Source organism: Zalophus californianus, chromosome X, assembly GCF_009762305.2.
Source record: "Zalophus californianus isolate mZalCal1 chromosome X, mZalCal1.pri.v2, whole genome shotgun sequence".
Taxonomy (NCBI): Eukaryota; Metazoa; Chordata; class Mammalia; order Carnivora; family Otariidae; genus Zalophus; species Zalophus californianus.
In genome coordinates, this window is record NC_045612.1 from 84,844,745 (window position 1) to 84,988,923 (window position 144,179).

At 39.6% G+C, this 144,179-nt stretch overlaps 2 protein-coding genes and 2 pseudogenes across 10 annotated transcripts; 2 read left to right on the forward strand and 2 right to left on the reverse strand.

The window, feature by feature from the left end:
• Positions 1-9,807: 9,807 nt before the first annotated feature.
• MAGED1 (MAGE family member D1) lies at positions 9,808-74,983 on the reverse strand. Of its 9 annotated transcripts, none has more exons than XM_027607408.2 (14): positions 74,916-74,982; positions 54,225-54,339; positions 16,047-16,120; positions 14,617-15,333; positions 13,240-13,908; positions 13,051-13,114; positions 12,739-12,818; positions 12,474-12,565; positions 12,167-12,246; positions 12,033-12,075; positions 11,712-11,774; positions 10,852-10,966; positions 10,225-10,610; positions 9,808-10,018 (listed from the first exon to the last, which is right to left on the reverse strand). In XM_027607408.2, the coding sequence occupies exons 2-13, from the start codon at positions 54,313-54,315 to the stop codon at positions 10,233-10,235; spliced, it is 2,466 nt and encodes an 821-aa protein (XP_027463209.1). In that variant the 5' UTR covers positions 54,316-54,339; positions 74,916-74,982; the 3' UTR covers positions 9,808-10,018; positions 10,225-10,232. The 9 variants fall into 9 exon arrangements, with proteins under 9 accessions (XP_027463209.1, XP_027463208.1, XP_027463203.1 ...); XM_027607407.2 differs by lacking the exon at positions 54,225-54,339 and adding an exon at positions 26,558-26,766 and having other exon boundaries at positions 74,916-74,969; XM_027607402.2 differs by having other exon boundaries at positions 11,712-12,075; positions 74,916-74,983.
• A 16,621-nt stretch (positions 74,984-91,604) lies between these two features.
• Positions 91,605-99,480, forward strand: LOC113930392 (annotated as a pseudogene).
• An 18,934-nt stretch (positions 99,481-118,414) lies between these two features.
• On the reverse strand, positions 118,415-123,524 carry LOC113930391 (annotated as a pseudogene).
• Positions 123,525-134,146: 10,622 nt separating this feature from the next.
• Positions 134,147-136,679, forward strand: GSPT2 (G1 to S phase transition 2). The gene is made up of 2 exons (XM_027608092.2): positions 134,147-134,260; positions 134,367-136,679. The coding sequence occupies exon 2, from the start codon at positions 134,378-134,380 to the stop codon at positions 136,259-136,261; it is 1,884 nt and encodes a 627-aa protein (XP_027463893.1). The 5' UTR covers positions 134,147-134,260; positions 134,367-134,377; the 3' UTR covers positions 136,262-136,679.
• Positions 136,680-144,179: the final 7,500 nt, after the last annotated feature.

Below are 144,179 nucleotides of genomic sequence, written 5' to 3' on the forward strand. Positions count from 1 at the left end.
GCAATCAGACAACAAAAAGAAATAAAAGGCATCCAAATTGGGAAGGAAGAAGTAAAATGCGACAATTTGCAGATGACATGATTCTCTACACAGAAAACCCTAAAGACTCCACCAAAAAAATACTAGAAGTGATAAATGAATTCAGTAAATTTGCAGGATACAAAATCAATGTGCAGAAACCTGTTGCATTTCTATACATTAATAATGAAGTAGTGGAAAGAGAAATTAAGAAAACAATCCCATTTACAATTACACCCAAAATAATAAAGTACCTAGGAATAAACCTAACCAAACAGGTGAAAGATCTGTACTCTGAAAACTATAAAACACTGATGAAAGAAATTGAAAAGGACAAAAAGAAATGGAAAGACATTCATGCTCATAGATTGGAAGAATGCATATTGTTAAAATGTTTGTACTACCCAAAGCAATCTACACATTTAATGCAATTCCTATCAAAATACCAACAGCATTTTTCATGGAACTGGAACAAATAATCTTAAAATTTGTATGGAACCACAAAAGACCCCAAATAGCCAAAGCAATCCTGAAAAAGAAAAAAAAAAAAAACTGGAGGTATTCACAATTCCAGACTTCAAGTCATACTACAAAGCTGTAATAATCAAAACAGTATGGTACTGGCACAAAAAAGACACATAAATCAATAGAAGAGAATAGAAAGCCCAGAATTATATGGTCAGTTAATCTTCCACAATGTAGGAAAGAATACCCAAAGGGAAAAAGATCTCTTCAACAAATGGTGCTGGGAAAATTGGACAGCTACAGGCAAAAGAATGAAACTGGACCACTTTCTTACACCATATACAATAATAAATTCAAAATGGATTAAAGACCTGAAACCACAAAAACCCTAGAAGAGAGCACAGGCAGTAATTTGTCTGACATCGTCCATAACAAAGTTTCTAGATCTGTCTCCTGAAGCAAGGAAAATAAAAGCAAAAATAAACTATTGGCACTACATCAAAATAAAAAGCTATGCACAGGGAAGGAAGCAATCAACATAAGTAAAAGGCAACCTATGGAATAGGAGAATATATTTGCAAATGACATATCCAATAAATGGTTAGTATCCAAAATTTGTAAAAAAAACATATACAACTCAACACCCAAACCCCAAATAATCTAATTAAAAATGGGCAGAAGACATGAAAATACATTTCTCCAAAGAAGACATCCAGATGGCCAACAGACACATGAAAAGATGTTCAACATCACTGATCATCAGAGACATGCCAATCAAAACTACAATGAGATATCACTTCACACCTGTCAGAATCACTGAAATCAAAAACACAAGAAAAAACAAGTGTTGGCAATGACGTGGAGAAAAAGGAAGCCTCTTGTACTGTTTGTGGGAATGCAAACTGGTGCAGCCACTTTGGAAAACAGTATGGGTTTCCTCAAAAAGTTAAAAATAGAGCTACCATATGATTCAATAATTCCATTACTGGGTATTTACCCAAGGAAAATGAAAACACTAATTCTAAAAGATATATGCACCCCTATGTTTATAGCAGCATTGTTTACAAGCAGCTGAAATGTCTATCAACAGATGAATGGATAAAGAAGGTGTGGTGTATATATACACAATGGAATTTTATTCAGCCATAAAAAAGAATGAAATCTTGCCATTTGCGATGACATGGATAGATAGTATTATGCTAAGCAAAATAAGTCAGTCAGGGAAAGACAAATACCATATGATTTCACTCATATATGGAATTTAAGAAACAAAACAAATGAGGAAAGGAAAAGAGAAAGAGAGAGAGAAATCAAGAAGCAGGCTCTTAAAAAGAACAAATAGATGGTTACCAGAGGGGAGGTGGTGGGTGGGGTGAAATATGTGATTGGGATTAAGGAGTGTACTTGTGATAAGCAATGGGTGATATAAGGAATTATTCAATCAATATATTGTACATCTGAAGCTAATATAACACTGTATGTTTACTAGAATTAAAATAAAAAATACACAAAAAAATTGAACTCTAATAGTTTAATTGTTGCTTTTGCTGTTGATTTGATTTTTCCTCAAGAATCATGGGTTAGAAATTCTGAAACTAATTTCTGTGTAGAAATAAATTATATACATAGTCGGATAAGGGGAGCTGTTTCTTACTGTCAGAGAAGGGGTTTACAATTATTGAAAGGAGAAAGTTGAAATGAATCTTGTATTGGACTGTAATTTGAGTAATAGTATGAACTCATGGTTTTTAATATGGATGTAAACTAGATTAAAATGTGGACACACACACATACACATACATACACATATATATCTCTCAGATATGTCCTCTGAGAGGGCCTAATAGCAATGATACCTTAATAGCAGTGAGCACATTTAACACCCAGATCTTGGTTTATAAGCACTAATACCTACCGATAAAAGCCAGGGCTCCATGGCAAAGTGTATGACGGCTGGGGCAGGAAACATTCAAGATGAATCTGTAATATCTTGCTGTGCCAAATATAAGAAATGCTTAAAAAAATGGTGGGGATATTTTAAATGAATTCAGGAGTCAACTTTAAGGGCTTCCTACTGACCAAATCTGTAACTATTATCATATCTAAATAATTAATCTTAGTAAAGGATTATAACACATTGAATAGAACAATATCAATGAGTCAACACTGATACACATACATGCTTATATGCATTCTTACATGGGAAGGTAAAGAAATTTCTTTATAGCAAAAAATAATCACCATAGAAATCCAACCTCTAGAAAGTAGAAAGAGTGATGAAAATAGAAAGTCATCTCTGGACAATAAGCCTGGTAATAATTGAATGAGGTAAGAATCATCAATGGATACTAAAACTAGTGGGTGAAAAAAAATGACATCGTGAGCATGGCTAATGCCCCAGAAGAGAGTCTAAATTGTTCAGTCTGATCTTTGAAGCTTTTCTTCAACCTGGCCCCAATCTACACTTGTCCCTCTGGTCACCTTTGGACTAGGTCTCCCAATCTAGTCTGTCTATGTCTTTCACTTACCCCCTCCACTCTAAAAGAAATATTAAAATCAACTCCTTCGGCACGTGAGCCCTTTTGTAGGTGGGTACACTAGCAGAGACAGAGAAAGTAGGAGGCAGACCCAGATTTAAAGGCCATTCCAGTCTTTCCCTGTTCTCATTCTACTACCACCAGTTTCACCTCCACCAGGACATCTGGTTATCCACCCAGAGAACCTCCCCCCTTGGACTCTGCTGGGCACACAACAGTTTGAAGATAATATGAGCTCTTAGGTGTTGTCCTGGAAGTGCATATATCACTACTTTTCATTGGTAGTCAATATCAATAGACCCAACAAAACTGCAATGTGGCTGAGAAATGTAGGAGAGTGCATAGAAATTTCATAAACACTAAGTGCTGTTTTCCCCCCAAGTATTTTATTTTCCTCATATACTTTCATAGATGAGTAAACCAAGGCACAGAGAGGAGAAAATACTTGCCCCAAATCACACATTGGGGGGGTTCAGAATTAGAAGCCAGGGCTCTCTGATGGCAACATCCAAATTCTTTCTACAACACCCTGCTGCCTCTGTCCTAGAGCTCACATTATCCCAGCCTTTTCCACACACCCACATGTTCCATCACTTATGATTTTGATTGTAAGCAATAGCGTGCTGGTAAATGGTAAACAACTGGTTTTCAAAACAAAACAAAACAAATCCTTATTTGGTGGTCGTTGCCACTTTTCATGGAGTAAATAATCCCGCCATGGCCAATTTCAAGTTACCAATTTCACTGAATGTAAAAAGGCGGGACAAAGTGCACACTGGTGCAAGCTGGCCCCAATACATCATTGGTCATTAGCAACAGGAAGTTTTTCTTGCCAATGTAAATAAATCGATGTTACTAGAAAGAGACTCAGGGACATCTGGGTGGCTCAGTCAGTTAAGCGTCTGCCTTTGGCTCGGGTCATGATCCCAGGGTCCTGGGATCAAGTCCCGAGTTGGGCTCCTCGCTTGGCGGGGATCCTGCTTCTCTCTCGGCCTGCCGCTCCCCCTGCTTGTGCTCTCACTCTCTCTCTTTCTCTCACTCTCTCTCTGGAAATACATAAATAAGATCTTAAAAAAAAAAAGATGTCAGAGACTCACAGAACTGAAGGGTGACTGAAGAAAGTAACTTGAGAACTGGATAGGAAGCACAAAGATAGGAATTATCTGATCAGGATTCTGTTCTGGGGACAAAATCCCCATAAGCCATTCTTTTTCACTCCTGTGTCAATCACTTAAGTTTCGAAGTCCAACAAAAGGGCATGTGATTGAGTAAGAGTAGATTGCATGCCTGCCCCCTTGGCAATACCAGAACAAGGAGAGAAAGAATCTGGCTTACTCTGTTTCAATAGGGGGAGGCAAGCATCTGGACATGTCATCTCACAAAGGCTACATATTAGTTTTCTATTAATGCACAACAAATGACCACAACTTGAGTGGCTACAACAAAATCCATTTATTATCTCATAGTAATTGTAGGTCAGAAGTCTGGGCATGGTTTGTCTGGTTTGTCTGTTCAGGCAAGCCTGAAATCAAGGGGTTGGCAGGGCTACATTCCTTTCTGGAGCCTCTGGGGAAGAATCCACTTCCAAGCTATTCAGATTGTTGGCAGAACTCCTGTCTTTGCATCTGTAGGTCTGATGTCATTGTTTCTTTGCTGGCTATCTGCTGAAGGTCTCACTTAGTTCATAGAGGCCACCCATATTCTTTGCAATATAGCCTCCACCTTCAAATCCAGGAATAGAGAATTTTCATGCATCAAATCCCTCTCACTCTTCAAATATTTCTTGCCAGGAAGAGTGCAGTCCCCTCTAAGGTCTCACCTGATTAGGTCAGACCCACCTAAGACGATTTCCATATTTGAAGTTCAACCGATTTGGGACCTTAATAACATGTGGAAAATCCCTTCACAGCAGCATCTAGATTAGCATTTTATTGAATAATGGTTAAAAGGTATGTGTAACCAAGGGATGGGGATCTTGTAGGCCATCCCTGAATTCCATCTACCACAGTTTCATCTACTACAAAAATGGGGGAACTGTGTTACCTAAAAGGAAATTGCATGCCACTAGGAAAGATAAATGGATAGCAACAAGAGAGATATTCACTACCGTACGTTTGTTCAATATCTGCACATACTTTTGCCATCCCATACTTTGGAAAAATGACAATAGACAACTACTCTTCATATAAGCAAAATGCATTCAGTCACCCCTAAATGGAGATAAACATAAAGTCTTATCAATCATAGCATCTAGGTTCAAGTTTAGGATCTTCGGATGACATCCATTCTTCCTCTAGCTCAAATGAATGCTGTATCAATATTTTGTAATAAGGTGGATAAATAAAAAACTCAACTGTCACCAACTCACCATATATAAAATAGTAGGTAAAAGAAAAATAAAATGGGACACATTAAAACATATAAATATATGCATATTATAAAAAATATGGGTAACTACTGTAGTCTTCATTTCTAAAACTAGTTACCAGGTCAAAGTTGGTATAAGCTCTTTTTCTTTATTCTCCACATCATGTTTTCTGTCATCAAGTCACCATCTCAGTCAGATGGGCTCTTTACCTAGAAAAATGATTCAAACATTTATTCATGTGTATAGTCTGAGGGATTGGTAGCCTTGCATGTATGAGGTTGCTGTAGTAGCCTAATAATTTTAACCACTTTGGGATGTGATAAAGGACCTAGAAGATCTCCTGCCCTCCAGACACACTCCTTTCTACCCCCATTATGTAGCAGCAACCCTATTTTCTCATGAAAATTGAAATCAATCATCTTAGCCAGTACAAAAGTCCCCATTTTTACCTATTTGTCCATTGGCATGATGATTCCAAAACTGCCAGGTGGACATCTCAACTTCCAAATTAATGGAATCATTGTTGAGTAACCTGATAGAAACATGCCTTGCTTGGGTACTAAAAATTCTAACCCGGTAGAACCCAAAATTATAGGGACCATAAACAAAACATTTTGTGAATATGTCTTTAGGAACAACTCTAACTTTCATCATTTAATTCTTAGACCTAGGAATCCTGGTTGTTGACTAGATGGCATTATATATATTGGTGACTAGTTTAGAATATATACTATATATTGTAGGACAGCACCTCTAACACATTAAGTGTTGTCTTTTGAATGGTGGCATAACTGTCTTCAATAGAGTCATTATTCCATTGTATAAGGACAACTTTTTTCTGAGTGGTGCAGTACATGATAAAACCAGTGAATTCCATGGGTATAAGCCAATCACCACACTTTGGGTTTTAAAGTGAGTCCCTTGACCAGAAGCAACATTGTATGAAATTTCACAACTGTGGATGAGGCCTTCTCTGTAAGATCACAGATGGTGGTGCTGACAGAAGTACTGCAGGCAGAAAATCTGTATCAAAGATACTCATTTATTCCAGAGAAATTATAAAGCCAAGTGACTTCTTCATGATATAATTGGTCCAAATTAATTACCATACTCCCAGGTACCTGACTGGTCCCCTTGAGATTGGTACATATCAGAAACTCAGTATAGTTAGTGTTGCCAAGTTGGGCATTCAGCAGTTGGTAGGAGGGTGGTCACATCAGCCTTTGTGAGGGGAAACCATGTTGCTGAGGCCATACATAGCCTCTGTTAATGCTACTGTGACCACTTTGTACAGGTGCCCATTGAGCAAGCACAGGAGTAGCTGAATAAAGAGGCTTACTGACCACCACTGAGTAGGTCATATTGCCCACCTGATTACTGAGACTTTTGGTGAGCATTCACATCCAACATAATAGTCTCATGCTCCTGACCAGTCCCAAGAAGTTCATATACCACTTCCCTAAATCTGTTTTGTGTTCATTTCCCCAAATGTCTTCATTCAAAATCTCTAATTGGGATGAACCATTATCCCTGGACTTGGATCTGGATGCAACAACTTAGGAAACTTAGGTTTTTTTTCCTCTTTAGAGAGGAGTGAAGGCACTTTTGTTTGCATGAAGAATAACTGAATCATGTTACAATGTCATTTTTCCAAAGGGTGCAATGGCAGGAAGTGTGTATAGATGGATAAGTAAACTTTAATGAATATTTGTTAAAATAAAAATAATTTTTATTTTTTGTTATTCTTATATAAGACTTACAAAAAAGTTCCAAGAGGGATGCCTGGGTGGCTCAGTCGGTTAAGGGTCTGCCTTCGGCTCAGGTCATGATCCCAGGGCCCTGGGATCAAGTCCCGTATCGGGCTCCTTGCTCAGCAGGGAGCCTGCTTCTCCCTCTGCCTGCCACTGCCCCTACTTGGGCTCTCTCTTTCTCTCTCTCGCTCTTTCTCTAATAAATAAATAAAATGTTTTTTTTAAAGTTGCAAGAATAGTAAAAATAGTTCCTGTGTACACTTAACCTAGATTCACCAATGTTAACATTTATTGTATTTATTTTATCCTCTGTCCACACACACACACACACACACACACACACACACACACACACACACAATTTTTTAAAATATTTTGAGTGTAAGTTACAAAGGCATTCTCTTACAGAAAACAGTACAATAATCAAAATCAGACCACTAACACTGATATAATACTATTATCTAATTTAAATACCTTATTCAGTAAATTTTACCAACTGTCCACATTGCACTAGAATTTTGTGAGCAAGGAAGGGACAGAATCAAATCTCTTCTGGGGTGTGAAAAGGGCAGACAGTGCACTGAAGACCAGAGTAGGGTGCAATCCACAGGGATGGAGTTAAGGGGGATTCCATGGGTATTGGGCCTTTCTGCCATCCCCGGGCTCCAATGATACCATCTTTCCTCTCTTGAGGCTTCCAGAATTCCCTTGTGACCTTCCACACCTCTGGTGTTGCCATAACCACATATTTCTTTAAATAAACTTTACGTGGGACTGATTGCCCCAAGACTCTTCCACCACTTCAGCACCTAACACAGCTTGGAAGATCCACAGAGCTCCAGCACTATTACATAGACTGCTGTCTCACAGAGCGCAAGAGTTGGGGGCGTCCCCAGAGATCATCTATTCTCATCTTCACATTTGAAGTTGAGAACTGAGGCTCAGAGAACTCTGAGACTATTAGGGGCAGCTGGGAGAACATCCCATTGGCTTCTCTTAGACCTGGTGTCTTCCCCATACAACACACAGCTGGTCTACATTCCCCTCCCTACATAACAGTCACAATCTGCACACAGTGTGGAGCTGGAGGTGTGGGTGGTGATGGGTGAGGGAGCAAATGACACTTCAAGGAAGGCCTGTACTTAACTTGGGGAGCTTATAGATGGGCAGGTCATTCTTTTCTGAGACTGTAAAGTGGAGTCCATCTACCCGAATGTGGGAGCCGTTAACATACACTGGGAGAAACCTGAGGTAGGTGAGGGACTCTGTGGCCTAAGCTGGCACATGGTGAAAGCACCCACCTGCACAGAAAGGCCGCCCCAATCCCACAGAGCTTGGGTGTTTCATACCAACAAGAATAACCAGCACCCAGAAATGCAGGAACCGTGGCCCGGGCCTGAGGTGCCATAGAGATGCAGAGCTAGAGCAACACCTACCCCAAAGTCCTCAGGTTGAGATTCCCCAGGGGCTTGCCTGAGAAAAGGGCCAGGATCCAGGCCTGGCTGAAGGAGAGGAGCCTGGCAGTGAGGACAAGAGGCAAGGGAGGGGCTGGGGCTCCACAGTGCTGGCTCCTTCCTATTAATCCTGGGCTCTCTCCCCCCAGAATGTGGACATCACTCCAGAACCTGAGGAAGCCCTGGACACCATCCCTGCCCATTACTGAGCCCTTCCCAGGAGGCTAAATTGCCTTTGCTCTTTTTTCTATCCTGGGAGCTCCTGTTTCTGCCCTTGCCCACATGCTTAGGTACCACCAAACCTCTGAAGAAGTTATGGTTTAGGCCTAATTTCATCCTGAGAGCTCCAGTGAAGATCTCAGCAGCTCAAGCCAGGTCCTTGTTCAGTCAAAAGGCAGTCTAGCTTTACACAAAGCCTTGTCTTACTTTCCCAACTCTTGTTCTCTAAGCAACAAAGGTTACTCTTTCCCCTTGTAGGAGGGGAGAAGAGGCCAATGTGAGGTTTCCTTCACTATCCATAAAAACTTGTCTCTGTGATGAGGCTCTGGTCCTGCTGGGGTGGGGGATTGTGAGGGCTTTCTAGAGGGACAGGTTCCTGGGTAGCATTTCTTGAGATGAAAAGGGGGGCCTCGTGAACCCATCTCTTTATGGACGATGTGGCTAAGGGTATGAGATTTTTTTCTCACACAGGAAACGCCAGTACCTGGATCATAGTGCTCTCTGCTCCTACTCCTGCCCCCATCCTGGAGTTATTTCACTTTCCACATGGATAATACAACCAACACCCTGGGATTCCAGGGACATCATCTCCAGGAACAGTTATTTTCCCTCCCCTTCAACCACCCACTCTCTTGGACCTGGTCATTAGCTGGAGTTTTACCTCCTCTGTCTTCTTAAATGCAACTATCTGACCACCTACATCCTCTCTCATTATTTCATCTCGTTTAATGTCCCTCCAGGACACCTAGCAGCATGTCTATGACATATGAGTCACTTAAGTAATATTTATAAAGTAAACCATACTAGTTCTTGGACCTCATTAACATTTGTGTTGATTACTTCCTCCTTTGTTTCCCAATCCATTAACAGGATCTACCCATATTTTTACCAGTTGAAAGCTAATCTGCCCCTCAGGCTAGAACTGAAGCCCTCTCTTTCCCATATAAACAAGTTGATCTCTCCCCAACATGGGAAAAAGCAGAGAGCACATCCACTTCACTTTGCAGTTTCAACGTTTATTTCTGATACCAAAACTTGACAGCACACAAGGGGGAAAAAAAGCAACAGACAAGGAACAGCAAATAAATTTATCTTGCATGCCACTTTCAGTCAACAGGATGTGGCTCTCTAAATAGCTGTGTTTAGAAGGAATCTGAGGCTTCAGCCTCACTCAGGGGAAAGACTATTGCAACTGATTAGCAATATCTGTGGACATAAGAAAAAAAAATTAACAATCAATGATATATTTCAAACAGTAAGAAATATAAATACCAAAAAGTGCTTCCCTATACTTTCCTCATCTCCCCACCACGGGTGTCCCTAGGACTCCCAGATCATGCACATAAATACGTTCCCACAGACCCTATATCTCCCAATAACCCTAACTGCCAAAACCAAAGTGATATACCTACCCAACATCTCACTCAACCCAGAAGAAACCAATGGCACCAAAGTTGGCAGCGAAGTTGGCACTGGCTGTACCACCAGGACCAATAATGGGGCCAGCGAAGGTCTGAGGAAATCTGGAGCGGGCATTCTGGTGGTATCTGGCCCAGAAGGTAAAGGGGATTCTAGACCAGGGATCGCCAAAATCTCCTTCCTCATCCCAGGTCAGCAGCTCAAATTCAATGTCATCCCAGCTCCAGGGCCCAGATACGGCCTCATCTCCAATCCCCATGCGGGTTCTCGCCTCAGCCCGGGCCTCAGCCTCAGCTGCAGCAGCGTCCAGAGCATCCAAGGCCTCATCTGCAGCCTCCATGAACTGCGCAGTCCAGTCACGAGGATCTCTTTTCTGAACCTGAGAGGAAGAAAAGAAAATAAAACAAAATCCATAATAGTAGGAGCTAGTATTTATGAAGCACCTGCTATATATTTAGTACCCTACTTTGTGCTTTTTACATAACAGCAACAATAAGTATCACCAGGAATGTAGCACCTACCATGTGCAATATCTAAGGTCTTATTCCTGCTCTGCACCTTTCCCAGGCAGTCATACCTCAACCCTTGACCTATCAAGTCTGGAGCAGTTCCCCTATTACCTCTGCAATGAATCGCAGCACTTTCATCTTGCTAGTTTCATGGTAGGAACGGAGGCCCCAGAGGAACTCATACTCAGGAGGGTTGCTGTTGGGCACTCGTCTGTAATCCAGGTACCTTATAGAGCAGAAAGGTCTTTGTTTCTACACAGACAAGAATGGTAGTCCAACAATGCATCATACTATATTTGACACCCCCAATCTCAGGTAGCAACCACCCCAAACTCATTCCTAAACCTAGCTTAATTCTATTCTTTTTTTAAATTTATTTATTTATTTTTTTAAGTAGGCTCCATGTCCAATGTGAAGCCCAGTGCGGGGCTTAAACACACGACTCTGAGATCAACACCTGAGCTGAGCTCAAGAGTCAGATGCTTAACCAACTGAGCCACCCAGGCACCCCATAAACCTAGCTTAATTATATTCTAACAGCCAGGTCTTCAAATTCCTGTACCAGTGCTTCTACATTAAGCAGTCACCTAGAACTGCAGGGTGGCTTATATAAGGTCACAGAATGGACAATGCTTAATCTCACCCCTTGTGTCACAGCTCTAGCTCCACGTTCTTGTAATCTTGTTATTGAGCCACAGTTGGCCCATTGCAATGATTACTGTGCAGTGTAAACCTCAGCATTGGAAATGCCTACTGTGGGGATAGTGGGCAGGCTTTACTTGCAAGATAACTATACTGAAGAAAAATCCAACCACAAGCAGAGATACTCAATAAACACTTCCAAGTACGTATGTGTTTTTCTATGTGAATGTATATGTATAGTTTAAGGAAGAGCACAGGAAGGACTGTCCGAAGTTGACCAGCACACAGAACTCATGAGGACCAGACAAAACCCCTTAGATATCACTTACTTTTGCTTTACAAACTCATAAGTGAGAAGTTTCCTCAGATCTCCAAGAAGAGGATGTCTCACCCTGGTAGAATAAAAAAGAAATCCATAATCAGAGACCATGACACTGTCCAAAGAAAAGAGCTTTCTAGCACAGAGGTCAGAGATGAGAGAAGAGGCATAGAGTTTAGAACTATTTGCTGATCCACCCAGGTCACATCCTTGGGCTCTGTACCTCCCCAGACCAATTCCCCTAGACCACCAGGCTGATGCAGTCCTGGGACCATCCTCTGTTGCCAAAGGATGATATAAACAGGCAAGAGATGAGAGAGCCCAATCATACCCAGGACGCAGTCCCATCTTGCGTAGTGCCTCCCAGAGGACAGCTGCAATGGGAGGCAAGGGGAGACAAGGGACGGAAAATGAGCATGGAAATCAGGCTGTAGCCGACCCCCAGCTGCAGGTCCAGCGACTCACCTTCACTGGCACGGTTGCCATTCATGAAGATGACGCCCAAGATCACTAAGAGGAGACCCAGCTTGGGTGTGTCTTTGGTCCTGAAGGAGTACAAAAAAAAATATTTTCAGCAGTCATTTGTACGAGACACCCCAGGCAGCTTATCCATCTAGCTTCCCCAGTATTCCTCAGCAAGGGGGTTATGGTACCTAAGTTCTGACCATGACCTGGTATGTGGTCCTGAATCTTGGACCCTGACCTACTTGAACACTCCCGGGAAAAAAGCACCACTGAGAAAGGCAATGTTCCACCTCTTTTCCCATCTTACGTTCCCAGTATGCCAGCCAGGGACTCGGGGGTACTGATGAGAATATACAGGTGTTCTTCTTTGTCAATCTCCTTCAGCTGAATCCCAAATTTCTACAGGGACAAAAGAACAGACTATGAAATTACAATATCTAGCACCAGCTACCCATACTCAGTTGCTCACCTCCCTGTGAGACTTCAGCTCTAAACTCCCAGTAAGAATCCCACGAATCTTTGATATCAAAACCTTCCCTCATTATTCCTGTTCCTCAGGGCTGTCTTCTCACCTTCTCCAGGACAAAGCATGCACGTTCAATGATTTCTGGATAAACATCAGTGTATTCACGGATGATATCCCTCAGCATTTCTGTAGGAGAGAGAACAGAGTACCTGAGCTGAGCAGGAGCCACAGAGCTACAACCCCTTTGCCAGTCCTGCTAAAGGGAACACAGTCAGGGCCCTCAAGGCTGAAAAATGAAGAATCAGCCACAGAAAGAGGGGACTGAAGGGGAGGGGACTTATATATAAGCAAATGGATGTCCACAGAGCATGGGGTGAGGGGAAGGGCAGAGTGCTAGGGGAGGGCACTGGATGCCTACCTGAGCGCTTGATGGGCACCTTGGTATAATCTTTAAGCATCAGGTACTTGACCAACTTATTTGCCTGGGAGGGGAAAAGGAAATCGTTAAAGTTATTAAGATATTTACAGGAAAACTGATTGAATTATAGATAGGACGACAATGACAGGAGGAAGAGAGGGAAAAGTAACTGGGAATAACAGTTCTTACTCTTTCCTGAAGAAGGGCCACATCTCTGGGCTGTGAGGCACCCAGGTTCTGTGAGGCACGCGAATTGGGAGAGGGGCGCAGGTTTGGTGAGGGTCGCAGGTTCTGCCAGTCAGGTGGAACTGGCCAATCAGTGGGGATCCAGTCAGGTGGGAGTGGCCAGTCAGTGGGGAGTGGCCAATCAGGTGGTAGAGGCCAGTCAGGTGGTAGAGGCCAGTCAGGAGGGCCTTGCCAATCTGGAGGACCCTGCCAGCCTGGTGGGTTCTGCCATCCAGGTGGGGTCTGCCATCCAGGTGGATTCTGCCAAGCCAGTGGGTTCGGCCAGACAACCGGACCAGGCCAGACAATGGGGTTCGGCCAGATAACTGGATTCTGCCAGATCACTGGGTTCGGCCAGATCACTGGGTTCTGCCAAGCAACTGGGTTTTGCCAGGCTGGTGGGGTCTGCCTAGCTGGGGGGCTCTGACGTGCTGGTGGGGTCTGCCTCGCTGGCTGGTTCTGCCAGCCTGATGGGTTCTGCCAGGCCAACGGGGTCTGCCAGAGCACATTAGGGGGTGCGCCAGGTGGGTTCTGAGTGGTAACTGGAACCGGTGCAGACCTCCACGTCCCTGTAGCCAGTGGGGCCCGCCTCTGCTCCCCACTGCTGTTCTCGTCCACATTCAAGTTATTAATCTGTATCATCAGAGAGAAGGAAGGTCCAGGGTCACCAAATGTTTGTTTCCTCACCCTATCTATTCCAGGAAGGCCCCCTAAAACCCTCACCTGTAGTGACAGCCTGACCCACTAGCCAATGGTCACCCTGAGTCCTGGGCTTGTCTTTCACTGTCTTCCAGGTAGGAGTTTCATCTCTGAATCAGGCCAGGAGCAACCCAGGGGTGGGGCCTGAGGCTTCTCCTCTTCCTATGTCCAACACTGGCTCTGCTTGTACCACCCTGGACAAATCACTCAGGTCACTTCACCTCTCTGGGACTTAGTTTCCTTCTCTGTACAACTGAGACTGCGAACCCTAGCTGGTAATATCTTGAAGATTTAAGGAGATAACCTGTGTGAATGTGCCTAGCTCAAGACCTAATACATGGTGGCTATTATGAGAAGGTAAACTGAATTACATGCAGAGTATATATATATATATATATATATATATATATATATATATATATACACACACACACACACACATATATTATGTGTCCATGTCTCATTTCCCCATTAGTCTGTGGATATTCAGAGGGCAGAAATGATCACATTCACCTTATCATCCCCTACAACCTAACTGAATACAGGACATTATATATATATGTTTTGTTTTGTTTAGAACAAATGAACCTCAGAAAAGAAAGGAGAGAGCCCAAAGCAAAGTGGAGCTAGCAGGGATCTCACCTTGCGGGTCCTCTTGCCCCGAATTATAGTCCTGGACTCCAGATTCTGAGCCTGGGAACCATCTGCTGATGTCTGTGCAGCTGCACCATCAGATTCAGGGATACCTGGGTTGGTCTCTACCTCAGGCTGGGAAGTGGCCATCTTGGCTTGGTTAATATTCTGGGTCTGGGTATCAACTGTTGGGGCCTTAGTGGTGTCATTCCAAGCCTTAAAGGCTGTTTTAGGCTGAGTGTTGGCCATCTCAGTGGCACTGAGAGACTGAGAGAAATTGTAGGTGGCATTTGGGCCCACCTTAGTAGTGGCATTCTGGGCCTTAAAGGCCATCTCAGACTTGTTAGCAGTTAAGTCATTGGTGGTTGCTGCCTGGGAAAAATCATAGGCAGCATTTGGGCCCTTTGGGGTGGCATTCTGGGACTTAAAGGCCGCCTTAGGTGGCGCACTGGGCATCTCCTTGGCATTAAGAGCCTGAGAGAAATCATAGGCCCCATTTGGGCCTTTTGTGGTGGCATTCTGAGCCTTAAAAGCTGTTTTGGGCCTAGCGGCAGCTGCTAAAACCTGAATATCACCCATCTCACTGGCTGTGGGGGGCTGTGAACTCTGGGGACTAGCATTCGGCCCAGCTGCTGTGGCCTGGTTGGTAGGTGGAGCCTCCGAGATCTGGATGGCCTCCATCAGGGTCTGCATAAGCAAGGTGCTGTCTTCTACGGAGGCCTCAGCCTGCAAATACAGGGGGAGAAAATTAAATTTCTGGGCCTCCGAAGTGGAAGCAGGAGGGTAGGGGGAGCAGTGCAGGGGAAGCGCAGGCAGGCGGGTGGTGCAAAAAGGCTGAGGCGCAGATTTAGACCACCAGCAAGGGGCGATGGGAGGCAGAATGGTAACAAAACGTGTGGTAGGGATGGAGTCGGGCAGGACTAAATGAGGGGTGGGGCGGAATGAGGAGCGGGGACGAAGTAGAATGAAGGGGGCGGTGGGGGTTGATGGAGGTTAGAGCAGAGCAATGCGGTGTGGTGTGCGGCAGGAGCTACAGACTCGAGGCGAGAGCAAGGGTGCCGCCTCGAGGAGTTGAGGAGAATAAGGGGGGGTCGCAGGGGTGGGGAATGCAGGAGAGAGGGAGGGTGGCGGCGGGAGGTTGGGGGAGGGGGTGGCAGACTGCTCTACAAGCGTCAGGACTGTGGAAAAAAATGGTTCCTTACCCAACCCGCATTCTCTGGGCAGATTGCCCTGACTACTAACAGGGTCTCCCCTTTCTCTAAGCAGGGACTGATGGCTGAAAAGGGACGCCCCTCCCCCCCCATAAACCATGGGAATCTGAAAGATGACGGAGTCTAGGCACGAAGAAGGCAAAATCAGATCCAGGCTTTTGGGTGGCCAAAGGGGCCCCAGGGAACTGTCGGCTAGGGAAATGGTGGGGTGGGGAGTGGAGATCTCACCTGGAAGCCGAGGAGGCCCGCACCACAGTCCATTTTCTGAGCCATGGCTCCTGTCCCTCTGGCAAGAGCAGAGCCTGGGGGGTGTGGGGGAGGAGCTGGGCGTTATACTACAGAGGGCAAATACGAAGGACCGAATTTTTTTGGGGGGGTGTCTGGGGTTTGACTGTGGGGGCGAATGAGGCGCTGAATGTGAGGGGAACGGGCTCGATCAGAGTGGGAAAAGTGAATGGGTGTCAGGATGGAGGCTCTGTATCCTGAGATACTACCCCGAGAAGCTACTGACGGGGAGAAGCTTCAAATCGGGGTTCGGAAAGCCAGTAACAGTTCTGAATCCAAGGGGAGTGGGTTGGGACTCGCATATGGTAAATTGAATGGAGGTTTCGAATCGGGAGGAATCGTATGACAGTACAGATTGAGGTCGAGAAATCTGTGGAGATTTTTAACGATGGGAGGGGTTCGGAGAACGAACAGGGGTTCTGAGTAAGGGAGGATCGGGTGAGGGGTGTGAATGGGGGTTCGGGGAGTGGAAGGGGGATCAGATTCCGGGGTAAAGGGATCGAAATGAAAAATGGGGGGCCCGCACCAGGGGGCAGATGCCCTGTCTGGGGGCTAATTCTCACCTTGCCTCAGGCCCCAACCCCAACCCCCTCGTTGCCTCCCTTCTTCACGACTCAGAGGATCGGGATTGCAGTGCTCGGCTCTCTGCAGCCGCACCCTCTCCTTGTCCAGGAGAAAATGCCAGCGCGGCAGCTAGGACGACCCCGCCTCTCCGCCTAATATACCACCCACCGCCTCAGATAGTTGTGCGCATGCGCAAGAACTGACCGACCAAATAAAAGTCCCGCCCGCTTCCCCAACAAAAGCTTCGTCCCGAACACCATGGTGCGCATGTGCAGTGGGAGGCAATCCCGCCCCTTTGCCAACACACCATCCCACCACCAACCAGGTCGACAGTATACCACAGTCCCACCTCCTTCATCAATATCCCCTCCCCCAAACAGATGCGCTGTGCCTTTAGGTCCCACCCCTTGCCCCACACACCGGCCCCCTACCTTTTCCGCAATGCGTCTCTGTTCTATCCCTCTCCCCCTTTGGCCCCTCCTGTCCGGTCGGCAAGCATCTCCACCCCCCTGCCTAGCACCACTTAGGTCACTATTAAGGTGTCTGTGTGGGGTCTCTAACTGCAACAAGTGCTAGGCTCCTGCTAAGCACCCCCCCCCCACTTTGGGACCCAGGAAAAGGAATGGCCAGAGAGAAAACACTGTTGGAGGTAGAAAAAGTCTGCACCTGCCACAAGAATCTGTATGATCCCCCTCAACAGATCCCAGACTCATAAACATTAGCTTCTTTCTTGCCCTTTGTGCAGCTCCAGCCATGCGCATATTTTGTGTGCAGGTGAGGAGGGGAGGGAAGGGAACAGTTTGAACATCACAGCGCAATCTGTGCTAGGGCTTGTCTTTCTCTCATGGCAGCCCTGGGAGGTGGATGTCAGCATCCCCATTTTACAGGTCATAAAGCTGAAGCACAGACACGCTGCATGAACTAGACAAGGCCACAGAGCCAGTGAACAGAAAATGCAAAATGTGGGCCTCGAGTCTTGACTCCAAAACCCATGTTCCACTAGTGCTGGCCTGGGAAGTGAGGCACCCTCCCCTCTTCAGTTTTGAGCGACAGATCCCACACATACGCCTCTTCTGCCCTGTCAACACCTGTCCCAAACAAGCGAGGTTTGTGCTGAGACTTAAGCTCATGCTCTGCATTTAGGAGAACACAGAGACCCCTAGTCCCCACCCACTCTGTGTGGGTCCATCCAGGTGTGGGAACTGTTCCTGGGAGTCCACTCCCTGCTCCCAGTCAGTTCTCTCCCTGTGAGTGGCACAAACACCGCTGCCCCTGAGGCCTTCCTGGTACCTGCTTGAGCAGCCAGGACAATCAGACACTTGTGTCCCTGAACCATGGCAAGCCTGGATTCAGTGTAAATGTTTACCCTGGTTCCTTCCAGGGCTTGGGCCCCAATTCCTGGGACGAATTGCTGGGCCATTCTACCCCAGCTGTGTGAGCTGGCTCAGGTCATTCCACTTCTCTGAGCCAGATTCTCAACATACAAAACGGGAAGCACAAATAGCACTGACTGGAGTCCGACCCAAGGACACACATGCCGCTATGCTTCCAGATGACTGGCGACTCAGACAGAAAATCATATACAGATGTGAAATGACTCAAATGGAACTGATACTTTCCAAAAATACAAGGCAGACCTTGGTACATTTCACATTTGTTCTGGCATCAGCTCCTGCCAGGAGTCTGCATATGAAAGAAAGCTAACGCTAGAAAGGATGGCAGCATTTGGTCCCCAAGGGCCAACATCAATTCTGCCTGGCTGGATGACTTTCCTCATCTGTTGCATAGCAACCTCCCCTGTCAGCTGCCTGTTTTTCCTCAGCACTTCCTCTGTAAAGTGTCTGCAGTGGGACGTGATCAGACTCAGGAAAGGAGGTCTGAAACACCATTTTATATGCTATCTGCCTCTGTATCTGTATCTCCAGTCTCGGTTTGGCCTATGAATTCTAGATCCATAATCCCACTGCCTGCCTCACTTCTGCAACTGGATATTCCTCAATATCTCCAAATTTAACAAGTCACAAACACTGATTCCTTTGTATATATCCTTTTCCTCACCAACACTGTGTTCCTCCTTTAGTCATGCCACTCTCTCCCCCTTAGAATAAAAAGTCTTTTAGGGAGATGGATTTTTGTTTTATTCATTGCTGTATACCCTCTACCTACAATGGTACCTGGCGTATTTTATATGCTCAATGAATGAATCACACCATCCACCCTGTTGCTCAAGCAAGAAATCTGAGAGGTATTCTTTCTTTTTTCCTTCCTGTGATGAGTTCATTTACTTTTCCTTATACAAACAGTGAATATTTGTCATGAAAAATTTAAACACTGGGGCGCCTGGGAGGCTCAGTCGGTTGTACATCTGACTCTTATTTCAGCTCAGGTCATGATCTCAGGGTTGTGAGATTGAGCCCCGTGTTGGGCTCTACGCTCAGCGTGGAATCTGTTTGAGATTCTCTTCCTCTCCCTCTGCCGCTTGCCCCACTCACACACACTCTAAATAAATAAATAAAATCTTTTAAAAATGAAAATAAAAATTTAAACATTAAATATTTTAGAAATTAAGTAAACATCACTCCAAATGGCACCACACTACCCTGAGATAACTGCCAATAAGATTTGGATGCTACTTTTCATGTAACACTTTGTGCGTATATATGCTTACATAAATGGGATTATATATATATGCCATATTTTAAATTGCATTCTTTTGCTTACTGCCTCCCACTCCTTTCACCTCAACCCTCATCTGCCAAACATGCATTTTAACAACCATTTTTATATCTTTCCATGTTTAAAAAGTCATCTTATTTTTTACTATCTTACAAAAATTAAGATCATATACATTTTAATGCATCGGATTTATTTTAGTTAACACTAATCTACCTCTGACTCATTCTTTTACATTGCTGTATAATATTCCATGATAGGGATGTACTGCAATGTAGTCAATTATTTCCCCACTGATGGTCATTCTAGTTTCAAGGTGTTGGGGAGCACATACATACAAACAACACTGCAATAAAATACTTATACATATATCCTTGTATTTTATACTTAATGTTTTTCGTTCCTGTCACACCAGATGCCCAGGAATAAGACAGACATACTCTACAGTGCTTGGTAATATAAAAACTTTTCCAACCTTTTGCCAATGTGATGTGTATTTTGTTGGTATCTCCTGTGGTTTTAATTTACATTTCTGATGTACGCAGTCAAACACACATTCTTATATTGATGGACCTATTTGATTTCTTTTGTAAAGTAATTGGGCAAGTCTTTTATCTTATGTTGTCTCTTTGTCTTATTTTTAGGACTTCTTTATACAGTCCTACAGATGCTTATTGAAAACCCTTAGTACTAGATATATTTCAATTATTTTTTTTCACATTTTAGTAAGGGAATACTGTGTATATACTCTATATTATGTAAGAGTTCAAACTGCAAAAGCCTTTATAAAGGCCAGATACTCACTTTTTCACATTCCCTTAGCACCAAGAGAATGTGATCTAGGATTTACCAGTGTGGCAGGGTCCTGAAAACTACCCTGAGGTTCAATGATTCACTAGAGGGACTCACTGAACTCAGAAAAGGTGTTACACTCATGGCTACTGTTTATTACAGTAAAAGCATACTGATTTTAAATCAACCAAACTAAAAGGTGCACAGGAAAGCCTCCAGGAGAAACCCGGCATACACTTCTGGTTTTCTTCTCTCAGGGGAGTTGTAGGACCAGTGCTTAAATCTCCCAGCAAGATATGTGGCAATCTGGGAAATTTGCCTGAGCTGGGATTTTACTGGGGGTCAGTCAGGTAGGCATCAGACACTTGTGTGGCTGACCTTAGTAACTCAGCCTCTAGCCTGTGCACAGGTGCCACAAGGCCACAGGCCCCACTATATATGTAATATATAATACCAAAAGGGCCAAGGCCTACTATAAATCATACTGTTAACATAAACTATCTAGTATGGCCCAAAGTTCCAAGTGAACAAAGACACTCTAATCAGGCAGGATATTCCAAGGGCTTGGAGATTATCCCGTAGGAGCTTGTTAAGAGCCAGACCTATCTTTGGAATGTACAGACATTTTTGGAAATCACAGGTTATAGACCGCACACACCTGTGGAGTCAATTCTTGTACTACAATCCAGTTTCTAGGAGCACCACTGGTAGCAGGGCTAAGGGCATCATCTAGTATCCAGTGTTCAGTGGTGGCAGTAATGGTAGCCAACCAGCTAATACTTATGGCATGATTTTTGAACAAATAAATTATTATTAATTCTATTTTTAAATTTTTTTAACTTTTTGAAATAATTATAGATACACAGGAAACTGCAAAGATAGTACAGAGAGGTCCTATGTACCCCTTCAGCCACTTCCCCCAATGGGCAGTTATTATCAATACAATATCAAAACCAAGAAATTGACATTGGTATGATATATGCGTATAATTCTATCACATGTGGAGGTTTCTATAGTAATCACCACAGCAACCAATATACAGAATTATACCATCCCCTCAGATTTCCCTATACTACCCCTTTACACTCACATTCATCATCCTTCCCTCCACTATCCCCAACCCTTAGCAGTCACTAATATGTTCTCCAACTTTATAATTTCAACATTTCAAAAGGTTATAAATTGGAATCATACAATAGGTCACAGTGTAAGTGACTTTTTTTCCACTCAGCATAATACCTTTGAGATACACCCAAATTGTTATGTATTAATGGTTTGTTCCTTTTTATTGCTGAGTACTATTCCATGATATAAATGTGCCACAGCTGGTTTAACAATTCACCCACTGAAGGACATCTGGGTAGTTTCCAGTTTGGGGCTATTATGGAATAAAATTGCTATAAATTTGTGTACAATTTTTTTTTCTGTGAACATAAATTCTCATTTCTCTGGGATAAATGCTCAGGACTGCAATTGCTGGGTAGTATAATAAGAACATGTTAGTTGTATAAGAAACTGACAAACTTTCCCAGAGTGGTTGTATCATTTTACACTCCCACCAGCAATGTGTGAGTGATCCATTTTCTCCAAATCCTTGCCAGCAACCTGTTGTATATTTTTAGCCACTCTCATAAATGTGAACTAATAACTCATTGTGGTTCTAATCTGCATTTCCCTAATGTCTAATGATGGTGAACATTTTTAACATGTACTAAATATTTCTTCATGTCTTTTGCCCATTTTCTAATTGGTTTCTTTTTCTCTTTTTCATTTCTTATTTCTCGCCTTCCGATGAACTGAATTTTTTTGTAGAATTCTGCTATTCTGTTTGTATCCCTCTAAAATTCATATGTTGAAATTCTAACCTCCCCACAGATGATAGTGTTAGGAGGTGGGCCTTGGGTTAGGCTGTGAGGGTAGAGTTCTCATGAAAGGGATTAGTGCTCAGAGGCCTCCAGAGATATTTTTAATCCCTTCCACCATGTGAGGACACAGCAAGAGGCCATGAAAAGAGGGCTATGAATAGAGCCCTCACCAAATGTAACCATGCTGGTGCCCTGATCTTAGGCTTCTCAGCCTCCAGAACTGTGATAAATAAATTTCTGTTGTTTGTAAGCTACCTAGTCCGTGGTATTTCATTATAACAGCCCAAATGGACCAAGACAAAGTCTATTTTATCTATGTTTTTGAGCATATAACTTCAAACAGACTTCTATAGTGACTGTTACAGGTATCATATTATATATATATGTGTGTATACACACACACATATTTTATTTTTTAAAGATTGTATTTATTTACCTGACAGAGAGAGAGACAGTGAGAGAAGGAACACAAGCAAGGGGAGTGGAAAGGGAAAAGCAGGCTCCCGCTGAGCAGGGAGCCCAATGCAGAGCTCAATCCCAGGACCCTGGGATCATGACCTAAGCTGAAGGGAGATGCTTAACGACTGAGCCACCCAGGCGCCCCCGTTTTCCTTCTTTTGAAAATGTCTCAATTTCCTCTACATATTACTAAAGGATATTTTTATTTGGTATATAATTCTGGGTTGACAGTTTCATTCTCAGAGCACTTGAAAAATACTGTGGCCTCCATGGTTTCAAATGAGGTATCTGCTGTCATTGATCTGGTGTTCTCCTACAGGTAAAGTACCATTTCTCTCTCTGGTGGCTTTCAAGATTTTTAACTTCTGTCTTTAGCTTTCACAAGTTTGAAAATGATGCACCTTGGTATGAATTTATTCGGCTGTATCCTTTCTGGAGTTTACTCAGCTTCCTGACTCTATGGGATTTTGCTTTTTTTCCAAATTTGGGGAATTTTCAGCTACTTTTCTAGCCCTTCTTTCTCTCTTGTTCTTTGACTATGACAACACCTATGTTAAATCTTTCATAATAGTCCAACAAGGGCCTGAGGCTCCGTTTTTGTTTTTCACTCTATTTTTTTTCTCTGTTGGTCTGATTGGATAATTTCTATTATTCCATCTTAGAGTTCACTGATTTATTCTTCTGTCATATTATTTTCCTGTTGAAGTCATCTATTGAGGTTTTTTTAAAGTTGATTTATCAGATTTTTTCAGTTCTTAAATTTCTTTTTGATTCTTCTTTATATCTTCCATTTCTTTGGGAGATTTTCTTTTTTTAAAAAATGATTTTATTTATTTGAGAGAGACTCAGAAAGAGAGCACGAGCAGGGCAGAGAGGGACAAGCAGTCTCCCTGCTGAGCAGGGAGCCCAATGCGGGACTCGATCCCAGAATCCTGGGATCATGACCTGAGCCGAAGGCAGACGCTTAATTGACTGAGCCACCCAGGTACCCCTCTTTGGAAGATTTTCTGTTTCTTTGTTGAGACTTTCTATTTTTCCATTTGTTCTTTTTTTTTTTTTTAAGATTTTATTTATTTATTTGACAGAGAGCGAGAGAGCACAAGCAGGGGGAAGAGTAGAGGGAGAGGGAGAAGCAGGCTTCCCGCCAAGCAGGGAGCCCAATGCAGGGCTCGATCCCAGGACCCTGGGATCATGACCTGAGCGGAAGGCAGATGCTTAACCATCTAAGCCACCCAGGCGCCCCTTTCCATTTGTTCTAAGAATGCTCACAAGTGTTCCTGAAACATGTTTATGACGTCTATTTAAAAATCCTTGTTAGATGATTCTAATATCTGTGTCATCTTGGTGTTGGTGTCTGTTGACTGTCTTTTCTCATCCAAGTTGTAATTATCATAGTTCTTGATATAACTAGTCATTTTCAATTGAATCCTAGATATTTTGCATAGTATATTATGAGGATCTGAATCTTACTTAAATCTTGTTTTATCACATGTGGGTGAGTCCACATTCCCACTCAGCCTCCACTGACACCTGAGAGAGAGGGGTCCTTTTATTGAGGGCTAAGTGAGAGTTCCCAGCTCCATATTAAGGTTTTCTGGTTATCAGCCTGAGTGGGAGGGACCTGGGTACCTAATACATGGTAAATGTGTATCATTTTTAGTGCTGGGTGGTGATAAAAATCCCATTTGTCCACTATGCCTTCTTTTGACATGACTTCATTGGTTAGGGGGAGGTGCATTTTATTATCATCTTTAGGGATGGAGATCAGGCTCCCCCACGTGGTTTCTGACATTATGGGACTGGGCTATTCCCACTCCCCATTTGCCCTTCCCTGACACTCGTCCGGAGATTAAAGACCTCATTACAGCCTGGCAAGCATGGAAGTATAGGGTCTCTAGTTGGCTTTTTGCTGGTAGGCGTAGGGACGCAGTCTCCCCTCTGGCATTTAGCTAGAGTAGGGCAGTTACTGTCTAAAATTCCCTAGAAGGTGTGCCATCTTATCTCTAACTTTTAAGGTCTTCTCATGTTTGGTTTATATACAATGCCCAGGGATCAATAGGGTAAAGTATATCTACACCATTTACTCCTTCCTGCTGGAAGCAAAACTCCTCAATTCTGATGCTTTTAAAAAATGTACAATGATTGGAATTTCTAATGTACAGTCATACTGTTAAGAAAATAATTTGATCTCTTATTTTACAATATATACAGCAATTATTTTGTTGTTTTAGATGATTTGCTAAACATCAAGAACAATTTTGGGTAATAATCCCAGTAAGTAACATCCTTTTCTTTTTCCTGAAATGATTTTACCATTTCAACATTTAGAATGTTTGTTGCTTTCTTACAAGTAGTTTTAAAAATCATATTTAGTAGTTTCCCTTCCTATTTTATTTATTCATAATATTTCCTCTGCCTTATTCACAGATCTAATCCATCACCTATTCCTGCTGAGTGTACCATAAGTACACCTTAATTGCATTCTATTTTATCATCTTATTGTTAGAAGGGAGCATGAAGAGGGAGAAATGGAGAAAGAAAAACTGAAAAGGGGGGAAGAGGAATAGATGGAAGAAGGAAGAAGAAAGAAGAAAACAGGGATCAGAGAAAGGATGAATGAAAATAGTTTCAAGTAAATGGAATAATTAAGATAAGGAGAAATAAGAGTGGAGAAAGAATATATACTAAGTCGAAACAGAAAAAGCAGTAAGAAAGAGAGTAAGGAAACAACACACAAGGAAGAAGAGATGTAGTATAGAAGAGTATGACGGGGGATGGGAGGAGTCAGAGAGATTAATAAGTAGATGAAAGGAAAATAAAAAAGGAGAAGGAAGAAATGATGAAGAAAGCAGCAGAGAAAATAATAGGGAGAAAAGAGAAGTGTTTTGAAGTAAGAGGGACAGGGACAAGAAGAAGAAATGATGTGGAATCACACCTCACAACATGGCAGATTTCATTCTGCAGACAGAAGAATGTTGAATGTAAGAAGCTCTTCTTTTTTTTTTCTCCTCAAATACCCAGTTTCCTTTGTATTTGATACCCAAGCAAAGTGCCGGAGGTGATTTCTCACATGATGTCACTCCTGCCTTGAGGTAAGACCATTGTGGTTTTCAACTAGTAAGAACCATGTGCCCCACATTTTGAATAGATAAAAGTTGTCTGCAATACTCATCATTTATCACATACTTTATGCTGCCGGTGGTTGTTCATCAGGTATGGATATTATCTGACAAATTCAGGTATGCAGGATATATAAGTTTTCTTTTTCTCTGCACATCATTTTATAAATTCTATGTCAACTTCCCAATCGATTGAGTGGTTGAAACTCAATCTCCAGCAGTATGGAGTTCTCCTTACCCCCTTCTTTGGGGTTGTGTCTAAGTTATGAGACCTTAGTGTCAAAACATCAGAATGGGTTCTGTTGAGTATCCCATATCCACACTGACACTCATGTGGTATCTGGCTCACCAATGTCTGTCCAAGCAGGTAGCTGTTGACTTGAGCCTCTTTCTTTACTACAAACCCCTCTTGGGGTCTGACTCTCTCTGAGGGTGTCATATACCACTCATATACATGGGAAATATTCTGCAGCTCCTATCATATGATGGGGCCTGTTCATCTCTGTGAGGCTGTCTTTGCCTAATATATTGTTATACTCCCATGATACCCTGAGCTGAGAGAAACTATGTGAGGAGTCCTAAAGCTCAAAATCCCTATAGACACCACACAACCATTTCTATTTTTGTAGTCTTCATCTCTCCTGGCCTTACCCAGGAAGTGAGGCACAAGGCCACATTGTTAGAGGATCTCACAAACCAACGTGGGGTTTCTTCCCATCCCTGTAATACAGGGCTTAGGTTTCTCCAGAAACCCACAATTTCTACCAAGTCTTTGCTTCTTGTCTGCTTTTCTTCTCAACACAATCAATGTGAAGCTGGAGGTACACCTTGAAAAGAAGTGCTAAAAACAACAGAAGGCTAAACAAACTAAAAATCAATGACTTTTCTTGGACCCGACAGAGAAATGAGGTTTCAGAACAAACCACCATCCTGAAATCTTGAGGAACAGGCAAATCCAGAATCACAAATGAAATATACTTACCTGAAACAGAAGCCACTAAAGCTATAAACTTGCAGGAACACTTAACTGATAATTCTGACAAGTTGCTGGAGGCTGAGTGTGGACTAGAATGAAAGTGAGAAACTCCCGGGAGTGGTAGTCTTGGGGGGAGGCACACTTTCATGGGCTTTACTTCCAGGAATCTCACCAGGTTCTCAGAGTGCAGATCCAAGAAAGACACCCTTGTGGCCCTGGCAGGAAGAGGGGAAGAATCCTTGTGAATATCCTTATGAAATATGCCCAGAGCCTTCTCCACAACAGAGGCATACTCTCCAGGAGGAAAGACTACCAGAGCCTTGTTCCAAAGCCATGGAGGAAGGACATCCTTCTCATTCCAAACTCTCTAGCTTTCCTATCTCATCTAAGGTAGGGGCACAGGGAGGGGACTACACAAGAAGAAACACCTGTAAAGGTCACAGGCTCACTAAAACTCCAACATTTAACTGGAATATTACAAAACACTCCCTTTTCTCTCATACCATACCACCACAGCAACAGGGCTCCAGTATATTAACAATGGGTTATAACTGAATGAACTGCAAGACAGACTCTCTAAGGAAGAGGACTTAAGGAAGCCCAAAGTCAAAAGAGGAAACAAAATCAAGGATGCTAGAAGAATATGGAGCCTCTCACACCTAATACTAAAGGAAACTTTAAACAAAGCCCGCTGTTGGCAAGGTTAACCTGTGTCTTCACACTAGAGACCAGTCTATCTCACTTCCTATTACCTAATTCATCATGTCCAGCTTTCAACAAAAAAATAGAAGGCACACCAAAAAGCAAGAAGAAAGTCTGAAGAGACAAAGGAAGCATAAGACTTAAATATGAAAGAGTGTTGGACTTATCAGACAGGGAATTCAACACACTGTAATTAATACGTTAAAGGATCTAATGAAAAAAGCAAACAACATGCAAGAATCTTAGATATGGGTAAAGTAAGCAAAGTGATGGAAATTCTAAGAAAAAATCAAAAGGAAATGCTAGAAAAAAATCATAACAAATGAAGAATGCCTTTGGTGGACTCATTAGTAGATTGGACACAGCTGAGGAAAGCTGGAAGGTGGATTAAGAGATACTTCCCAAACTGTAAGGTAAATAGGAAAAATAATTTTAAAAAACCAAAATATTTAAGAACTATGAGATAATTTCAAAAGATGCAACATATGCATAACTGGAACACAGAGGGAGAAGAATGAAGCAGAAGAAATATTGCAAATAATAATGGCTAAGAATTTTCCAAAATTAATGAAGACAACAAATCACAGATCCAGGAAGTTCAAAGAACATCAAACAGGTAAATACTAAAAGATTTAACTGAGGCACATAATTTTCAAACTGCAGAAGACCAAAGACAAAGAGAAAATCCTGAAAGAAGCTAGAAGAAAAAAGTATCTTACTTACAATGGAACATGGATAAGAACTACTGAAGGCTTCTCTTCAGAAACCATGCAAGCAGGAAGAGAGTGGAGTGAAATATTTAAAACGTTAAAGAAAAAAACCCACTGACCTACATTTCTATATCTAGCAAAGTATCCTTTAAAAGTGAAGGAGAAATAGTTTCTCAAACAAAAACTGAAGGAATTCATCACCAGCAGATCTATCCTACAAGAAATGTTAAAAGATTTTCTTGGAGCAGGAGGAAAACAATATAGGGCAGAAACTTGGAACTACATAAAGACAGGAACATTGGAGAGGGAATAAATGAAGCTTTCCTTCAAAGAGAAAATCAAAACCGCAATTATAGATATTTTAGGATGCTTTAATCAAAGGAAATTTATGCAAAACATCTCTCCATTATTGCATGCAATACATAAGAGAAACGTTTCAAACATAAACATATATCCAGGATAAAAATAAAAGGATGGAATAAGTTATGGCACACAATAAACAAATGATATATTAATATCAGACATAGTACTCTAAGGTAAAACATTATTTTAGATGAAAAGTTCAATGCATGATATAAATAATATACAAATCATAATTTAACAGATAAGCAAGAAGAAATAATAAAACCAAAATCATAGTGGAGTGAATAATAGAATAATCATATGAAATAATGGGTCCTTCCTGAAACTTCTACATAGACACTATACATTGAGACCCAAACATAAAACATTAGGATGCTTCCTACTGGGTATCTACCCCAAAAATACAAAAACACTAATTCAAAGGGATATATGCAACTCTATGCTTATTGTAGCACTATTTACAGTAGCCAACTTATGGAAGCAGCCCAAGATGAATGGATAAAGATTTGGTATATATATACAGTGGAATATTATTCAGCCATAACAAAGAATGAATGGAGCTAGAGAGGATAATGCTAAGCAAAATAAGTCAGAGGAAGGTAATACCATATGAATTCACTCCTATATGCAATTTAAGAAACAAAACCAGTAAGTAAAGGGAAAAAAGAGAGAGAGAAAGACAAACAAACCAAGAAACAGACTCAACTACAGACAGCAAACTGATGGTTACCACAGGGGAGTTGGGTTGGGGGGATGGGTGAAATAGGTGACGAGGATTAAAGAGCACACTTATTATGACGAACACTGAGTAATGTATACAATTGTTGAATCATTATATTGTACACCTGAAACTAATATTATACTTTATGTTAACTATACTGGAATTAAAAAACTAAAAAATTAAAAAAACATTATGGTGCCTCAAAATGAGCACTACAGAATTCTTAAATCCTTCCATGTTTTTGGATGGAAGCTAACTTGATTTTACCTCCTTTATTTATATCTGTGTAAGAATTTTAAAAGAAATTTAAGTATGCCTACTAGATGCTACGTATTGTGATAAGTGCTGGGGAAACAATGATGAGTAAAAACACGTGTATTACCTCTTTTCAAGGACTACTGGCTCTCAGTCAAATGTAAACAAAACTGAGTCCAGTTAGAACCTGCACAATTTTGAGATACTTTACGGAGCTTTTTGATGCCAATTTGCTGCATGAGAGCAGGCAAAGTGACATCTCAAGATTATATCAAATGATCTTGGCATAAACTTAAATAGGTTACATCTTTCTTCACAATGACCAATTCCCTATTCCCTTCCAATTAATTCCTCACTCCCATCACCACAACAATTAACATTAATAAGGAGAAGGTTATCAGAAGAGGTTATCAGAAGAGACAAGAGGAAGCCTGCAAGCAGAACCTCCACGCAGTTTGAGGGTGTTTGATATCTCATCAGATAATGTTACCATATGGGCTTTTGGTATCTTGTGACTTAGAGACCCTCTGTCATCTGCACTGGAAAATTCACAGGCATACCTGGGATATGATTTGGCTCCATAGGTGTCCTCATGTTCAGCATCAATATAAAACTTAAAAACCACCTAATTTGAGAATCATGAAGCATTAAAAACTATGAAAGATACAGAGCTAGACTTAAGTCACCACATAACTCAGCTTATGGCATTTTCTGATTTCATTTTATGAAACAAGGATGATCTGAAAAACACTGGAAAAATGGTCCCTACCATCTCCAACATTGCACACCCCCCCCACATGCACAATAATATACTGCACCTGAGACTGTTTTTAGAACATAATGTTACATAACAATTATTCTGATATTAAAACATTTTCCAAGATAGTAAAAAGCCTTTGTAAATTTCTTTATAATTATATAATATCCCATTATATAAATGTACCTACTCAACTAATTAACAAAGGTGTTGTTTCCATTCATTTTTGTTCATTAGATTATGACTGTGGTGATTCTTCCCCACAAAGCTCTGTGCCTATCTCCAATTATTTCCTTAGGGTATATTATTAGAAATGGAATTACTAGGTCAAAGGGGTAGGAACTATTTTAAGGCTGTTAATTCAATACCCAAATGCTTTCCAGAAAGTTTTATCGACACTAGTAATGTAGAAGAGTTCTCATGTACCCTTGATCATATTCAGTATTTGCTTTAAAAATATCTTTTCTGGTTTGATAGATAAAATATTTAATTGATTTAAATTGTATTTACTTTATGATTAATGAAGGGAAACACACTTCTCAGTGTTTTTTAGTCATTTCTACTTCTATAAGAGTTCTTTAAACATTAAGGATATTAACTTTATTTCTACCATATTTGTCACAAATACATTTTTTTGGCTTGTGGCTTGCCTCTTAATTTTGTTCATGAATTCTTGATATAGGAAACATGCAAACTGTTACTTTCTTTTCCACAGTCATTTCCTCAATTTAAAAAAAAAAATACTAGGGCTGTCCTTAACCATTCAAAAGCCAAGTAAATATTCATTTTTATGGAAAGTAATTCAGAAATGCATACTTAGCACCTAAAACAAGTAATTTACCTATGAAGACTGAAATTATACAAATCTAAATTATTCTGATGTTTAAACAATGACAAAAGCCGATTTCTATTACAGCATGAAGAAAACACAATTTAGTAGGGTATCGAATGTGACTTCTAAAGTTGCCTCAGAATTTTAGTTAAAGCCACATAGCTTAAAAAAAAAAAGAAACCAAGTATCTCCCTATTCTAAAGGGAACCACCAAGGAGTTCTGAACATATTCCTACAGGACTTACACAGAATAGCAGACTATTCACCCTACTGATACTTACTCTATTCCTTCTCTGACCAAATGTACTTAGAGACTAGGAAAAATTAGAGAAGAATTCACAGTGTTCTAAGTCTTTGGCTTGGGAAAGAGTGTTTTCCCTCCTTTGTCAAAGCCATGGGAGGAGGGAATCCAAAGAATCACTCACAGAGATTGGGGGAGCGTGCATGGGGTAAGAACAGAAGGAAGTATTTTATCACATTTTGGATATTTAATAGTTTCTCTCCAGACTGAAATTTCTGATGATTACTCGAGTCACCCCTAAAGGCTTTTCTACATTGACTGCATTCCTACGGCTTCTCTTCACCATGTATTCAACTATACTAAATTAACATTTGAACTCTGGTTGAAAGACCCATGATCACTACATTCATAGGGTTTATCTCTACTGATGAATTTTCTGATGTTAACAAAATCTGAAGCCTGGCTAAGAGCTCTTTAACGCTCTTTATACATGTTTTCTCACCATCATAACCTTCTTGGTGACCTGTGATCTCTGAAATTGAAATTGGATAAAGAAAGCTAAGATCCTGTGACCCACACCATGGGCTGCCTGTCCTATGTATGGGTTCATCCTCATGTACGACAGTGTCTGAAATTAGAGCACAATTATTCTAACACTTACTATAGTCTTGGATACAATCCTGTATCTATCCCAAGCCTTAAAAATCTATCCTTTGAAGGGAATTTAATCTGCCTCTTTAACTTGACTTTATACTCAGAAGTTTCTTAAGCTTGAAGTCATGAAGATTTACCCTTGAAATATGTGGTCATATCCCCTGTGATCCAAAAATCTTAGAATATGTTTCTTGTTTTGTTCAGACTCTTCCTTCTCATCTTAACAAAAATTTTAGAAGTGCAACTGTCACTTACATCTGATACTTGGCAGTACTGAGGAAACCAACAAGCTCAAAGGAAAAGAGAGGAGAAAGAGAGAAAAGGAAGAGAAAAAGAAAAAAGGAAAAGGAGAGGATTATCTAACAAGTCTCCACCATATAGCTTCCTAAGAGGCAAGCCAGGGACTGGAATTACCCTCCAACCTGACAAAAACACTAAAAAAAAGGGACAAACATATGAAATCATTGTTTCTAAGACATCAGACATTAGGCAGTGAAAAACAGTGATCCCTGAGAGATGGTGGGGTGGGGGTGGGGAATAAGGTGAGCCTTTACAATTTGGAAGTTTCCAGTTCATGGTGCAATGAAGGAGAACGCAGTCAGGGCCCAGAGGATTTCTTTCATTGAGGTGACAGAGATGAGATCAGAAAGAACAAGGTGGCTAGAGTTCAGAGAAAAAAATACCAAAAAGTAGAGAGCTGCGCTTGAGAATTCTGAAGAATTTTGAAAGATTGTCATAAGGTATTTAGTAGAATACTGATCAGTTAATACATATAAGTAAATTACCCAAAGCTGGGGAAAGAACCACCTGAAAAGATTAGAGTGCACAAATGTCAAAAACTCAAACAGGTCTGGGGATCATGCCTGTTCCCACCTGTTCCTACCATCCAGAGCAGAAAGACTCATAATTCATGAGGCACGAGGTATTCAGATGGGCCTTGCTTCACTAGTCTGGGATAATTAGCTTTATGCAAAACACTTCTGTGGTCCTGCCTAAAATCTTAAAAGCAAGACTCAAAAAAGATTTAACTGCTTCCAAATAACTGCATCTCATAATAAACGTCAAGAAGATGTATAATAATACAAAAATATCTAGCACCAAAAGGCAAAAAATTTACCAAAATTTCACCAAAAGGTAAAGTTCATAATGCCTAGCATTCAAAAAACAAAGAAAACAAAACAAAACCAGGCATGCGAGGAAGCAGAAAAAAGTGAGGAAAAAAAATCTATCAATCCAAACTGATCCACAACTTACACAGATGTTATATTTAGAAGACAAGCTCATTTAAAAAGTTACTATAATTGGGGCGCCTGGATGGCTCAGTTGATTTAAGCGTCTGACTCTTGATTTCAGTTCAGGTCATGATCTCAGAGTGGTGAGAATGAGCCCCACCTCAGGCTCCAGTGGACTCCACACTGGGCGTGAAGCCTGCTTAAGATACTCTCTTCCCCCTCTGCCCCTCCCTCCACCCCACAAGAGCTCTCTGTCTCTAAAAAAAAGTACTATAACTGTGTTCCTTATGTGCAAAAAGCTGGAAGAAAAGTCATGTTAAGTAGAGAAATGAGACATTTTTAATAAGGTGCAAATCATGTCTAGTAATAAAAACCGTAATATTTGAAATGAAAAATTCACTGGATGGAATTAACTAGTAAATAGATTAATGAACTTGAAGATATAACAATAGCAAATATTCTTAAATGAAATAAAAATAAAATACATTTTAAAAATAAATAGACCATAGTTTTGTTCATGCCATTTCCTCTTCTGGGAACACTCTTACTCTTCCTCCATCCCAACCATCCAGCCATCCTTCAACCAATTCTGAATCTGCCTTCTGGTCTCAGTTCAGTTGTCACTTCCTCCTTCATTGGCCTTCTAGAGTAGGTCAAACCCTCTTTACATCAATTCACAGAACCATGCACTTAGCTTCTACAACACTTATTACAAGCACCTCCTTCATTGGCCTTCTAGAGTAGGTCAAACCCTCTTTACATCAATTCACAGAACCATGCACTTAGCTTCTACAACACTTATTACAATGTCAACCTCACAAATATCTGGGTCTGTGATTAATGTCTGTCTTTAATTACAAGACAGTAAGCGCCGTGAGGGCAGAGAAAACATGTCTATTTTTGTTTACCATGATATCTCCAGCATCTCAAACTATGCCAGTCTTATAGTACCCCTGTACGTTGAACCTTACCTGTGTCTGTTACCTCTGGGATTTTGATCTTTTAATTATATCCTCTCTCCCATACCTGCAACCATTCTCCTTCTCTCCTGGCTATATCCTGACATCCCTTCTTTCTTACTGAATAAACCTTGACTTTTATTATAGGTGACAACATTCTTAGCTGTAAACTTACATTTCCCAGACACCCTTGCAGATAGTGGTGGCCATGTGTCAGTTCTGTCCTATGGATGTAAGTGGAAGTTGTTGGGTAAGATTTTTGGGAAAGCTCATATAAAGGAGAGTAATTCTACTGACAAGATATTTTATCCTCTCCTCTTCCTTATCTTCCTACCTGAAAGAGACATGATGGATAAAGTTGTATAAGGCATCCTGCAACCATGAGGCACCTGAAGGATGGGAGCCACATGCTAAAGATCATGAAACAAAAAAAATATACGTATGTGAAGGGCATTGATGAAATCCTGGACTTCATTAGATTTTAGATAAGATAAAGATATCTCCTAATCATTTTAAACAACTCATTTTCAGATTTGTTACATGAAAAATTTCTCTCTCACAGTCTTTAACGGATTATTTCATTCACTCATGACTCCCTCTATGACTTATAATGACTATGATTTATGACTTATGATCTCTACATACTGTCCCAATTCTCCAAACTATCCCACTAGCATGCACACTATCTCTATTACTCCCATTTATGCACATCTACTGTCCTATCATACACACAATGTCCTATCATACACACAATGTCCATACAGTACCATGACTCTCACTGTCAAATACAACTAGTTCTAATCAACACATACAATTGCCATCACTCAGCCGCACCTATAATCACTCAATCCCTACATTATCAGTGTCTCACCACACCCACTATCACACAGTCCACAACCCCACTATAAAACCTTCATCATCTTCCAAAACTTTCCCACATGCTCATGCCATCTCCCTATTATACACTCACAACCAATACCCATATCACTTCTATTGTCACAAGCATACTTTTCCTGTTCCTCACTGACACCTGAAACTGCATTTTCCCATATGCTTTATTCAACAACCCCACTCAGACACTCATGATATCCACACTCCAAATTATCATAACACTTTTCCACTCCCCCTTAACATACACACTCACCGCATCTATCTGCTCCCCGAGGTAGATACACTTCTCATTTCCCCCAGCCATCACAAACACATACAAACACTAACTCTATCACCTCCACTATGAATCTATCTTCTACCATCACTTAAATTTTCCCCATTCCACTCACTGTCTACATCCTCCTATGACTACTTGAAATACCCATCCACATTTTTACACATAATAATCCCATTGTCTCATCATGTCCTTTACCATTATATCTCCCTCCTCACTCTCTCACACAACCATACCACACAAGCACAATTCTCATCTTCCACAGTATGACATACATCGTGTCTATAACTACCAGTATCACATATGTTCTGATCTTGTCCGATCACTGTCATTCACATTGCCCACCTTCATTTCCAGTGATTTCAGACCATTCTCCCCCATTATTCACACTGTCCCTAATGTTGTGGTTATCACACATACCTTGCTTGTTCATCACTCCCACTATCCCAATGTCACTCAATACTCTCCCCATCTCTGCATCAAACACGTGGCCCAGATCATCCACAATTTTACACATGGTGCCCATCTCCTTAAATCTCATTTTCTTTTCTCCCTTCCCTTCTCCCCACCCATACCTACACACTTTCCCAACATGTGCATACTACATGAACCCAGATAATACAGATAAATTTCTCAGCTGAAGCCTCATTTCAAAGCTCTAGTAAATAGAGAAAGATACGCTCAAAAGATATAATATTTAATGTTCTCACTTGGTAAATAGTTGTGAATGGATTCCTTTTGGTATATTTGCCTTTAAGAAGCATTTCTTCACGTTTTGTTATAGCATTTAGATGAGGTTTTTAATACTTCACTGATGTGTCTTTAATTATGATCTATGCAGTTAAGCTATTTGCACTATAAAGTCTTCCCAAAATATCCTAATAGCTTTTCTTGTTACAGCAAAATTGTGATATTTTTGGTCCTGAAGAGACAGACAGCTTCAAGCAAATGGCAATACTGAATATATCACTAAGCTGTGTTACAGGGAACAGTTAATCTTTACTTCTCATATTTCCATGTGGAAGAACTTCAAGTAGACTAGCACTCCTGCTTTTCTGCCCACAGGAGAATGAATGAGTTATAAGACTAGTATGTTTGAGAGACATATCTGAGTGTGCTTGGCTCACACCCTTGCTCTCTGCTTTTTCTCCCAGGGGTCTGTACGCCTATGGAGAACATGCATTCTGACTAGCTCCTTGCCGTGCAATAAGGGGCCTACTTTTGGCCTGGAGCCTCTCAGTTTTTCAGCATTGCTTAAAATTGCCTAGGTAAGTCTGCCTAATTCTGGGGCCCACCATTAGGAAGTTCACACTAAAACCACCTTCTCCAGCCATCTTTATCAGTAATGAAGATGATATTTTGATTTCCATCTATTAGAGTCCTAAATTTGTATTTCAATTGGTTCTGAACCTAGGCAGGGAAGACAAAGTGTTATTTATTGGTCTCTTAAAATTCCCACACAACTGAAATCATGAAAATTCTTTACTGGCTTTATTGTTTTAACACAGAGCAGTTTCTAAGTGAAGTTTGTTTTTGATTAGCACTTAAGACAAACACTTGGCAGCAACTAAGAATAGGTGTAAACATGGAAACTGTATGTCTACCACTCCTAAACTCCCAATTTCTCTGGATTAGGCAGTTCAAAATCTGAAGGAGCAGAGTTACCATTGTAAGGTGCATTCTAAGTTACCATTGTAAGTAGCAATAGGTGCTACTTAATCAGGATGGTGGGGAGCACCAACTGCATCTATCTTCCTTGGCCATACTGTTAAGTCCTAGGAGGGCAAAACCAAAAGAGCTCTGTCATGGGATGTGGTAGCAAAGCTTTATATGAATATTAGAAAGGGGTTTAGCCATTCATCCAGATGTATGGAAGCCTTATTAAAGAAAGATCAATGTGAACCATTTCTTAAAGGGTAAAAAACCTTTTAATAAAAAACTAGAATTTAGTCTAACAGGATGCTCTTGTTAACAAGTTCTCTAAAAATTTAGATCTAACAGTCATTTTAGTTCTCATTCTTTTTGCTAGTTAGCTTCATGCTAGCTTTTGAGCCCTTGCATACAAACTTAAATACTGTGTTTGTCTGCTCTCAATGAAAGAACACCATTTCAGAGTACAATTTGTGTCCAAGGCGACTAGGCCCAAATACTGAAATTTTCAGTTCTACCCTGGGACAATCAGTGTTGTGAAGAAATGCCAACTGTTCTCTGGAAACACAACAGTGTGAGGATTAGAATTCATATGTGACCTCTTTTGCAAAGGAACACTTTTCATACCTACACATAGTTGGTGTTCTAGAGGTACTGACTCAAATGCTCCTTTTCCAATCTACATCGGAGCTAACAAAATGATCATTCATAAAAACAAACATATAGGGGGGTGGGGAGATGGGTTAGCCTGGTGATAGGTATTAAGGAGGGCACGTTCTGCATGGAGCACTGGGTGTTACACGCAAACAATGAATCATGGAACACTACATCAAAAACTAATGATGTAATGTATGGTGATTAACGTAACATAATAAAAAAACAAATAAATGAAAGTGGGCAAGGGAAAAAAAACGAACATATAAACAAAATTATGTTTCAGCAGTAAAAGAGAAATAAAACAAAACTGTTGGATAAGATATGTGACAACCTGACTAAAGAGTACTAAGAACACCTAAGAAAAGTCAAGTATGGCACACACATATCAAACATTTTCTGGAAGTTCAAAGCTTTAAAACGTTCCAATTAAATAATAAAATGAAAAATAATGGGCCACTGTGAGCTATGAGTTACTGGACTAGAAAATGAAATGCAAGATTTATACCAAAGCACTGAAATAATAATCATGATAATTACTATTATTATAAAGTAATAGAGTCCATGAGGGACAAGACACTTAGGGACCTACCATGTGAATACAGGTGGGTGGATAGGGGAGTTAAAGGAGACAAAAAGACATGGGCAAGAGAGGTCACATTAAATAAATGACAGAAGAATATTTCCCTGAGCTAAAGAAAGGGCTCTCTGAATTCCAGACAAGACTGATTTACCTATCCATTCACCCATCCATTTATTAATTTATGCTGCCATACAGTCATTTAATCAATACATTTAATAAGGATCTATTATGTATCTAGCACTTTTCTAGGCGCTTATAAGATATATCAGTGAACAATACAGACAAAATTCCCTGCCTTCATGGAGCTTACATTCTAAGACACACTTAGGCATGCCCTGATCAAATTTTCTGTACTCAAAGAATAAAGAAAGCATCCTACAAGCTTACAGATAGAAAGAAAAAATTACCTACAATAGAAAAAATAAATTAGGGGCGCCTGGGTGGCTCAGTTGGTTAAGCGACTGCCTTCAGCTCAGGTCATGATCCTGGAGTCCCGGGATCCAGTCCCGCATCGGGCTCCCTGCTCAGCAGGTAGTCTGCTTCTCCCTCTGACCCTCCCCCCTCTCATGCTCTATCTCATTCTCTCTCTCAAATAAATAAAATCTTAAAAAAAAGAAAAAAGAAATTAGACAGACATAGGACTTTCATCAGTAACACCAAACTTCATGATGTCATTCACTAATTTTCCCAGAAACGGCTTTATTAAATTCTCAGGGAAGGTGAAGTCAGTTTTGACCAGAACCTGTTTTCTTGGAAGACTTTAACAAGGGCAATATTACCCATTCTTCATGCAACTAGATTTGTGCTTGCTTTCCAATTTTTTTAAAACTAAACAATATGTTGTTTATAATACCACCTGTAATACATATAGGTGATAAAACTGTAAGAAAACCAAGAGAGGGCGCCTGGGTGGCTCAGTTGGTTAAGCGACCGCCTTCAGCTCAGGTCATGATCCTGGAGTCCTGGGATCGAGTCCCACATTGGGCTCCCTGCTCAGCAGGGAGTCTGCTTCTCCCTCTGACCCTCTTCCCTCTTGTGCTCTCTATCTCTTATTCTCTCTCTCTCAAATAAGTAAATAAAATCTTTAAAAAAAAGAAAAAGAAAACCAAGAGAATTATTAATACAATAGCCAGAATAGTGCTATCTCTAGGTGGAGGCAGACAGGAGTATGACCAGAAAAGGGCACATGGGGAGGGTGGGCACTAAGGTACCACTAATGTTCTATTACTTTTCCTGGCTAGTGGGTTTACTGGTATTACATTTATATTATTTTAAATGTAAATAGCAATTCATTTAACAAATAATAAGTGCCTATCATGTATCAGGCATTATTATTATTCAGGCACTAGGGACACAGAAGTAAGAGAGATAAAAATCACTGTCCTTATAGAGCTCTCAAATTATAAAAAGAAATAATAAAAATTTCTAGAAGCCTAAGTACAAGAACATACAAAGTGAAGGAGTGTACCAGTTGTCCAGCACAATAGATGCAATATCCACACATCATCATGAAATTTCAGAGTATCAGTGATAAAGTGGAAATTCTAAAAGTTTCCAGGAATCAGGAGTAGAAATAGTCCATACTGAAGCAGAACAAAAAGCCCTAGGAAGGGGATTTCCAGAAAAAAAATTTTTTTTTGGAAAAATGTGACTTACTTGGGAACATGTGGAAAAAAAAAACAGACATGACAGAGCTGATGGAAAGGATTGGAATATATTAAAATATGGAGGTGAAAAGCAATTATTATCTCTAGAAATGACAAAAATGTATAGAAAAGAGATGTAATCACAACTACTTGTCTCTTCAGTGTACACTGTTCGCACAACCACAATATAAACATTATCATTAACCAAAATATATGCTATAACTATATTAAAAGGATGGAGAAGAAAAGTGGAGAGAGAAAGAGTTTAATCTTTATCTACTGTAAATGGGCAATCAACAGCTAATATCTGAAATAACACAAGAAATAATATATAGGCATATTTTGTTTTATTGTACTTCGCTTTATAGAGCTTCACAGACAGTTGCATTTTTTAAAAGATTTTTTTATTGGGGCGCCTGGGTGGCTCAGTCATTAAGCATCTGCCTTTGGCTCAGGTCATGATCCCAGGGTCCTGGGATCGAGCCCCGCATGGGGCTCCCTGCTCGGCAGGAAGCCTGCTTCTTCCTCTCCCTCGCCCCCTTCTTGTGTTCCTTCTCTCGCTATCTCTCTCTGTCAAATAAATAAATAAAAATTAAAAAAAAGATTTTATTTATTTATTTGGGATAGAGCAAGCGAGAGCGGGCAAGAGAGAGGGAGAGAGAAAGCGGGGAGAGGGGCAGAGGGAGAGGGAGAAGCAGGCTTTCCACTGAGCATGGAGCCCAACATGGGGCTCCATCCCTGAGATCACGACCTGAGCCAAAGGCAAACACTTAACCTGGTTAACTGAGCCACCCAGGCACCCCAGATAGTTGTTTTTTTTTTTTACAAATTGAAGATTTGTGGCAACTCTGCATCAAGCAAATCTATTGGCACCAATTTTCCAACAGCATTTGCTCACTTTGTGTCTCTGTGCTACATTTTGGTAATTCTCACAATATTTCAAATTTTTTTAGTATTATTATATTTGTTATGGTGATCTGTGAGCAGAGATTACAGCTCGCTGAAAGCTCAGATGATATGATGGTCAGCATTTTTTTGCAATAAAGTATTTTTCAATTAAGGTCTGTATGTTTTTTATTTTTTATTTTTTTGTAAAGATTTTATTTATTTGACAGAGAGAGAGCGAGAGAGGGAACACAGCAGGAGGAGTGGGAGAGGGAGGAGCAGGCTTCCAGTGGAGCAGGGAGCCCGACGCGGGGCTCGATCCCAGGACCCTGAGATCATGACCTGAGCCGAAGGCACACGCTTAACGACTGAGCTACCCAGGCGCCCCTGTACATTGTTTTTTAGACATAATGTTACTGTACACTTAGTGGACTAGAGTATAGTGTAACATAATTTTTACATGCATTGAGAAACCAAAAAAAAAATCATTTGACTCACTTTATTATAATATTCCCTGTTTTGCAGTTGTCTGGAACTGAACCCACAGTATCTCCAAGCTATGCCAGTATAGCCATATTATTTAGCATTATTGAGATAAAAACCAAAGAAATAGCCAATATATTTCAAAGCTGGCTACTTCAGGTATTTGAGCCTGGTGGGTAGGAAAAGGTGAAGATAAACACTACTGTTTTTTGTTACTATTTGGTTTTTAAGCCATATATAGGTCTTACTATAATAAATAATATATATTATGCTATTATATGTATAACAAAATACAAAATAAAATGTTTTAGTTATAAAGGGAGCTGTTTAACTATAAAGGAAAGGGATGTGATGAGAACTGGGATCTAGTGAAATATGGCCAAGAGAACAGATCAAAAGAGGTGGGGAACATGTAAATGTAGAAACTGAAGGGCCCCCAATGTTTGCTTTTTATTCTTTTGCAACTCTTTTGTTAAGGGGGTATTCCAAATTGCTCTTAAATTGTAGCAATCAAAGAGGAGTTTTACACTTGAGAAGTGACTGACAGGGGACTTGGTAGCCCCAGTCTTACAGGCAGAGTGGGACTGGGCATTATGGGTCCAAATTAGTCAGGGACCAGAGAGCCTGGAGACTGAAAATAGGAAAGGGGATATTTATTGTGGGAAAGAAACTCAGACCGCCACAAGAGGGCACAACTAGAATGCAATAGTTCCTCTGGTTCCCCTCCTACCTTTCCTGCAGCTCTTTCTCAGCTTGCTTTGCCCTCCCTTAAAAAGATGCCTGTGTTTCTGGGATTCTGCCCTGCTCTCCCGCCCTCACCCTTTATTCCCTCACTCCACACACTCCCCTGGAGCAATCTCATTCGTACCTTAAAACCACCACCTCTATGCTTAATGACTTCCAAATCTATCTGTAATCTTACTTGCTTAACGGCAGCTGAATAAATTCCTGACTACCCACTGGATAATTCCTCTTGGACACTCTGAAGGTGCTTGAGACTTTGCATGCTCAAAATTGAACTCATCACGACCCTCCCCACCAAATCTGCTCCTCATTCTAAGTTCTCCAGCTCACGGATGGGTTTTTTTTTTTTTTAAGGATTTTATTTATTTGAGAGAGAGCGAACACGGGGTGGGGGAAGGGCAGAGGGAGAAGGAGAAGCAGACTCCCCGATGATCAGGGAGCCCAATACAGGGCTCTATCCCGGAAACCTGGGATCACAAACTGAACTGAAGGCAGACGCTTAACCAACTGAGTCACCCAGGAGCCCCTCATGGAATGGCTTTTACATCTTCTCAACCACCTAAGGCAGAAAGAAAATGGAGGATCGTCCTAGATTCCTTCTTCTCCATTGGCCCTCTACCCCATATCCAGTCAGTGACTGAGTTCTTAATTTCTCACATGTATGTGTATTCTCATTTCCTTCCCATGCCTTAACTCAGGCTTCAACAGCTCTCCTCTAACACCCTCTTCCTGTACCCAGTTCTCTTTTCCAGTCTATCCATTTATTATACTCTCATCAACTGGACAGTTCTAATATGCAAATGTGATCCAATTAATTAACTGATTAAAATCTCCAAATATCTCTCCACTGTTCTTAGTATAGCATTCAAGGCTCTCCCTGATCTAACCACTGTCTCCTTTTCATTACATCCTCTCTCACTCTCTATGTTCCAACTACACTTAGCTTCTTAAACATAGCATAAACATACTGTAAACACAGAGTCATTTCATATGTTGTATCTTTGCTCATACGACCAATGCTTGGAATGACTGGCTCTCCTCTATTCCTCAGCCCCAGCAGTTAACACTGGTAACATCTACACACCTTTCAATATTTAACTTAAGCATTAATTTCTTTCTGGAACCCTCTCCCAGCCACTGAAATTAACTATTTCCTCCTTTGTGTCTCTAATGTACTCTATATGTATTTTTTTATCAAACGTGTAATATTCGGCTGTGTGTATTTGTTTACATGTCTCTTCTACTAATATCAACTCCTTTGGGAGCAGAAAAGCATGTCTTATTCACATTTTTACTCAAAATATCACACTGTGATATCCCCTATCACAGTGCCTGGTATAGAGAAGATGCTTAACAAATGTTTCTGAATGAGTAAGAGTCATCATGAGGATGTAATATACGAGGCCAGTCTGACGCCAATCTCACATCTATGGCAGACGTCAGTAATCAACCCCAATATTGCCCCCCTGCACCTCAGAATCATTCTCAAGACAGCATACTATGAAAACCTATTTCAATCAGTTGGAACTGGCACAAGATATACAATTTATTTCTCTTCCTGTAGCATAGGCTGCCACAATGATGTGCCTCAATAATTATCAGAGTTGATCTAAGAGAATTAACATGGGATTAGGCAGAGTATCTCCTAAACAATCTTTGCAACAGTAGGACTACAGCAATGGCACATATAACAAGGAATGTTGTAGCAAAAATCAGCACTGGGAGGTAAATTCTGTCCATGTGCATCCAGCACTGCCCATTGGAGAGATATCTTGTCATCAGAGAAGACAAAACCCATATATTGGCATTCTGATTTATACTTCAGTTTTGTCAATTCATTCAGAAAATATTCATCTCTAAGGATGAGAAATCTGGTAACAAGCAAAGTGCTACACCTGAGAAACCAGGTAACAGGCCTATCACACTTGGAGAAACAATGGATCAACTTATCTCCTTCATTTCTTCTGCATCCAAACCCCCTGGAAAAGTACAGTGAAAACTAAAAGCCTCTTTCTCAAATGAAAAACAATCTATTGGAGCATTTATTCCAAATCCCAAAATCTCACTCTAATCTCACTCACACCGATCTTTGAGTGCTAGAACAGTGAATATTCCTGTAGCAATTTCAAGTAGCAGTTCCTCTGAATACTGGGTAACAGACAAGCTACCTGTATCTATACCCATCCAAGGAGAAAATCATAGCATATACCCTAGTTTCTCTATTTCTTATGGGCTAGATTCTGTTTATTTTGGCTTGTCTAGTTATAATTCCTAAAATGACCTGGCTCTATTCCTAAAGCTCCCAGCACATCTGTCTATCTTCCATTCCTACTCCGTCTTTTTTAGAATTGGACTGCTCTCCCTTACTTCCCGATGATGAAGCTGTCTTAGCTAATCCCAGAGTCTGTGTTTCTTTATACTACACGAAATTGCCTAAACCATGAGAAGTGGTTAGGATGGACATTTGAGAATAGAATTTTGTTATTAGTGAAATCTTCCAAGATTAGAGGTAATCCCTAATTCAAACAGAGTTACAGGATAAACTCTTTATAACCCTTACTCCATTTTCTGGAGCCCAATGTGGAGTTTCTGGGAGTATCTACCAGATTCCAAAACTGACTTAAGGCTTCCAAAACTCACTGCACTGAAGAGTGAATTCCAATTTCTGGAATGAATTCCTTAATGATGAATAAAGGCTAACACATCTCTGAAGATTTACACATTGCCGTTATAAACCCCTAACAATTAAATTATGTAGGATTCAAATCCTGGCTCTTCCAGTGATAGCTATGTGAGCTTAGAAAAATTCTTCCACCTCCTTTCTTCAGTTTCTTCACATGTAAAACAAGGATAAGAATTCCTATTATCATATGATCATTGTAAGAGTTATATGATTAAACAAACTACATAAAGTTTTTATACTGCTTGGCACATGGTAGGTGTATACTTATATGGAATAAATGTAAAGTATTTTAATCAACTTTTATTATGAATCTTTTTTTTAATTTCTACCATGATCTGATTTTTCTCACAAAGACCTTCCCACATCATTACATTAGTAAGATGCCTGTACTGTCTAATGCTGAGTAAGATTACACTTCAAATTGAAGGCCTTTTCGGGATGCTTGGGTGGCTCAGTCAGTTAAGCATCTGCCTTTGGCTCAGGTCATGATTCCAGCATCCTGGCATCAGAGCCCCACATGGGGCTCTCTGCTCAATGGGGATTCTTCTTCTCTCTCTGCCCCTCCCCTGCTCATGTTCTCATTCTCTCTCTCTCTCAAATAAATAAATAAAATCTTTTTTAAAAAAAATTGAAGGCCTTTCCACATTCATTGCACCTGAAAGATTCTTCTCCACTATGGACCCACTGATGTCAAATAAGACTAAATTCTGCTGAAAGTGTACTCACATTTTTTATAAACATAGAAGATCCTCCCTTTATGAATCACTTGACGATAGATAAAACTTAGCCTCTACAGGTACAGTTTCTCTCCACTATGAATTTACAGATGATAAACAGGGATCTCCTTCCACCTCCATTATAAATTTCTGATGTTCTATAAGGACTGATATCACCAAAATCCCTTTCCCACATTCATTACACACCCTAAGGTTTCTTTGCATTGTCAATTCTTTCATGCTTAGCAAGGTTTGAGCTGGATCTGCAAGCCTTCCCAGAGGCATTGCAAACATAAGAGTTCTTCTCCCCTATGAACTCTCTTACATTTAAAAAAAAAAAAAAGTCTGGGGGTGCCTGGGTGGCTCAGTCAGTTAAGCCTCTGCCTTCAACTAAGGTCATGATTCCAGGTTCCTGGGATCGAGCCCTGTATCAGGCTCCCTGCTCAGCAGACAGCCTCTTTCTCTCTCTCCCTCTGCTGCTCCCCCTGCTTGTTCTCTCCTGCTCCTCTTTCTGTCAAATAAATAAATAAAATCTTTAAAAACAAAAATTTTAAAAAAAGTCTGAGTTTGTCCTGAAGTCTTCCCCATAGTTAATACATTCATAGGGTTTCTCTCTATGCATTTTCATATGATTGAAAAAGCTTGATTACCCATTGCAATTTCTCTCACATTGGGAAAGTCCTCCTATCTTATGAAATCTCTGGTGTTGAAAGAGAATTAAATTCTGCCTGAAGGCCTCTCCATGTTTTCATAGCCATATGAATTAATAAATTCTCAGGTGTGAATCCTCAGATGTCAAATAAGATCAGCATCATGACAAAAATTTCTATATTCCTTACCTTCATAGGGTTTCCCTCTACTATGAGTACTCTGAGGCATCAACCTTGAACATCAGCAAAAGGCTTTTAGACATTAATCATACATGTAGGCCTTCTCCCCATTGGAAATTTTCTAGTGTCTCACAAATTCTAAAACTTTGCAGAGTTATGGTCCTATAAACTATACCTCTGATACCCAATTACTCCATCCCTGGGTGATGGACATTAAGGAAGGCAAGTGATGTAATGAGCACTGGGTATTATATAAGACTGATGAATCACTGAACTCTACCTCTGAAACTAATTATACACTATATGTTAGTGAATTGAATTTAAATAAAAAAATAAATTTAAAAAAATAAACCATACCTCTCTGCTCTTTCTCCTAAAGGTTTTCCTCATACAAAATCATCTAGCTGTGGGGGAAGAGCAAAATGGCGGGGGAGTAGGAGACCCAAATTTCATCTGGTCCCAGGAATTAAGCTAGATAGGGATCATACCACTCTGAACACCTACAAAATCAACAGGAGATCGAAGAGAAGAATAGCAACAACTCTCTGAACAGAAAAACGACCACTTTCTGGAAGGTAGGACGTGCGGAGAAGTGAATCCGAGGCGATATTCGGGAAGATAGACAGCAGGGGAGGGGGCCTCCATCAGCCGCTACCAGCAAGTGATAGAGCCGGGAGCACAAAATCGAAACTTTTAGAAGTCAGCTCCGCGGAGGGACATCGCTACAGTGGCTAAGCGGGGGGGTGGGGGGGTGGGGGGTGGAACCCCCGCTAGGACAGTGTGGTCTCAGGACCCTTGAGGTCACAGAAAGACCGGGGGTGCCTGAGTGCGGCAGAGCTCCCAGGTATTGGAGTGGGGAAGCCGGCTGCAGAGACGGAGCCGAGGACTGGGCTCTCAGCTCGGGGTTGCCATAAGCCGTGATCCGCGGCACAGTCGGGCCACTGCTCCCCCAGCAGGGACCCAACAAGCGGCAGATCCGGGTAGACACCCCTTCCTCCCCCGGGAGGAGCGGCGCGGGAGCGCACTGCAGGGATCTGCTGGGTTTGGACACTCCACCAAGTCGGGCGCCAGAGATAGAAACGCTTGGTCACAGGCCGGGTGAGCACGGAGAGCGGCCAGAGACCGGCGGGGATGGGAGTGATTGACTGCTTTTCTCTGGGGGCTCACTGACGAGCCGGGCCGAGTTCTTGGCTCCTAGGGGCGGAGACTGGGAGGCCACCATTTTCACTCTCGTCCTCCAAAGCTGCACGGAAAGCTTGCAGGGAACAAAAGCTTCTGAGAGCAAACCCAAGCTCCTAACAGCAAACCTGAGCAGATTACTTAGCCTGGCCCCGGCAAGGGCCACAATTCCCCCTCTGGCAAAGACATCTGGGAACCACGGCAACATGCCCCTCCCCCAGAAGATCAGCACGAACAGCCAGCCAAGACCAAGTTTACCGATCAATGAGAAAGGCAGAACTCCAGCGCTAGGGGAACACAGCACATAGAATTCATGGCGTTTTTCCCCCTGATTCTTTAGTCTTTCAAAGTGAATTTTTTAAATTTTCTTTATTTTCTTTTTCTTTGCCCCTTTTTCAACCAACATCTTATCAGTCCCTTTTTTAAAAATCTATTTTTATTTTTCATTTTTAGAGTCATATTCTATCCCTTCATAGTAGTTAACCTTATTTTTGGTATATATATATAAGTTGTTCCCTCTTTAAAATTTTGGGATACAGTTTCTTCTAACAGACCAAAACATACCCTAAATCTCTAGTTGTATGGCTTTGTTCTAGTCTCCTGCCTAATCACATTCTCTCCCTTTTCTTTTTTAAATCCTCTTGTTTTCTTTTTCAACCAACTTCTTATTACTTTTATAAAAACTTTTATAATTTTCATCTTTACAATCATATTCCATCCCTTCATCACATTTACCCTTCTTTTTGTGCATATATAAGCTTTTATTCTTTAAAATTTTGGGAGGCACTTTCTTCTAACAGACCAAAATACGCCCAAAATCTACTGTGTGGCACTGAAATATGCACCACCCTGACCATATTTGATCATATTCTGTTTGTTTTCTTTTTCTTTTTTTTTCCTTTTTTCTTTCTTTCCCTTTCTTTTCCCCTGGTTTCGAGTCTCTTCTGATTTGTTTAGTGTATATTTTTCTGGGGTCGTTCTTACCCTGTTAGCATTTTGTTCTCTCATTCATCTATTCTCCTCTGGACAAAATGACAAGACGGAAACACTCACCTCAAAAAAAAAAGAACACGAGGCAGTACCGAATGCCAGGGACTTAATCAATACAGACATTAGTAAGATATCAGAACAATAGTTCAGAATGACGATTATAAAGATACTAGCTGGGCTTGAAAAAAGCATGAAGACACTGGAGAAACCCTTTCTGAAGAAATAAAAGAACTAAAATCTAAGTCGAAATCAAAAAGGCTATTAATGAGGTGCAATAAAAAATGGAGACTCTGCTAGGATAAATGAGGCAGAAGAGAGAATTAGTAATATAAAAGACCAAATGATGGAGAATAAAGAAGCTGAGAAAAAGAGAGATAAACAACTACTGGATCATGTGGGCAGAATTCGAGAGATAAGTGATACCATGAGACAAAAACAATATTAGAATAATTGGGATCCCAGAAGAAGAAGAAGAGAGAGAAGGGCAGAAGGTATATTGGAGCAAATTATAGCAGAGAACTTCCCTAATTTGGGGAAGGAAACAGGCATCAGAATCCAGGAGGCACAGAGAACGCCCCTCAAAGTCAATAAAATAGGTCAACACCCCAACATCTAATAGTAAAACTTATGAGTCTCAGAGACAAAGAGAAAATCCTGAAAGCAGCTCGGGACAAGAGATCTGTAACCTACAATGGTAGAAACATTAGATTGGCAACAGACCTATCCACAGAGACCTGGCAGGCCAGAAAGGACTGGCATGATATATTCAGAGCATGAAATGAGAAAAATATGCAGCCAAGAACACTATATCCAGCTAGGCTGTCATCGAAAATAGAAGGAAAGAGCAAAAGCTTCCAAGACAAACAAAAACGAAAGGAATTTGCAAACATGAAACCAGCCCTACAAGAAATATTGAAAGGGGTCCTCTAAGCAAAGAGAGAGCCTAAAAGTAACACAGACCAGAAAGGAACACAGACAATATACAGTAACAGTCACCTTACAGGCAATACAATGGCACTAAATTCATACTTTCAATAGTTACCCTGAATGTAAATGGGCTAAATGCCCCAATCAAAAAGACACAGGCTATCAGATAGGATAAAAAAACAAGACCCATCGACATGCTGTCTGCAAGAGACTCATTTTAGACCCCAAGACACCTCCAGATTGAAAGTAATGGGGAGGAAAACCATTTGCCATGCTAATGGACACCAAAAGAAAGCTGGGGTGGCAAACCTTACATCAGACAAATTAGATATTAAACCGAAGACTATAATAAGAGATGAGGAAGGACACTACATCATATTTAAAGGGTCTATCCAACAAGAAGATCTAACAATTGTAAATATCTATGCCCCTAACATGGGAACAGCCAATTACATAAGCCAGTTAATAACAAAAACAAAGAAACACATCGACAACAATACAATAATAGTAGGGGACGTTAACACCCCCCCCCTCACTGAAATGGACAGATCATCTGAGCAAACGATCAACAAGGAAATAAAGGCTTCAAATGACACACTGGACCAAATGGACTTCACAGTCTATTCAGAACATTCTATCCCAAAGCAACAGAATACACATTCTTCTCTAGTGCCCATGGAACATTCTCCAGAATAGATCACATCCTAGGTCACAAATCAGGTCTCAACTGGTACCAAAACACTGGGATCATTCCCTGCATATTTTGAGACCACAATGCTTGAAACTAGAACACAATCGTAAGAGGAAAGTCAGAAAGAACTCAAATACATGGAGGCTAAAGAGCATCCTACTAAAGAATGAATGGGTCAACCAGGAAATTAAAGAAGAATTAAAAAAACATGGAAACAAATGAAAATGAAAACACAACTGTTCAAAATCTTTGGGATGCAGCAAAGGCGATCCTAAGAGGAAAGTATATCGCAATACAAGCCTTTCTCAAGAAACAAGAAAGGTCTCAAATACACAACCTAACCCTACACCTAAAGGAGCTGGAGAAAGAACACCAAATAAAAGCCTAAACCCAGCAGGAGAAGAGAAATAATAAAGATCAGAGCAGAAATCAATGAAACGGAAACCAAAAGAACAGTAGAACAGATCAACAAAACTAGGAGCTGGTTCTTTGAAAGAATTAATAAGATGGATAAACCCCTGGCCAGACTTATCAAAACGAAAAGAGAAATGACTCAAGTAAATAAAACCATGAATGAAAGAGGAGAGATCACAACCAACACCAAAGAAATACAATTATAAGAACATATTATGAGCAACTATATGACAGCAAACTAGATAATCTAGAAGAAATGGATGCATTCCTAAAGATGTATAAACTACCAAAACTGAACCAGGAAGAAAGAGAAAACCTGAACAGACCTATAACCACTAAGGAAATTGAAGCAGTAATCAAAAATCTCCCAAAAAACAAGAGTCCAGGGCCAGATGGCTTCCCCGGGAATTCTACCGAAGATTTAAAGAAGACTTAAGAGCTATTCTTCTGAAACTGTTCCAAAAAATAGAAATGGAAGGAAAACTTCCAAACTCGTTTTATGAGGCCACCATTACCTTGATTCCCCAAACCAGACAAAGACCCCATCAAAAAGGAGAATTACAGACCAATATCCCTGATGAACATGGATGCAAAAATTCTCACCAAAATACTAGCCAATAAGATCCTACATTACCTTAAAAGGATTATTCACCATGACCAAGTAGGATTTATCCCTGGGCTGCAAGGTTGGTTCAACATCTACAAATCAATCAATGTGATACAATACATTAATAAAAGAAAGAACAAGAATCATATGATCCTCTCAATAGACGCAGAAAAAGCATTTGACAAAGTACAGCATCCTTTCTTGATCAAAACTCTTCAGAGTATAGGGATAGAGGGTACATATGTCAGTATCATAAAAGCCATCTATGAAAAACCCACCGCGAATATCATTGTCAATGGGGAAAAACTGAGAGCTTTCCCCCTAAGGTCAGCAACATAGCAGGGATGTCCACTATCACCACTGCTATTCAACATAGTATTAGAAGTCCTAGCCACAGCAATCAGACAACAAAAAGAAATAAAAGGCATCCGAATCAGGAAAGAAGAAGTCAAACTCTCACTGTTTGCAGATGATATGATACTTTATGTGGAAAACCCAAAAGACTCCACCCCAAAACTGCTAGAACTCATACAGGAATTCAGTAAAGTGGCAGGATACAAAATCAATGCACAGAAATCAGTGGCATTCCTATACACCAACAACAAGACAGAAGAAAGAGAAATTAAGGAGTCGATCCCATTAACAATTGCACCCAAAACCATAAGATATCTAGGAATAAATCTAACCAAAGAGGCAAAGAATCTGTACTCAGAAAACTATAAAATACTCATGAAAGAAATTGAGGAAGACACAAAGAAATGGAAAACATTCCATGCTCATGGATTGGAAAAACAAATATTGTGAAGATGTCAATTCTGCCTAGAGCAATCTACACATTTAATCCAATCCCTATCAAAATACCATCCACTTTTTTCAAAGAAACGGAATAATCCTAAAATTTATATGGAAACAGAAAAGACCCTGAGTAGCCAGAGGAATGGTGAAAAAGAAAAGCAAAGCTGGTGACATCACAATTCCGGACTTCAAGCTCTATTACAAAGCTGTCATCATCAAGACAGTTTGGTACTGGCACAAAGACAGACACATAGATCAATGGAACAGAATCGAGAGCCCAGAAATGGACCCTCAACTCTATGGTCAACTAATCTTCGACAAAGCAGGAAAGATTGTCCACTGGAAAAAAGACAGTCTCTTCAACAAATGATGTTGGGAAAATTGGACAGCCACATGCAGAAGAATGAAACTGGACCATTTCCTTACACCACACACAAAAATAGACTCAAAATGGTTGAAAGACCTAAATGTAAGACAGGAGTCCCATCAAAATCCTAACGGAGAACACAGGCAGCAACCTCTTCGACCTCAGCCGCAGCAACTTCTTCCTAGAAACATCGCCAAAGGCAAGGGAAGCAAGGGCAAAAATGAACTATTGGGACTTCATCAAGATAAAAAGCTTTTGCACAGCAAAAGAAAGTCAACAAAACCAAGACAACCGACAGAATGGGAGAAGATATTTGCAAATGACATATCAGATAAAGGGCTAGTATCCAAAATCTATAAAGAACTTATCAAACTCAACACCCAAAGAACAAATAATCCAATCAAGAAATGGGCAGAAGACATGAACAGACATTTTTCCAAAGAAGACTTCCAAATGGCCAACAGACACATGAAAAAGTGTTCAGCATCGCTTGGCATCAGAGAAATCCAAATCAAAACCTCAAAGAGATATCATCTCACACCAGTCAGAATGGCTAAAATTAACAAGTCAGGAAACGACAGATGTTGGCGGGGATGCGGAGAAAGGGGAACCCTCCTACACCGTTGGTGGGAATGCAAGCTGGTGCAGCCCCTCTGGAAAACAGTATGGAGGTTCCTCAAAAAGTTGAAAATAGAGCTACCCTACAACCCAGCAATTGCACTACTGGGTATTTACCCCAAAGATACAAATGTAGGGATCCGAAGGGGTATGTGCACCCCGATGTTTCTAGCAGCAATGTCCACAATAGCCAAACTGTGGAAAGAGCCAAGATGTCCATCGACAGAGGAATGGATAAAGAAGTTGTGGTATATATATACAATGGAATATTATGCAGCCATAAAAAGGAATGAAATCTTGCCATTTGCAACAATGTGGATGGAACTGGACGGTATTATGCTGAGCGAAATAAGCCAATCAGAGAAAGACATGTATCATATCATCTCACTGATATGAGGAATTCTTAATCTCAGGAAACAAACTGAGGATTGCTGGAGTGGTGGGGGGTGGGAGGAATGGGGTGGCTGGGTGATAGACATTGGGGAGGGTACGTGCTATGGTGAGCACTGTGAATTGTGCAAGACTGATGAATCACAGACCTATACTTCTGAAATAAATAATACATTATATGTTAAAAAAAAGAAGAAGATAGTAGGAAGGGTCAAATGAAGGGGGGGAAATCGAAGGGGGAGAAGAACCATGAGAGACTATGGACTCTGAGAAACAAACTGAAGGTTCTAGAGGGGAGGGGGTGGGGGGATGGGTTAGCCTGGTGATGGGCATTAAAGAGGGCACGTACTGAATGGAGCACTGGGTGTTATACGCAAAGAATGAATCATGGAACACTATATCAAAAACTAATGGTGTAATGTATGGTGATTAACATAACATAATAAGATTAAAAAAAAACAAAAACATCTAGCTCAGTCTTTCCCCAATGTACTCACAGTCTTTCTCTTCATTTGGATTATTTTTGTAAGTGGCAGTATTGTGCCCACAAGAGATTTCTGCAGAGAAGGGAATATGTTAGATCCTTCCCTGCCAAGCTTTCTTGCAGCTTATGTCATCACATGCCAAGTCTTCTCCACAGTAGAGACTATGACGAATTGGCCTTGGATTCTGGATCTCTAACATTCTTAAGAATTTTGACTTTTTCTGAAATTTCCCTCTTTGAAGTAGGTACTATTCTTAGTCAAAATTTTATCAACTAAATGATAGACCCAAATACAGAAAACAGGCAAAGAACATGAGTAAACCATTCACAAAAAAAGAAATGCAAACAGATAATAAATATATTAAACAGTCCACCTAGAAAAAAAAAGGGAACATTTTTTCTACCCCTACAGTTGCAACAAAAATAATAATACTACAATTATTTAGTAAGCATGTACCAAGCACAAACACTTCACCAAAACATATTACCTATATTTCACATGGAAACCTTGAGAGATAGGTATTATTATTCAAATTATATAGATGAAGAAATTGATGCCAGAGAGGAGAACTGATTTACCCAATATTTTAGAGTTGATTAGTAAGGGAACTGTCAATTCAAGTGTGTCCAGCTCCAAAGCTCCTGTGATTTCCACCATGTCAAGGTGCCCTGCGGGCATTCACCAACCAAAATTCCCAAACTATTTTAACACTATCTAACAAAACTATAAATTCTCAAGCTCCTACCTGTCTCATTGTCCTGTCTTCGCTCACCTAAGAGAATTTCTTCCTGGATCCCTTTGTCCTTAGCTCTTTCCAAATTCATCTGGGAATGCATTTTGGTCTTTCAAGGTGGAATATCCTGCAGTTGAAAAGAAAAGAAAACTTTGTGGTTAAAGCTGGGGTACTGAGTGTCTCTAAATTCAGTTCTGAAATGCAGCACACGGTAGGTGGTAGAAGAGGGTCTCCTACTTATTAGGATGTCTCAGAAACAGTCATAGATCTTCTGAAAGAGGCATAGTTCCCCAAGAACAAGAGAGGGTGCTGACCTTGAGGGATAAAAACTTGGTAAGAGAAACACAATGCGACATTTACTCTCCTCCTAGAAGAAAGATGTCCCATATTCCAGGAACAAAAAACAAAAGAATCCAAAGGATGCAGTGCATCAAACTGGTTAAGCACATAGGCTTCAGGACTGGACAGACTGGGGCTCAAAACCAGTATTAGTTACCTACTTGCTAGGTGACCTTGAGCAAGTATCTTTACTCTTCTGAGCACTGGATGTTTCGTCTATAAAATAAAGAAACCCCACAAGATAATGAGAAGTTCTGAGCCTAAACCTAATCTCAAAGAAAATGTAGGAGAGTTGTAGGAAATTTTCTTAATTCTGGTAATTGCCCACGAGGTTGTTTGGGCAAACCGTCACACTGAAAACAAAACAAAACAAAATCTTGATGAAAAATAAATAGTATCTACTTAAAAACAATAAAAATACAGGGCAATAAAAATATGGAAACATCAGGGAAACAGGGGAAAAGGAGAATCTAGAGAAACAGATAAGCAGGGAGGCAATTTCTGCCCTAAGGGCATTTGTCCATTACAAAAAAATTTTAACTTTCATTTTGGTTGTTTTGAAGGCAAAAGAGACAGATTAAAGTCCAGAACTACACAGAGTAGGAAAACTAATAGGAGACTCTCCCTACAATAAGCAGGGACCCCAAAAGGCTACCCTCTTAGGGGGTTGACGAATTGAAGCAGGTCATTCTGCAGCTCAGGCTGAATTACATGACTTGCCCTCAGGATCCTTGAGCCTTGAATTAGATAAAGAAGAACAGCAGGATCAGCTGATAACAGAAAAGACTTAATCCTGGGGTTAGCAAACATAAACTATAAGATAATTATTTTACTACAGATAAAGAAGTAAATAACAAACGAAGGTACTTCCAAGAATCAGGAAACTATCACAATTAAACCTAATCAAAATTTTGGAAGAAAAAAATAGCACCTCAAATGAAAAACCCAGGGGATTGCATTAATCAACAGATTAAGAAAATAATTTATAAAAATTATTAGAGTACAGTACAAGGAGACAAAAAGGTGGAAAGTACAGAAAAGAGTATTAAAGACTCAAACTGCTCTCATTCACTAAACAGGCGTCAGGGCCTTGGAAAGTGATCACGCTGAATCTTAACAACTACTTTACAAGGCACAAAATATAGAATTTCATTGATAATAAAATTTTTTTCAGCCCTTTCTCCATTTCCACAAGCAAAACTGGGCTCCAAACCTGCTTTTTACTTAAAATTAGCTAATGGAATTCCAGAGTCTAACTTTACAAATACATATCTTCACAATCAACAAAAGGAAACTCAAAGAGAGATGAAGGCTCTGTACTCTCTTCCCTCAAGCTGTGAAGGGGTAGAAACCATCTTGCTTCACACTTATTTCAAATAATCTAATAAATTTAAAAGATGTTAAATTGAGAATTTTTAACAAGAATGTCAATCTAGTTCTCTTTTACAATATGGAGACTTATGAATAATCATAACTGTTACCAACTAGTTATATTCTCTGTTAATACAAATCTTTCCTTGGAAGTACTATTTAAAGAAAGACATTTTGTAGGTCTCCCACAACTTTAGAAATTGATGCTTTGTTCTATGAAAATAACCTAAAATGTGTAATTCTAACTAGGTATCTTGCCTGTTAACTCATTAACCTGGTGTAGTAGACAAAATAATAGCCTTCCCAAGATGTCCTGCTCCTGTGAATATGTTACTTTACATGGCAAATGGGACTTTGCATAAGTGATCAAGGGTCTTAAGATGAAGAAGTTATCCCGGGGGCGCCTGGGTGGCTCAGTTGTTAAGTGTCTGCCTTTGGCTCGGGTCATGATCCCAGGGTCCTGGGATCGAGCCCCATATCGGGCTCCCTGCCCGGCGGGAAGCCTGCTTCTCCCTCTCCCATTCCCGCTGCTTGTGTTCCCTCTCTTCCCTCTCTCGCTGTGTCTCTCTCTGTCAAATAAATAAAATCTTTAAAAAAAAAAAAAAAGATGAAGAAGTTATCCCGGATTACCCTGGTGGGCTCCACGTAATTACAAGAGTCCTTATAAGAAACAGAAGGATCAAAGTCAGAGATGGAGATATAACAATGGAAGTAGAAAGTCAGTCAGAGAAGGTGAAGATGCTATACTGCAGGACCTGTAGAGAGAGAGAAAAGGACCACAAACAAAGGATGGCAGGTGATCTCTAGAAGCTGAAAAAAGCAAGGGAATATATTCTCCCTGGGAGCCTCTGGAGGGAGCTCAAGCCTGCTAACACCTTGATTTTTAGGACTGCTGACCTCCGGAATTGTAAGATAATAAATGTGTTTATTATTTCTATTTGTCATAATTTATTACAGCAGCAATAGGAAGCTCATTCCACCTAGTGATAAAGTTGTAACTGCAATCTCTATATTTGGAAATAGATTAATACTTCTAAGATCATTCTGACAAATTAGAAAGGATCATTGGCACATTCCTCTTCACCCACCGGCATGGATAAACAAATATAAATCTGTAATTCTGCAGGACTCACTATATAACAAATAATTTGAAAGAATATATTTCTTTTAAATTAACAGTGTCATGATTTCTATTTCACCAGTGAGAAAAATGAAACTCTGAGAAGTAACTTGCCTAAGATCAATAAGCAAAGAGCTAGGATTCAAGTCCCTTCAACTGTCAACAAAGTCCAGTATTTTTCCGCTACATCTTGCTGCCCCTCAAACTGCTTGGAGTGTGAAGAGAGGGTAGAGCATTCAAACGCATTCCTCAAATGACCCACTGCTGCACAAAAGACCCCATGTTTGTGAGATTCTCTGCCTTCTTTGCTTTAATTCCATGCTCACAGTAAACAGCAAGCTGTTTTCTTAGTTTGATTTCCCAAGTATCCCAATATGGAAATTGACATTCCCCGGAGAGAGGACCTGAGTGTTCCGGTCACTAGAAAGTATGTATTAGTGTAGGATGGGTGCGTTTTTCTTTCTATATCTATCTTAGTCTCAGTACATTAATTTGTATATATTTGTTTATCACCAAGTTTCATTTTAGCATTTCACAAATGTTGACCACCAAATCCTGGACTGCAATTAACTGAAATATCACTACCCTGCAGGCTCTTTTATTAAGTTCTGTTGGAATTTCTAAGTAAAGGTAATTTCCTTTCTTTGATAACTTCAAAAGTATTTACATATCATACACCACTATTTAGAGCATGAAGCCTCAGAAATGCTTCAGTGAAAATAGTTTTAGAAAAGAAATTCTATTTTATTTTACACAGAATGATATCAGTATTTGAAGGTACAAGGGCTGAAAGGGGAAAAATTACAATTGTTCACAAATTACACTAACAAGCCAAAAACACTTTGTGATAATTCAATGAGCTGTAGAGTTATAATTTACATACTTTTAAGCATGTTTTATATAAAGTTTATATAAAAACTCAACAAAACCTATAAACAACAACTGGACCTAGAGAAAGAGGTAAGCAAAGTGAATGGATCTAAAAACAATGCACCAGAATCAAGCACTCCCGTACACCAGTCACAGTCAGTTACAAAATATAATTTAAAAATATCAGCAAGGACAACAAAAACTTATCAGGTACACAGAAATATGTCTAACAAAATATGCATGAGACCCTTATGGAGAAAACTATAAAACTTTTTTTTCAAAGACATTAAAAATACCTAGACAAAAGGAGGGTGAACCACATTCGTAGCTGTAAAGATGCAACAAAATCTATAAACCCATAAATAGGAATAAGTTCTAATCAAAATTTCAATGTTTCTTATAGACCATGTTAAGCTTAGCTTAAAATTCATATGGAAAGGTAAAGGGCAAAAAAATATATTTTTGAAGAAGAGGAATAAGGAAGGGGGTCTTTCTCTACCAAATATTAAGATGCATTACAAAGCTATAGGATTAACAATGTAGGACTAGTGTAGGTACAGACAAATAGACCAATGGAACAGAATAGAAAGCCTAAAAGCAGACATTTACATCTATTACCACTTGGTATATGATAGAGACAGCATTATAAATCTGTGGAGAAAGAACAGACTATTTAGTAAATAGTCCTGGACCCACTGGTAAATCATTCAAAAAAAAAAAAAAAGTAAGTTCTCTACATCATACGATACACAAAAATAAATTACAACTGGAAACTAACTGTGAATAAAAGTTTTACAGGGGAATATAGTAGAATACCTTTATGAAATCAAGGTAAGAAAGAATTCCGTAAATGAGACTGAAAAACACATGGCATATATAGAAAATGGTAATAATTTCATGGCATAGTGAGGAAAACAGAAGAGGCTGCTCTTTCATGAGGGCTAAGGTTATCAATATTACATCATAAATTTAACCATTTATGAAACTATTCACTTCTACTTGACCTCTTTTCCCTAGCTCTACTAAACCAGAGTGGCCTCTCAACTGGCCATTTCTTCAGGTCCTTCCCAAGCTCAAGACTAGATGGCATACCAGGCAACTACGATACGTGGTCTAATGACCACTTGCTCTCTGGTCCCCACACTCAGACATCCTCATCCACTGCCAGATTAATGGCTACTTCTATGCAAAATCAGTTCTCAACCTGGTGCCTTCCAGGAGGGCTTCACTGAGCCTCTAGGATGGGTTAGAGGACCCTCCTCCATGTTTCTATTGACAGTACCACACCCTGGTCTCCCCTCTATCACAGCACTCCCTGTTGCAATGTCTATCTCATCCACCAGACTCAGGAGAAAACACATCTAATTTAACTGTGTCCTCGTTATCCAGCAGAGTCTACGTCTAGATCACTGTTTTTGCTTGCTTAATTGATTGATTAATTAATGGTGCATCTAACTTTTTTAAGGCTTCCACTCTTAACTTTCCCACTGGTATCTTAGCACTTCTGACATTCTTAGACTGTGTATGTTTCTCCTCTCACCTTCTATGACTTCCCCCTTTGTTCACTCACACTTCTTATCTGCCAGGGCCCTGGGAAAAAATTTTCCTGATAACCAAGAAGACAAAGAGAGGGAATGAAAAGTAGCAAGCTATGCCCAATTCCCCCTGAAGCTATCAATTCACTGTGCTCCTTCCCACCTGGAATCTTGCCTTTGTGACCTCTAGAATCCCCCTCCTTGAAAAACAAGCTTACCTACACCCTTCAGTGATTTTTAGAAAACCCCTTCCCCTAGCCACAGATGAGATAGTTTTCTCATAAGCCTGCTGATTCTTCCACACCCTGGTCCCGCCATCCCCAACTAGTAAACCACAGCAAACTGGTATGCCAAACCTGTGCTTAACACACCATCCAAGCAGTATCTGTGAGACGGACATCCTCTGGAGGGTTGCCATGTATTACAGAACAGAGCACAACGGGTAAAAGCTAACAGGGTTAATGTAGTGCCCAACCAATAATAAAGACGACATGTTTTCTAGAATATCGTTGCCTTGCGAATATGTGAGGGGCTCTGGTCAAGGCATTAGAGGGACTCTCGTCAAGGCATTAAACAGCCTGACACAAACAGCGGCCAAAGGATGAAAGGATATCAAGTGAAGAGCTACAACAAACATGCCACTGTTTTCAGTGACCTATCTTGCAAAATTCAAATTCTCAACATGTATAGAGAAAGCAAAAATAGTAACAGTAGTAAAAAGTAAAGAAAGAGTGAACTAAAACATGAAATAAGCATCTTCTAACTGTAAATATGCTAATATATTTTTTGTGAAATAACTAAAAAATATAATCAGGTCCAAAAGGTACATTAAATACTAATTGTAGTTAAAGTTTGGAATTATTTATTAGTCCATTATTTGTTTTAAAATAAAAAACTAATATATGTATAATATTTCACATCTTCATATAGAACATTTTGTCAATTTTCTGAAAGGTAATAAACTCCTAATTTTTTAATCACTACAAGTATACTTCTATAAAGCCTTGAAACTCTGGAAAAGAAATAAACAAGCCCTCCTGGCCCTGTGCAAGGGCTCCCTAAAGGACAGACTGGGAAAGAAAGGAACAAGGAGGGAGCTGGCCAAAGATAATTGTTCAAGGACCCTCCAAAGACACAGGGTCATCTAAGCCACTACACTAGTCTTTATACTCTGCCATCCACAGATGCTGGTTATTAACTTCCTGGTTCTGATTCTTGACCTTTGAGTCTGAAAAAGAGACAACTGACTCAGAGCCCCCCGCCCCCACAAAGAACTCCTGGCTAATTACTAAAATGAACTATTTGCATTGCAGGATAATAATGCAGGCTCCTTCATTCTCAAATGACTTCAGAGGCTGGGCAACCACACTCAATTCTGGAGCCCAATTCTTGGCCTTAAGATTCTGGGAAAGATAGGACCAAACGAAGGTTCTCCTGTGGAAGCCCCCTGAAGCAGCTAAGTGCAATTGTTCCACGAGAAATGTGAAACAGTAACCAAGTCCCCCATAGCCACAGCAAATCCCACAGGTCCTGGCTACCCCTGGATCATCTCCAAGCCATAGTACTGTGGAGAAGAATAAAAAAAAAAGGGTATAAATCCACATACATTTCATAGTCAAAACTGGTACAATCCTTGTGGCAATCAATTTTCCATTATCTAATGAAGTTGAAGGGATGCACATACTATTACCAAATAATCCCTCTGCCAGAGAAACTCATGCACATATGCAACAGGTATATAAGAATGTTCTTAGCAGGGCGCCTGGGTCGCTCAGTCGTTAAGCCTCTGCCTTCGGCTCAGGTCATGATCCCAGGGTCCTGGGATCAAGACCCACGTCGAGCTCTCTGCTCACTGGGAAACCTGCTTCTCCCTCTCCCATTTCCCCTGCTTGTGTTCCCTCTCTCACTGTCTCTCTCTGTCAAAATAAATAAAATCTTAAAAAAAAAAAAGAATGTTCTTAGCAGCACTACTCATTAACAGCCAAAAACAGAAGGCAATCCAAATGTCCATAAACAGTAAAATGTATAAATAGGTGTATATGCATGCGTCTATACACAGAGGCAGAAGTAATTACCATAAAAGTTAAGTCAGGATAAATGGTTACCTCTGAGAGAGAGAGAGGATTACGAGTGGAGGCTTCTGAGTAACTTCCAATGTTTTATTTTTGGTTCTGGAAGGTTCTTTTATGGGTGTTTACTTTATAATTATTCACTTTAGTGTACACTTACATTTTACACAACTTTCGGTATTTTTGTTATATTGCACAATTTAAAAACATTTTTTTAAAAGGAAGACTCCAGGGCCTTCCTATGAAATTCCCTTAAAGCATGTGTTCTCAACCTTTCTGAGATGATGAATGATATTATATAAAAAGCATCTACCTCTCTCTATAAAAATTATGGGGACTGGCTAACATATCCATTTGCAGTAGGATTTTTGGAAACATACATCTGGGCAAGCCAGGGTCCTACCAGCAGTCACCATTTCCCTTAAAGTTGCTAAGGGCAGTTGTTTAAGTCCCTCCAAAAATAGAAATCAATATAGAATGCTATCTTAGCTCTCCTTACATTCAAGATTTTACCACCAGTCCTTTCTTTGCCCTAACCCTGGTTAATCCCCACCCCAAAAAAGGGCCAAGACAAAAAAACTGAGACAAACAAAGCCAGGGCCATCCAAGGAATCTGCTGCTAAATTGGTTAAGGGCAACAACTCATGTTAGCTATTGCTGCTTCCATTCCTTAAGTCATCTCCCTGCTGTGAAAATCTCTGCTCCTTTGATTTTCAATGCCATCTGTCTCACAGCTATACTCATCCCTTCCACAAAATATGGCATCTTCCTCGTCTTCCTCTCCACTCTTTTTATCACCTTTTATCTTCTGCAGTATCTTTGATGATCCCATGGCTAACTTGTCCATCACCCTAGCTTCACAGTCCCTTGACCTCCTCTACTCCAACTCACTCATCATGCAGAACTACTTTTCCTCTGAAATCTTAAGCTCCAATAATCTACTCCAACCACAATTTCTGCCATATCACCTTGTTACTTCTACTCTTTGAGCTTTGAAATTTCTATACAACTTCTCCCACACCCACACACATATTCACAAAGCTTCTCTTTCTCTGGATCTATAGAATCTTCCTGAGAATATACTCTTCCCTGATGAGACTAGATCCCATGGTCTATAACCTAAGCAAATCTCATCAGTAACCTCAACAACTTATTTATTAGCCCCTCAAACCTTCCACCACCCATAATCATCACCACCACATTCACAGTCTAAAATCAAACCCAATGTTTGCCTTCTTTGCTCCTATTTCTTGGCAGCTGAACATACCTAGAAAAAAAGACAAAACTATAAACACTTCATTTCCAGCCTACATAGGTGTTCATTACTGCCCATCAATCTTCTTTCATTCCCTAAAGAAGGTTGCAAGCTTCCTCCTCCTTCCTCTGGCCCCTGGCCATCCCCTCTCACACTCCAGAATGCCCTTACTACCTTATTCACAGAGAATATAGGGGCACCAAGAAAGAAACTCCTATTTCTTGCTTTTCCAAAACTGTAAAAATTAAAAACATCCCTTTCTGACTCTCCTTAACGCCAGTGTTAGAAGTGATGCCCCTTCTCTTATTTGAGGCCGGTACTTCATACCTTCTCTACACATCTTTTCCACATTTTGCTTCACCAGTTATCCCCTTTCTCTCCTATTATTTTCAACCTCTGTTTTTATCAGCTCCTCCCCTGCAGAACATACAAACATGTTCAAATCTCTCATCCTAAAAATATACATGTACCGTATCATATGACCTCACTGATATGAGGAATTCTTAATCTCAGGAAACAAACTGAGGGTTGCTGGAGTGGTGGGGGGTGGGAAGGATGGGGTGGCTGGGTGATAGACACTGGGTAGGGTATGTGCTATGGTGAGCGCTGTGAATTGTGCAAGACTGCTGAATCACAGATCTGTACCTCTGAAACAAATAACGAAATATATGTTAAGAAAAAAGAAAAAGAAGATAGCAGGAGGGGAAGAATGAAGGGGAGTAAGTTGGAGGGGGAGATGAACCATGAGAGACGATGGACTCTGAAAAACAAACTGAGGGTTCTAGAGGGGAGGAGGGGTGGGAGGATGGGTTAGCCTGGTGATGGGTAATAAAGAGGGCACGTTCTGCGTGGAGCACTGGGTGTTATGCACAATGAATCATGGGACACTACATCAAGAACTAATGATGTAATGTATGGTGATTAACATAACAATAAAAAATTTAAAAAAAAAGAAAAAGAAAATACCTGTACTTAAATTAGAAAAAAAAATATACATGTACCACCTATTATTTATTCCACTTTTCACAGACAAGATCTTTGACATGAAAGTCTACACTCATTTCATCAACACTTTCACCAATTATATTAGTCCTCTGCACATTAGCCTTCACTAACACTGATCCATACATACTCACTACTCTGGTTTCCCCTAAATCCCTAATCTAACAGAACCTTCTCAGTCTATACCTTATATAACCATGTACAGGAATTTCACATTTTGTATTTTATATTTTAAAAAGTTTAAGACAGTAGTCTTAAAAGACAAATGTAATACATGTTCATTAATATACAACAGAAATTCATAAAAGGAGATAAGTATCTTCAATTATCATTCCACTCTCCCAGAGATTACTGTTAAGGCCACATTCCAACCTCTGGGAGAAGCTGAGCAATCATCTCACTGCTCCTCATACCCTTAAATCCCATGAAGAGGAGGAAGAGGAATTCTCAGATTAGTCAAGGATACACAACTGGGCCTCAGTGCCAACCGGTGGAGCTTTGAAGAGAAAGAACACAATAAGCAAAAGTTCTGGTGGGGTCTGTTAAAGAAAAAATTATGCTGACACTTGTTAAAATGATAAAATTAAAAGGACTATTGTGATAGGTGTCAAGACTATTGCAATAGGGAAGAGAAAATGGACTCCACTCTGAATACAGTAAAGACAGCTGGGAATCTATAGCCAAAGAGTAGATTTGGGTGGGGATGGCGGGGGGCGGGGGTGTCAGTGGACAGAAAATTAAGAGGAGACATCAAGAATAGGGGAATTCTTGGGGCGCCTGGGTGACTCAGTCGTTAAGTGTCCGCCTTCAGCTCAGGTCATGATCCCAGGGTCCTGGGATGGTGCCCTGCCTCAGGCTCCCTGCTCTGCGGGAGGCCTGCTTCTCCCTCTCCCACTCCCCCTGCTTGTGTTCCCTCTCTCACTGTCTCTCTGTCTCAAAAAAAAAAAAAAAAAAAAAGGGAAATTCTTGTTAAACAGAATTCTTGTTGAAGGCAGACCAGGATGATCACATATCAAGGCGGGGTGGGAGGGAGTCTCATTAAGTTGATTCAGCAGGATTCTTTCTAAACCTGGACTAGACAGGCCAAAGACAATGCCCAAAGATGATATCTAGTTGAAAAGAGGGCTCCAAGGAGCATGACTCATGTTTGGTCAAGGAGGAAGTGTTTGTTAGCCCTTTTCCACTCTTCAGCTGTCCTTGGGCAAAGTTTCTTCACTGAAATATTCTCTATTTTAGACCTGTTGCAATGAGACGGCCCCTGGATATATATGCACATAAAGAACTATAGACATGCAACACTATGTACATGTGTATGCACAGATCTATCTTATATACATATAACATATACTACATATATATTATACATATATATAAAATGTCATGTTACACTGTACTCTATGTTTGTATATATATGTTATGTATTATAATAAATTATAATATATGTAACACACACACACGACTCTCCCATACATGACACACATATATATAGGGTGCAGTGTAACATGACATTGTCTCTCTCGTGGACACCTCTCTCCTCCTCATCAGTCTCCTACTGTCCCACTCCCATCTGCCCATCCAGTGCATCATCAGTACATTACAAAGAGAACTGTATATCTCATCCACTTAGGACAAGTCCATTATTTCTTCCTCATAGGCTTCAGAGTGAAATCCTAGTTCTCTGACCTGACTTTTGGGGCTCTCCACAACCTAGCCCCTATGTCTCCAGTTTCCTTTCTCCTCCTCTACATAAAACTAATGTTCCAGTTGTAACTACAAATATGCTTTTCTTTGAATATATCAAGATCCCTCCCCCACAATTCTTCCAGTTTCCCGACTGGAACACCCCTCATAGCTCTTCGACCTTCATACTTCCTCTATTCATCCAACATCAAACATTATCTTCCTTTCCAAAGCATTTGCAGATGCCCCTTCTGTGCTCCCCTATAGCCTATCACTTACCCCAACTTGCCTATACCCACCATAGTATTCATCATACTCTTTAGATAGTCTCATACCCCCACTCTAATGAATCTTCATCAAGAACAGGAAACCAGTCAAGTTTACCTTTACATCCTCTGTACCCAGCATAAGACCAGATACAAGGTGGTGTGGTCTATAAATATTTACTGAATGACTACATAAACAAATGAAAGCCATGGTTAGCTTAATTTCCAATGGAATGCTGGTGGAGTCATTCACTTGCATTCAAAATAGTGAGGAAAAAGGCACAACAAAAAGTCATGTAGCATGACTAAGAAAACAATAATAATCCCCTGAGCACTCACATCTTGCTTTCTCAGTACCAATCCCTACTGAAGAAATATATGCCTCCTTGCAAAATGGCTGATTCCAGGACTGGGGCAGAGAATGTACATAATGAGCCTAAAATATCTTGTGTCAGAAAGCAAGGAAGGGCTAGATGGGTGATGGGTATTAAAGAGGGCACTGGTGATGTGATGAGCACTGGGTGTTGTATGTAAGTGATGAATCACTGAATTCTACTCCAGAAACCAATATTGCACTATATGTTAACTAACTAAAATTTAAATTAAAAAAAAGAAAGCAAGGATGTCAAGATCTAATGAGACCATGTAAAGGATACAGGAGCCAAACAGAAAAGACTAATTTCTAAGATGATACAGTGTGCACATCAAAAATAAATCAAAGTGGATACATACACTAAAATACATAAAAATCCATGAATTCCTAATCATATTAAAGAAAACAATGAAAGTCTCTAGGAAACCAAGCCCTTACTCTGACAAATGAAAAAAAGCATTCACCCTGACTTTCTTTTTATAAAATATATTTTGGGACCAAAAAAAGCTGATAAAGAAAAGGTCTTTTTTATAAAATAATTTCAGCTAATAAATGCAGAAGGATTGATGAAATTAGACCGCTTTTTTTCAACTACTGAAATAATGAATTTTTTTTAAAGACTTTATTTATTTATTTGACAGAGAGAGACACAGCGAGAGAGGGAACACAAACAGGGGGAGTGGGAGAAGGAGAAGCAGGCTTCCCGCCGAGCAGGGAGCCCGAGGCGGGGCTCGATCCCAGGACCCCTGGGATCATGACCTGAGCCGAAGGCAGACGCCCAACGACTGAGCCACCCAGGCACCCCTGAAATAATGAATTTAGACAATTGTCTTCAGTGGTTGCTAAAATCAACAGGAGAAAGGTTGGTAGGAGATGCTACAATGGAGAAATCAGGCTGACAAAACCTGAAAACACAAATCAACTCCAGAATCAGTTAAAAAGTTAAACCAGATATGATGAAATACAAAAGAAAGTGCTTATCGCTACCTGCAACAATTTTTTCCCTTAAAAAATAACTGAAGGGGCGCCTGGGTGGCTCATTCAATTAAGCGTCTGCCTTCAGTTCAGGTCATGATCCCAGCGTTCTGGGATCGAGTCCCACATCAGGCTCCTTGCTCAGCCGGGAGCCTGCTTCTCCTTCTGCCTGCCACTGCCCCTGCTGTGCTCTCTCTCTCTCCCTCTCTGACAAAAAAATAAATAAAATCTTTAAAAAAATAATTGAAACTGAATCTAATCAATCCTCTAATTCTAAATGCCAGTGAACAGAAACATGCAGATGGGAAAACAAAATGAATACCACCTCAAGGAAGCAATCATCTAAATCCATTTGTTGATAGGATAAATGACTTAGTTTCTCTAATATACCAATGGTCTTTAAAATGTGGGGGGTGACTACAGATGGTTAGGAAAAGAGACTTAAAAGAAAAATATCTAATGTCAATAAATAGGCAATAAATGCCCTTCTTTAGATATAGATTTAACAAAACAACTATAGGGTGCCTGGGTGGCTCAGTTGGTTAAGCAACTGCCTTCGGCTCAGGTCATGATCCTGGAGTCCCGGGATCGAGTCCCACATCGGGCTCCCTGCTCAGCAGGGAGTCTGCTTCTCCCTCTGACCCTCTTCCCTCTCGTGCTCTCTGGCTCTCATTCTCTCTCTCAAATAAATAAATAAAATCTTAAAAAAAAAACAACTATAAAAAGACATTTTTTATTAATACTTTTTTTAAAGATTTATTTGAGGGAGAGAGAGCATGTGCACACATGCGTGCACACGTGCGCGCGCACACACACACACACACACACCCACACACACACGAGGCGGGGGAAGGGCTGAGGAAGAGGAAGAGAAAGAATGCTGAGCCCGACACTGGACCTGATATCACGACCCTGAGATCATGACCTGAGCCGAAATCAAGAGTCAGATGCTTAACTGACTGAGCCACCCAGGTGCCCCTAAAAAGATATCTTTAAGACAATCATGGAAATCTGAATATGGACTGGGCATTAGATAATATAAGGAATTACTGTTAATCTTATTAAGTATAATGGCCTTGTGTGTTACTTAATATAATCCACTTAAGAGTTAGAGATGTGGGGCGCCTAGGAGGCTCAGTTGGTTAAGCATTTCCCTTCAGCTCAGGTCATGATCCCAGCGGCCTTGGACTGAGCCCCGCATCAGGCTCCCTGCTTAGATGGGAGTCTGCTTCTCCCTCCCCCTGCTCTTGTGCTCTTGCTTGCTCTCTCACTCTCTCCCCCTCTCAAATAAATTAATAAGATCTTAAAAAAAAAAGTCAGAGACGGATATGAGTTATTTACATGTGTAATGACATAATGTCTGGGATTGCTTTAAAATACCCCAGTGAAAAAAGTGGGTGAGGAGAAAAGATCAAAGGAAATTGGCCAAATGGTATTAATTGTTGAAGCTGAGAAATGGATACATGCTTGTTTATTTTACTATCTTCTACTTTAAATATATTGGAAAATTTCAGTAATAAATGAAAAAAGAAGCCAGTGTCAGGGGTTGCACCTGGCTCCTTCCAAACTGGCAGTTTGAGCAACAGAAGAAATGACTGCAATGGATTGAAAAGTACTAAATATATAAATAGCCACAAGTTCAACACAATAGAAAAAAGGACAACAAAAAAAATCTCAAAAAATATAAATATACTTTAAGTTGGGCGATGGTTTTAAAAACCAGCTATAAGACCTATATTTTGCATTTTATAACTAATAGGTCCCTCAGCAGGATTTCTTCCTCTCCCTACCTCTTTATTATCTGATTTTTACCTTTATTCTTTTGTATATGATATGATACAGTGATAAGAGCATGGGATTTCATATTATAGAACTATGCATTTGAATATGAACAGCCTTTGAAGCTTTATGATTGAAAAAGTTTCTTTTTTAAGATTTTTATTTATTTATTTGACAGACAGAGAGACAGCGAGAGAGGGAACACAAGCAGGGAGAGTGGGAGAGGGAGAAGCAGGCTTCCCTCGGAGCAGGGAGCCCGATGCGGGGCTCGATCCCAACCTGAGCTGAAGGCAGACAATGACTGAGCCACCCAGGCGCCCCTGAAAAAGTTTCTTAACCAAGTATTATTCCTTTCCTTTCCTATAAAATGGAAGAATATGTACATCTTTACTCCTTTTTGTTTTGATTAAATATGTATATATTGCCTGATGAAAAATAGAACCTTAGTAAACACTCCTTGTCTTCTTTTTTTAAAAACAAGAAATACCAGCTATAAAAGGCTCATTGGGGAAAAAAAAAATTTGAAAATGGATTAGGTATTAGATGCTATTAGGAAATTATTCTTAATTTTTCTTGGTAACACAATGGTAATTAAATTACTTACAAAATATCCCTAATATTTGGAGATGAACACTGAGATATTTAGAAGTTCCATGATGCAAGCTCCTCAAATTGACCTATTAAGTGGTATCTCAATCAAAATGCCAAGAAGCATTTTTGTGAAAATTGACAAGGTGATTCTAAAATGCATATGGAAATGCAAAAGACCAAAAATAACTAGGCCTTACTGAAGAAAAAGAACAAAACTGTAGGACTAAATGACTATATATAAGGTATATTATAAATGACATTAATTATGAAAGTGGTACTTACACAAGAATAGAGAAACAAACCAAACAGGATGGAATTCAGAAACGAACCCACATATATAATCTAGTCATTTGATTTATGAAAAATATGACTCTATACAAGGGAAAGAATGATCTTTTCAGTAAGTGATAATGGGTTGACTGAATGTCTATTTCTTTTTTTAAAGATTGATTGATTGATTGATTTATGTATTTATTTGAGAGAGGGAGCTCGAGCAGGGAGAGGGGCAGAAGGAGAGGGAGAAGCAGACTTCCCGCTGAGCAGGGAGCCTGATGTGGGGCTCAACCCTAGGACCCTGGGATCATGACCTGAGCCAAAGGCAGACACTTAACTGACTGAGCCACCCAGGCACCCCTAAATGTCCATTTTGACATACAAAAGGGGGGGCTTTACTCATACTGAAATAATAAACAAAAATCAATTCAAATATATTGTGAATACAAATGAAAGATTAAACAATAACATAACAGAAAAATGTCTTCATGACTTTGAGAAAGGCAAAGATTTCTTAACAAAACAAGCACTAGCCATAAAGGGGAAAAACTATGAAACTGAACAATATTAAAATTGAGATATTCAGTTTATCAAGAGATACCTTTAAGAAACTGAGAATGCAAGTAACTGAGATTTGCAATAAATATATCTAACAAAATATCAACATTCTTAATATAAAAATATCTCCTACAAATCAATAAGATAGTCCAGGAGAAAAAGTGGTCAAAGATTAAACAGGTATTTCATAAAAAGATATCCAGGCCTACAAACATATGAACAGATGCACATTTATCATCAGATTTGCAAATTAAAACCACAGTAAGATACCATTCATAACCACTAGAATGGCTTTTTTTCCTTAAAAAGCAAAGACAGTAACAAGTGTTGACAATATTCTACAGCAAGTGGAACTCTTAAAGATTTATACCAAGAGTTTTATAGTACATGCACACCTCAGAGACATTGTGGATTTGGTTCCAGACCACCACAATAAAATGAATACCACAATAAAGCAAGTAAAATGAATTTTTTGGTTTCCCAGTACATATAAAAGTTATGTTTCCACTATACTGTAGTCTATTAAGTATGCAATAACATTATGTCTAATAATGTATATACTGTAATTAAAAAAATTGCTAAAAAATGCTAACCATCATCTGAGCTTTTAGCAAGTCATCATTACTGATCACAGATCACCATTAACAAATATAATAATAATGAAAAAGCTTTAAATATTCCAAGAATTACCAAAATGTAACACAGAAACATCAAGTGTGCAAATGTTGGAAAAATGGTTCAATGAACAATGAATCAAGGAACACTACATCAAAAACTAATGATGTAATGTATGGGGACTAACATAACATAATAAAATTTTAAAAAATGGTGCCGATGGATTTGTTTCTCTCAGGATAGCCACAAACCTTCAATTTGTAAAAAAACGGTATCTGCAAAGGGCAATAAAGCAAAGTGCAGTAAAACGAGGTGTGTCTGTACAACCCCTGTGGAAAACCAGCTGACATCTTCTACTAAAGCTAATCATATACATAATCTATAATTCAGCAATTCTACTCAGGTATATACCCAACAGAAATGTGTACATATATCACAAAAGACATGTACTAGATTATTCCCAGTATTATTTACAGGCCAAAAATGGAAGCAAAATGTCCATCTACTATGATATATTCACACAATGGAATACATAGCAATGAGAATGAAGGAACTAACACTGTACCCAATAATATGAATGAATCTCAAAAACAAAATCTTTTTTTTTAAAGATTCTATTTTTTGAGAGAGAGAGAGAGCACACGCACAGAGGGAGAGTGAGGAGAAGCAGACTCCCCGCTGAGCAGAGAGCCCAATGCGTGGCTCAATCCCAGGACCCTGAGATCAGGACCTGAGCCAAAGGCAGACGCTTAAGTGACTGAGCCACCCAGGCGCCCCTTAAAAACAAAATCTTAAGCCAGAGAAGTCAGGCACACACAAAAAATATTACACTACCATATTTTTATAAAGTTCAAAAATAGGCAAAATTACTATACTGGGATAGAAGCCAGGATTGTGACTAATGGGAGCTTAGATGTGAATGATCGGGGATACATTCAAGGGCCTTCAGATGATAATCATGTTCTATTTCTTTTCTTTTTTTTTAATTTTATTTTATTATGTTATGTTAATCACCATACATTACATCATTAGTTTTTGATGTAGTGTTCCATGATTCATTGTTTGCGTGTTCTATTTCTTAATTTGGATGCTGGTTACACAGGTGTTTACACTGTGAAGTGCTTTGGGCCGTACACTTATGATACGTGCACCTTTCTGTGTGTATTTAAGTTTACTTAAAAATAATGCCTGCAAATCTCAAATGGTTCAGCCAAAACAGATAGATCAGAAAATATATAAACAATTATACTTTAATTAAAAAAATGAATGGATGGATGGATGAGTGAGCAAGTGAGTGAACAAGTGAGCTCATATGGCAAAAGTTAACAACTGCTGAACCTAGGTTCAGAGCATAAAAGTATTCATTGTACTCTTCTTTCAACTTATGCTTGTTAAATTAAAAATTGTTCAAGTAAAAAGAGTCACCATGCCTCTCAGCTCTATATTATTTATAACAAGTACCTGATATAATCTGACTTATGAAATTTTTTAAAATGAAATTTCTATACCCAGATTATGTCTTATAAAATAATAAAATACTCCATATATTTTCTATTTCTCATTAATAAACAGAGAAAGAGAGACAGCCAGAAAGACAAAGAGAATCAGGCCAGGACCAAGCGTTTTGCAGACCATACCTCCATGAACTCCACCAATAGTAGTTACTATCTACCTCTGAGTCTTGGTTTTATCATCAGTAAAATGATAATGATAATACTGACCTTAGAGGATGGTTTTGAACACTAAGGGACCAACTATATTTAAAAGGTTGCCTGTACAGACAGACCAAGTACTGAATTCTTCCAATTTAACATACCAAACATTTATGGGCAACATATCATGAACACACAGTGTTAAGAGCAGTGAGAGAGGTAAGCAAATATGCGGTAGGATAGCACACGATGCACCACAGATAAACAGACTGAGGGAGAACTGAGGATGGATATAAAGATGTCTTCCTAGCAGGGCTAGTAACTGACAATATATCTAAATGACAGGAAGAAGCTAGCTAGGATAAAAAGAGTATGGGAAATGTATGCACCTGGATTAGGTTATTTCAGTATGCAGAGTGCTGCATTAAAGCTATGCAGAAAAGTGAAAGAGGGGGTGTATAGGAAGCACAGTGAACAACAAATACAGAGACACTGACATAGATGTATCCTGTTTTTCCTACTAATAGCTGTATAGTTTGTGCCCTCACTTCCTTTAGGTTCTGCTCAAATGTTGCCTTACCAGGGACTATTTAAAACAGTACATCCCCTCCCCATCACAACCTATTCGTATTTATTATATATTCATTTACTGTCTGTCTCTCAACTACAGCTTAATACACTTTTTATTTTCCACTGTTGTATCCTCAGTGCTTAACACTGTCTGACACATAAAGTTATTCAATAAAGGGCGCCTGGGTGGCTCAGTTGGTTAAGCGACTGCCTTTGGCTCAGGTCATGATCCTAGAGTCCCGCATCGGGCTCCCTGCTCAGCAGGGAGTCTGCTTCTCCCTCTGACTCTCCTCCCTCTCATGCTCTCTGTCTCTCATTCTCTCAAATAAATAAATAAAATCTTTAAAAAAAATTTTTAAAAAGTTATTCAATAAAAGTTCTTTGATGAATAAATGATGGTTGCACACTGGGTTGAAGCCAGATGATATTTAAATGCTGTGTAATTATGACTTGAATAGAGAACAGAGACATCAGCAATACCCTTCAAAAGAGTTCCTAAGTGTTTTAGTATCATGAAAATCTCTGCCTCGTTTTTTCTAAAAGAACTGAAAATTATACCTGGCCCAGAAAAAAAGAGTTACCTCTTATTTTGGCAAGTATAACACAGTAGTTACAGGAGAAGAGGAATAAATTGCTTGTTCAAGGAGATCCTTGGTTAAATTCCTCTTTAGAGCCTGAAAAACCCTAAGCCTCATCTTAAGTTTAATGATCATGTCTCCTCTCTTGGGTAAAAAATTGGAATAATAAATTGTGATTAACTAACGTTCTCACAAGACAAATTAAACCTGATAAATGGGACAGAAAAATACATTTTTGCACCAAATAGAGAATACCTGCAAAGTTCCCAGGAAAACTTTGTCTGAAAAATCTGCCAGCTTTCTTGTTCAATGTTGCTACCAGAGACCAGAGAAGAATTTGCATAATAAACGTAACTCATATGAAAAAATAAATTTGTAATTGGATGTCATATCTGTCAACCATTTCTATTCCACGAGAAGTTCTAAAGGAGATGGAAAAGCTTCCACTGTCAAGAGCTGACACCAGGTTACAGACAAAACCCACTTTGTTTGCCCCTTTAAAAAGTGGGGATTGAGTTCTACGCCAATTTTTTTTTAAATGTCATGAGTAGAGGGTTAAAATCAGTGCAGTTTCTGATGTATCATCTTGTTTAGAATAAAAATAAAAATGATAATGATAATAATAATTATTATTATTTGAACAAGACCCTACGTCTCTTAGGGCTAAAATTTCTGCCACTGCTTATTTTTATGAACAAAAACAACGTTGACCATGAGATTGAAGTCACACCTGGCTTTGGCAAGTACATAATTCAATTGCCTCTGCAGGAGCGGGACAGGAGGGATCAGAAGCCTTGTGGGGCAGGGAGGGGAGTAAAGTATTGGAATCGAAGGAAAAGGAAGAGTGGGAGAAGGGGGTTGCAAAAGTTCTGAGGCTAAAAGGGGGCGGGGAACAAGGTGGGAGATAAAAGATAGGAAAAGAATCCGTGGTAGAGGGAATGACCCAGGCTCAGAAAGATCAGGAAGAGGATCTGGGATAATGAGGAGAGGTGAAGAATGACTAGGGATAAAAGGACTACAAGAGAGAAAGGGGAGGGGATGACGGCCTGCCATCTTCAGAGCGGGGGAGAGAAGACAGGCGACGGGAACCTAAGCGTCAGAAACAACCTTCACACAACGTACTCCGGGAATGAAAACTTCTTTCTGCCCCATGTTGAAGCAAGGAGGAAAGCTTCCCCGGGGTGTCTGGGGACTCACTTGTGAAAATTATCAGCCTCTTTCTTTACACTCACCTTGCTGAAGAGAGCCGCGACGCAACGATGGCGTGACCGGAACTGCTATTTTCCTTCGTTTGGCGGAAGCCTAGCTTCCTCCGCCACTCCCCCTTTACCAGGCAACTTCCTGTGCCTCTCTAGCAATCTCTTACAATACTTTATCGCTCTGGCTCTCTCACCCTATCAGAAGCTGGGTAGTGATGTAAACAGGCTGAGAGGGAATCAGTACGTTTTTACAAATCTTAGCTCTCGTCATCCCAAGAACTGCATTATTTCAGCCAAACCCCACGTATCCAAATTTGTCACCTCGCTTTGTTGATTAAGCCTTTGAAATACCTTCCTAACCCTAGTCCCTTAACTCTTGGATGTCAACAGTTACGTATTTGTCATACTGAGTTACTGTTTTCTGGCATACCATGTTGGAAAAAATTTTCATTTTTATTAGTGGCATACTTTGATTTCAAGATCTTAAAAAATCTGAAGTCTGAATCTTTTTGTCTCGGAACGGTATCCAAAGAGTTACATGCCATACTCAAATTTCCAAATAAATAAGGGAAACTCGTCTAGAAAGCATTCTTGTATATGTATATAACCCCCCCCCCAAGAAAATGACAACTGACAAAATTTTCAATAACAAGAATAATTCTTACTGTGGTTAAAAGTTCAGTATTGAATTACCTATTGCCACTACTTCAGGAAAGCTCTTCTGGGCCCAGTCTGTACCCCAGTTCTTTTTTGTGGTTATTTTCAGTCAATCTACAAGTATATAGTGAGCATCTACCATGTCCCAAATACTATGCTACACCGATGAGCATTGTAATCGGAACCCCACACCTTAGGAGCTAAAGGTGACATTTTAAATGCATAAGAGCCTGGCATAAAAAGGTGATTATCAGTGTTTGATGAATAAATAACCAAAATGTGGTCAGGGAAATGAAAGGGGCCAGCACCAAGTCCTTACTTTCTCTGGTATTTTTATAGTTCATTTCAACATTTTTAACTCATATTTTGTCACTCAACCAGCAGATTCTGAACAACCACTCAGTGTAAGGTTCTGTTCCTGATATTGCTCATATAAAGAAAAATAAGACACAACCCTGGATTTCAAGGCCATCCAAACAGTGGGAGAAATGAACACATAAACAACTAACAGCACTATAATGTGACAAAATAATAGGTAGAGAAGACAGTGTAGGAACCACGGTTGTCCCATTGATTGGTGAATATTAAAAACCTGAAACATACCTTATCTCCTAAGGGGTGCTCAATGAAGACTTGTTTAATGTTGACTAGATTATTGAATGGACGAATGAAAGGGAAGAATGGCAGAGGACTTGAAGTATGATGTGAGAGGAACAGTAATGAGTGATGAAGCTGAATGTAAGAAGAAGCCAGAGAAGGAAGGACCTTGCAAGCCATGTCATGGAGTTTGAGCTTAAGGGAAACAGAAGTCCAAAGAAGAATTTTAAGCAAGAAAGTATATGCACTACTGGGGTATTTACCCCAAAGATACAAATGTAGGGATCCAAAGGGGTACGTGCACCCCAGTGTTTATAGCAGCAATGTCCACAATAGCCAAACTGTGGAAAGAGCCAAGATGTCCATCGACAGAGGAATGGATAAAGAAGAAGTGGTATATATATACAGTGGAATATTATGCAGCCATCAGAAGGAATGAAATCTTGCCATTTGCAACGACATGGATGGAACTGGAGGGTGTTATGCTGAGCGAAATAAGTCAATCAAAGAAAGACATGTATCATATGATCTCACTGATATGAGGAGTTCTTAATCTCAGGAAACAAACTGAGGATTGCTGGAGTGGTGGGGGGTGGGAGGGATGGGGTGGCTGGGTGATAGACATTGAGGAGGGTATGTGCTATGGTGAGCGCTGTGAATTGTGTAAGACTGTTGAATCACAGATCTGTACCTCTGAAACAAATAATACATTATATGTTAAAAAAAAGTATATGGTAATGTTTAAAACCAGAATATAGAAAATGGGTTGTACTGGTGCAATCTGGAAGCAGAGAAGTTGATTTAGAGGATATTACAGTAATCAGTGAATAAATACAGAAAATTAGGGGCTTATGCTAATAATAATTAATTATATTTGGGAATTGAGCTGGAAAAATTAGCCAGTGGATTATGAGAAATCCAGAGGCATTGAAACCTGATCATTTTTCCTTGACTTCCTCCACATTCAAAGTTTTGAAAAATTCATGCAACAAATATTTATCAAGCAGTTAATATGCACCAAGCTGTAAGGATAGAACCATGAGCAAAATGGACAAAAATTTCTGCCCTCACATAAACTACATTCTTGTGGCAGATAATAAAATACTTAAGAAAATACATGCCAGAAAGTGACAAGTACTATGAAGAAATAAAGCAAGTAAGTAGGATAGCAATGCACAAAGGGGAGGGGGAGAAGATTGCCATTATGGAAAAGCTCCCTGAAAGGGTGATATATGAATGTTTATAGACTTCATCCATTTCTCTCAGTCATCAGGATCACTTAGTTCAGACCCTACATGTTTCTCCCCAAATCCCAACTCCTTAGATGGTATACAAAAGCCTTGGTAGTCTAACTTGGTCTCTCTCTCTCTCCAGCCTCATCTCTCACCACTCAGCTTTTCCCACCCTAAGTTAAAGTCTCACACAAGTGCTTACAATTTAGAAAGTGTACTGAGATCTCAAATATGTGTGCTTTCACACCCGCTATCTAGTATTCACCTTTCATAGATTAGCTGATATTTTAACTCTTTCATTAAGCCTTACTGATTCTTCCTTCCACTCCTTAACCAAAACCAGACAACTGTTCCTCTTCTCTGCTTCCACCATACATCCTGTTCTTAACACTTTATTTTATTCACTCAACAAACATTTGTTGGTCAACCACTGTGTGGTTGTCACTGTTCAAGGCAGTAGAGATACTTGCATAAACAAAGGAGTGGAAAAAATCCTCCCACTTTTAAAACTTACATTTTAGTGGGGAAGACAAGCAATAAACAAAATAGCATAATAAATATGGAACTTATAAAACAGTAGTTTTCAACTCTGGGTGCCCATGAAAACCACATGCATTATTTTGTATATATCATATATTATAATAAAGATATAAAGAATAATTTTAAACAGTTACCCAAAACTGACACAAAATCATATACAATAAAAACTTTCCACCTTATACCTGGCCCCTAGTCACCTAGTAAGTTTCTTAGTTATTCTTTCAAAGATATTTTATACATATGCAAGCAAACACATGTATATGTATTGTTTACATTTTTACCAAAAAACAGCATATAATACAAACTATTTTGCACCAAGATTTTTTTTACTTAACTATATGTGTAGGCATGTGTTTCACCTTGTTAAATAAAGAGACTTGTCATTTCTTAAAATTACATATAGTAAATTACTTTTTTGGTATGAACAGTACTATGAGTATTAACACATGCATAGGTTCATATAACCACACCACAGTCAGGATATAGAACAGTCCCATAACTCCCAAAAGTCTCTATGATACCCTATTTTAGTCACACAGTCTTCCTCACCCAAAAACCCTGGCAAAAACTCCTGTTCTCTTTCAATCTAGTTTCTACTTTTCTAAAATATCATATATATGGAAACATAGAATAAGTAACCTTTGAGACAGGCTTCTTTTACTTAGGATAACACCTTTGAGAGTCATCCAAGTTGTTATATGTATCAATTTTTCATTAGTTTTTATTTCTGAATAGTATTTCATTGTATAGATGTATCACAGATTGTTTATCCATTCACCAATTGAAACATTTGGGTAATTTCCACTTTTGGAGATGATGAGTTAAAAGGCTATAACATTTATATGCAGGTTTTTGTGTGAACATAGTTTTAATATCTCAAAAGAAAGGCCTAGGAGTAAGATTGCTCATAAATGGTTATGGTATCTGGATGTTTAACTTTATAAGAAACTGCCAAAATGTTTTCCAAAGTGGCTGAACAATTTTGCATTCCTACCAGCAATGTGTGAGTTATGATTGCTCCATGTCCTTGCCAGCACTTGGTATTCTTCATACTTTGTTTAAAGTTTTTATTTATTTAAGTAATTTCTACACCCAACATGGGGCTTGAACTCACAAACCTGAGATCAAGAGTCACATGCTCTTCCAGCTGAGCCAGCCAGGCGCCCCTTCATACTTTTCTTAATTTTAATTATTCAAATAGGTATGTGGTAGATAGAATCTCTGTGGCTTTAGTATGCATACTATTTGTTAAAAGGACTATTTTTTCTCCATTGAAACAGCACCTTTATAAAAAATCAGCTCACCATATTTGTACTGGTCTATTTCTAAATACTCTATTCTTCTCCACTGATGTATATGTCTCCCTTTTACCAATATGACACTGTCTTGATAACTATGGTTTTAAAGTGAATTTTAATCTCAAATAGTGTAATTCCTTCACATTTATTCTTCTTTTCCAAATTGTTTAGTTATTCTAATTCCTTTGATTTTTCCTATATGTTATGGAATCAGCTTTTCTATAACTACAAAAAATCTTGTGGTTTTGGTGTAAATTGTGTTGAATCTAGATTAATTTGGGGATATTCTTCATTTTTGTAGATCCTACAAATCCATGAATATGAGATGTCTTTCCATTTCTTCAGATCTTTCTAGATTTCTTGAATCAGTGCTTTATAGTTTTCAACATGCAGATTGTGTTTACTTTTTACTAAATTCACACCAATTGCTCTTTTTTTGAGTTATCATAAATTGTATTGTTTTCTTCAATTTTGTTTAATTGTTGGAGCTATTGTAACTTTTTTAAATTTCTTACTGGTTTTTAGATATATGATAGATTTTGTGTATTGACTTATATCCTGAATTTTTGTTAAACTCACTTGATATTTCTAAGGGTTTTTGTTTTGTAGATTTTGGGGTGATTTTTTCTGGACAAATATGTTGTCTGAATGTAAGGAAAGTTTTTTCCCCTTTCCAATTACTTAATTGGAATTAATGTTGTTCCAATTAATGTTGTTTCTTTTTCATGAGTAATTGCACTGTTTAGGACTTCCACTACAATGTTGAATAAGAGTGGTGAGAAGAATCTCTGCTTTGTTCCAGAAATTAAAGGGAAAGCATTTAATTTTCCAGCATTAAGTAAAGCTGGAGTGGCTATAATATTAGAAAAAAAGAGACTTTAATACATAAAATTTTATTACAAGTAAAGGAAAACATTTTATAATGATAACAGAGTATATCCATCTCTAAGATATTAAAATTACAAGCACAGGTGCATATCCGCCTAAAACCAGAACCCCGAAGAAGAGAAACAGAAAGTTATAGAACTTAAGAGTGTTATGGATAATTCAACAATATTTGGAAACTTTAATACTCCACTTTCAGGAATGTATAGGACAACAAAGCAGAAGATCGAAAAGGAAATAGAAGACTTGAACAACAATATAAAGAATCTTGGCTTAATGGTATACTCCCCTCCGAAAAGGCAGAATACATATTCTTTTCAAGTACACACGGAACATTCCCCAGGATAGACAATATGTTAGGTCACAAAATAAGCCTCAATAAATTGAAAATCAACAAAAAAAATTGTTTCTCTGAAAAGACCAACAAAATTCATAAATCTTTAGCTAAACTGACCAAGAAAAAAGAGAAGACTCAAATTATTAAAAGGTGTGATGAGAGAGCAGTTGTTACTACAGACTTTAAAGAAAGAGAAAGAAAATAAGAGAATACTATGAATAACTGTATGCCAATAAATTAGATAGATTAGGCAAAATGGACATATTCTTAGAAAGAAACAAACTACTGAAACAAATTCAAGAAGTAGAAAATCCAAAGAAGACCCATAACAACTACAAAGCAATCTCTATATTTGTAATTTAATAAAAAACTTCCCACAAGAAAAAGTCCATGTCCAAATTCACTGATAAAGTCTACCAAACTTTTAAATAACTAATTACAATCAATACTAATTCTTTACAAATTGTTACAGAAAATAGAAGAGAAACATTTTCCAAATTCTGTAAGACTGGTATTTTCCTGCTAACAAAAGTAAACAAGAGCATGACAAGAAAAGAAAACCACAGGCTTTTATTCCAAGATCCTCAGTAAAATACTATCAAACCAAACCCACTGCCATATATAAAGAATTATACCCCATGAGCAAGTGGAATATATCCAAGAAATGCAAAGTTGGTATAACATCTGAAAATCTATTAAAGTAAAACAGCATATCAATAAAATAAAGGACAAAAACCAAATAATCATTTGGACAGACACAGAAAAAAAATTTGACAAAATCCAACACACTTTCATGATAAAAATAAAAAAAACATCAAACTAGAAACAGAATGAAGCCTCCTCACCCTACCAAATATTATATATAAAAATTAGCACAAAGTGGATCATAGGCCTAAATATAAGTGCAGAAGCTATACAAATCTTAGAAAAAAATATAGGAGTAAATCTTTGTGACTACAAGTTAGGCAAAGCCCTCTTAGATATGATACAAATGTCCAAATAACAAAATAAAAAACTATAGGTAAATTTTGACTTACCAAAATTAAAATCTTTCATGCTTCAATGGATACTATCAAGAAGGTGAAAAGAAAACACTCAAAATGGGAGAAAATGTTTGTAAATCATATATCTGATGAAGGACTTGTATATGCAATATATAAGGAATTTGTACAGCTCAAAAACAAATAACCCAACTTAAAAAATGGGCAATGGATCCAAATGGACATTCTTCAAATGGCCAGTGAATATATGAAAAGATGCTCAACATCATTAGCCATCAGGAAAATGCATATCAAAGCCATGAAGAGAGGAATGATAAATATAACCTAGCCAGTCATTCAGACTGTCCACCAGCCCTGCCTCAAGGATCCAAAGATTGAGTTTTAGGGAAAGATTATGGTAATAAAAGCAGAATACAAAATAAAAGGAACCATAACAGCTCCTTGAGGATGGGATCTGAGATAGTTCTGAGATAATTTTGATAATGATCAAGGTGAGAAAACCTGGGGGCATAAGAAACCTCCCTAGGTTCATTCAAAGTCATTTAGGTAGAATTTGTCAAGGACTGAAGTTTCTGAAGACTAAGTGAAAGCAGAATTAAAAGAATATTCCTTTTTAATTGTTATTTTATTGCTTGGTTGCTGAGGTATAGGAAACATGAAATATTGGTAATTGGCAAACAAAAAAATTATAAACTCAGAAAATAACTCATGTCTTTAAAAACAGTTTTTGGCTTATTATGTAGACAAAAAAAAAGATGAAAAAGAGGAAGTCATTATTTTTTTCTGATCAAAGTCATAATCATAATTCCATTAGTACCACTCACTTTTGTTACCATCTTTTGATATTCTACTATGTGAATGATAAACAACTGATAACAATGAGATTGGGGTGGGTTTTAGTATAAAACTGGGAAAATCTGTATATTTAGGTAGGCCCAGTACTTTGGGAAAAAAGTGTTTGTGAGAATGTGGAGAAAAGGGAACCCTCTTTCACTTAGTGGGAATGTAAATTGGTTCCACAACTATGGGAAAGAGTATGAAGTTTCCTTGAATATTAAAAATAGAATTACCATATGATCCAGCCATTCCACTTCTGGGTATTTATCCAAAGAAAACAAAATCACTAATTTGAAAAGATCTATGCACCCCCATGTTCATTGCAGCACTATTTACAATAGCCAAGATATGCAAGCAATTTGAGTGTTTATCAAGGGAAAAATGGATAAAGAAGATGTGTGATACACATAGACACACACACACACACATACACACACACACACATATATACACACAGAGGAATACTATTCAGCCATAAAAAAGAAGGAAATTTTGCCATTTGCAACAATATGGATGGACCTTGAGGGCATTATGCTAAGTGAAATAAGTCAGACAGAGAAAGACAAATACCATATGATCCCACTTACAGTGAAATTTAAAACAAAACAAAAACCAAGCTCGCAGACACAGAACAAACTGGTTGTCAGAGGCAGAGGGTAAGGGATGGGCAAAATGGGTGAAGGGGGTCAAGAGGCATAAACTTCCAGTTATAAAATAAATATGTTATGGGATGTAATGTAAGCATGGTGACTATAGTTAATAATACTGCACTGCATTGAAAGTTGCTAAGAGAGTAAATCTTAAAAGTCGTCATCACAAGAAAAAAATTTTGTAACTATGTATAATGATGGATGTTAACTAGACTTGTGGTGATCATTTCACAATATATATGTATACTGACTCATTATACTGCAGGGCTGAAACTAATATAGTGTTATATGTCAATTATACCTCAATAAAAAAATAAAGCAAAAAAATTCACTCTATTTTGTAATGGCCATCTGTAAAAAAAAAATAGAGAATATATGACATGAGACTACTTCTAGAAGACAGGGATTTATAGTTGAAGTGCAGCAGTAATAAAATTACATGGCTTTATCCCAACTGTAGTGTAAGTTTCCTCATGGTCAAAGTGAAATAACAAAGTGTTTAGCTTCCAGTAAAACAGCAATGGAGGGGGATGAGGGAGCCTTCTAGAAGTGCTTGAAAATTTTAATATCTTGATGGTGATTGCACAGATATATAAATAATTGAGCTGTACACACATGAGTAGTGCATATTACTGCTTGTAAAATACCTCAACTTAAAAGACATTTAAAAAAAAGAACAGATGCTTTCACTTATGGGCAGTATGGAATAAAAAAGATCAGATTTACCCTCATAGCTGAGACAACAAAAGATGTTTCAAATCATATGAAACATCAGTTTTCAAGACACTGGAGATCCAGAGATTCAGATATGGAAATAAATGAGGTGAGTTCAAAGATTTCCCCAGTTTATTGTCTTGAGAGATTTTTCTGGGCTATGGTGCAGGGAGGAAGAATTGAAGAAAAGACTGATGGACTACTTGCATTGAGAAGGTAGAGATGAGTGTCCAGAAAGACATAGATGGCTAGAATTTTCAGGAGAGAGTACTAAAGAGGAGAAACTGCATAGAGGTAAAACCCCAGATACCTACAAAGATTCCCCTTTAGCATTCAGCTAAGGACTGATCAGAACACACATTTGAGGAAAGTACCCTCAAGGCCAGGTAGAAAATCATCCAAAAGGATGAGAGCTAACATTGTCTGGGGTGAATGCAGAGCCAGAAACAATGCCTGTTCACACCAGCTACACTAGAAAACCTCAAAATTCATTGTGCATTGGGTAAAGTACACAGAAGGGTGGCTTTGGTAAGGGAATAATTAGACCTATATTGAACACTATTCCAATCCTGTAACAAAACTTAAACACATGACTCAAAAGGATCAAAGTATTTCCAGGCACCTTAACATGTCCCAGAACTCTGTCAAGAGTATTTAAAGGAATACAGACATATTCAGCATTGAACAAGGTAAAATCTACAATGTCTGGCTAATATCTCATTAAACATTACAAAGAATGAAAAAATACATAAAAATACAAATTATATCGAGGAGAAAATTAAAACAATTGAAACTGATCCAAGGCTGATAGAGATGTTAGAATTAGGAACCATAGACATTTAAAGACATTATAACTATATTCCATCTGTTCAGAAAATTGAGTAGAGACATGGGTTATATATAAAAAGACCCAAATAGACATTCTGGAGATGAAAACTAAAATTTGTTCGATGTAAAATATGACGGATAGAATTAATGGCAGATTAGGCACTGCAGAAAAAAAAGATTAATGTAGTTGATGACATAAACTATCCAAAATAAAACACAGTAGAAAAAATGAATTCTACAAAATGAACAGAGTTATCAGTGAGATCAGTGAATTGTGGGACAATTTACTAAGTGACTACTGGATGGATAATTGGAGTGTCTGAAAGAGGAGAGGGGAAGGAGAGAGAAAAAAAAACTGAAGAAATAATAGCTGAAAATTTCTAAATTTGTTGAAAACTATAAACATAAAGAAACAGGAAGATAAATTCCAAGCACAAGAAAAATGAAGAAAATTACAATTGTGTATATTATGATCAAATTGCTTAAAACCAGTGAAGAAGAGAAAAATTTTAAAACATCCAGAGATAAAAGCCATGTTATGTCTGGAGGAACAAAAATAACAATGACATCTTATTTCCCCTTGGAAATAACGCATACAAGACAGTGAAGAAACATTTTTAACATACCGAAAGAAAAAAAAGTCAAGGTAAAATTCTATACTGACAAGAATATCTTTTGAAAGTGAAGGTAAAATAAAGATATTTTTTTCAGACTTACAAAAGCTGAAATAATTTATTACTGGCAGGCCTGTACTATAAGAAATGTTAAAGAAAGTGCTTCCTGCAGAAGGAAAATGATAGCAGATAAAAATATGCATCTATAGAAAGGAATGAAGAGGGTCAGAAATGGTGTGATATTGCTATTTATAATAAATACATATTGGTCTTTGTCCACTATTCCTGGCACGTATTTCCTAAAATCCTTATAATTTCTTAAGAGCCATAGGGACATCCTTTGTTATAATATTTGGTCTATTGTCCTTAGTTCCTGAAATAGCTTCAGAACATAAAGGTGAAGTGGATGTCTTTTGTTATTCATAACAAACCCCTTTCAACAACACCTGAGATTATGTTAATGAGGTGACTTTTGGAAAGCTTCTAGGGATGGAGGCTGGTTGCCAGGGGAACCAAGCCTGATAACAGGGTTGGAACTTTCAGTTCTATGCACCCTCCCCAACCTGCGGGAAAGGGAGAGGGGCTGGAGATTGAGTTCAGTCACTTACAGCCAAAGATTTAATCCATCATGCCTATGTAGTAAAGCCTCGTTGAAAACCCAAATGTATGGGTTCAGAGAACTTCCGGGTTGGTGAATATTTGGAGATGTGAGAATTGTGTGCCTGGAGAGAGCATGGAAACTGTCTTGTGTATCTCTTCCATCTGGCTGTTCCTGAGTTATATCCTTTTATAATAAACCAGTAATCTAGTAAGTAAATGTTTTCCTAAGTTATGTGAGCCGGTTTACCAAATTAATCGAACTGAAGGAGGGGGTCATGTGAAACTCTGATTCACAGTCAGTTGGTCAGAAGCATAGGTAACAACGTGGACTTGCTATTGTTGTCTGAAGTTATGGGGGGGCAGTTCTGTGGGACTGAGCCTTTAACCTGTGGAATTAAATTGTAGGAAACTCAACTGGTTAAGAATTGTTTGGTATGGGGGAATGCCTCCCTACACACACACATACACACACATACATACACACATCTGGTGTTAGAAGTGAAGTAGTATTGTAGTAGAGTATTGAGAGTGGAGGAGACACACAGAAGGGTGTTTTTCTTCTGGAAATGGTAACAAAATGGATAAGAAAGTGTTTTTCCTATTTAAAACTCTTTAAAAGAAAATTGAATGTTTAAACAAAAATAATAGTATGTATTGTAAGTTTTATAACATATGTAAAAGTAAAATGTATACAATGGAATAAAGGTCAAGAGGCAAGAATGGGCAAGCTATTTTAAAGATCTTATATTGTACCCAAACTGGTATAATATTACTTGAACGTAGACTAGAGTAAGTTAAAAATGCATGTCATAAATCCAAGACTGACCACTAAAATAAAAAAAAATAAAAAAATAAAAAAGTTATAGGTAATAAGCTGACAACAGGGATAAAATGAATTCAGAAAAATACTTGAATAATGGAAAAGAAGGCAGAAAAAGAGAGAAAAAAGAACAGAAAACAAGTAAGACAAAAGAAAAATACTAGACTCAAACCAAACCATATCAATAATGACAAAATATAACTGGTCTGAACATTCCAGTTTAATGTCATAGATTGGCAGATTGGATAAAAATGAAACAACTATCTGCTACCTATAAGAGGTACAGTTTACTTTTAAAGACACAAATAGAACAAACATAAAAGATTTGATAAAAATATACCATGTTAACTCTAGTGTAAAGAAGAGACAAAGTAGATTTTAGGGCAAAGAATATTACCACTTTAAAATAAGGATATTTAATAATGATAAATTAGTCAATTAGATAGGCAACATAACAATTATGTTTATCTACCTAATAATAGAGCATCAAAATACATGGAGGAAAACCTGATAGAACTGTTGTGTTAGGATAAAACCCAGTCCTCCTCCAGTATTTCTCCTTTATTCTCATGGTACTAACACACTCATAACACTTCTGACGTGTGTGGAGTTTTCCCAAACAAGCAATTCTGCTACACCAGCTGGGTGTCCTACGATTTAACTCAGTTCAATTCAGTTCTGACACTATCTACCTGAAGATAGCATCAGGTACACAGGTTAAGAACTCAGGCCCACAACACCTGTGCTTCTAATGGATTATAAATCTGAGGCTCCCACAACCCCCTCTTTGGATTTGATTAATTTGCTACAGTGACTCACAAGACTCAGGGAAACACTTATGTTTACCAATTTACCTATTTTTTAAAAATTGTATTTATTTATTTGATAGAGAGCATGAGCAGGGGGGTGGGGTGGGGCAGAGGGAGAAGCAGGCTCCCCCCTGAGCAGGGAGCCCGACGTGGGACTCAATGTCCCAACCCCGAGATCATGACCTGAGCTAAAGGCAGCTGCTTAACCAACTGAGCCACCCAGGCGTCCCTATTTACCAGTTTATTAAAGGATATGATTAAAGATACAGAGGAACAGTCAGATGAAGAGATACATAGGATGAGTTCTGGGATGGCCCTGAGCACCAGAACTTCTATCCCCATGGAGTTGGGGTGCATCACCCTCTTGGTATGTGGATGTGTTCACCAACCTAGAAGCTCTTTGAATCCCATACTTATTGGGATTTTATGGAGACTTCCTCACATAGGCATGGTCAATTATTAACTCCATTTCCAGCCCTCGTCGCCTTTCTGGAGGATGGAGATGGGGTGGATAGAGCTGCAAACTCCAAGCTTCTAATCTTAGCTTGGACTTTCTGGTGACCAATCACCATCCAGGATCCCACTTAAAGTCACCTCACTGGAACAAAAGATGCTCCTAGTGTTGCAGGATTGCAGGGTCCTTGTTTCACAGAGTCCAAGAATGAATCTCACGGACACAAAAGGGTGAAGTGAAGTGTAAGTTTATTAAGTGAAGGTGAGAGCAGAAAGGAAAGACAAAAGCTCTCTAGAGTGAGAGGGGTCCCGAATGGGTTGCCACTGAGGGCCTTTAGAGGCAGTCTTTTATTGAGAACTGACTGCGAAGCTTGTGGCCTTGAGATTCTTGTGCCGTCTTGGTTTGTTTCTTTATCTCTTGTTCCGTTCTGTCTCAGCATCTCCACCTGCCAGGAATAGTTACAGAACCCAGTCAGAAGAATCAGGGCCTCCTCTCTCTTCTGCCTATACCTTAACCCCTTCCCTATTCATGGGACAGGAGCTGTAGGCAGAAATGTCTATACTGGGATTGTGAGGGGTGACTGATTGTATACTTTTTTATTAGTGGGGGTTAGGGATAGTGCAAATCTCCAAGAATCTGGAAGCAAGTCTTCAGGACCTTGAGGGGCCAACTGCTGCCAAGATCAGGTTCTTTTTAAACATTAAGGCACTAAGGCAACCACGAGTTCCTTGAGGAAGGTCACACCCTGCATGTTTCAGGTATCTATCAGTGGGCTGCAAGCTGTAAGGAGATTTTAATTTAAGCTATATTTCTTTTGCCTTTGTTTCCCACATCACTAGTCCTTTTATCACTTGAGAATTTGCAAGGGTTTCAGGAGCCCAGTGTCTGGACCCAGGGTCAAAGAGCAAATATTAGAACAAAAGATGCTCCTGGTGTTCTTATCACTCAGGAATTTACAAGGGTGTTAGGAGCTCTGTGCCAGAAACTGGGGCCTGAAACCAATATATATTTTTTCTATTATCTCACAACTGCAATGTGAAATATTCAAATCCACAATTATAGTCAAGGACTTCAATACTCTTCTCTCATATCTGATAGAAAACGTAAGCAGAAAATCATCAAGGATATGAAGCCAACTTGAACAACACAATCAACCAGCTAGACTTGATTGACATTTATAGAACACTCTTCTGAGCAACAGTAGAATATACATTATTCTCAAGTACACATGGAACACTTAACAATATGAATAATATTCTGTGGAATAAAAACAAGTCCAAATAGAGGCTCCTGGGTGGCACAGAGAGAGAATTAATCCCAAAGTAAGCGGAAGAAAGGGACTAATAAAGACCAAAGTAGAAACTGATGAAAGAGAAAAAAATTAAAACAATGGAATATCAGTGAACCCAAAATCTGGTTCTATGAGATCAATAAAATTGATAAGTCTCTAATCAAAGTGAAAAAAAGAAAATTCAATGACCATTTATATCTAAATGGGGCAGCAGCTACTGAGTTTTGACTTCTTCCACTAGGGAATGCAAACATCATGTTACTGGTGCTTCTAATTGTGAAGAGAAGTTGCAAGTTCTCATTTTTATGTGAAATTTGATTTTTAAATATTGGCCATCAATTCAAAAATTTTCAGCATTATGAGGGCCAAACACAACCCATCTGTAGGCTTCCAGGCACTATGTAATTATGGGATAAACATTTTAAGTAGAAGTTGAGAACTGAGATACTACATTTCTTACAAAAAATTACTAGAAATTCTAGCTGTAATGTTGAATTTTTGTGTAATTAGATAATTTAATACACTTGCATCTTCTTTTATCTAGTCTCAACCCCATAGTTCTCAATCTTGACAGCATAAATTACCTGGGGAGCTTTTTAAAAATTTTTATTTATTTATTTATTTATTTATTTATTTATTTATTTATTTATTTTTAAAGTTGAATTCAATTAATTAACATATAGTGTATTATTAGTGATTCATCAGTTGCATATAACACCCAGTGTTCATTACATCAAGTGCCCTGACCTGGGGAGCTTTTAAAAATGTGAGACTAGGCCTGCCTGACTGGCTCAGTCAGTAGAGTGTGCCACTCTTGATCACGGGGTTGTAAATTCAAACCCCACATTGGGTATAAAGATTACTTAGAAATATAAACCTTTAAAAAGGAGTTTAAGAAATACTGAAGACTAGATAACACCTCCAGAGATTCTAATTTGATTTGTCGGAGGTGAAACTGGGGCAATGGGATTTTTTAAAAAGTATTTAGGTGTTTCTAACTTAAAGTACCTTTGGCATAGACTGAGATAAGAATGAGGGCTTAGTAGGACAAATTATCTATTGAATACCCAGCAAAAGGAGGATATGATTTGCTCAAGGGAAACTCAGTTTTCATTACTTCTCTTTAGTCCCAAACTAATCTCTTTTAGGGTGGTTTTTCAACTTGGGCTCAAATAAGTTGTCTACATTAACTTTCTTGATGATCACCAAACGTTCCTTCATGCATTCGTCCATTTATTCAATGTTTTGTACATTGCATTTAAATCCTGGGATTCAAAGAAAATAAGATTTAATTCCTTGGGTTTTACATGTCATTATCTAGTAAAGGGAGTGAACATGTTTAACAAATCTTCTTTGTTATAATCTACTGTGTCCTAACTCATTGCTCTTCGGCATGCAGTCAGTTCTTGTTTTCCACTGCAATTTCTACCATCATCATGGGCAACTTCAAGATTTCTTTAGATTTTTCATCCAAATTTAGCTTCAAAGCTCCTTGATGCCCACAACTTCAATAGCCATTAATTCTATCCACCTTAAGCTCCAACTCTATGACTTTTACTTATGGATCATACGTTACAACTTAATATAATTTCTCTCTCAATATTCACCAGTGATAATTTTCTTCAAAATTGATACCTTTCTATCTCTTTTACCTCTATTACTTGGTACTGTTAGCCTATGTCCCCTTCTTCTTGATGTCCTCCCAGGAGCATCATACTTTAGGTACCATACTTTATTTCAAGGACAAATCCAATTGATTAGTAATGATGCCCGAAGCAGTATGTCAAAAATTTTAAGGCCATATCTGAGATCAAGCAGTAGTGTCTGTCAATGGATATAGGAAAAAGGGTGTCAGCATACTTGACTCCTAGCTTTAACACTGTATTCCCAGACATCAGTGTTAACAAAATCACACATGTAACAATTAGACACAAAATTCTGACATCAGCTACCACATTTCAAGCCTTTGAACTCACAGCATTTTGGTAACCCTACCCCTGTGTCATTTATCTTATAAGAGCTATAGCTCTTAGAGTAGCTATTTGTATATCTATCATATCCTTACTTTTTTATTATTATGTTCAATTAGCCAACATATAGTACATCATTAGTTCTTGATGTGTTCAACAATTCATTAGCTGCTTATAACACCAGTGCTCATCACGAGCTCCTTGAAAACAAGAACCATGGCTTACTCACTTCTGTACCCCTTGCAGTGCTTGGGATGATACAAAAATGACAACAGAAACTACATTTATTGGGTGCCAGGCACTGTGATAAAGCATCTTAATTAACAAAATGATCTAATTTAAGTATCACAACTGCCTTGAGCAATGGGCGCTTTCTTTACCACAGTATTACAGATGAGGAAACTGAGTCCCAAAGAGGTTAAATGACTTGTCTGGGTCAATTAAAACTTGGACTAGAATTTAGGCCTGACATCAATACCCATGATCTTTATGCTGTACTCAAAATTTGCAGAACCATGAGTCTCCACGGACTGGGAGTGTGGACTCTGGAATCTCTGCCACCGTGTGGATGCTGAGACAGCCAGGAACATGTGCATAGTGCCAGCAGTTCATGCCTATGACAGCATGAGCCACAGTGGCATGAGGGCTGCATGGATGGAGGGCCGTGGATGGATGGAGGACTGTGGTGCAGTTTGGCTTAAAGAGCAGCTGGGCAAGGTATGAGGCAACTGCTGGTCTGCTAAGGAGCTGGCAAGCACTGGACTCCCTAAGTCAGAAGTGGATTTTGCCCTGTGCCATAGAATCATGCTTTATGTTCACACCTTAATGATACAGATGACTGGTGCCAGAGTTGAAAGTGACTTGCCCAAGGTCACCCAGTGTAATGTTGAAGCTCAGGAATACCTGTGTGAAATGTCACAGCCACATTTGTGATTTTATAAGACATCAAAGAAAATGAAAACAGTGGGAAATTTCTCCAAAGATATTTCATACTGGATACCAGAGAAGATAGTTATTTTTTAAGTTTTTATTTAAATTCTAGTTAGTTAACACACAGTGTAATCGTTTCAGGATCCAATATAGTGATTCAACACTTCCAGACAATGCCTGGTGCTCATCACAAGTGCACTCCTTAATCCCCATCACCTATTTAAACCACGCCCCCACCCCCCTCCCCTCTGGTAACCATGAGTTTGTTCACTATAGTTAAAAGTCTATCTCTTGGTTTGCCTCTCTCTCTCTTTTTGCTTTTGCTCTTTTCTTTTGTTTCTTAAGTCCCACATATGAGTGAAATCATATGGTGTTTGTCTTTCTTTGACTGAATTACTTCACTTAACATAATATTCTCTAGCTCCATTTATGTCATTGCAAATAGCAAGATTTCACTCATTTTTATGGCTGAGTAATATTCTATTGTATGTATGTACCACATTCTCCTTATCCATTCATCAGTCAATGGACACTTGGGCTGTTTCCATAATTGGACTATTGAAAGTAATGCTGCTATAAACATAGGGGTGCATGTATCCATTTGAATTAGTATTTTTGTATTCATTGGGTAAATACCCAGTAGTGCAATTGCTGGATCCTAGGATACTTCTATTTTTAGCTTTCTGAGAAATCTCCATACTATTTTCCACAGTGGGGGCACCAGTTTGCATTCCCACCAACAGTGTAAGAGGGTTCTCCTTTCTCCACAACCTCACCAACACCTGTTGTTTCTTGTGTTGTTGATTTTAGCTATTCTGACAGGTGTGGGGTGATATCTCATTATAGTTTTGATTTGTATTTCCCTGATGATCAGTGATGTTGAGCATCTTTTCATGTGTCTGTTGGCCATCTGTATGTCTTCTTTGGAAAAATGTCTTTTCATGTCTTCTGCCCATTTTTAATTAGATGATTTATTTTTTGAGTGATGAGTTTTAGAAGTTCCTTATATATTTTGGATACTAATCCTATATTGGATATGTCATTTGCAAGTATCTTCACCCATTCCATTGGTTACCTTTCAGTTTTCTTGGTTGTTTCCTTCACTATGCAGACGCTATTTATTTTTATGAAGTCCCAATAATTTATCTTTGCTTTTGTTTTCCTTGCCTCAGGAGATATATCTAGAAAGAAGTAGCTATGGCTGATGTCAAAGAGGTCACTGCCTATGTTTTCCTCTAAAATTTTCATGGTTTCAGGTCTCACATTTAGGTCTTAATCCATTTTGAACTTATTTTTGTGTGTGGTGTAAGAAAGTTGTTAAGTTTCACTCTTTTGCATGGTGCTGTCCTGTTTTCTGAACATCATTTGTTCAAGAGATTGTCCTTAACCCTTTGGATAATCTTTCCTTCTCCGTTGAAGATTAATTGACAATATAGTTGTGGGTTTATTTCTGGGTTTTCTATTCTGTTCTGTTGATCAATTTGTTTATTTTTGGGCCAGCACATACTGTTTTGATGACTACAGCTTTGTAATATATGTTGAAATCCAGAATTGTGATGACTACAACATTGTTTTTCTTTTTCAAGTTTGCTTTGGCTATTTGGGGTCTTTTTTGGTTCCAAACAAATTTTAGGATTGCTTTTCCTAGCTCTGTGAAAAATGCTGGTGATATTTTGATAGGAGTGCATTGAATGTGTAGATTGCTTTGGGCAGTACAGACATTTTAACAATATCTGTTCCTCCAATCCATGAGCATGGAATGTCTTTCCATTTCTTTGTGCCCGCTTCAATTTCTTTCATCAGTGTTTTATAGTTTTCAGAATACAGGTCTTTCACCTCTTTAGTTAGGTTTATTCCTAGGTATTTTATGGTTTTGGGTGCAATTGTAAATGGGGTTGATTCCTTGATTTCTCTTTCTGCTGCTTCATTATTGGTGTATAGAAATGCAACAGATTTTTGTACGTTGATCTTGTATCCTGCAATATTACTGAATTCGTGTATCAGTTCTAGCAGGTTTTGGTGGAGTCTTTAGGGTTTTCTATATAGAGTATCATGTTATCTGCAAATCATTACAATTTTACTTCTTCCTTGCCAATTTGGATGTCTTTTATTTTTTTCTTGTCTGATTGTTCTGGCTAAGACTTCCAGTACTATGTTAAAAATAGTGGTGAGAGCGGACATCCCTGTCATGTTCCTGACCTTAGAGGAAGAGCTCTTAGTTTTTCCCCATTTATGATATTCACTGTGGGTTTTTCATATATGTCCTTTAGTAATGTTGAGGTAAGTTTCCTCTAACCACACTTTGTTGAGGGTTTTTTATCACAAATGGATGTTGTACTTTGTGAAATGATTTTTCTATATCTATTGAAAAGATCATATAGTTCTTACCCTTTCTTTTATTAATGTTGTATATCACATTGATTGATTTGCAAATATTGGAACACCCTTGCAACCCAGGAATAAACGCCCCTTGATTGTGGTGAATGATTCTTTTAATGTGCTGTTGCATTCAGTTTGCTAGTATTTTATTGAGAATTTTTGCATTCATATTCATCAGGGATGTTGGCCTGTAGTTCTCTTTTTTAGTGGAGACTTTACTTGGTTTTGATATCAGGGTAATGCTGGCCTCATAGAATGTATTTGGAAGTTTTCCTTCCTCTTCTAGTTTTTGGAATAGTTTTATGAGAAAAGGTATTAACTCTTCTTTAAATGTTTGGTAGAATTTGCCTGTGAAGCCATCTGGCCCTGGACTTTTGTTTGTTGGGAGATTTTCATAACTGATTAAATTTCTTTGCTGGTTATCAGTCTGTTCAAGTTTTCTATTTCTTCCTGCTTCAGTTTTGATAGTTTATATGTGTCCAGGAATTTGTCGATTTCTTCCAGGTTGTCCAATTTATTGGCATATAGTTTTTCATAATATTGTCTTATAATTGTATTTCTGAGGTGTTGGTTGTTATTTATCCTCTCTTATTTGTGATTTTATTTATTTGGGTACTTTCTCTTTTCTTTTTGATAAGTCTGGCTAGAGGTTTACCAATATTATTAAGTTTTTTCAAAGAACCAGCTCCTAGTTTCATTGATCTGTTCTACTGTTTTTTTAGTTTCTATATCATTTATTTGTACTCTGATCTTTAATACTTCTTTCCTTCAGCTAGCTTTAAGCTTTGTTGTTCTTTTTCTAGCTTCTTTAGGTGTAAGTTGTTTATTTGAGATTTTACTTGCTTCTTCAGGTAGGCCTCTATTTCTATATATTTCCCTCTTACGACAACTTTTGCTGCATCCAAACGGTTTTGGACCATTGTGTTTCAATTTTCATTTATTTCCGTGTATTTTTTATTTCTTCTTTGATTTCCTGGTTGGCCCATTCATTGTTTGGTAGCATGTTGTTTAACCTCCATGTATTTGTGGTCTTTCCAAAATTTTTCTTTAGGTTGATTTCTAGTTTCATAATGTTATGGTTAGAAAAGATGAATGGTGTGATGTCAATCTCTTTGTATTTGTTAAGACCTGTTTTATGACCCAGTAGGTGATCTGTTCTGGAGAATATCCCATGTGCATTGGAAAAGAATGTGTGTTCTGCTACTTTAGGATGGAATGTTCTGAATATATCTAAGTCAATCTGGTCCAATGTGTCATTCAAAGCCATTGTTTCCTTGTTGATGTTGTGTTACAATGATCTGTCCATTGATGTAAGTGGGGTGTTAAAGTCCCCTACTATTATTGTGTTATTATCAGTTAGTTCCTTTATGCTTGCCTTTGTTTTATATATTTGGGCACTCACATGTTAGGTACATAAATATTTACAATTATTATATCTTCTTGTTGCATTGTCCCCTTTATGATTATATATTTACTTCTTTGTCTCCTGTTAAGCTCTGTTTTAAAGTCTACTTCTTCTGAAAAAAGTTGTTTGATAAGTGTTTCTCCATCCCCTCACTTTCGAGCTGCATGTGCCTTTAGGTCTAAAATGAGTGTCTTGTAGGCAGCATATAGATGGGTCTTGTTTTTTATTTATGCATTCTGACCCCCTATGTCTTTTGATTGGAGCATTTAGTCCATTTGCTTTCAAAGTAATTATTGATAGATATGTATTTAGTGCCATTTTATTACTTGTTTTGTCATTGTTTCCTGAGATTTCTCTGATCCTTTGTCTTTGTCAGTTTTGACAAAAGAGTGGACTCAAAGAGTCCACTTTAATATTTCTTGCAGGGCTGGCTTAGTGGTCATGAACTCCTTTTGTTTTGTTTTGTTTTGTTTTGTTTTAAAGATTTTATTTATTTATTTGACAGAGAGAGAGACAGCGAGGGGGGAACACAGCAGGGGGAGTGGGAGAGGGAGAAGCAGGCTTCCCGCGGAACAGGGAGCCTGACGTGAGGCTCAGTCCCAGGACCCTGGGATCATGACCTGAGCCGAAGGCAGACACTTAAGGACTGAGCCACCCAGGCGCCCCGAACTCTTTGTTTTTGTTTGTCTGGGAAACTCTTATTTCTCCTTCTCTTCTGAATGATAGTCCTGCTGGATAGAGTGTTCTTTCCTGCAGATTTTTCCCATTCAGCACTTTGAATATATCATGCCAGTCTCTTCTGGCTTGCCAAGTTTCTGTGGAGAGATCTGAAGCTAACTTTGTGGGTCTTCCCTTGTAAGTTAAGGACTTCTTTTGTCCTGCTACTTTTAAGATTTTTCTTTATCACTGTATTTTGCAAATTTCATTACAATATGTGTTGGTGTTGGCCTGCTTTTGTTGATTTTGATGGGGGTTCTCTGTGCCTCCTGTATCTGGATGTCTGTTTCCTTCCCCATTTTTAGGGAAGTTTTCGGCTATTATTTCTTCAAATAAATTTTCTGCCCCCCTTTTTTTTCTCTCTTCTTCTTCTTCTGGGACTCCTATAATACGAATGATGGAGTCACTGGGTTCCTTATGTCTATTCTCATGTTGCATAATTCTTCTTTCTTTGTTGAGCTATATTATTTTATCTTCTATATCACTTATTTTTCCTCTGTTTCTTCCAGTCTGCTGTTCATTGCATCAAGCCTGTTTCCAATCTCATTTATTGCACTCTTCATTTCTGACTAATTCTTTTTTAACTCATTTATCTCTGTGGTAAGGGTATCACTGATGTCTTCTATTCTTTTCTCAAGCCCAGTGAGTATCCTTATGACCGTTGCTTTAAATTCTCCATCAGGCATGTTACTTATATCTATTTCTCTTAGATCTCTGGCCATGGCCTTATCTTGGTCTTTCATATGGGATAAATTCCTCCATCTTCACATTTTGTCTAGGTCTCTGCCTTCTTCTCTGTGTTAGAAAAGGCAGTCATGTTTCCTGCTCCTGAAAGTAACGACCTTTGAAGAAGAAGTCATGTAGTGTCCAGGGCTTGCCACTTCAGGGAATGTCTCTGTTGTGTGCCATGTGTACTCTGCTGTTGTGTTCTGGCTGCTCTATCCTTCAGGCCAGTCATCTGCAGAGGCTCTCCTTGCCTGCTCTGGGCAGTGTTTGGTCCTTGGCTAGAGTGTGGTGATTTTTTTAACTACATGTGCTCTGGACTGCTTGTGAAATGAAACCTGACACTATCTCCACCAGAACTGAGGCCCTGCAGAACTCTTTGTTTGGGGATGTGGTGTGGACAGTGGTTTGTGCTGGTCTTCTGGGGGAGGGACTGAGGCAAATGTGACTAAGAAGGGTAGTACTACTAGAGTGTAGAGTGGTGGGGTTTGGTGTAAGCAAGTTGGGCATCCAGTGTTGGTGCTACACTGCTTCCCACAGGTAGCTCTGTGTTTATGCTCAGGGACCGTGTAGGAAAATGGTGCCAGATATCTCCTTTTTTCCTGGAGAAGTGTCTCCATGAACACTACCTCTCAGGGACACACTGTGAGAAAAGCAAATAATCTCCCCATGTGTGTCCCAGGCATTCTTCAGGTTACTGTTTCCACGCTGTCTGACCTTGTGTTGTTTGCCTGCCTTCTCTCCAGGAGCAGCACTGTGCGCTCAGGGTCTATCCCAGCCAAGCTCACTGACCTCTAGGCTTTAAGGGCGCCTCGCCTGGGTGGCTCAGTCGTTGGGTGCCTGCCTTCAGTTCGGGTCATGATCTCAGGGTCCTGGGATCAAGCTCCACATTGGGTTCCTTGCTCAGCGGGGAGTCTGTTTCTCCCTCTCCCTCTACCCCTGCTTGTGTGCTCTTCTCTCTCTCCCAAATAAATAAATAAAATCTTAAAAAATTAAAACTCCAGTCTTAAGCCCTGCTGGTTATAAGAACTCATGAAATTCAGCCCTTCTTATTTTCCAAGGCAACGACTTTGGAGAAATGTTCTCTTTGTGGGTTCTCCCATGTGCTCCTCTCTCTCTCTCTCTCTCTCTCGCCCTCTCCACAACTAGGGCTCCCTCCCCTCTGCAGCACCCACAATACATTTCTCCCCAAACCAGGTCTCCACACTTTCTACCTTCTTTGATGTAGACTCTTCTTTCCCTTTAGGTGTGGAATTTTTTCTGTCAGTTTTCAGGTTGATTTCTGGGGTATTTAGGATGGTTTGATAGTTATCTAGTTGTGTTCGTGGGATGAGGTAACCTCCTACTCCACCACCATCTTCTTCTGTCCAGAGAAGATTGCTTTGTATGGTACATGGGTAATCCACAAGACCTACCTTCTGGATCATCATACATTGGAGCCATTAATCTTACCTACATTTCAAAGGTAGCAATGCAAGTAAGCTAAGACCAAAGGCTGAATTTTTTCTTGTCATGAATGCAGGGATGAGGAAGTATTTCCTTACAAGCCAATGACCAGCAGGATCTAGTAGAATGAGTAAATATGTTGAACTAAGCCATAAAAACTACAAGACCAAAGCAGTCAGATTCACAGCATCATTCTGATGACATAAGTCAGCAGGGTGAATGTAGGAAGAAGCAAGCATCTTAGAAAACTGGCATTGGTGGTATACCCATCATTACTCCACCTCAGTAAGAAGTAAATAAATATGGTGAAAGTATTGGCAAATAATTTGAAGTGGTCATGAAGCCATCTTCTTTACTCCTAAACCTCCTTCAGATAGTGCAGTTATCAAAGCTGGATATTGTGTTAAGCAAGGAGTGGTGATGAAGCAACTGGAGTAGAAGATATTTTTTTCAATTGGATGAAAACACAATAGCCGGTGGCTCAGATGGTTAAGCGTCTGCCTTCGGCTCGGGTCATGATCCCAGGGTCCTGGGATCGAGCCCCGCATCGGGCTCCCTGCTCGGCGGGGAGCCTGCTTCTCCCTCTGCTTCTCTCTCTCTCTCTGTCTCTCATGAATAAATAAATAAAATCAAAAAAAAAAAAAAGAAAACACAATAGCCTACTTCAAATCTGAACTGGAGAAGGAACCTCTCCAGATAATACCACTTAAAGAAGATCATGAAGTACAGGAATGTAGACAGAGCAATGTAATGATGAGGGACAATCTCTTTGAAAGTGTAACATTGTTTTAAACTTTCTATGTGCAGGCTGATAGCCCTGAAGAGATGCACAGGTGGATTAAAGAAATCTCTGGGACTTACTAAAAAAAAAAACAAGTCCCAGGACTTACTCAGTACTTATAAATGATCATAGAAAGTTGAGTTAACCAAACTGCCTTTTACAGTTATGGTAACTGACTATGTCAACAACATGCAAACTTTCTCGACAGTCATCAGGTTGTATAAGTATATTTTTTTAAATGATGAATTATGAAAAAAATGGAACTTTAATGTGAAAAAATCACATTAAGCTATCTTGTAAAAATTAATTTACTGAATTGGCCCTAGAGTTTCAATTTCTATGTTTTATGTGTTTTGAAATTTTTTATACCACGCCACTTGAAATGCACCTTTGTTCTAAGGATACATGCAAACTCATACATGCATATGCATTGGACAAACTCTACATTACTATAGTTTGCATGGAATTTTAAATATCAGGTGAAATTTAGCCACCTCATAGGAATCTATAGTGTTTTGTTAATTTGTACCACTTTGTTTTCAAAGTCACTAGTATCATAAATAAACACAACATACTAGGGACTGTATGGCAGTGCATTTAGAATGGTCATATTTAAGGATATATTTAGATTTTATTTAGGTGAAAACAAATTAAAATTAATATTTACAATTGATAATTAGTTCACTGCAGTTTTTTTCACTGCAGTTTTAGTAAATGATTAAATATGTGCCCTTTGTTACATTTAAAATCTTAAGTTATACGAATGTGTGACATATTCAACACTAAATAAATACAATTAAAGCAAAGGTGAAAAGACTATGCTGTTATTGATTACAGTGAGATTCAGGGAAGAAAACTAAATTTGCAGACTGCCAGAAAAAATAATAGGTGTGAAAAATGTTGAGTTCGGCTAATTAAAGAAATATAAAGAAACATGACCTTTTATTTTTATTTTCTGCGTTTTCATTTTTTGTCCTTCTAAAATATGTGGGATAATTCCTAGTGTCAATTGAGAATATACACTGAAATAAAAGGGTAAAACTGGTAGGCTTCCTTTTAAACACAATTTAGTTGCAACCGGAACACTGCATTCTAGTTTAGGTTGACTGAATCTTCAGGTGGCAAAGCTGTCAAATTTGGCTTTGGTGACAGAGCTGGTTTCTTAGTGGAAACGATAGTGGAAATGATGGTTAAGTATCATTGCTTTAAACTCACTCCTAAAAATGCATTGTTTTGGATTGGGAAAGACAAATGCCATATGATTTCACTCGTATGAGGAATCTAAAAAGAACAAATGAGTAAAGAAACAAAAAGCAGAATCAGACCTATAAATACAGAGAGCAAAGTAATGGTTGCCAGGGTGGAGGGGGGGGGTGAGGGGAATGGGCGAAATGGGTAAAGGGGAGTGGAAGATAAATATTTCCAGTTATGGAATGAATAAGTCATGGAAATAAGAGGCACAGCCTAAGGAATATAGTCAATGATATTGTAATAGCATTGTGGTGAGCATAGCATAATATATAAACTTTTCAAATCACTATGTTGTACACTTGAAACTAATATAATGTTGTGTGTCAACTATACTCAAAAAAATTTAAAAACAATGAAATTAAAATGCATTGCTTTAAGAAGGAACTTGCACATGTATGCTGCATGGCTCATGCTTCTGCTCTGGGTGTGTGTTTTGTTTGCTTTTCAGAGAATAAAGTCTCACACTGAGTTACTAAAAAAAATTTGCAGAACCATAATAATCAGCCAAAGAACACAAAACTTTAGCATAAGCATAGTTTAATTTATTAGGTTGGATGGTGGATGCATGGGCTACATTGTACAACTCCCGTATACTTTTTTAAAAATTAAACTTATTTTAATGAATTTGAATGAAAACTTCCTTTTCTGTTGGTTTAAATATTGAAGCATCAGCATATTTATTTCTGTTGCATAGTTCAGGTAACAAAGATATTATTATGAGTAATGGACTAGACATTGTGCTAGATGCTTGGGGTACAAAAGTGAAGACACACACAGTTCCAACCCTTTCTAGCAGTCTAGTGAAACAATAGTAATGGTTCAAATTGACTCCATGCTTGTGTAGTATTTATGAGTGATAGAAGTATTTTAAATGGATCTTATTTAATTTTCAAATAATGCTATGAAATAGGTATTAATTTTACCCTGTTTCTGAGAGAGACAAATTAAAAGCTTTTCTAAGCCCAAGTTCACCCAGCTATTAAATAGCAGAGCAGGAATTTAAAAGGATGTCAGCCTGGTTCATCATGATGTTAGTTAGACAGCCTCCCAAAACACATCATTTCCATATAAGCAGGGAACTCCCACATAATGTAGGAGGTGATAATACCTAGCAAGCTGCATAAATGCTGTGGGTGCCAAAGGACAGGCACTGTGCCCAAGCATCCAGGTATGATGTCAGGAGACACTGCCAAGGAGACACATGATGAACAAAATATCCCTATACTTCCTTTAAAAGATCAAAACCTGGTGAGGTTGTTCTGACTTACAGATTTACAACAATAATCTCAAGAAATACCAAGAATTCCCTCAGAGAAGATCCTAGAGAAGGAGACTTCGTGCTGTTTGTCCAACACAGACTCAGGAATTACAACACTTTATCTTCTGATGCCATGGCAGCAGTGTGGAGAGCACAATGTCTTCATTCTGCATTTCATCTTGAGCTTTTGCCTAGCTGGACTTGCACCTGATTTTTTTCTCCCTCCCTAAAACTGAAGAACTTTATTGAAAACAATGACTGATAGAAACTCCAGATTTTTGCTTTGAAGTCAACTGACAACATCTTCCAGATTTTCCTAGTACTGCACATTCTTGTCACTATTTTAAAAACTCTGAATTCCAAAACCAAATTAACAAAAACTTTGCTGGCCAGGATTCTGCTCAAAGATCTAGTCCTCATACTACTTATTTTTCTAAATTTCACATCTGTACCTTTTTTTTACTAAATTCCCCATGCTGTACATTACATCACTGTGTGTTATTTATTTTATAACTGGAAAACTGGGGGCACCTGGGTGGCTCAGTCGGTTAAGCGTCTGCCTTTGGCTAAGGTCATGATCCCAAGGTCCTGGGATCGAGCCCTGTGTCAGGCTCCTTGCTCAAGCAAGGACCCTGCTTTTCTCTCTCCCTCTGCCTGCTACTCCCCCTGCTTGTGCTCTCTCTCTCTCTCTCACTATCTCTTTTTCTCTCTGTCAAATAAATAAGTAAAAATCTTTACAAAAATAACTGGAAAATCATACACCTTAATCCCCCTCATCTGTTTCATCTATCCCTCCACCTCCTCCACTCTGGCATCCATTAGTTTGTTTTCTGTAGCTATCTATGTTCTCTGTATCTATGATCAAAACTCATAGTTGGTAAATTTATTAGATTGTTAGTGTGTCTTGTATTTTAGAGTCCTCATATAAGTTAAGTCATACAGTATTTGTCTTTGTCTGGTTTATTTCACTTAGCATAATCCCTCTTGGTCCACCCATGTTGTCACAAATAGGAAGATTTCATTCTTTTTTATGACTAATTCCATTGTATGTATATACGACATCTTTCTCATCCATTCATCTATCAGTGGACATTTAGGTGGCTCTCATACCTTAACTATTGTAAATAATGCTGTAATGAATATAGGGGTACATATGTCTTTTCAAATTAGGGTTTTCATTTTCTTTGGATAAATACTTAGAAGTGGAATTGCTGGATCGTAATGTAGTTCTATTTTAAATTTTTTGAGGAACGACCATACTGTTTTCCATAGTGACTGCACCAATTTACAGTCTTACCAACGGTATACGAAGGTTTCCTTTTCTCCACATCCTCCCCAAACATTGGTTATTTCTTGTTTCTTTAATAATAGCCATTCTGACAGGTGTGAGGTGAAATATCAAACTGTGGCTTTGATTTGTATTTCCCTGATGGTTAGTAATGTTGAGCATCTCTTCGTGTGCCTGTTGACCATCTATATGTTTTCTTTGGAAAAATGTCTATTCAGGTCCTCTGTCCATTTTTTAACCAGTTTATTTTTTTGATATTGAGTTTTATGAATTCTTTATATTTTTGGATATTAACCCTTTATTGGCTATATCATTTGCAAATATCTTTTCCCATTCAGTAGGTTGCTTTTTTGTTTTGTTGACGGTCTTCTTCACTGTGCAAAAGTTTTTTAGTTTGATGTAGTCCCATTTGATTATTTTTGCTCTTGTTGTCCTTGACAAGTGGCAAAAATGCAAGATAGTTTCCAGCCATGGAAAGCTCACTGAGACTGGGAAGGGGGCAGAATTGGTACAGCACACACCATAGATGATACTGGTCCACAGTGAGGTATTGGAGGTAGGAATTGCAGTTGGTTATTAGTTAATTGAAGATGACATAATGCTCTCAGATAACCAAATTCTGGGCAAATAATTTCTAAGGCATTGTCACAAAGATCCAAACATTGGAATTTTACAAGGGACCCAATGGTTTTTGGAACCACAACTATGTCATTTGAGTGAAGGTACAGTTCCACAGGGTTTGGAAGCTTCTGAGCAAGGTTTTCTGGAAAGTTTGGATGCCAGGATTGAATATATCCCATCAGGCACACTGCGGCACTACATCTTGTCAAAATTGGTCCATTTCTCAGTGTGGGTGGAGCCAGTGCTGCACATGCAGATGGCATAGGATGGCAAGCCCTTTGTATACATTTTTATGTCTTTAACATGTTATATAATACTTTAAATTAATGATCATAAGAACTCAGATAATTTAGTTCTATCTCTTTCTAAACTTATAAAATCATTTTATAATGCCTCTAACATATGTTAAGTTCACTTTAACAATTTTATCATGTATTATTCAGATATTAGATGCTTTTACATAGCATAAGATGGTTTAGCATGTACACTATATTACACTCGTGTTTCCAAATTTGTATCTGAGGTAATTTACCAATACATAGGTCTGTATAAATGGCAAGAGTGAAATATTAAAAGAGTAGGATAGAATCCAAGAAACTTGAAACCTAAAAAACTCTATTGAGCACAGACTGTAGAAAAATTAATAAACAAAGAGGGAGTGGGGGACGCCTGAGTGGCTCAGTCGATTGTCTGCCTTCTGCTAGGGTCATCATCTCGCAGTTCTGAGATGGAGTCCCACGTCAGGCTCCCTGCTTGGCCAGGAGTCTCCCTCCCCCTCGGCCTGTTGCTCCTCCTGCTTGTGCTCCCTCTCCCTCTCTCTCTGACAAATAAATAAATAAATCTTAAAGAAAAGAGGGAGTGGGTTCTCAGTATAGAGTCCAGAAAGTGGTACATTAAGAAAATTTGAACATTTAATTCCTTTTGGTAGGAGTGATGAGTATGTTAGGGTCATTGATGTAAGAATCATAACTCATAAGAGCTATGACTTATTGTGCACAAAGGAACATTATTATTAGGATTTTATCCAGTGTAGATAGGAAAAGAACATGTAGACAGAAAGATACAAATCATTGATCCACTTGCAAACTAAAATTCTTATTATAAATCACCTGTTGGTTTATGGTTCTGGGAAAAGATAAATTCCCACAAAGTACAACTAAAAATTCTACACATGACACAAAAAATATATAAGAAGACCTTAGAAGGTGGAGAGAATATCTTATTACCTTCCCTCCAACGCAACAGAATAAAGCAACCCAGGTCTGGCAATTCCCAAAGCCCAATCTATCAATACCAGAAAGCCCAGATAGGTTCATTTCTCCCTTGAATTGAAGTACCATCACCAACACCAATGAGGCCTGGTGGCAATGGCCAGGAGGATCTATCAGGAGACCTGCTGATAATAAGCAACCAGGGAAAGTGCTTTTCTTCCCTGGACAACAAGTAGCTCCATTCAGGAAGCTTCTTCATCCTTAGGGCCTGAGACATCGAAGACAAACGTTAAAGCAGCCATTATACAAATACTTCAACAAGCAATTTAAAATTCTCTTAAGTGAAGAAAAATAGAAATTCTCAGTAAGAAATAATAATATAACTGAAATAGGAAAACTCTGCCTAAGGTAGGCTCTACAGTAGAATGGAGAAGACAAAGCATTGAGTCAGTGAATTGAGGACATATCAATAGCATTTATCCAATGTAGACATAGAAATAGAGTAAAAACAAACAAACCAGAGCCTGAAGAACCTGTGATAAAATAACAAAAAAAATCTAACTACATGCTGCTGGTTATAAGAAACTTCAAATTCAATGACATAGTTTGGTTATAATGAAAACAGAAAAATACACAATGTAAGTATTAATAAAGGGAATTTTTTTAAAAAAAGATCAGTAACTGTAGTGAAAAGAAGAGCCATATGCACCCCAATGTTCATAGCAGCAATGTCCACAACAGCCAAACTGTGGAAGGAGCTGAGATGCCCTTCAACAGACAAACGGATAAAGAAGATGTGGTCCATATATACAATGGAATATTACTCAGCTGTCAGAAAGGATGAATACCCAACATTTGCATCAACATAGATGAAACTAGAGGAGATTATGCTAAGTGAAATAAGTCAAGCTGAGAAAGACGATTATCATATGGTTTCACTCATTTGTGGAACATAAGGAATAGCATGGAGGACATTAGGAGAAGGAAGGGAAAAATGAAGGGGGGAAATCAGAGGGGGAGATGAACCATGAGAGATTATGGACTCTGAGAAACAAACTGAGGGTTTTAGAGGGGAGGGGGCTAGGAGTATGGATTAGCCTGGTGATGGGTATTAAGGAGGGTATGTACTGCATGGAGCACCGGGTGTTATACGCAAACAATGAATCATGGAACACTACGTCAAAAACCAATGATGTACTACTGTATGGTAACTAACATAATAAAAAAGTATAAAAAAAAGATTGATAACATTGATAAACCTTTTGCTAGAAGAGCAAAAATAAAATGAGAGAATACACAAATCATCAATACCAGGAATGAAATAGGGAATCCCATTATAGATCCTACATAATTAAAAACATAATAGGAAATATTACAAACAACATTATAGTCATAAATTTGGCAACTTAAAAGAAAAAGAAACAGTCCTCAAAAATTACAACTTGCCGGGGGCAAGGAGCAAGATGGTGGAGGAGTAGGAGACCTAAATTTCGTCTGGTCCCAGGAATTCACCTAGATAGGGATCAAACCATTCTGAACACCTATGAACTCAACAGGAGATCGAAAAAAGAATAGCAACAACTCTCTGAACAGAAAAGCAACCGCTTTCTGGAAGGAAGTGTGAAGAAGTGAATCTGAGGCGATATTCGGGAAGATAGACTGCAGGGGGAGGGAGCCTCCATCAGCCACTACCGGCAGGTGATAGAGCAGCAGAGCACAAAATCGGAACTTTTAGAAGTCTGCTCCAAGGAGGGACATCGCTCCAGTGGCTAAGCGGGGGGCAGAACACTAGCTGGGACAGTGTGGTCTCAGGACCCTCAGGATCACAGAAAGACTGGGGGTGCCTGAGTGCAGCAGAGCTCCCAGATATCGGAGCAGGGAAGCCAGCAGCACAGACAGAGCCGAGGAGTGGGCTCTCAGCTCGGGGTTGCCATAAACTGTGATCCGCAGTACAGTCAGGCCACCCCTCTTCCAGCAGGGACCCAACAAGTGGCAGATCTGGGGAGACTCCCCTTCCTCCCCCAGGAGGAGCGACATGGGAGCACACCACAAGGATCTGCTGAGTTTGGAGACTCCACACGGGGTCGTGTGCCAGAGATAGAAACCCTCGGTCACAGGCTGGGTGAACATGGAGTGTGGTTGGAGACGGGGGAGATGGGAGCAACTGACTGCTTTTCTCTGGGGGCTCCCTGAGGAGTTGGGCCCCGAATTCTTGGTTCCTCTGGGGTGGAGAATGGGAGGCTACCATTTTCACTCTCGTCCTCCAAAGCTGTATGGAAAGCTTGCAGGGAACAAAAGCTCCCAAGAGCAAACCGGAGCAGATTACTTAGCCTAGCCCCGGCAAGGGCGGGACAATTCCGCCTCCCGCAAAGACATTTGAGAACCACTGCGACAGACTCCTCCCCCAGAAGATCAGCAAGAACAGCCCGCCAAAACCAAGTTTACCAATCAATGAGAAGGGCAGAACTCCAGGACTCGGGGAATACAGCACATAGAATTCATGGCTTTTTTTTCCTATGATTCTTTAGTCTTTCAAAGTCAATTTTTTAAATTTTTTTTTAATTTTTCTTTTTCCCTTTTTCAACCAACACCTTACCCTTTTTAAAAAATATTTTTTATTTTTCATTTTTAGGGTCATATTCTATCCCTTCATAGTAGTTAACCTTATTTTTGGTATATATATAAGTTGTTCTATCTTTAAAATTTTGGGATACAGTTTCTTCTAACAGACTAAAATACACCCTAAATTTCTAGTGTATGGTTTTGTTCTAGTCTCCTACCTGATCACATTCTCTCCCTATTTTTTTTAAATTTCTCTTCTTTCTTTTTTCAGCCAACTTCTTATCAATTCTTTTTACAAAATCTTTTATAATTTTCATCTTTATAATCATATCCATTCTTTCATCATATTTACCCTTATTTTTTCTTTCTTTAAAATTTTGGGAGGCAGTTTCTTCAAACAGACCAAAATACGCCCAAAATCTAGGGTGTGGCACTAATCTATTCACCAGCTTGATCATATTCTTCTTTTATTCTTCTTTTTCTTTCTTTCTTTCTTTCTCTTTCTTTTCTCCAAGTTTCAGGTCTCTTCTGATTTGTTTAGCGTATATTTTTCTGGGGTCTTTGTTACCCTCTGAGCATTTTGTTCTCCCATTCATTTATTGTCCTCTGGACAAAACGACAAGATGGAAAAACTCACCTCAAAAAAAAGAACAAGAGGCAATACTGAATGCCTGGGACCTAATCAATACAGACATTAGTAAGATGTCAGAACTAGAGTTCAGAATGACAATTATAAAGATACTAGCAGGGCTTGAAAAAAGCATGGAAGATACTAAAGAAACCTTTTCTGGAGAAATAAAAGAACTAAAATCTAACCAAGTCAAAATCCAAAAGACTATTAATGAGGTGCAATAAAAAATGGAGGCTCTAACTGCTAGACTAAATGAAGCAGAAGAGAGAATTAGTGATATAGAAGACCAAATGATGGAGAATAAAGAAGCTGAGAAAAAGAGAGATGAACAGCTACTGGATCAGGAGGACAGAATACGAGAGATAAGTGATACCATGAGACGAAACAATATTAGAATAATTGGGATCCCGGAAGAAGAAAGAGAGAGAGGGGCAGAGAGTATATTGGAGGAAATTATAGCAGAGAACTTCCCTAATTTGGGGAAGGAAACAGGCATCAAAATCCAGGAGGCACTAGGAACCCCCCTCAAAATCAATAAAAATAGGACAATACCCCAACATCTAATAGTAAAACTTAAGAGTTTCAGAGACAAAGAGAAAATCCTGAAAGTAGCTCAGGACAAGAGGTCTGTAACCTACAATGGTAGGAACATTAGATTGGCAACAGACCTATCAACAGAGACATGCCAGGCCAGAAAGGACTGGCATGATATATTCAGAGCACTAAGCAAGAAAAATATGCACCCAAGAATACTATATCCAGCTGGCTGTCATTGAAAATAGAAGGAGAGATAAAAAGCTTCCAGGACAAACAAAAATTATGCAAACATGAAAGTAGCCCTAGAAGAAATATTGAAAAGGGTTCTCTAAGCAAAAAGAGAGCCTAAAAGTAACATAGACCAGAAAGGAACAGAGACAATATATAGTAACAGTCACCTTACAGGCAATACAAAGGCACTAAATTCATATCTTTCAATAGTTACCCTGAATATAAATGGGCTAAATGCTCCAATCAAAAGACACAGGGTATCAGATTGTATAAAAAAACGAGACCCATCGATATGCTGTCTGCAAGAGACTAATTTTAGACCCAAAGGTCCTCCAGATTGAAAGTGAGGGCTTGGAAAACAATTTACCATGCTAATGGACATCAAAAGAATGCTGGGGTGGCAATCCTTATATCAGACAAATAAGATTTTAAACCCAAGACTATAATAAGAGATGAGGAAGGACACTATATCATACTGAAAGGGTCTATCCAACAAGAAGATCTAACAATTGTAAATATCTATGCCCCTAACACGGGAGCAGCCAATTATATAAGCCAATTAATAACAAAAGCAAAGAAACACATCAACAACAATACAATAATAGTAGGGGATGTTAACACCCCCACCCCCACTGAAATGGACAGATCATCTAAGCAAAAGATCAACAAGGAAATAAAGGCTTTAAATGACACACTGGACCAAATGGACTTCACAGATCTATTCAGAACATTCCATCCCAAAGCAACAGAATACACATTCTTCTCTAGTGCCCATGGAATATGCTCCAGAATAGATCACATCCTAGGTCACAAATCAGGTCTCAACCAGTACCAAAAGATTGGGATCATTCCCTGCATAGTTTTGGGCCACAGGGCTTTGAAACTAGAATTCAATCACAAAAGGAAAGTCAGAAAGAACTCAAATACATGGAGGCTAAAGAGCACCCTACTAAAGAATGAATGGGTCAACCAGGAAATTAAAGAAGAATTAAAAAATTCATGGAAACAAATGAAAATGAAAACACAACTGTTCAAAATATTTGAGATGCAGCAAAAGTGATCCTAAGAGGAAAGTATATAGCAATACAAGCCTTCCTCAAGAAACAAGAAAGATCTCAAATACACAACCTAACCCTATACCTAAAGGAGCTGGAGAAAGAACAGCAAATAAAGCCTAAACCCATCAGGAGAAGAGAAATAATAAAGATCGGAGCAGAAATCAATGAAATAGAAACCAAAAGAACAGTAGAACAGATCAACAAAACTAGGAGCTTGTTCGTTGAAAGAATTAATAAGATTGATAAACCCCTGGCCAAACTTATCAAAAAGAAAAGAGAAATGATGCAAATAAATACTATCATGAATGAAAGAGGAGAGATTACAACCAACACCAAAGAAATACGAACAATTATAAGAACATATTATGAGCAACTATATGCCAGCAAATTAGATAATCTGGAAGAAATGGTCGCACTCCTAGAAATGTATAAACTACCAAAACTGAACCAGGAAGAAATAGAAAACATGAACAGACCTATAACCACTAAGGAAATTGAAGCAGTAAAAAAAAATCTCCCATCAAACAAAAGCCCAGAGCCAGATGGCTTCCTAGGGGAATTCTACCAAACATTTAAAGAAGAATTAATACCAATTCTTCTGAAACTGTTCCAAAAAATAGAAATGGAAGGAAAACTTTCAAACTCGTTTTATGAGGCCAGCATTACCTTGATCCCAAAACCAGACAATTACCCCATCAGAAAAGAGAATACAGACTAATATCCCTGATGAACATGGATGCAAAAATTCTCACCAAAATACTAGCAATAAGATCCAACAGTACATTAAAAGGATTATTCACCATGACCAAGTGGGATTTATCCCTAGGCTGCAAGGTTGGTTCAACATCCACAAATCAATCAATGTGATACAATACATTAATAAAAGAAAGAACAAGAATCATATGATCCTCTCAATAGATGCAGAAAAAGCATTTGACAAAGTACAGCATCCTTTCTTGATCAAAACTCTTCAGAGTATAGGGATAGAGGGTACATACCTCAATATTATAAAAAAAAAACAACAACTATAAAACCTCACAGCGAGTATCATTCTCAATGGGGAAAAACTGAGAGCTTTCCCCCTAAGGTCAGGAATGCGGCAGGAATGTCCACTACTACCACTGCTATTCAACATAGTATTAGAAGTCTTAGCCACAGCAATCAGGCAACAAAAAGAAATAAAAGGCATCTGAATCAGCGAAGAAGAAGTCAAACTCTCACTCTTTGCAGATGATATGATACTTTATGTGGATAACTGAAAAAACTCCACCCCAAAACTCCTAGAATTCATACAGGAATTCAGTAAAGTGGTAGGATATAAAATCAATGCACAGAAATCAGCGGCATTTCTATACACCAACAAGAGAGATGAAAAAGAAATTAAGGAGTTGATCCCATTTACAACTGCACCCAAAACCATAAGATACCTAGGAATAAATCTAACCAAAGAGGCAAAGAATCTGTACTCAGAAAACTATAAAATACTCATGAAAGAAATTGAGGAAGACAAAGAAATGGAAAAACGTTCCAAGCTCATGGATTGGAAGAACAAGTATTGTTAAGATGTCAATGCTACCTAGAGTAATCTACACATTTAATCCAATCCCTATCAAAATAACATCCACTTTTTTCAAAGAAATGGAACAAATAATCCTAAAATTTATATGGAACCATGAAAGATTCTGAATAGCTAGAGGAATGTTGATGAAGAAAAACAAAGCTGGTGGCATCACAATTCCGGACTTCAAGCTCTATTACAAAGCTGTCATCATCAAGACAGTTTGGTACTGGCACAGAAACAGACACATAGATCAATGGGACAGAATAGAGAGCCCAGAAATGGACCCTCAACTCTCTGGTCAACTCATCTTCAACAAAGCAAGAAACAATGTCCGATGGCAAAAAGCCAGTCTCTTCAACAAATGGTGTTGGAAATTTGGACAGTCACATGCAGAAGAATGAAACTGGACCATTTCCTTACAGCACACACAAAAATAGACCCAAAATGGATGAAAGACCTAAATGTGAGACAGGAGTCCATCAAAATCCTAGAGGAGAACACAGGCAGCAACCTCTTCGACCTTAGCCACAGCAAAAATGAACATTGAGACTTCATCAAGATAAAAAGCTTTTGCACAGCAGAGGAAACAGTCAACAAAACCAGAAGACAACTGACATAATGGGAGAAGATATTTGCAAATGACATATCAGATAAAGAGCTAATATCCAAAATCTATAAAGAACTTATCAAACTCAACACCCAAAGAACAAATGATCCAATCAAGAAATGGGCAGAAGACATGAACAGACATTTTTCCAAAGAAGACATCCAAATGGCCAATGGACACATGAAAAAGTGCTCAACATCACTTGGCATCAGGGAAATCCCAAACAAAACCTCAATGAGATACCACCTCACACCAATCAGAATGGCTAAAATTAACAAGTCAGGAAATGATAGATGTTGGCGAGGATGTGGAGAAAGGGGAACCCTCCTACACTGTTGGTGGGAATGCAAGCTGGTGCAACCGCTTTGGAAAACAGTATGGAGGTTCCTCAAAGAGTTGAAAATAGAGCTACCATACAACCCAGCATTTGCACTACTGGGTAATTACCCCATAGATACAAATGTAGTGATCCGAAGGGTTATGTGCACCCCAATGTTTATAGCAGCAATGTCCACAACAGCCAAACTATGGAAAGAGCCTAGATGTCCATCAACAGATGAATGGATAAAGAAAATGTGGTATCTTTACACAATGGAGTATTATGCAGCCATCAAAAAATGAAATCTTGCCATTTGCAACGACGTGGATGAAACTAGAGGGTATTATGCTAAGCAGAATAAGTCAATCAGAGAAAGACATGTATCATATGATCTCACTGATATGAGGAATTCTTAATCTCAGGAAACAAACTGAGGGTTGCTGGAGTGGTGAGGGGTGGGAGGCATGGGGTGGCTGGCTGATAGACATTGGGGAGGGTATGTGCTATGGTGAGCACTGTGAATTGTGTAAGACTGATGAATCACAGACCTGTACTTCTGAAACAGTAATACAGTATATGTTAAAAAAAAAAAAAGAAGAAGATAGTAGGAAGGGAAAAATGAATGGGGGGAAATCGGAGGGGGAGTTGAACCATGAAAGACTGTGGACTCTGAGAAACAAACTGAGGGTTTTAGAGGGGAAGAGGGTGGGGGGATGGGTTAGCCTGGTGATGGGTATTAAAGAGGGCACGTACTGAATGGAGCACTGGGTGTTATATGCAAACAGTGAATCATGGAACACTACATCAAAAACTAATGATGATTACGGTGATTAACATAACAATAAAATAAAATTTAAAAATCTTTAAAACTAAAAAAAATAAAAAAATACAACTTGCCAAACTCAACCAAAATAATATACATAATCTGATCATCTGATTAGTCCTATAACCATGAAAGATTTTGAATTTGTAATGAAAAAGTTCCAGAAAATGAAATCTCTATGCCAGTATGGTTTCATTAGACAAGTCTACCAAACACTTAGAGAATAATACCAATTTACAGAATCTCTTTCAGGATATGGAAGGGAAGGGAACACTTCTATAATTATTTTATGATTTAACTCTAATTCCAAAACAAGACAAAAGCAGCACAAAAAAGAAAACTACAGAGCATTATTTCTCATGAACATAAATGTAATAAAACAGCAAACTATTAAAAAAAAGAACTATACACCTCATGACTGCATTCGCAGCATGTAACAGAGTTCTTGGCCCATTGTAGATGTTGGACACTAACTTGTGGGACGATTGAATGGATTAATTAATTAATTCTTACTGGACCATTCCACTCCTCAGTCCCAAAGCCAAGTCAAACACAACATATCTAAAAATCGACTTATTAATGTATGTATTCCTATTCCCACTCTGCACAATTACTGGAACATACTAAGTAATACTACAAATAATATTTACCAAAAGGGTGAATGCATCAATTAAAGACAAGCTACCACTATCCAACCTCCTGAGCCCCAAATCAAATGGTAAATGGCATAGATTTTGGAGTCAAAATTGCATTCACGTTCAGCTTTGCTATTTATCAAATGTGTGAACAGAAACAAATTTTTTAACTCTCTGAGCTTCCAAAGAACTTTTTCTTACCATCTACCATCTGACTGCTAAGTCAATGCCATATACTTTAGGCTTTTATGGGTTTTGTTTCTGTAACATTCCACTTCCAGTACCAGTAGCTATTTCAGTCAGGCTAAGCAAGAGTAGGTTGTTGTAATAAAATACAGCAACATCTCTGTGGTTTGACATTTATTTCTTGCTTATTGGACATGCTTTACATGGATCAGAAGAGGTATTTTCTCTATATTATCCTTACTTGGGGATGTAGGATAATGGAGGCTACAACCTCTAAATCCTCACCAGTTACAGCAGCAGGAAGAAGAAAGCATGGAGAAACATTTCATCAATTCTTAATTGCTCCCAAAATAAATGACAATTTTTACTTCTTTTTATATTTCATTTATCAGAGAAAGGAACATAGCTATATTTAACTTCAAGAGAGCAAGGAAATGTGACACTTCTCATTGCACAGCATTTCCCATATTTAACACTGATAAAGAGTAGTAATATTTACTGCATATTTAATTAAAATAAATATTAATAAGTACTTGTGTCACATGGCATATATAACTCATCGGCAAACTCTGTCAACTCTACCTTCAAAATGTATCCTGGGGGCGCCTGGGTGGCTCAGTCATTGGGCGTCTGCCTTCAGCTCAGGTCATGATCTCAGGGTCCTGGGATTGAGCCCCTCATCAGGCTCCTTGCTCAGCGGGAAGTCTACTTCTCCCTCTCCCAGCCCCCTGCTTGTGTTCCTGCTCTCACTGACTCTCTCTCTCTCTCTCTCTCTGTGTCAAATAAATAGATAAAATCTAAAAAACAAAAAAAGTATCCTAAATCTGTCCAATTCTCATCTCCTGCAATATTAATCTCTGTTACAGATTGGGATTTTCAGAAAACAGATGCTGACATGAAGTTAGGAGTGCAAAAAATATTACAGAGTATATTTTTAAGTGTTCTCCAAGCAACAGAACCAGAGATTGCTTAAAAGGAATTGGTTCACCGACACTGGCTATTGTTAATACCAAGGCCCATACCCTTGCATTCTGGCCCAACTGCCCTTCTTGGTCAAGCTTGCCTCAGTCCAGTGAGGCAGGCCCCGCCCCCAGAAGACCAGCACAAGCCCATGCCCACACCATGTCCCTAAGGCCTAGAGTCTTAAAGGTCAGCAGGCTTGGCTGAGATAGAGCCTGGAGGGCAATATGTTGCTTTGGAGAGAAGTCAGGCAAATAACCTGAAGGCAGAGAGTGTGGAAACAGCAATCTAAAGAACAACTGGGACACACAAAGGTAGAATATTCAATCTTCTTAGATTGCTTCCCTGAGAGGCAGCATTCATGGAGATGCCTCTCCGGGGACAAAAGAGCTGGTTGGCGTCATTTCCCTCACTTGCCCTTTAGCATAACCACAGAGCCACCTGCAGTAAGCAGCACTGCTTCAACACTGGCTGCCTAACTTGCTTATACCAAGTCCTACAACCATATGCTATGACAAGACTGTCCTTTTCAGTCAAGCTTGCCTCAGTCCCAGAGAGGTGGGCCCTTGCCACAGGAGACCAGCAGAAACCCATGCACATACCACGTCTCCCAACCAGAGAGTTCTGCAGGGCTTCAATTCTAGTGCAAGTAGTACCAGGTCTCATTTAACAAGCAGACCAGAGCACACCTAGTTAACAAACACCATACTCTAGCCAAGGACCAAACACTACTCACTGCAGGCAAGTAGAGGCTCTGCAGATGAGTGGCCTGAAGGACAGAGCAGCCAAAACACAACAGCAGAGAGCATGCAGCACACATCGGAGATGCTCCCTGAAGCCCCAGGTCCTGGACACACATGACCTCTTCTTCATAAAGCCATTACTCCCAGGAGCAGGAAACATAACTGGCTTTTTTTTTTTTTAACATACCCAAGCAAAGACGTGGACAAAATACAAAAATGGAGGAATTCATCCCAGTGAAAGACCAAGATAAGGCCAGGCCAGAGATCTAACAGAAACAGATATAAGTAACATGTCTGATGGAGAATTTAAAGCAACGGTCATAAGGATACTCACTGGGCTTGAGAAAAGAATAGAAGACATCAGTGATACCCTTACCACAGAGATAAATGAGTTAAAAAAGAATTAGAAATGAAGAGTGCAATAAATGAGATTGGAAACAGGCTTGATGCAATGAACAGCAGACTGGAAGAAACAGAGGAACAAATAAGTGATATAGAAGATAAAATAATATAGCTCAACAAAGAAAGAAGAATTACGCAACATGAGAATAGACATATGGAACTCAGTGACTCCATCATTCGTATTATAGGAGTCCCAGAAGAAGAAGAGAGAAAAAAAAGGGGGGCAGAAAATTTATTTGAAGAAATAATAGCCGAAAACTTCCCTAAAAATGGGGAAGGAAACAGACATCCAGATACAGGAGGCACAGAGAACCCCCATCAAAATCAACAAAAGCAGGCCAACACCAACACATATTGTAATGAAATTTGCAAAATACAGTGATAAAGAAAAATCTTAAAAGTAGCAGGACAAAAGAAGTCCTTAACTTACAAGGGAAGACCCACAAAGTTAGCTTCAGATCTCTCCACAGAAACTTGGCAAGCCAGAAGAGACTGGCATGATATATTCAAAGTGCTGAATGGGAAAAATCTGCAGGAAAGAACACTCTATCCAGCAGGACTATCATTCAGAAGAGAAGGAGAAATAAGAGTTTCCCAGACAAGCAAAAACAAAAGGAGTTCATGACCACTAAGCCAGCCCTGCAAGAAATATTAAAGTGGACTCTTTGAGTCCACTTTTTTGTCAAAAGTGACAAAGACAAAGGATCAGAGAAATCTCAGGAAACAATGACAAAACAAGTAATAAAATGGCACTAAATACATATCTATCAATAATTACTTTGAAAGCAAATGGACTAAATGCTCCAATCAAAAGACATAGGGGGTCAGAATGCATAAATAAAAAACAAGACCCATCTATATGCTGCCTACAAGAGACTCATTTTAGACCTAAACACACCTGCTGACTGAAAGTGAAGGATGGCTGGGGCGCCTGGGTGGCTCAGTCTGGTAAGCATCTGCCTTCGGCTCAGGTCATGCCTGGGCATCCTGGGCTCTCTGCTTGGCGGGGAGTGTGCTCCCCCCCCCACTCTCCCTCTCTTTTTCTCAAATAAATAAATAAAATCTTCAAGAACAAAAAAAAAAGTGAAGAGGGGATGGGGAAACATCTATCACATTAATGGACATCAAAGGAAAGCCGGAGTAACCATACTTACATCAGACAAACTAGATTTTAAACCAAAGATGGTAACAAGAGATGAAGAAGGTTACTTTTTTTTTTTTTAAAGATTTATTTATTTATTCATGAGAGAGAGAGAAGCAGAGGGAGAAGCAGGCTCCCAAGGAGCAGGGAGCCCGATGCGGGACTCGATCCCAGGACCCTGGGATCATGACCTGAGCCGAAGGCAGACGCTTAACCATCTGAGCCACCCAGGCGCCCGAAGAAGGTTACTTTTTCAAAATAAAGAAAACAAAACAACAAGAAGACCTAACAACTGTAAATATTTATGCACCCAAAATGGGAGCACCCAAATATATAAAACAATTAATGACAAACAAAAAAGAAATAATTGATAAGATTCAATAATAGTAGAGGATTTTAAAACACCACTTATATCCATGGACAGATCATTGAAACACACCATCAGCAAGAAAACAATGGCTTTGAATGACATACTGGATCAGAGTGACTTTTTTTGTCTTGATAGAAAAAGACTGGAGTGCCTGGGTGGCTCAATCAGTTAAGAATCTGCCCTTGGTTCAGGTCATGATATGGGGTCCTGGGATTGAGGCCTGCCTCAGGATCCCTGCTCAGTGGGAAGTCTGCTTCTCTCTCTCCTTATGCCCCTGCTCCTACTCTTTCTCTGCCTTGTTCTCTCTCTCAAGTAAATAAGTGAAATTCTAAAAAAATAAAAATACTTCAATGTTTTAATTCTCTGAATACCAAGAGTTAACATTTTATGACTTCCCTTTGAAATTAGGGTACTTGGGAGCAATTTTGAAGTTTTCAAAATCAGTACAAAGCTTATTAAATCCAACATCACCTTCACAGATTGCAAAAAAGACTTCCTTATAAAAGTGGAGCAGCCAGGTTTTGGGTGGGTCTGTCACCGTACTGAGCTAAGTCTCTGTTGGGTACAGAGTCCAGGGGCCTTTCCACTCCTTCGATGAGCGCCTTGGTACAGTGACACTTTATTACATGTGTTCCTTGAAGAGCCATTTCTGATGTTCCCAATCCACGCAGTCCCGTAAGGGTGATAGGAAACTGTCCCTGAGCGAACGCCTTCCTCTCATCCTGAACGCATTTATTCGACTGTACGTGAAAAAAAGAGCCATCCTCTGGCAACATGAACTTCTGATTCTCTGTGGCAGTTTCCTGGCAGAGATGCAGGATGAGAATATCCGTTCCTGCGTCCACAGCTATGCAGGCTGTGGCTGGTGGATGTGACAGCATGCTTCATTCTGGGACGTGTGCTCGAAAAACTGCTTCTGACCCATTCCATGACAGAGGTACAGAAGGACCCGGTGTCCCACGATTTGGTTTTCACTGGGAGGGTAAGAGTCAAAGCAATAACCTTTCGGTCTTTTGTTCCAGAACATCCCAAAGAAGGCGGGCTTGTCGTCAGGCCCGTGCAATTCTGAGTACATGTTCTCCAAGAACACCTGAAGTCCTTCCACTGGAGCTTTGCATGGAGCTGCTTCCTCTCTGTCACATCCCCAAAAGGTTCCACGCGGGCGTGGGGGTTGTGATGGCCGTAGAGCTCTTTAAATTCATCATCTACACTTCAGCTGTTCGGACGCTGCTGGCCCACAGCCTTGTTGCGGGAGTGGGGTTGAGTATACTTTTTTTTAGGAAACTGACATTCTACGTCATTAAAAGTATCTGTCCAGAGGGGCATCAAGATAACTGCAACTCTTGCAACATAGTAGCAATGTGCTTCTTGAAAGTAAACATGACATCCCTTTTAAAGATTTTATTTATTTATTTGAGAGAGAGAATGAGAGAGAGAGAGCACATGAGAGGGGGGAGGGTCAGAGCGAGAAGCAGACTCCCCGCCGAGCAGGGAGCCCGAGGCGGGACTCGATCCCGGGACTCCAGGATCATGACCTGAGCCGAAGGCAGTCGCTTAACCAACCGAGCCACCCAGGCGCCCTAAACCTTACATTTTGAAACAGTTTCAGGCTTACAGAATTACTATGAGGAGAGTAAAGATGGTTCCCATACACCCCACAGGTGATTCCCCTATTATTATCATTTTATGCTAACGGGGTACATTTGTAACATTAACGAACTGATATCGAGATGTCATCATTAACTAAAGGCTATACTTTATTCAGACTTTCTCTAATGTTGTTTTTGTGTTCCGAGATCCCACGCAGGATACAAACTCATATTTCGTACTCTTAGTATCTTCTTAGGCTTCTCGTGGCTGTGACAATTCTGTCGATTTCTGTGAGTTTTATGCCTCTGACAGCTTGAAATTAATATCAATACTCCAGAGTTCTTTAGCTTACTGTTAACATGGTATGTCTTTCTCCATCCCTTTACTTAAGCCTATCAGAATCACTGTATTGAAAATAGGTCATTGCAGACAATATATACTGCTGAAGTTTTAAAATTCACTCTGTCTCTTGATTGCTATTTACAGACCATTCCTATTTAAAGTGGTTATTGAAATTACTTGCATTGATATCAACCATGTTTATAGCTGTTCTCTATTCATTACAAGAGGCTTACTTTCCTGCCTTCTCGGGTTTTAATTGAACATTTTAAATGAAGGCAGTTTTTTTGTTCACCTCTTAGTGTCTCAGTTATGGGTGCTTAAAAACATTTTAGATCTTTCCTTAGAGGTTACATATACATTTCAAACTAATGTAAGTCCACCTCCAAGTGACATGGTTGACAAGTTGAGCGGGCAACTTGCAATATTTCTGCCCATTTTTCCATGACTGCCATTCTTTTCACTTACTCGTATGCTATACTCCCCAGCTACGTTATGACTGTCATTATTTAAACATTTATTTGACATTTATCAAGAATAAGATAAATTTTATTATTTAAACAAGTTACTTTTGGGGCGCGTGGGTGGTTTAGTTGGTTAAGCGTCTGCCTTTGGCTCAGGTCATGATCCCGGGGTCCTGGGGTCCAGCCCCACATCAGGTTCCCAGCTCAGTGGGGAGTCTGCTTCTCCCTCTCCTCCCCGCTCATGGGCTCTCTCTTGCTATCTCTGTCTCTCTCTCTCAAATAAATAAATAAAATCTTTAAAAACATAAATAAACAAGTTACCTTTTGATCTATTAAGAACAAGAAAAATTAACTTTATTTACCTTTATGTGTTTCTTCCCTGATGCACTTCCTTTCCTATGTAAATCCAAATTTCTGACCTTTATCATTTCTCTTCTTCCTGAATAAACTCTTTCCTATTTTTTGCAGGTAGGTCTAATGGTGACAAGTCCCTTCATTTTTATTTGTCCGAGAGAAAAAGTCTGTTTACTCTGTCTTTTATACCAAATAGTTTTTCTTAGATATATAAGGATCCTAGGTTGGTGAATTATTTTTCTTTTGGCACATTAAAAATGTCCCCTAACTCTCTTCTTGCTTGCATGGTCACTCACACGACTTCACTGTAATTTTCCTCTTGTCCCTCTACGGGTAAGGAGGTTTCGTTCTCGGTATTCTTGGTGTGTGTGTGTGTGTGTGTGTGTGTGTGTGTGTGTGTGTGTGTGTGTGTGTGTGTGTGTGTCTTGGTCTGGCTTTCTTCAAGATTTCTTCTTTACCTTTTCTTTAATTCACATTTATAGGCCATGAGGTAGCTTGCTGTCCTGTGAGCTTTCTGGGTATCTGATTCAGTGCCTATCAGTAATTTGGAAATTCCAGTCATCATTTTTCAAATAGTTTTTCTGCTCTTTTTTCTCTTACTTCCACTTCTGACATTCCGACTACGTCTATGTCATGTATTTTGAAATTGTTTCACAGTTTTTGGATGTTCTACCCCGCATTTTTTCATCTTTTTTCTGTTTGCGGTTCACTTTGGGAAGTCCTTCTTGGCCGTTCTTCAAGGTCACTGATTCTTTCCTAGGACAGGTCACAACTCCTGAGGACCCCATCAAAGACATTTTTCACAGCTATTGCAGTAGCATGAATTCTGGCATTCCCTTTTTATTCTCTTTCACAGTTTCCATCTATCTACCTCCATTACGTTGTCGACTTTTCCCATTAGAAATCTTAGCATATTTATCACAGTTGTCTTATCTTCCCTGTCTGATCACTCCAGCTGCTGTGTCATATCTGAATTGGATCTGTATTGCTTCGACTGTTTGTTCTTTCTGGAAATCAGATGATTCGAACGTTAGCCCTTTGGCTTTCGTCCCACAGCTCCCAAACTCTCTGTCCACGTTTGTTTGCTTGTTGTACCATTTTCCTTAACAACATACTCATTCCTGAACAACAGCATATTCCGTTGATCTGTCCTCAAGTTCACGGATTTCATCTTCTGTCACCTACATTCTACAATGGATCCCAGCCAGCAAGTTTTTAATTTTGTTTATTATATTTTTAAATATTTAATTTCCATTTGGTGTGTTTTATGGCATTTCTGTAACTTGGCAGAGGCTTGCTATCTTTTTTTAATTCCACAGTAATCCATAATTACTCCTTCAAGAAATTTTGTATTGGCTACTTTAAAATCTTTGCAAACTAGTCCCAAAATCTGATTCATCTCTGTTGCTCTCGGGGATTGCCTTTTCTCATTTAAGTTTTGGCTTCCCTGGCTCTACATATGAAGAACGATGTTTTATCCTGGCCTGCATAGTTTGCATATTCTGCAAAAAGACTCTTGATCCTTTCATAGGAAGTTGCCCTGTTTTAAGGTTTGGCCTGCCTGTTCTGGCCTACTTTGTGGGGGTTGTAGTCCCATAGTCACTTAGTTTCACGTGCTTTTGCAAAGCATTCCTGAACCGCGTTGTCCTGAGTCCACCTGATTTTCTGATGGGCAATTGCCAGAGATGCCCGTGGTAGCAGAAAACGCTTCCATGGGCCGTGGGGTGTCATTAGGTGGGGGTGTGGGATTCAGGACCTAAAGGATGTAGAGCATTTGCCCCTGGCCTGTTTTTCAGTCACCCAGTACCACTGGCCTTCCTACTCTACATCTGCCAGTATACCCAGGGGAGGGAGGCATCTACCATGACACCTGCTGCTGCTGGTGGGCGGGCTAGGAGCTGCAGGCCTGGGTATTTCTCCGCCACTGGGTGGAGGCACCCCAAAAGTAGTTCACCTTCTGGTGCAAATACCAGGCCTGGTTGCTTTCTGCCAGTGAGTGGAAGGACTGCAGGTGCCTGGCCTGGGTGTTGTTTTGCTGGGCAGAATACCATGAGCCACCGTATCCAGTTGGAACCTTTCTGTTGGCTGGAGTAGAGGGAAATGCTGGCCTTGGATCACCTTCTGCCATTGAAGGGACCCCTAGGAGACATGAAGCCTACTGGAGTCACCTGGGCTGGTGGTGAGGCACAACTGTGGCAGTCTTGACAAGTGCGTGGGGTGGGTCAGGCCTCTGAGAATCCGCTATAGGTGCTGCTTTGGGAAGGTGGATCCTGCTGTCTCCTTCATTTTGGGGTGCAGAGTGGATGGACCTGCCCTGCGGGCCAGGACCAGCTCTTACAAATGCTGCAGGTAGTCCCTCTTGGTGCTTCTATTGTGTGTCCATCTCTCCTTTATGTCACACTTGAGCTTCCACTTCCTACTGGAGAGTAGGGAAGCTCCGCAGGGGAATGCAGCCATCCTGTGCTTCTTTTCTCCCCTCAGGGAATTGCTGAAGGCCACACTACCCTGAGGGACAGGGCATCATTCTATAGACAAAGCACCCACCAAGTGAGAGAAGACAGCAGCTCCTCAGAAAACTCATGGGGCTAGGGAAACCAAACTTGGAGTCCAATTTACAAAGCAGTCAATATTTGAGAAGTCAGGGCCTTAGGAAGAAGAAAGGCAGCAGACGTGAGGCCTGCCTTGCGTGGTTTTCCCTCTGGAGGCATTTCTCCATACCTAAGCTGCACAGGACATGAGACGATGAAGCTGAGCAGGCAGCTGTTAAAAGTCTCAACAGATTTCTCAGCAGTCCCAGGGTGTAGGGAAGTAAAAAGAAGAGTGCAGAACTCACCAGAAAGAGGTCCCCCAGGAAACACCCCAGACTGTCAGTGGGGACCCCTGAAGTGCTGCCATCTGGGAGGGGGGAAAACCTGAGGTGGTGCAAACCTTATAAAGCCCCGAGTAGCCGTGAGTCAGCTCAGCCCCTGGCTGGATTGATGTCATGGCCCCTACCCTGGACGCCTGCCAGGGAGAAGGCGAAACTTCTATGGAGGGGAGAAGCATCATCCAGAACCACTCAGCTCTTCCATAAACAATGCCTGACACTTAATTAAACCAGCAGACATATTAAAAACCAGATTAAGAGAAAAAGGAAGAAAAAAAAATCCCCCAGAATACCCCAATAGCATACTTATCCGACATGGATTGTGAAATAATTGTGATGAATATGTTCAAGAATATGGATGACAAACTTGAGATTTCGTCGGAACACTAGAATTTCTAAATCAATCAAATAGATACACTGGAAAATGGAAAACTGAAAAATACAATCGCTGACATTAAGAATTCTACATTTGAGTGCAACAACATATCAGAACCAGCAGAATGGAGGGGGAAGAGAGAGAAAAGTTCAGGGGAAGGGCAAGCAGAAGGCTGACAGGTGCACAGGTTTGTCCGTGGGATCTCAGAGACACAACTTGTGCACAGAAGGAACAGGACAGAGGATGGTTCAAGCAGCAGCTAATACCCATGCAGCCCTTGCTGGACACTGGACACTCTGCCTGGGCTGTGCAAATCATTATCCAGAGACAGACTTAAGTACCCCTTCGAGATGGCTGCCTCTGGCCCTCAAGAGACACTTCTGCCTCCTGATCAAAAGCCCTAAAATGTTTTTATTGTGGTAAAAACGTATATATCGAGTGTGAAATGGTCACTTTAATCATTTTAAGTGTACAATTCAGTGGCATTAATTAGGTTCACAATCTTGTGCAACTGTCACCACTCTTGCCAAACCTTTTACTACTGTGAACAGAAACTCTGTACACATTGAACAATGACTCCCCCTCTGCTCTTCCCACTTAGTCCCTGGTGTCCTCTACTCTACTTTCAGCCTCTATGATTTTGCCTCCTTTAGACATTGCATATCTGTCAAATCCTAAGGGACGTGTCCTTTTGTGTCTGGGATATTTCACTTGGCATAATGTTTGCAAGGTTAACCATCTTGTAGCATGTATCCTAAAGACACTTTAAAGGTTAGAAATAAGGTTTCCATTTTCTTTTCGGTTGGCAAGAAAAATTTGGAACCAACCTTTGGGATCCCACTGTAAGCGTGTGCATAATTCACTAAATGCCTTGTCAGCCACACCTCAGATATTTTGGGGGTGAGTTTAGGCAAAGATCGAGGAAGGTTCCCCTTCGCCGACAAGTCTCCCGTAATAGATGTGTTGTTTCAGTAAACGAGTGAGTGGGATGCTCTCCATTCTGTGAGACAGAAAAGAATCAAAAGGCTTTTTCATCACAGACTCCTTATTTTCTGTTCAAGATTAAATTAAGTGAGATAAGAAGTTATCTACACCGGTTCCTCAGACCTCTGGTGGTGAAGTTTCTTTTCTTAGTAGGTGAATTACTTCAAGATCAGAGCAGAGAAACTGTACTCTCTTCTCGAACTCACATCAAAGAAACTCAGCCATCTCCTGTAGGAAAGAAAAACAAACAGACAAACAAACAAAAACCAGTTTTTTCCAGGGTCAGTGTTTGTGGACACAACCTGTTCACCGTTTCTCTCACATTAGGCGACTCTTCTCTGATAATACACCCAATATAATCGACAGAGACAGCACCCAGACACCACACTACTTCTCCTTTCTCATTTGGGTATCTGAAGGGTTTGCTTCGTCTATTACAAGACAGATTTTATAACTAATAGGCAAGCATGGAACTATCAACAGGATAATAATAGAATTAGTAATGATGGGGCATCCTCCTGTGTCCTTGGTCTTACTCGCCTACAGGACCTACTGTGAGCAGGTATGCTTCTTACCTTCAGGGCCTTGATTTTCTAGGAAGAGTTGAGTAAGTCCACAGTTAAGTTTTCAGAGGAGAGAGGAAATGTCACATGTCAACAGGTGAGTCTGCCGGATTATGATGGCTCAACCGAGTTTCTCATGACATATGAAAACATTGATTGAAATGTAATGGAATATTTTTAAAACATCCAAAGACTAGATCCTGAGTTGTTTTAGTAACGGGAAGTTCCCTCTCCCCAGTACTCTTCACAAGAGACTCACACACCAAGAACTCGTCAGTCTACAAATGGCGTTGAGCCACATGCATCTACCTAACTAGAGAACAGAGCGTTCAGTTGGCAGGATTCTCATCTCAGGAAACACAATCCTTGAGGACAGAGGAGAACTGAGTCACGCCCTTCTGGCATGGGGTAAAACGCGGTAGGGGAGCAAAGTCGACATAAAAAAGAACAACTATTTGCCTTTGTCAATGGCAACCTAGTATTGGCATGAAATGGAGTGTGGGGCATAAGAAAGGCCTTCCGGGAACTTCCTCTGATGTCCTGGCAGGACATCAGCAGGCTTCTGGTGTCATGACAGAGGCACGTGGAACCAAATGCACATCAGAGGCATTCTTTGTGATTATGGTCGGGCGTGCTGGCAACACGACCAGGATGGCAGCGACCTCTGAGTATGGTAAGATTGCTAAGTCTCGGAGACACTCTCCCTAGTCGTGTGTTAGGCCTTGAAGTCTTCTTGTGTCAGTGCATGGCTGAGCTCATGTGACCCCACATGTCACGTTTGATCAGGCTGTGCAGAATGGGCAGCAGGGATAGTTTGGGCAGTGCGTTCATTTACAAGAGCTGCCATAACAAAATGTCCCCCACTGGGTGGCTTTAAGAACAAAAGTTTATTTTCTCACAGCTCCAGAGTTAGGAAGGCCAAGGTCAAGGTCCCCATACGGTTGGCTTCCCCTGGAACCTCTCTCCTTGGCTTGCACATGGACGCCGTCTTGCTGCCTCTTCACATGTTGTCCGTCTGTGGTCACACACCCCTGGTTTCCTTCCGTGTGTCCTGATCTCCTCTTCTCATGAGGACACTGGTCAGATTGGAGTAGGGACCACCCTAACAGCTTCATTTTAACCTGATCATCACGTGTTCAAAAGCCCAATCTTCAAGTACAGTCATATTCTGAGGTACTGGGAGTTAAAGTTTTAAAGATACGAATTTTGAGGGCACACGATTCAGCCCATAAGAGGCAGGATCAGCTCTGAGACACCCTGTCAGCTCCATTTGTGCCACCATCTCCCATCATCACAGAAGTGGCCAGAATTAAAAGTGTGTCCCCTTCCTGACATGCAATATGCCTTGCACTGTGCTGAGGAAATAGCGGACCTCTTTCCCTTCGCCTGCTTATGTTTCCCACGGTAAACGGAGTTAAGTCAGAGGTGGGATGATGATCCAGGGTAGAGGGAAAATAACGTGCCTTAGAGGCACTAATCGGAACCCTGAACAAGCCACCTCAGCCCGTCTCTAGGAGTCTGTGGTCCCTCATGCATAGCAAGGAGATTAATGCCGGCTACCTGCGTTGTAGGAGGGTTGGAAGCACAGAAGAAGGTGGCGGTTATGAAAGTGCCCTGAAATGGTATGTGGCCCAATCTTTGTGAGTTTACCCCCTTCAGTGCATAGCCAATCCTTGCCCTTGGCTGTGTTTTTGATCCTAGGAGCCCTGCCTCTCCTTCTCACTGGATTTGTTCATCTCTGACCCAGCAGCCTTTCCTACCAATGCCCTATTGTAAGAAAAACTGATTTTGTTTAAAAAAAAGTATCACGCCCGATCCCGGGGTGGGACTCTGGATTTCTCCAGTGCAGTCATGGCTATCCCATTCCCCTTTGCCGGGTGATGGTGTTTCCCGCCTCCCCTACCCCTATAACGGTGGTGGCCACGTGACCCAGTTCTGCCCACAGAAGTGGACGGGCCACATGTAGGGGTCTTCTGTGGAAGATTCTGTTTCTCGATAAGAAGGACGTATGTGCAGTGGGATGTTAATCCAGCCATCAGAAAGAAGGAAATCCTGCCATTTGCGACAGGGAATTAGAGCTGGAGTCTTCTGATCCAGTCTTCCTATTTTGGCAAGAAAGTCTCAGAGGCAGTGTTGCATTATTCTCTCAGGAGGCACGTATTGCACGGCTGCCCCTTTTTTTTATAATGCCAGCATGGGGCGCTGGCATCCCTTGAGGCTTAAAATTGAGATATTTTAATTCTATCTACCCTTCTTTATGTATGAGATGGAATTCTTCTCTGATGAGCAACTTCCCTCATCCACTCTTCGGGAACCAGTGTTACAGTTCATACGCCAAACACGGGATATTCCTTTCATTATTGGCCTCTGCGCACCCAATTTCAAAATAATGACTTTGTTTCCTCGTATTTAATAATGGTGACTCTGAGGTCTTTGTCTCTTTAGAGTCGCTACGGACTCAATATTTAATCACAGTTGATGTGTTTAGGTCCATCTCAGTTCTGACTCTTACTGACACTCGGTTTGTCCCTAAGTGACGCAGACTCAATCTCAATCTGCCGGCACAGGTGCGAGCTCTCAGCAGGGGCTTGGTAAATGTGTGCTGAAAGTATGTCAAAGAACTGAGTGAGGTGTATCGCTACCATCCTTGATTGTTTTGTCATAACGTTATATTACTGGGCCTGCCCCTCCAACAAATGCTTGAAACTGACATTACCCCTTTGCCCTCTTTGGTGTTATTCAAGTAGTACTACAGTGGGATCAGAAAATTGAACACTCACCCTCCTTCGTTGGATCTTTCTACATTAATGGGGGCGCGGTGGGGGACAAGTGACCTCAACTCATGGGTCTGATTGTCTTTTGACTTCCAAAATTCATTTCCTCACATGACCATTAATTCTCACTCACACTGTTTTCTCTGTGCTCATCTGTGCCGTCATCTGCTATTGCTCTACTTCCCAGAAGCTTGCAGAGCCCAGATTTCCTCTTTCCCTAATACAGCTCCTCCTTATCACTGTCCCAGCACGCCTATGGAAGTAGTTTGTCAGCAAATCAATAAGTGTCTTTATTCTGCTTCTTCATCTCAGTGGTTTTTTCCAGTTATGGCTGTGCTTGTTGAAGGCCGAGTGTTTGACCTGGGTCACATCAAAGACCCTTTGGTGACCAGCCTCCGTGTCCTCAAACTTCAGTTTTCTGATTTCTAACATGGGGTAAGAGCTGGCTCTCCTGTCTCGATGTGAAATGAGTTCCACAAAAGATTGTTAGAACGTGAAAAATCATACAACGTCCGGATGTGTAAGTTTTCTGTGCCCACAATTACCTGTGTTGGATTAAATGTGGGGGAATTTGACAACACTTTGAACTTATCCCAGCACTCTTAGAGATGGCAGTAATATTTACACATGGATCACTGGATTATATGCAGGAGTTGGTTGGCTATTGTGTTAACATGTACGGATTCCTTTTCCCCCTTTTAGCCCCCAGATTTAACTACTTTCTGGAAGGGCTACTCCAGCAATTGGCTCTGGGGTAATTCAATTCTAGTGGAGGTTGATTCCCCAAATTTTATTTTAATTTTTTTCTTATTAAGGTATAAATGACATATTATTTTGTGTAAATTTAAGGTGGGCCTGATTATTTTGGTGTATTATTTTATATGTATGTATGTATGTGTATGTGTGTATGACACACATAATGTAATGTGTATGTGTGTGTGACACACATAATGTACTTGATAACCTCCTAGTATTTACTAATATCTCTATGATGTCACACAATTATTATTTGTATGTCTCCTTGAATTTTACTGTAGCCGTTTTTGGTTCTGGTAGAAAATTATCAATACTGAGGGTTCAGTGTTCTTCATATTCCCCTTAATTTTGTGTAAATTTTTCTGAAAGTTACAGGATTGCCTCATCAGCTTTGGTTTTGTAGTTGTGTTCTCACCTAGTATTTGGAACATTGGATGAATAACTTCCCAGTGTGTGTGGTGTGAACTCTGTAGGCAATAGGGACTGCCTTAGAATGGAGATGCATTTTCCCCAGTTTAAACTCAAATGAGGCTATTTTCTCTGCACATACTCCCAGCCTTGGCCCTCAGGCATTTCAGCCACGACTGATGTTGCTGTCCCACACTTTATTATAGTAGTGGTATCCGAGCAGTAATGAAGCTGCTGAAGTATCTTGTAATTTCAGCCTCTGTAGTTCTTTGTACCCACCGTGTATCCTTACACCTTGCACCCTAGGATGTACGTGTGAATATGGATTCATCTCCATTTATCTAAGGAAACAGGCACAGAGTAGTTAAAGAAATTTAACAAAGGAAATAGTTTGAAATGCCAGGACTTGAATTTGAACCCCAGCTTTTTTGGCAGTTCTACTAGTCAGTGTTTGGTTGCTGTTAATAGAAAAACACTCTATGTTAATAGCACAGGGATTAATTGGGGAGTTAGAGACTTTTAAATATTGTCCTTGTAGGGCCTGGAGATATAAGTGTATTCATGGCCTCTCAGAATGATTATTACATACATCAGAATTGGCGGCCAAGGGGAGCTGTCACTGCTGCCACAGTTGAGGAGAGGGGAAATCAGTATATTTTCAGTACAACTGTTGGCTTTAGGCATAGGGTGCCTTAGTTGCCTGCCTGGAAGCAGGAAAGTCTACCAGAGTTGTTATCTCAGTGAAGATACTTCTTCAGCTGGCTCCATAGCTCAGATCAAGCCTGCCTTACTCCACATGTCTCTACATTTAAGTTGGCTTTAAAGTAAATCTGATCAGTGTGCATCAGATTGACAGAGGTAAAATGCATCAGGAACCTTAGGAGCAAAAACTCTAGGAAATGGAGACTTAAGCTTTCCATCTTCTTTAATACAGAGAGGCAAATTTATGAACAGAGCTCAAAGATATGCTGAGAGAACAAATATAAGGCATCCAAAACAGTCTTCTTAACTCTGTGTTCACTAGGGTCTTGATATTTTCCTGTTCTCCTTTTAGCCCATCTGATGCTACTCTTCCTCAGTCCTGGATGAAATTTAAAACTCAGCTTGTACTCTAGGCTGCTCAATGATGTTAGGTGTATGTTGGGGGAAAAAGGGAATCTCCAAACCTGGAGTACTGTATTATGTTTTTGTTTATGTGTTTATGTATTATGCTTTTGTTTAATTGGAATTCTTAAAAAAATAATTTTATTACTCCCAAGTCAGCCACCTTACCTATACCCCAAAAGTCTATTCTATATCTTCCCCCATTCCTCGTTTTTCTTATTGCAATCTTCCCTCAGAATCTCCACAGGGTTATCTCTTACTTCAGGAAAAAACTGAATTATCCTTTCTTTCTTAAATTCATCCATATTTCCATTCTCTGCAGATAATCTAAGACTTTATCCTCTTCCTCCATTTGTGATTTATACTCACCAAATCTTCCAATTCCTTTCTTGATATATAATAGATGCTACAAGCCAGTATGGCCTTAGAATCATTTTGTCCGTGTTTGAACACCAAGTCCACTATTTACTAGCTATGTAACCTTGGATAATTCACTCAGCCTCTCTAAACATCCATTTCTTATCTGTAAAAAAGAGTGATTTAAGATTACCTACTTCACAGAATGGTAGGGAAAATGAAATGAGAGAATCCATTGAAAATAATTGAAATATGACCTGCTACTAAAAAAAAAAAAAAAACACACTCAACAAAGTGAGTTATCATCAGACAGATGTAGTTTAACTGTAACGTACTGGATGAGAACATGGAGACCTTGTGAAAAAAAATCTGTTTTTTTCTCTAATCATACTGGTGTTGGTAGTACTGAGACTACTTATGTAAAAATGTAATAAGTCAAATGAGTATTTTATTTTCGAATTTTATTATCCCTGTTATCATTGACAACCAGTATTCTTGGTTTAATAGAAATGTATAAAATTGGTCTGGTACATTTTGTCATACCAGATAATAAATAAACCAATAAGTATAGTAAGGAAAATTATTTTAAAAAACATCAAATATATGTAAATCCAATAATTCATAATTATTCTTTTGAAATATCCTTATTTGTCATCTGTGAAGGATTATAGGCAACCAAATCATTATTTTGAAAACTCTCAAAGAGAAATAATCAATCACTTCCCTGTGTTTCCTTTAAAATTTATACCTCAAAGTAACAAAATTGTTGAAGGAAAATTGCTTTAAAGCTGTATTCCAGTTAATAAAGAAAGGACAGAAGTACAATATCACAATTTTGCAACCCCTAATGATATAGTGTTTCTACACAATCATCATTAATTTCTGCTAACTGTAAAATAAGTCACAACCTGATCTTATGTGCCTCTTTATGGAAATACTCAAATGCTAAAAACTGCACCTATATCTGGTCATGCTCACAGATCCAATTATTGATATACAGGAAATAGAGAAAAAATATTCTAAACTATACTATAAAGATACAATCAGCAAACTCAAGAATGTAGAAAACTCTACAAGTCACATCATCCATTTTCGTCAATGAATAAATGATATAGAAATAAGGGAGGATAGTTTGGGAACCTGTAGATTGAGACTTAAAAGAGGTATCAAAAAAAAGCTAGGTAAAATTGAACTGTAGTGTTTGAGTATACATCAGTGTGATAAAACTATACAGGAAATAATGGATAAACCATAAATACCAGGATAGTGGTTACACTTAGGGAAAGAGGGGGTGGGTTGTGACTGGACAGGGTACTGAGAAGCCTGCTGAGTTGGCCAGAAAATTTCTAATCATTGATTTGTGTGGTGGTTACAAGTGTGTTTCCCTTCTAAGTCAATAAACAATAATTTTTGTTATGCAAATTTCTATATTTGTGCTATATTTCACAAAAAATTTTAAGAAGAAATGATTAGGCAATGACCAGATATTGCCTGCACTTAAAAAAAAGAAAAAGAAAAAGAAAACCTTGGTGAAGACAATTCGCTCACTTATTGATGAACTCTTTCAAAGTTCTAGGCAGATAAACTTGAGACACTCACCCCATCTCACAAATCAAATGAATTTGGTCCAAGGTTAGTTTCTGTGTGTATAGTCCTGTCAATGTTTCTCTCTCTTGGATGGACCTGCCCCCACCCTGAGCCCCAAGGATGATGGCCTGTGAGGATATCCTCTCACTATTTCTCATTTTTTCTTTAAGGTTTTAGAAGTGAAGCATCCTGTTCTCTAACAGAGATATTATTAAATAGTAGTCACGTTAACATTCTCATAATCAATGCAATTGACCCAGGTGAAGAAAACATCCCAGGTCTGTCTGGCTTCCTTGCTAATATGAAACTAATGTGAACACAGCTGCCTAAACCTTGTTTGACAAGTTCTCCCAGAGACATTTTATTAAGTCTATCCTAGGTTTACAGAATGCCCAAGAAAGGCTCCAGCACATGTGTGGAGTATTGTCCAAGGTTCTCTGCACATTCAACCTCTCAGTTCTTCCTATTCATTGTGAATAAGCATGCACACTCTCTTATGTGACAACAAATAATTAAACCATTACCAGAGGCAAAAAGAGTGAAGGGGTTTGATATCTAATGTCTTGGGAACAGCACAGAACTAGTAAAAGAGTGGCAGCACCAGACCAAAACCATCAAGGGCCCAGGTCTGTTAGACATAGAACATTTTTTTTTTTCCTACTCCCAAAGTCTGGAGAACAAAATTGTTAAGTTAAAAATCAGTCACCAATTTTTAAAAGTATTTTGATTTGTTGTTGGATTTATTTAATATCCAACTTTATGACCTTATCTTGTACTAGCAAATTGTATTTTCCCAAGATCCTTTTTTTCTATCAGTTTTATCTAAATTAAGATAATTTACAGACCAGCTCTTCTAGGCTTTGGCTCAAATGTTACAAACGCTTTCTGAGGGTGAGATTCTATTGATTAGTGTCTATGGACTTTGTTCATCTCAGAGGTCTTAATCGGTTTAATTAGGCTGACATCCACAGCCCCATGTCATTACTACTCGCTGAGGAAGGTTCCAACATGACACTGATTTGTTCTTAGACAAACCGAGTACCAGCAATACCAGCAGTGAGTAGGGTTCCAAGCCTCCAGAATGGGGCAAGAAAGCCTGTGGACCCAGGGTGTAGTCTGGAGAGGTGCTGGTGAGTGGGGCAGGATACAGTTGGTTAGAATACAAATGATCTGAGTCCAGTGTTTGCCTGTGGGACCCATCAGAGCATTTTAGGGTAGCCATTTTTCAGGCACCTGCACAAAAGCTGTAAGTTGGGCAGCTTCACTTGGACAAGGTTTTCCTTCGGCATTCCTTCCACATACACAGCCATGGTGCTTAACATGAAAACAAGTTCTAACCCCATCCTTACAGCACAGAAGCCATCAGCAAGTGTTACAGGCTTACGGGGGCCCTCCAGAAGAAGGAAAATCAAAAAGCCTCTGGGTTTCAAATTAATGAGTGATCTTAAGTGGCATTTCCTAGGTTCAGGTTCATCTTCATGGATTTCATGACTGCCTCTCTAGTCACTAATGTCTTCCTTTGGTTGCTGGGTTTCTGGGTAGTTAACCCATCTCCTGCCTCCATTTGTTCAATAGCCATTCTCGTTTTTACTTGGATCTTTGAGTAGAATTGTAAATCAGGTGTGCCAGTCTAGGTTTAATCATTACACCGTCAAATTGCTCTCCCAGATCGTGTGAACAAAAATGAATGGAAAATTTCGTTTTACAAATCCTACTTTTGGACTCAGCCCATGGCTGAGAACTAAGGAGGCGAGCGTACGGATGGCAGCGAGGGGTCAATCCACGCCCCGCGTTGGGTCGGCGGTGGAGGAGTCGGAAGTGGTTGGGGTTTGGGGGAGGAGATCCGCTCACACACAAGAGGAGAGGGTTGAGCCGCCATATCTGCTGCCGCTGCCGCAGTTGCGAATGCAGTGTTGGGACTTAGCTGCCGCCGCGCTGCCGCTAAGGTTCGTGTCGCTCCCCCTTGGCACTTCGCTCTTGCAGCCTTACCCCTTGGCGGCGTACCCGCTCCTTCTGGCGTGTTAACCCCGCTCCCTCCCCGCCACCCATCAGGTCCTCAGACCATGGATCCGGGCAGCAGCAGCAGCGACTCGGCGCCCGACTGCTGGGACCAGGTGGACATGGAAGCCCCGGGTTCGGCGCCGAGCGGAGACCGAGCCTCCTCGGCGGTTGCCGAGGCCCAGCGGGAGCATCTCAATTCGGCCTTCAGTCGTCAGCTCAACGTCAATGCCAAACCCTTCGTGCCTAACGTACACGCCGCGGAGTTCGTGCCGTCCTTTCTGCGGGGCTCGGCCCAGCCGCAGACCCCCCCGGCCGACATCACCAGCATCGATGAAACCTGCACCGGCGCGGGCGACCCTCAAGGTAAAAGGCTGGGACGGGGGGCACCTGTGGAACATTCCAAAGAGGAACAGTTAGTGTTGCATGAAGGTTCCAATTCAGCCGTTACCATGGAACTTTCAGAACCTGTTGTAGAAAATGGAGAGGTGGAGATGATCCTAGAAGAGTCATGGGAGCACAATAAAGAAGTAAGTGAAGCTGAGCCAGGGGGTAGTTCCTTGGGAGATTCAGGGCCCCCAGAAGAAAGTGGCCAGGAAATGATGGAGAAAGAGGAAATGAGAAAATCTAAATCTGTGTTCGTGCCCTCAGGTGCTCCTAAAAAAGAACACGTAAATGTGGTATTCATTGGGCACGTAGATGCTGGAAAGTCAACCATTGGAGGACAAATAATGTTTTTGACAGGAATGGTTGACAAAAGGACACTTGAGAAATATGAGAGAGAAGCTAAAGAAAAAAACAGAGAAACTTGGTATTTGTCCTGGGCCTTAGATACAAATCAGGAAGAACGAGACAAGGGTAAAACAGTAGAAGTGGGTCGTGCCTATTTTGAAACAGAAAAGAAACATTTCACCATTTTAGATGCTCCTGGACACAAGAGTTTTGTCCCAAATATGATTGGTGGTGCTTCTCAAGCTGATCTGGCTGTACTGGTAATCTCTGCCAGGAAAGGAGAATTTGAAACTGGATTTGAGAAAGGTGGACAGACAAGAGAACATGCGATGTTGGCAAAAACAGCAGGGGTAAAACATTTAGTAGTGCTTATTAATAAGATGGATGATCCCACAGTTAATTGGAGCAGCGAGAGATATGAAGAATGTAAAGAAAAACTGGTGCCCTTTTTGAAAAAAGTCGGCTTTAGTCCCAAAAAGGACATTCACTTTATGCCCTGCTCAGGGCTGACGGGGGCAAATATTAAAGAGCAATCAGATTTTTGCCCTTGGTACACTGGATTACCATTTATTCCGTATTTGGATAACATGCCAAACTTCAGCAGATCAATTGATGGACCAATTAGACTGCCGATTGTGGATAAGTACAAGGATATGGGCACTGTGGTCCTGGGAAAGCTGGAATCAGGGTCCATTTTTAAGGGCCAGCAGCTTGTGATGATGCCAAACAAGCACAATGTGGAAGTTCTTGGAATTCTTTCTGATGATGCTGAAACTGATTATGTAGCCCCAGGTGAAAACCTTAAAATCAGACTGAAGGGAATTGAAGAAGAAGAGATTCTTCCAGGATTCATACTTTGTGACCCTAATAATCTGTGCCATTCTGGACGCACCTTTGATGTTCAGATAGTGATTATTGAGCACAAGTCCATCATCTGCCCAGGCTATAATGCGGTGCTGCACATTCATACTTGTATTGAGGAAGTTGAGATAACAGCCTTAATCTCCTTGGTAGACAAAAAGTCAGGAGAGAAAAGTAAGACACGGCCCCGCTTCGTGAAACAAGATCAAGTGTGCATTGCCCGTTTAAGGACAGCAGGGACTATCTGCCTTGAAACATTCAAAGATTTTCCTCAGATGGGTCGTTTTACTTTAAGAGATGAGGGTAAGACCATTGCAATTGGAAAAGTTCTGAAACTGGTCCCAGAGAAGGACTAAGCAGTTTTCTGGATGCCCCTGCACAATACTGTGAGAATTAACTACAAAAGTTCACCACTTTCTCTTATTTACTGCCCATTGACAGACTTTTCTTCATATTTTGCAAAGAGAAAATTCACAGCAAAAATCCGTGTTTTGTCAGCTTTCTCATGTTGAGATCTCAGTTATGTCACTGTTGAATTGACCCACAACTTTCCTCCTCCTATGCCATTTTGCTTCCTTGGACAGAACCAGTAATAGCTCTGTTAAGTGATGTGGGTGTAATTGTCTATAACAATGAAAAATTAATATATTTTTTAATTTTTCATTTTCTCTTAGGCTATTTAGACAACCCTTGTTCCACGCAGATCAGAGTGTGTCAGTGTGTGTGTACATGTTAAAAAGACAACTAACATGTCAATAAAATATTCCATTTGAAACTCTTATTGGTATCTGAAATGCTTTTGAATATTTTTAAAAATTTGTACATAATAGTATTCAATTAGCTTTTTTACTTTCTCAAGTCATTGAACACATCATACTACTTGGGCTTTTATTTTATTTTATTTTTTTAAAGATTTTATTTATTTGACAGAGAGAGACACAGCGAGAGCAGGAACACAAGCAGGGGGAGCGGGAGAGGGAGAAGCAGGTTTCCTGCCGAGCAGGGAGCCCGATGCGGGGCTCGATCCCAGGACCCTGGGACCATGACCCAAGCCGAAGGCAGCTGCTCCATGACTGAGCCACCCAAGCACCCCTACTTGGGCTTTTAAATACTGTCCTCCACTCACTGTTTTGAAAGAAGCATTTACAAACAATACACAGGTGTGTCTTAAAAGAAGATTTTTCATTCGGAAAAAAAATCTATTTGAGGGCTCTTCCCAGGGAACTTTGTTTTCTCTGTCCAATTCGAATCAATAAAGGAGCTCTTCTGTCTCCCCACTTGTGATTTGGATAAGAAAGCATTGCCACATTACAAGTGTACCTGGGGATTCAGACCGTATGTTGACTAAACTCTTATCCATACTCCATCATCTGACCCTTTGCTTTGTTCACCATGAGACTTGTGATGCAGGATACAACATGATAGGGGGCATGACTGTTGAGAAGATACATGCTTGCAATAGGGCTGTAAGTCATTTCCTGAAAAGTAAGGGTTAGTGTGGGCCCCGAGATGGGAAATTAGCCCCTTCCACCTTTGTATTCTTCCATGCTTGGAGTTGGTAGGAAAGGTGGAAGGTCATTTTTACAATCAGATCACAACCCACTTTTGAGTCAGAGACACTAGACTTGTCTCTGAACAGTGTATTAAGGAAAACATCCAATTCTCCATCCTGAGGTGGCTGCTTTGATTGCTGGGACAGCGGCTTTATAACCTACATAACTACAGCTGCAAGAGCTTTCAGTCTTGGTAAGTGGGTAGTGACCCAATGTAAACACCTGCCCAATGGTGGGCAGGGCCTGTTCTTCACACTCATGGGATGGTTGGAAAGGGGTGGAGACTGGCTGCCAGAACAACCTGGGCCCATGCTTAGGCAAGGTACGCCATGGTCCCTTGGTTTGTGTACCCATGTTCCTCCAGGATTTCTAACCTGTCAGAGATAGCCACAGGTCTTTTCAGAGCATCAATAGCATGGTTCTGTGAATCATCCATCATAGATCTTCAGGGGCACCCACATGGGAAACAAGGATTTTTCTTTTGTCCTATGTCAGCTAACCTAATCCACATGGATACACCTCATACCCAGTCCTTCAATAATAGAATGTCAGTGGCAAGAATTTCATCTTTATTTTAGATTCCTTCTCTTGCCTCTGTGCTCTGAATTTTGTACAAAACACAGACCAATTCAGTGTCTTGCTGAAGTTTTGCCCTGCAGCCACTTAAAAAAAGTATTTCTGGTGTTGCATCAACCTCATTTTTTCAGAATTTTAGTAGTTTACCAATAGGATTATTGCAGACATCTTTCACTAATAGGCCAAAGCCACAAGCAGGACAGAACTTTTTCTCCATCCAATTTGGATAATTTCCTCTCAAAAACTGGCTCCTAAATGTCTTTCTCAATAGCCAGTTAAATAGCAAATTCTCCACCAGGAGCTCTGAACTGTGTGTGTGTGTGTGTGTGTGTGTGTGTGTGTGTGTGTGCATGCGTGTATACATACTTCAGAGACCAGGACATAAACCTCTGGAAATAGATTTCAGAAACCAGTTCTTTTCATTTCAGTGAGAAACAGATCATCCAGGTGATTGGAGACACCAGACTGGCTCTTTAGGAAACTGGGTATAAACTCATGGTAACATTTCTAACTTCCTGAATACCATCCTTTCTAGTTCTTGATGTCTGATGGTGGTCTCTGATACTGCAAACGTGGGGCTGTTCACAAACAAAACACTTAGTTCTCCCTAGGGCATACTGAGCAGTGTCCTTTCAGAGGTCCCCTGTTGCCTCCATTTCAGGCCAGTTTAACTTAACTGTCTTCAGAGCTTCATCTGGCAACCAAGATAATGTAGAATCTCCCCAAGCCAGGCTGCATGCTGTAAAAACATTATGAACTTCCTGCTTAAGGCTTTCTCAATAAATGTCTACCCATTGGCTCTTGGCAGTTTTTCTCCCAAACCTCTTCCTTTATTTCTCTGGTCATTATGGGACAAATCTGAAATTCAGGGAAAGGGGCCAACTTATTCTGTATTTCAGCAGAGACCCAAAAAGGAAAGAAAAGGGAAGGTTTGGACTGGGTAGAAGCTAGCAGACCTCCCACATTACTCATTTTGAGCATCTTTCTCTGGTACCCAGAACAAACTGCCAGTGCTTTTAATACTATGGTTACTGTTCCTGTCTTCAAAAGACAAATCCTTTTTCCAAAATAGACACTCCTTTCACAATTTCTTGATTCTGTTTTACTACAATGCAAGAACCTGCTTTTATAAAGTTTACTTATAAACATTTTGCAGTTCAAATATTCAACTCATTTTAGTTAAAATGGACTGTTTTTCAGCGGGGAGATGATTAGTTACCACTTCATGACCATTAAAAAAGAAACTCTCCAAGGACCATGGAAGTTCTGCCAAGACCTGAGCATTTAAACATGTTCACATTGATCCGGATTTTATGTTTATGTTTAAAGGGGTTCTTTTGATATTTTCTGTTGAGACTGTTGGTATATTTCCATTTGTTCTAGTTTTCAGTTACAATATCCGCTTTACTTACCCTTAAAAATATTGTATGGTTTCTTTTATAAGTTAGTGGGCAAAAGGTTCAAACTCTAAGAATCAGCCATCAATAAAAAGTTCAGCAAAGCCCCTTATTTTCTACAGATTCCGATTAAACAACCAGAATTTACCTACACAGAAAATTTGAAGACGTTTCTCAGCCATCTAATGAAGGTTCTCTTTGATTGCTGAACTTCAAAAGTCTAAGCAGAGAATATTGTCCCCCAATTTTAGCATGAGAGGGCAAAAACAAACAAAAAGACTTGTCCATAGGCTGCTGTACACAATCAAGTCAGTATATCTCTCACTTGATACACTATGTATCCAATATGTATCTATGTAAAGCTCTTCTTTCATATTTAGTACACTTAGTGAAAGGCTTCCTAAAGTCTCTAAGAGAGACTTGGATGAATTATCTCCTCCAGAAGAGTGCTTTTACTAGCTCTGCCAGTGACCTTTTGCCACACCAATAAATTCACAGAATACATTGTCACATGGCAAGTGACTAAGACAGACCCCAAATGGCTTCTGCAGGTTTAACTGACAGTCCCTGGATTAAAGGTTAGTGTTTGATTTCTACCTTTGGCTTTCTTTTGGCACCTTGCTTTAACTGATTTTCATGTAACATATATTATTTAGCTTTCTAAACTGCTTTAGCCTCTTTTGCCAGTTTGGAAGGGTATATGTGAATAGGTTAAATAAAATGTATTAATACATTTTTTAAACATCTAAAGGCTTATCTCTGAATGGTGCCAATGACAGAATGCTCTATCCCCATCCGTGTTCCTCAGTGCGTGCTAAGGCAAAAAGAACTGTGGTCTGAAATAGTAGATGAGCTGCAACTATGCATTTCACACATTTAAGAAGGGCACACAGGGGACACCTGGGTGGCTCAGTCGGTTAAGCGCCTGCCTTCGGCTCAGGTCAGGATCCCAGGTCATGTGCCCCATATCAGGCTCCTTGCTCAGTGGGGAGCCTGCTTCTCCCTCTGCCTGCCGTTCCCCCTGCTTGTGTTCTCTTTCTCTCTATCTGACAAATAAATAAATAAATAAAAATCTTAAAAAAAAAAAAAAAGAAGGGCACACAGAGGGTTTGAAGGGCAGGAGATATCTCTAAGGAGGCCCTAACCTTATAGGACGGTGATTCAGGATGGATGAGAGGTGGCTTCACAAGATCCTGGTGGTGAGTAAAACATTGCAGTGACCACAACTTACTGTATTTCAGGAAGAACTGTTTGCCTCTATGGATGGCACAGTATTCAAAGACCTGGAGGGAAGTTGGGGGCCTGAGAAATCTGAGAAATTTCATAGCAGAATCTGAACTGGGCCTGCAGGTAGTTTTTTTTTGGGGGGGGGGTGTTGAATGCACACCAGATTCATTTTGTAAGACAAAAAGGTCAAAACTGCTGGCAATATTGGCAGCAAGAAAGCCAACTCTGCAGATGGTGACATTGCCAAGACCCTCAGGTGTAAGTGTCAGGCTCCACACTATCTACCAATGCCTGACTGAGTTAGTAGAATCCAAGATAACACATATGATCTGGGTGTGCAGACTGCCACTAACAGCTACCATGAAGGGCGAATTCTGCTCTAGGTCACCATAGTGCCTCCACCTCTGCCAGAAGACTCCATCATCAGAGAAGTGGCCAGCATCAAAACATGTCTGCTTCCTGCCTAGGAAATAGTGGACCTCTTTTTCTTTCCCTGTTAATGTTTTAGAAAGTGATCTTGGTAAGCCAGAGAAGGAACTCTGGTCTATGGCAGAGGGGTAAAGTAATGTGCTGTGGAGGCACTAATAGGACCCCCCCAAACAAGCCACCTCACCCCTCTTCTATGAGTCTCTGGTCCCTCATGCATAACATGGATATAATGCTGGCTGCCTCTGTTATGGGATTGTTGTGAGGCCTGAACAAGGTAGAAGTCACCGAAAGTCTTAGAAATGGTATGTGGCTCAATGCTTATGAGTTTATTCCCCTCGGGACATATTCAATCCTTACCCTTGACTGTGTTTTTGACCCAACCAGCTCAGCTTCTTCTCACTGGATTTGTTGATTGTTGACCCAATAGCTTTTCCTACCAATGCCCTGTGGTAAGAAAAACTGTTTTTTGTTTTTTTGTTTTTTGTTTTTAAAGAAGCAGTATGTCCAGTCCAGGGGGGAAGACTCAGAATTTTTCCAGTCCAGTCATGGCTATCCTATTCCCCTTTGCTAGATGATGGTTCCTTCCAGCCTCCCTTACATCTAAATGTGGCCATGTGGCCCAGGTCTGCCCAGTAGAGTATATGGGGAATGTGCAGGGGATTTACACAAAAAAGGCTGTTTCTTAATAAAAAGGATAGATGTGAGCAAAGATGATGGTACTTGGAATGTGATAGAGATACCTGGAGCTGTTGCAGCCATGTCATGACATGCATATGGTCATACAGTCAACCTACTGAAAATGGTTGAGTAGGAGGTTAGAGGCTTTGGTATCCTCGTGGCATCTTTGAGCTGCTGAACCAATGCAAGTGTATTTCTGTACTTCTTATTCCAAGTGGGGGGTGAGGAAGGTAAGGCCCTGTTTATTTATATTATTGTCTCTAAACATTAGCTGCACAGTAAATTCATTGAAAATAGCTTTGAGAAGTACCAGTGCCTTGGCACCATACCCAGAAATTCTGATTAATTAGTCTACATTGGGGCACCTGGGTGGCTTAGTCAGTTAAGCATCTGTCTTCGGCTCAGGTCATGATCCCAGTGTCCTAGGATAGAGCCCAGCATAGGGCTTCCTGCTCAGTGGGGAGCCTGCTTCTCCCTCTCCTTCTGCCCCTTCCCCTGCTTGTGCTCTCTTGCTCTCTCTCTGTCAAATAAATAAATAAAATCTTAAAAAAAATTAGTCTACATTGTGGCTTTGGACATTAAAAAAAAGCTTTCTGTTATGAATAGTGTGAGATACATGACAAGGTATAATATAAAGAAACCACGTAAATCTCACACAGCTTCAACAATTAAGAATTTTGGATCTATACTCCCACATTCTTCCCTCTACCCACAGGTTATTTTGAAGCTAATCCTAAACATCATATCACTTAATAAAAGATTATTTCAGTATGTATCTCTAAAAGATATAGACCCTTTAAAAATATAAGCACAATAACATTACTGCATTTTAAAAATTAATTATAATTACTAAATATCTTCAAATATCCATCCCTCGCTTAACATTTTCCAATTGTTTCACACATAGTTTTTCTCTCCTTTTTTTAACTTTTTAAAATTGAAGTATAGTTGGCACACAATGTTATATTAGTTTCAGGTGTATAGCATAGTGATTCAACAATTCTATACATTACTCAGTGCTTACCACAATAAGTGTAGCCACCGTCTGTCACCATACAATGTTATTACAATATTATTGACTCTATTCCCTATGTTGTACTTTTCATCTCCATGACTTAGTTATTTTGTAACTGGAAGTTTGTACCTCTTAGACCCCTTCACTTATTTCATTCATCCTTCATCTCCCTCCCCTCTGGCAACTACTAATTTGTTCTCTGTATTTATGATTCTGTTTTTGTTTGTTTTGTTTTTTAGATTCCTCATGTAAGTGAAATAATATCATATTTGTCTTTCTCTGTCTGACTTATTTGACTTAGCATTAAGTCCACCCATGTTGTCACGAACGGCAAGATCTCATTTTTTTTTTTTATGGCTGAGTGATATTCCCTTGTATATATATACCACATCTTTATCCATTCATCCATCAATAGACATTTATTTGTCTCCAGGTAGAAGCACACAGCACTACCTATGAGATATTCTTGTCAAAAAGAAGAAGGAGAAAAATCTAACTTGAATCTAATAAAGGCTCTGTCTCTGATTTGAAAATCAGATTTCATAAGTCAGGCAGAGAACAGCAAATACCATATGATTTCACTTGCATGTGAAATTTAAGAAACAAAACAAATGAACAAAGAGGGGGAAAAAAGAGACACAGACCAAGAAACAAATTCTTAACTATAGAGAACAAACTGATGGTTATGGGGTGGGGGATGGGTGAAATTGATGGGAGTTAAAGAGTACATTTATCTTGGTGTTGTACAGAAATGTTGAATCACTATATTGTACACCTGAAACTAATTTAACACTGTATGTTAACAATAGTGGAATTAAAATGTAAAAACTTAATAAAAAAGAAAATCAGCTTTCAAATATTTATTTAAAAATAAACAAGTATTTATTTCAACTCAGGATCCAGTTTACTTTCATGCATTATAATTTGTTAATATGCCTATTAGGTCACTTTCAATCTATAGGTTGTTCCTTTCTCTCTTTTGTTTTTCTTGCAATTTATTTGCTGAAGAATTTGGGTCCTTTACTTTCTAGAGTTTCATAGATTTTGCTGCCATCCTCCCTTTGTCATTGTTTAACATATATCAATATGTCTCCTGATTTACCTATAAATTGGTTGTTAGAGATGGAGTCTTTATTAGATCCAAGTTGTTTTTTTCTTCTTCCTTTTTTTTTTCTTTTAGCAAGAATACCTCACAAGTAGTGCTGTATATTTCCATCTGGAGACACATAATGTCTGGTTGTCTCTTTTTTTATGATGTTAGCAGACACTGATGATTATCACCTAGATCTAATATTCCATTACAGATTGTAGAATGAAGATATTTTACTTCTCCTCATTTTTTAGCCAGAATACTTCTCTAAAGAGAATTTTCTCCACATTAATTATTTGGTAACACAGT

Excerpts from the sequence above, each read along its gene's own strand:
- MAGED1 (XM_027607401.2), bottom strand. The coding sequence starts at position 26,699 with ATGAAAGTGTGCCTCCCCCCAAGACTACCACTCCCGGGAGTTTCTCAC. Across the intron at positions 15,334-16,046 it reads CGGGCCTCCTCGGCTTCCAG|GCTGAGGCCTCCGTAGAAGA; the intron begins GTGAGATCTCCA and ends CTGTATTTGCAG. Across the intron at positions 13,909-14,616 it reads GGGGCAAGAGGACCCGCAAG|ATTAATAACTTGAATGTGGA; the intron begins GTGAGATCCCTG and ends CTGATGATACAG.
- GSPT2 (XM_027608092.2), top strand. The coding sequence starts at position 134,378 with ATGGATCCGGGCAGCAGCAGCAGCGACTCGGCGCCCGACTGCTGGGAC.